Source organism: Microcaecilia unicolor, chromosome 5 (genome assembly GCF_901765095.1).
Source record: "Microcaecilia unicolor chromosome 5, aMicUni1.1, whole genome shotgun sequence".
NCBI classification, from domain to species: Eukaryota; Metazoa; Chordata; class Amphibia; order Gymnophiona; family Siphonopidae; genus Microcaecilia; species Microcaecilia unicolor.
In genome coordinates, this window is record NC_044035.1 from 311,983,945 (window position 1) to 312,101,128 (window position 117,184).

Below are 117,184 nucleotides of genomic sequence, written 5' to 3' on the forward strand. Positions count from 1 at the left end.
TTTATCATTTGGTCGCTCTTCTTTGAACCTTTTCTAATTCCACTATTTCTTTTTTGAGATGCGGAGACCTGAATTGAACACAATATTCGAGGTGCAGTCACACCATGGTGCGATACAAAGGCATTATAAAATCCTCGTTTTTGTTTTCCATTCCTTTCCTAATAATACCTAACATTCTATTTGCTTTCTTAGCTGCAGCAGCACACTGAGCAGAAGGTTTCAACGTATCATCAACAACAATACCTAGATCCCTTTCTTGGTCTGTGACTCCTGACGTGGAACTTTGCATGATGTAGCTATAATTCGGGTTTCTCTTTCCCACATGTTTTGTAGCATTGTGTTTTTAGATTTTTCTGAAATTATACCCTGATGCAGGCATGATGCCAGAACAAGGAGTGAGCAAGCACTGGAGACTGTGGGGAAACTGGGTTTAAGAATGTGAAATGAAGGCTATGGAAGTGGAGGCTAGAGTGAACAAGAGGTAGGGGAAAGAGAAGGTGAGAATGAGCAATGAGAGCTAGGTGTAATAGGGGAGGACAGGAGGTGAGAATGAGCTAGAACCATGCATGAGTTCACTGTCAAAGGAGGGAGGAAAAGTGCAGCCTGTGTTTGCGCCAAGACTGGTATAGAGAGAGGAGAAGACTGATGCTGCTGGGTGGAGAAAGGAAACATAGAAGGATGCAGGATGGGAAGAAAGAGGTATAGATGCTGTTTGGTGAGTAGGGGAGGATGTAAACAGCCTAGGAAAAGGGATGCTATGCTGAAGTTCAGAGACCCAAGAGGGAAAAAGGTTATCCTTTTGAGCAGGCATGGAGATGCTGGCAGGGAGGGGAGGGGGGAATCCTGAGCAGGGAGAAGAGATAGAAGGAGATGCTGCTAAGCAAGGGAGAGAAGAAGAATCCTGGGAAGGAAGTGGGAGTATACTGTGTTGGAAGAAGAGGGGGAAAAGTGAATGTTGGGAAGAGAAGATACTGGGCAGCAGAGGGAGAGATAATTGGATGGATGCTGTTGGGTGGTAGAGCAAGATTGAATGAGATGGATGCTGCTGATTCAAAAGAGAAACAGATGGATAGATGGTGCTAGGTTGGCAGGAGGCATGGAAGAGATGAATGCTTCTGGGTATAGAATGGTGGAAAAAGACAAAGATAAATATTGCTGAGTAAGGAACATGAAGAGAACGGCTACTGACAATACATAATGTTGCATATGTTGTGTTTTTTAAAATTTTTAACATACTTTCAATCCAAACTTATCTATTGTATACTAGACATTATTTAAAATATAGGTCACCTCTTTCATAAATATAAAAATAAATAAAATGATGGTCATATCTGGAAAGTTCAAAACCATAGAGAGGAAAAATGAATTCAATTAACTCTGAAAGGAAGGTGGTTAAATAATGTATACATAAATACCACAGTAAAATATTGTTATATTCTTTTTATCTACAATAATATAGAAAAGTCTTTATAAAATGTTTAAGTGGCATTGTGCTCATCAAGGTTTTAAAGGTCTATCACTTGACCACAAAGGTCTTTTTATTGTCTGTGCTGTTCTAGGCAAAGTACAGAAACAGCCAGCTAAACCATCCCCAAGTAGAAGCTTTACCAGTAGACTCCCAATTCTTAAGCAAATCTTCTTTATTGTAGTACTCATAATAAACAAAGAAAATCCAACTTACAGTTCAGTTGCTTAGAAAAGTATTGTTATTTTCTACACATATAGTCTGTGTCTATTGCTATGAAAATTATCGTAAATCATTGGAAGGATAATTCATCTCTCTTACCAAATGTGGTGGAATTGGGTTATTTTATATAAGAACTATGAATTCAACCTTCGTCATACATTCCCAAACTGTAGGAAATTATTAAAATGGAAAACGTTAGATAGTATTTCTAACTTATAAATTTGCAAGGTCAGCAACAATCCACTTTTGAGCCTACTACACCTTTGTCCTTAGATTAATTCTTATTACTGATGCTTGTTTTTTGTGCTTTATTTGGTTATTTTGTTATCTAATTCATATTTCATGACTGTTATATTGTTAATATTCCAAACTACAATAAAATATTTAAAAAATATATTTTACTCTGTGGGATTTATGTATATATTACATATTTGGAAAACTGTCAAGTCTTTGACGACATAGTAACATCGTAAATGACGGCAGATAAAGACCTGTACGGTCCATCCAGTCTGCCCAACAACATAAACTCATCTATATATATAAAAGGCACTTTGAAGCCTCAAGCCGGAAACTTGAGGCGCCCGAGATATCCGGTTTGGCCTGCAGGCTCCAGTCACTGTAGCTCCGCCCTCGCGTCAAAACACGGTGATGTTGAGGGCGGGCGGTGTCTGCAACTCGGGAGGGAGGACGGGGGGGGGGGGGATTACCCTGCTAGCGCCTGTTTCATTTTTGCCAGAAACGGGCATTTCTTACTAGTTTCACATATTATGTGATACTTTATATGTACACCCGAGTTTGATTTGTCCTTGCCTTTCTCAGGGCACAGACAGTAGAAGTCTACCCAGTACTGTTCTTGTACTAAGTTCTGGAGCTAACGTTGAAGCCCCTTAAAATTTACACTCCAGCCCATCCCTATCTATTCAGTCACAATCAGGGTACAGACCGAAGAAGTCTGCCCAGCTCCCATTTTGTTTCCCAATTACCAGGGTCGCCAACCAATCTCCCCTAAGATTCCACAGAACCATTCCTTCTAAACAGGATTCCTTTATGTTTATCCCACGCATACAGAAAAAAAAAAATCTGCATGCTGCTCTACACTTTGATGGAGGAAGGAAACTAGAGCAATCAGCTACACAGGCCTGAACAGACGTCACATTTGCGTTCTAGAAAAAGTAAGCAGCGAGTTATTTTGGTCAATTGTGGAAAGTGTTGTTTGAGGTTTACTTTATGCATTTTACAGGACTGCACTAGGAAGGGTGGTGTTGGGATACTCATATTTGTTTTGTTAAATTATCAGAACCTCAAAGGGAAGCTAGCAGTCTGGAAGTTGGAAGTAGGACGAACGTTCTTCTGTTCCCTAATAGATCACGGTAGGAGAGGCCGGTTGAATCAGAGCTAGGCATAGGAATGGGAGAGAGAGCCGGGGGTTTTGCCTGAGTGGATGGGGAAGACCACTGGAGTTGAACCTGGAAAGCAGGGGGGAAAGTGGAAGTGTGAAGAAAGGAGATACACAGAAAGCTCTGACTTCGTCCTGAAAACGAGCCACTACGGAATGAATCTATTTTCTGGAACGTGATCGGGTACAGGAGGCTAGGCTCGATGGAGCTTGGTTTATCTTGTGTTCCTCTACGCGCTATATCCAAACCCTACCCCTGACACCCACCAGCCCCAGGCTGACCAGTCCTGAACTCAGATTGCTCCGGTACAGTTCAGGCACTGAACGCACAACCAACACTCTTCAAAACTGAAATGAACATAAGGAACGGCTCGAAACGTCCTTATGGAGAAAAGAATCGCTTAACACCTCTAACATAGCGCAGCAGCTCCTTCACAAAGTCATTTCGTTTCACCCGCAATCCAATACAAGTCACCACAACACCGACCGGATACGTGACGTGAGGCGCCGCGTGAAGGCAGGAAGGAAGCTGGGAGGAGGGGGCGTGGCTTCAGTTACGCAGCGTGCGTGCCCCCCTGCGCCGTTTCCTAACCCTCCTCCTTTCTCTCTCTCTCAGTCAGCTCCCGGCCGGTGAAGCCGCTCTCTGCTCGCGCTCTCTCAGCCCCTTCAGCTGCCGGCGATGTCGAATGTGGCGGACACTAAGCTATACGACCTCCTCGGGGTGCCCCCGGGCGCCAGCGACAATGAGCTAAAGAAGGTACCAGCGGAGGAAAGTGGGGAAGGGGAGGTGGGCCGGGGGGGAAGGAGGAAGGCCTGGGGGTTGAGAGGCCCCAGCCGGGTTAGGCCGAGCTGATGCGGAAGGAGCTGGGAAGAAGGCCGGAGCGTGCTGTTCTGACCAGGTCCTGCACCTGTCGGTAGGGGTGAAGGGAACGTGGAAATCCGGGTGGGGAGCGCTTCTCAGGACCCGGCCCACGGTACTGCTGAGTAGTTCGAAGGACGCCCCCTACCTGTTCAGTTATTGCTTCTGATTCCCCTAGTAAAGCTTCTCCTGTTCCCTACTTAATTTTTGGTAAGGTGTGAGGAGGTTCCGGGGTATATTCCCTGAGCTCGGGGGGGATGGCTTTCTCCTTCCTCCCGGCGGAGTCGGCGTTCCGTTCCCATGACCTTGATCAGATAGTAAAGTGGTGCAGCAACCCTAGCCGTTGCTTTTATTCTGTAGCTTCATATGTCACGGAAGCAGAGACCGACGGGAACATGCTGCTGTATTTCCTAAACATCATCTAGTTGAAACCATATGGCTCCTGAAATGATGTTGCTAAATGGAGAGGGGAGAGACGTGACTGTAGAGACTAGATCCTACAATTAATCTGGTTGCAAACAGGTTTATGACAATGTCCTCAAGGAAGATTATTTTAAATAGGACTAGAATAAAAGCATACCTTTCATTCCAAATATTAACAGTAAGAAAAACTATACAGCTAAATTATTTTTATTTATTCATACTTGTATCCCTCAATTATCCAAAAACGAGTTTGTTCAGTGTGGCGTACATTTAACAGTTGGTAGAGATTACATTCATTAAATTACATTTACAAGAATGTATGGTACTGTGTTATGCAGTGGTTGGCAAGATAACTGTTAGTGCATATGGAATAGTCACAGTTTCTTGAGAAGATATGTCTTAGTTCATTTCTTAACTGAAAACATTCGTTACAGTTTTTGTTTCCATCCAATACAATTACCAGCTGTTGTTTTCATCCAATACAATTGTAATTGAAAATATAGCCCATAAAAAAGAGCACATCTTCTAAATAAAATATATTCCTGACGCATATAGATCTATGTATAAATAATGTTGAACCCAATTTATAGCTAGTCTTTCTGGCCATGTGTCTTTCCATTTAGCAACATCATTTCAGGAGCCCTATGGTCTGCAACTAGATTATGTTTAGGGAATACAGAAAACAGCAGCTTGCAGGTTAGCAATGCCTGCATGGGATTCTGATGCATTTCAGCAGCCTCATGGTTTAAGATCCACGATGGTTTTGACATATCGAGGTAGGAGCTTCCAGAAACTTTATACGCTTAGACCTCTTTGAAGGTCCAACATAAAGATAGTTTGGCACTGTAAGCAAATCACACCTATTAATTGTAGACAGATTTTGAATTAGCTAAGTGGAGCAAGGTAGTAGAGGTTATGTTAAAAATTTGAGGTACTGGACATATAATGGGCAATGGAATACTGGTATTATTACCTTTTCTAGTGCTGAATTGGACTAGTGCAGTTGGACTTATTGGCAGCTTTTGATTTGATACATCATGTTTGATCAATATGTTGAGTGATATTGAAGTTTCAGACTTTTTGAAATGGCAAGCCAGCCAAGTAAATTGGCAGGGAAAATGTTCAAGTGAATAGAGAATGGCATAGGGAGTCCCCTCAAGGCTCCCCCACAGAAATAAAACTTTTAGGAGTGTCTCTTGACTCTGGGATAATGGTGGAGTCTCATGTTAGTAGTACAGTACAGAAATGTTTTTTTTTTTTAATTTTAAGATGATATGAAGGTTGAAACAATATTTAGAAGTGAATCATTTTCAACTGATTGTCACTAGTTCTGGGAGAGGGGGGGGAGGAGGAAATATATGAAGCCTTGTCTAATTCAACTTCACTTGTTGCCACTGCTGGCTAGAATTGAATTTAAAGTTCAATTTTTTATTTTATGGTTTAAGTCCGCTTCATCTAAAAGACTTTGTGACAATGTATACCCCTCAGAGAAATGTATGATCTATCCATGATTTGAAACTAATTAGACCATTGAGAAATGTTTGTTGGTAGGTACAGAACAATGGACATTTGGGTAAAGGGGCTGAATTGTGGAACTCTTTCAGGATATTTGAGAGAGATGAAATTATGGTCCCTGTTTACTAAGCTGCATTAGCATGTTTAACGCTCATTAACTGTTTGTGCCTACAATATTCCTATAGGTGTCTACACGGTTAGCGCGCACACTAATTGTAGGCACGTTAAAAATGTTAACGCACCTTAGTAAACAGGGCCCTGTGTGATGTTTCATCATTGTTTGGCAGCGTGGGTTTTTACAAAGTATTTGACTATGTAAATGAGGTTGTTATTAAGGTTGAAAGCTGGAGTTTAGTATTAGTGTCTAGGACAGATATTTTAAATTTTGCATGTTAGATATCCATTATGTTGAGATTTTTTTTTTAAATATTTTATTCTGTAATCTGCCCTGAACCAGTGGTTTGGAGGAATAGAGGTGTACTAAACTGAATATCTTAAAAATAGACACGAGGGGCTATAAATATTGAAATCAGGCTATGATTGGTTTTCTCAATGCAAGAGCCAGCCTTAAAACTTTGGAGTCACTGACATCATTGCCACCCCCCCCCCCCCCCCCCCGAGCCTGTTTGGAGGTAAGGGGTGCTGCAGCAGCTCCCTTTGAACCTGTTTTCTTATTTTTGGTTTAGAGGAAAGAAAGCTTAGTAAATCAGGCCCTTGAAGCACCGTTGCACAGTGCTGGCAAAAGAACATAGCAAGCAGCCCCCACTTCATATCTTCAGTCTCTTTCATCCACTCACCCTGTCTTCCCTTCCTCCTCTGAAATACTCATAGCATATGATATGAATTTGATAAAGAATATGCATAGTTGATCTTGATGTCTTTGCCTTTTTCAGGACACAGGCCATAGAAATCGGTTTGACACTGGCCTTCTGGAGTTGCCATATAGATGCCCCCTCTCAGGCGTCCCTTTCTTGTCTCTCTCAGCCTCTTAACCAGCAGTTTTCCCCTCTTGTTTCTAACAGTCTCAAACCCCCCCCCCCCCATTATTCCCATGCTCTCCCAGTTACTCTTTGAACCTGGAAGACACCATTAGCTCTCTAGTCTACTATTGCTTCTTTTAATTGTGCATCTGTATCAGTAAGTTTGAGCTGTGTAGTACAGGAATTCTTGGGGTATGAAATCTTATGAGACCAGCACAGGAGTTCTGCACTACAAGGCTCAAATTTGCTGAAAGCCACATGGTGCAGATGGGAAGACTGTTTTGGTGAGCACCGGGGGGGGGGGGGGGGGGGGGGATTTTCTAGCTGCAGTGGTGACCTGGTACCATTGATTTGTTCATCCTTACCTTACATTGCTAGCACTCTAGTGCATTGTGGTAATTTATTTTTGTTGTGCTGGTAAGGACAGTCAGTACCTGTTTTGGAAGAGGCTAGACACTTTGGGTTGAATCAGCGTGAGAGATCTAAGCACAGTGACTTGACAAAAGTGGTGTTTATGGTATTGATGGAATTAAAATAATGGAACATCTTAGTTGAGATGGAAAGGGGTTCTGTGCTGACATAGGGAACCATTTATATGCCATAGATGTTCCTGTGTTTGACTCTCTTGACATGTTTATATTTGTTAGTACTGAAGGAAAAAAAACAAGTGTTGAATCATAAGAAGTGTATGATGATTACCTTGCTGAGAGCCCGTGTGAGCTCATTAGTGTGGGGTGGTGCTGCTGCTGAGCTACACAGAATTGAGAACAATTATGTTACTCTATTTATGATGGAATGTATGTACCTAGAACATCTTTAAGCCCAAGGTCAACAGGAAGTTCCCATTAAGTTGATGAGAGGGAATGGAATGTTTAATAAAAATCTTAGGAGCAGATATACTGAAGGAATTTCCCATTTTGTCTGTGAAGGAATAAGTACATCTGGCCTTTTGTATCTTTATCTGTAATATCATAGACCTTTCTTTTTATCATTTTTTTAAAATGTAATATTCTATTACACAAATACACACTTGAAAAAGAAAAGCGTTGTAGAAGATAAAAAGGAAAAAAATTAACTATCAAAAGACAATATTAATGGTGTTGCACAGACCACGATTGTGGGAGAGACGGGTGAAAACGCTGAAACATGGCACTTGAGGAAGTCAGAAAAAATAAAGGATGCCCAACTATCCCATCGCACTCTACAGATCCCCCTGTCCAATCCAATACTGTATCAGCTGTTCCCCTGAGGCAAGACCAGGTATCTCCATTTTTTTTGTATTGTTCAGGGTCAAAGAATATATCGTAACAGAGGAAACTACTGCCACACATTTACAAGGAAAATGTACTTGAAACTGACACCCATGGGACAAGACCCCCTGCCTTGTTCTTAGAAATGTTCTTCTTATGCTCTTGTGTAGTTTGGTATGTATTAGGAAATATCCAAATCTTATCCAAATCTTCTTGCTCATAAACAAATCAGTCCATTAGCAAAAAAAAAAAAAAGTTAGTGTGCTCATGATCCTGTGGAGAAAACAAAACAACTATCAAGATAGCCATATTCACTTCAGCGGTCAGATTGCTCCGGGAATCCAGTAAAATCTACAGAGAGATCACCTAGATACTTGATTATCATTAGCGGTATTCACATCATTTGTTTCCCTTCCAGCTAGCTCTACTTTTTTGGAAGGTATATCATAAACTTTAGGTAAAGGAAGCAATGCTGATCTAGAAATTTAACACTCTCCATATATTTCTAAAATTGATTTGCAGGCTGGAGCACAGGATGTTTAGGAAAATAAAGGACTCTTAAATTTAAGTATTGAATGTTTCAATAAATTCCACTTTCAGATTGAGTCTAAACTTTATCAAGCTCAGCCATTGCACCTTCCACCTTAAGCAAACGCTCCTATCAGTTTAAGTTCCCCAGAGGATACAGTAGTATTCTTATAAGTTGTAAGCACCATATTCATTAATGCTGAAATTGACTTTTGCAGTAAATTAAGAGCATCTAATACAGTATCAAGGGTGACTTGATCTGGTTTTTCACCAGCACTGAGAATCTAGGGTACGGGGAGCAGTCTGATGACACAAAGCTCCATTCCCTCCAACCGTCCCAATGGATCAACTTACAGGACTGACACCCCCATCATATCTTCGGTATGTTAGTACCTGCTGCTCCCAAGAAAGATGTTCTGTTGGTGTTGAGATATCAAGGGATCTCCCCTGTGTATGTGGTATATCTTCTGCAACTCAAGCAGCCGCAGCGCCTCTGACCCTGAGGGAGGAGGTGGCGCTACTTGCCAGAACTGAGAAATATCACTTTCCAGGAAGGCCACTGCTTAATGTGTTCTCCCCCCCCCCCCCCCCCCCCCCCCCCCCCCCCCACCGGACTCTAAGCTTACTTGAAGTAGAAAGAGAAGCTGCGGGATCATGTCTTGACAGTAAGGGGGAGCAGGCTGCAATGTAGAGGGAAAATTGCAAGCCCTCACCTTGCATGCTCCTGTACTCACCCAATAGATGATACAGCCAAGTGCAGCTCCTTCCTTACCTCCCCTCAAGCAGCTATCTTGATTGATAGTCATTTATGATTATTTTATTGAAATACTTGGGTGAAAGAGTGTGGGTAAAATGGTAGAGAGGTTGTTGGTTTTCAACTGTGTTGGTTATTTGATATGCTGCCATTTGAAAAATAAATTGACATCATCTTGGTTTATAGTACCTTGCTAGATAACTGACCAACTAAAAACACTTAGACTATAACTTGGACAAGAAATAAAAGGACACATGAATGGAATTTGGAATGCATAGGATAATATTTGCAATGCTAAAACGACAAACATCAGCAGAAATCCCAGTTGGTGGGAAGTGTGAGCTGCAGAAGTCACCTGCAGCTCTATTTAAAGTGGAAGGAAATTCAGCCTATGAGAACTACAAGAGATTCATATACTGCAGCTGTTTTTAATATTTATTTGGAATATTTTAGCGAGTATTCCAGTAATTATGATGGGGCATATTCTCCTAATTCAATTTAAACCTGGCAAAAATTCTTTACCCAGTATTGATGTAGAATCCTATTGTAAATACAAGGCAGCTTTTTTTTCCATTTTGGGCCTGGTAAGAAGGCACTGCAGCCATAGGGTACTGGCTGCTTTTTTTTCTTAGAAGAACCAACTAGTGGCTGATGATAGAATTTGAGAAGCAGTCTTTAAAGATGAGGTATGTTTTTGTAAAAGAAGGCATTTACTTCAGTTATAAAGCAGTGCACACTGGCCTTGAGGAGTCCAGTGTAGTCAATCTTTATGCATTGAAATTACTATCTCAAGGTGTCTTGTTCTACTATAAAGATTAAATGTGCCCCTGATGAGGCAGTCCAGCTGCCAAAACATGTTGGTCTTTGACTAAAACATCTATATGGTAGAACAATATATAACACCCCTTGGGCCTTGTTTATTAAGGTGTGATAGTGATTTTAGTACATGATAAAAATTAGCACATGCTATTGCTAGAGGCACCCATAGGAGTGCTGCGTATGCCTTATAGCGCTATAGAAGTGATAAGTAGTAGTAGTAGTAGTAGTAGTATATGGGTGTCTCTAGTGTTACTGTGTGCTAATTACGCTAGCATGCCTACAGCGCTGCTTAGTAAACAGGGCCCCTTGTCTTTAAAGATTGTTACACAAATAAATTCTTTTAGCAGCCGTTGATTTGGCTGCTTTTTTAAAATTTTCTCTGGACTTTTGCTGACTCTTGACTTTGCCTTTCTATTCTTCAGAGCCATAGGGTTCTGCGGTTTATTAAAATTTATCATTAAGCTGTACGAAGCACTCCATTAAAAACCCAGTTTAGCCCACATAAGAACGATAATGTAACAATAAAAGGAAATCCAGATTACTCCATAATAACCCTGGCTAAATTCTTGGTGATCTCATATATATCCACCCAAAAAATGATCTTGCTTCCTTCTCTAACAGCAGCATCAGGACAAGTAATTATACATTTGGAAGGAAATATTAAAAAGAAAATTGCACCGTGCCTGAACTCTCAATTTAAACTGAAATTGCTTGTGTAGCTCTAGAAACATCCAGAAGAATCTGAAGTTTCCTTCCCCAAAGCAAGAAAGCTGCTTTACTAAAACATGTCTTGAAAACATCTTATCCACCTTTAAAGAAAATGACACCAAGAGAGTAGCACAAGTGGGAATATCATCCTGTGTTGTCTCCAAACATTCTGTTAGATTTAAAGAATCGTTAACTCTAGGTGATAGCATAAATCATCCTGGTTAATTTTGACCACATTAGTAACAGGTTGTAACATTTAGAAATACTAATAGCATTAGAAAAAAGCAATACTTTCTTTCAAATATTTTCTCAGCAAGTAAGAGTGGACAAACAGGAAACTTCCTTAGCGTCTCTCCAAACTGGCCCAGAATGTGACTGATGGGTTGTGCACACCTTCCAGCAGGTGGAGTGAGAACTCTGACTCTAGAGAGAGCCAGTAAGAGCCCCTGCCAGCTACAGACAGATCCAGTAAACTCAGTCTGCTGCAGGTGGAAGGTGGTGAGCCCTTCAGTCTCTTTATTTTAGGATTTCTTTTTTCCTCCTTTTCTATGGTTAAAATAGCTGATGCTTTAAGAATTACAAAGTTTTCTGGTGTAGTTTCTTCTTCTTAAGTGGATCTTCTGTGCATTCGGGGTCTTTACCTGAGGCTGAGGCTGGTGGGGGTCTCTGTCAGCCTTGGGGGGGTGTCGCACTCAGAAGGCTGGGTCCCTCCCCCAAAGTCCTCCCTATTGTAGCAAGCTGAGCTGCTTATTATTTTAATTGCTTCAGTCTCTTCGGGGGAAGAGCTGTTTAAGGCAGGGAGAGGCAGCCGCTGGAAAAAAAAAGTAAATAAAACCCGAACAGCTGATTGATACAAGAGCAAGTGAGCAAGGCAACTCCCTTCCCTCCCTTTCTAGCAGTTGGCCTCAGTTTTTCTTTGCCAGCTCCAGCGTTGGAGTTTTAAAAAAAATAAATAAAAGCTGTGTCGTTGGCTTTAGCCACCATGGCAGAGAAACTCCACCGCTGTGCATTGTCAGCAGTGGGGGTTAGGAGCAAGTGGTTGCTGTAAATTTTGCACTTTGCACTGTGGTTGAGATTTTGCCGGAGGCAGGTCCCATTCCTTGAATCTCGTCGGTGGCTGCCTTTGGGGGGGGGGGGGGGGGGGATAAAGATTCGGGTGTGGGGAAGGACAAGTTGGCGGCTCCGGTTTTGGTGGGAAACACCACCATCTTGTCTTCACTGGCTGTGTCAGCAGACCGTCTGCTTCAGCACAGCAGCCTGCAGGAGTCTACCTCTTCTACCAGTAGGGTCAAAAAGGGGGTTTCCTTCGGAATTTGTCCTGCAAACTTACAAGGCTTTTCTTTTGCAAAAATCAGATCCTCCGCTTCTGTCAGAAGGTGTGTGAAAGGTCAGCTGGTATCGGCTAAGCAACCCAGGGAGTCCTGGGATCTGGAGGAGGACCTGGGTTCTCATCCAGACCAGGAGATGCCTTCTTTCGAGGAGCAAGACTTTTCTTTAGAAGGACATATTGCTGAATACTCTGGTCAGGTAGTCTCAGGTGCTGAGTCTCTTCTCCTGGGGGAGGATCCCTCTCTGGTTAGAATTTTTCACAAAGAAGATTTGCAGGAACTATTTTTTTTTTTTGGTTTCCACTACTTTACTTTTTGAGGAAGAGGAGCCCCCTGCCGTGGAGGGACGGAAGGTGGATCTCCTATTGAATGGCATTCGAAGGCCAGGGAAGACCTTTCCTATACATCAGGATATCGAGGATGTCATTCAGGCACAGTGGGATGTGTCAGATTCCTCTATTATTTTATTTTTTATTTTTATTTTTGTTACATTTGTACCCCGCGCTTTCCCACTCATGGCAGGCTCAATGCGGCTTACATGGGGCAATAGACCTGCTGAGTCTATGGTTTGTCTGTATCCGGTCCCTGATTTGGACAGATCCCTTCTGAAGTCTCCAGTGGTGGATGCAGTAGTCTCAGCAGTTACTAAAAGGAATATGGTTCTTGTGGATGACAGCCCTGCACTTAAGGATGTTCAGGATCACCATATGGAGGCTTTGTTGAAGAGTAGATTTGATGTCTCTGCTTTGACAGTGCAGGCGGCTATATGTGGTTCCTTGGTTGCTAGAGCTTGCTTTCACTGGTCTTGAGAAGGTCCTGGATAGATCTTCGGATGATTTGGCTGTCATAGATGCTGACGTGGCTGATTGAGTTGGGATTGACCTTTTTGACAGATGCTTTGTATGATTTGCTGAGAGCTTCCGCTAAGTCTATGGCTTTGGGAGTAGCTGCAAGACGGTCTCTTTGGCTATGAGGTTGGTCAGCGGATGCGGCTTCTAAGTCTAAGCCCAGTAGATTTCCCTTTTCAGGGTTCTCTGTTGTTTGGTGATGAGTTGGACAAGTTAGTCCGCAGTCTGGGAGATACTAAGGTCCTGCGGCTACTGGAGGACCGTCCTAGGTCATCGGAACACAGTATATTTTCGAGCTGTAGTCGGGGATGCGATTTTCGTTGCTTTAGACCAGGTAGAGCAGCTCCAGTACAGCAGTCCCGGTTCTTTCAGAGGAATTGGTCTTTTCGAGGAGCTCACAGAGGGGGTAGAGAAGCAGGAGCCTCTTGCCTGTCTCCCACTCGTCTGGCACAGTGAAGGTTTCTGGGCCCAGCATCTAATTCCTGTGTGAGTGTGCTTAGCACAGTTTTCTTGTAGGTGGGCCCAGATTACCTCCGATCAGTGGGTACTAGAGGTTATTTGAGAAGGGTACACCTTAGAATTTGTGCATCCTCTTCCAGATGCTTTCCTAGAGTCTCTTTTCAAGTCTTGCCTTAAGGCAGGCATGGTCAGGGATACTCTGGAAAGGCTTCTCGACCTTCAGGCTATTTGTCCATTTCCCTCTTCAGAACTCGGGCAGGGTCGGTATTCCACTTCGTCGTTCCAAAGAAAGAGGGTTCTTTCAGAGTGATTCTGGACGTCAAAGTGGTCAGTCAGGCTCTCGGAGTATCCACCTTTTGTATGGAAACTTCGCTGAGTCATAATGGCAGATCAGGCCGGAGAGGTTTTGACTGCACTAGATCTAACAGAGGTCTATCTGCACATTCCGATTCAGCCCATGCATCAACGTTTTTGGCGCTTTGCAGTGTTTGACAAGCATTATCAGTTTCAGGCGTTACCCTTCAGCCTTGCACAGCCCCTTGCACTTTTGCAAAGGTTATGGTGGTAGTAGCAGTGGCTCTTGGGTAAGAAGGAATCCTAGTTCATCCTTGGAAGATTGGCAAAGTTGTACTAGAAGAGTGTGCAAGTCACGGATCATGTGATTCACTTCTTGCAATCCCTTGGTTGGGTGGTCAACTCACAAAAGAATCGTCTGCAGCCGTCTTAGTCGCTGGAGGGAGGACAAGATGGCGCTGTGAGAGGACGTACGTCTGGGAGCTCCTGATTTCTCAGCGGACATACCTGGGACGCAGCACTCTTCCCCGTTGATATTATGGGGAAGAGGAAGGGCAAGACCGGGGCTTCAGCCTCCTCCGACCCCGCGAAACCGGCTACCCAGCAAAAGACGCTGGAATAATTCGGAGTCCAGGTGTTGCAGACGCCAACGCTGACGGGACCCGATGCTGGTCAGATGGACCGAAGCATAGAGGCGGCTTCGTTAAGCCCGCCTCAGATTACAGCTCCTCCTCGACCCGGAAGCAGCTTAGTGCCGGCAGGGAAGCAGTTCGATGACCCTTCCGAAGTGGTGAGATCTCGAGCTGCAGAAGGGGGCCCTGCCGCTACCTCAACCCCAGAACGGAACACTGCTGGTAGTATAAGGGCTGAAAGCCTGATATCTCCCCTGATTCTGGAGGCTGCTCCTGAGAGAAGTCGAGTGGCAATAAGACCAGCTGTTATTACGATGGAGACACTGTGGGATGCTATCCAGGGAATTAATACCACCCTAACCCAGGTAACAAACTCCATTAAAACAGAATACCTAGATTTAAAGCATGAACAAAGTGTCCTATCCGGGAGACTACAAGAAAATGAGAGAAAAATTGAGACACTAGGAGAAGAGACACAAAAACTGCAGAACTTAACAGGAGTAATGGTTAAAGAAAGGGAAATTCTAGCTAGGAAGCTAGAATTTCTTGATAACCGAGGAAGGAGAAACAATTTAAGATTTTTAAATTTTCCAAAGTCTCCACTGATTCCAGCAATAGACATGTTAAAAAAGTACTTCGGTGAAATTTTGGGAGTTCCGGTAGAGGGTTTTCCACCAATTACCAGAGCTCAATATATTTCAGGAATCAGAACTCCTCCCCAAGGCTCTCAACCTGGACTTAACCTTACAGAATTTCTGGAAAGTTCTTTGGAGGTGATAACTCACCGTACCACTCTCCTTGTGACCTTTGCACTGGAGCCGGATAGGAATAACATTTTTCGTTTATATTTTAAACATATGAAAGCATTATTCCTGGGGGCCAAGATACAAGTTTTTCCTGATCTGAATAAAGAAACGCAGAAAAGGCGGTGAGAGTTTCTGGCATTAAAGCCACGAATACTCGCACTAGGTGGATCTTTTGTACTGAAATATTTATGTAGATGTTTTGTTTCTTTAAATGAAGTTAACTATGTGTTTCTTGACCATGAGAAATTGCAGGTATTGGTGGTTGCCAAAGAGGAAAGTGGTGGTATTGGATCTACCTGAATCATCACATAGTTTGATATGCGAGTAATATCAGCTAGTTGGTTTATGTGTCTTTTCCTCTCAATTAATTATTAAGAAAATAATTCCTTAGTTTAATTCCTAGTATCTTGTCTGATTTATTGTGGTCAAAGCAAGAAGAATTATTACCTTATTTTGTTAGAGTTTTGGAGATATTCTGTAATATTATTTTCTAACATTCTTTGTAAATATACATGGTTTGTATTATTTGAAAATTATTAAAAAAAAAAAAAAAGGAGTGTGCTTCAACACTCGGCGGGGTCGAGTATTCCTTACACAGGCCCAAATACTCAAGTTACAATTGCTAATTCGACAGTTTCTGCAAAGCTTGGTGCTGTGTGCAAGGGACTATCTTCAAGTGTTGAGCTCCATGGCAGCAACAATAGAGGCGGTGCCGTGGGGCAGAGCACACATAAGATCTCTTCAGAAGTCCCGGTTCTCCAGGTGGTCGCTGCAGAGGGATTACCTGCAGAGGAAATTGCAACTGCCAGCGCAGGAGTACGGCAGTCTCCGCTGGTGGCTTCAGACGTCCAACCTATGCAAGGGGATGCCTCAGTATCCGCCGACAGGGAGCACACTGTCAGGGACAATAATGCACAGGGTCTTTGGTCTCAAGTCAGAGACCTCTAGTTCGATCAATCTCTTCAAAACTAGAGCGATTCAGCTGGCGCTACAAGCGTTTCATCCTCTGCTGATTGGCAAATCAGTTTGCATCATATCAGACAACGCCACGGCGGTGGCCTATGTCAATTGGCAAGGAGGGAAGAGGAGTCGCCAGTTGGAGCAGGAAACAGCTCAACTCATGAGTCAGGTGGAATTGCATGTGGCTACTCTTTCAGCGACCCACATAGTGAGAACAGAGAATATTCAGGCAGACTTTCTCAGTCGAAACACTCTGGATCCAGAGAGTGGGCTCTCGGCGAAGTAGCGTTTCAGGCAGTCATAGAGCATTGGGGGGCTTCTGGTCATGGATCTCTTTGCATCCGTTTTCAATGCGAAGGTGCCGCTATACTTGTCGCTGAAAGGATCTCAAAGTGCAAAGGGTAGATGCACTTCTCCAGCCTTGGCTAGCAGGTCTTCACTATGCATTTTCTCCATGGCCTCTAATAGGCCATCTAATTTAGAAGATTGAAATGCACAGTGGTTGTGTGATCTTGGTGACGCCGGATTGGCCCCACAGCCCCTGGTATGCCGATCTCCTGTGCCTTCTCGTCAACTCCTCTTGTTTCCAGAGGCTTTCGGTCTCCTGGTCCAGGGCCCGGTAGCTTATCCAGACCCAGGTTGATTTTGTCTTACAGCTTGGCCCTTGAGCGGGCGCGATTGACAAAGAGAGGTTACTCAGCGAGTATTGTGACAATGATGCGTCGATCTACTTCTCTTAATTATGTCAGAGCTTGGAGAGTGTTTGAGGCGTGGTGTGATGATTTAGACATCTCTCCTTTTTGCGCTTTGGTGGCCCAGATGTTGGAGTTTTTATAACGAGGCTTTGACAGGTTCAAATTGTGGCCTTCTCCTGTTTTGGGGGATTTGTTCAGGGGAAAGCCCTAGCTATTCATCCGGATATTGCTTGGTTTTTAACAGGGGGCGGGCCTCATGTGTCCTCTCTCCCGGAAAATCTTTCCGTTATGGGCTCTTAATTTGGTTCTCTAAGTAACACTTTGAGCCTTTGGCGTCCTGTACTTTGAAGGATTTGACACTCAAGGCGGTATTTTTTGTGGCCATTGCCTCGGCTAGGAGGGTGGAGTTGCAGACTCTTGTCGGCCTCCGTCTTTGGAATTTGCGAAAAACTGGGAAGCGTTGCCCCGTTCCTTCCTTCCTTCCCTAAAGTTTTGTTTCTGTTTCATTTGTCCCAGTTGGTGGTGTTGCCTGTGCTCTGTTCTTCCTCCGGGTTGGAGGATCAGCATTGCTTAAAGTGTCTCAATGTCAGGAGGGTCCTGAAGCACTATTTGAAGTCTACTGAGGAGTTTTTGCAGACGGATCATCTGTTTTTGCTGATTTGAAGGGTCTTGTAAGGGTTTAGCAGCTTCTAAACCCACCATTTCTAGGTGGTTTAAAGAAATGATAGCCTCCGCTTGCCTTCTCTCCAGGAAAGCAGTACCCAAAGGGGTGAAGGCGCACTCTACCAGAGGACAGGTGGCATCATGAGCAGAGCGCTTTCTGGTTCTCCTCTTACAGATCTGTAAGGTGGTGGCTTTGTCTTCCTTGCATTCTTTCTTGAAGCATTACAGATTGGATGTGCAGAGTTGTCAGGATGCAATGTTTGGTGCAAATGTTCTCATGGCTGGTTTGCTTGGGTCCCTCCCATAAAGATGCTGCTTTACTTCCCATCAGTCACGTTCTGGGCCAGTTTGGAGGGACGCTAAGGAAGGAGAAATTAGCTCTTACCTGCTAATTTGCTTTCCTTTAATCCCTCTGGACCGGCCCAGATCCCTTCTTTTGATTATTCTATTTATTTCTTATGTAGAAGTTTGGTTTTCATATGTTTGCTGTTGCATTGTTCTTGTAAAAAAATAAATAAAACAAAACACGTTTAAAAAAATAATAAAGCTAATGTGCAGTATGTTTGGTTTTTTTCAGAAGGCACATTAAACATGAGGCATGCTCTTTGTTAGCGTGGTGCCGGTGGCTGCTCAAGTTCACGGATGCACAGAATGTAGTTCTTCTCTTTTCTTCTTCTGCTTTTTACGATAATACTGGATCTATCTCTAGCTGGCAGGGACTCTTATTGTCTCTCTCTCTCTAGAGTCAGAGTTCTCAGTCTCCACCTGCTGGAAGGTGTGGACAATCCATCAATCACATTTTGAGCCGGTCCGGAGCGACTAAAGGAAAGCAAATTATTAGGTAAGAACAAATTTCTCCTTTAAGAATCTGAAATTTTTAGCTGTAGGCTAATTTTCTAAAAATTCTAAGTGTCTATGTAGGATCAAAATACCCTTGATCCCAGATGTTTCAGCACTTTGCAAAGTTCCAATTTGAGATTCATTCTTTTTCTGAAGATTATCTATTTGATGCAATTTAGTGTTGTCATGTAATGCCTGAGCGCTACCCCTAGCACCCACCTTGGGTTAACACTGTGGCCACCTGGAGGGTCTAACACAGCACTGTTCAGGCATGCCTTCACCTGCACACGTATGCCTACACTGACATACCCTCCACCCACCTGCTGGTCCTGCTTTCCTCTGGGTGAGTCTCCCACCCACAAGTTATTTCCCTGGTGCTTTCTAGGGACACTGGGAGCTGCAATCCTTGGGCCCACAGATCGTAGAAAAACACGCGCAGATCGTGAACACAAACTGCCAGGATTCTTGGTTCAGGACCACAGAGCTAACAAACTAATAAGTTTATTATTTAAAAAAAAAAAAAAAGGTAGAACAGTGAATGGTAAAAGTTTTAAATTGTGAACAGGTAAAATAACAAGGATTTAATGTTAAATCTACAACACTTTTTATTACCTAAGTAGTACCTGGAGGGGTCATGAAAAATAAAAGGGTCTCAGTGCAAAGATCTACTCCCTCCACACTCCCAGCTTAGACGGGGGAGTTCTGGCACATTCTGGGCTAGGTCTTTGGCTTTAGGGCCAATCAGCGCACAGAGCATTACCACTGAGGGTATTTAACCAATGACATTTCAGGTTACTTTTCTCCTCGGGTTTTTTCCTTTTTTTCTTTGGGGAAGGTAAGCTACAAAAAAAAAAAAAACAGACCTCTGTTACAGCTATAATGCAGAGGACAAACACCACTTGCTGGTCAAACAAGGAAAATACATTGAAGGGAAGAAGTGTCATAGGGTAGCATTACAAATCACAAAGCATGAAAGTTCCCAGTTTCGCCACAAGTGTCCATTTCTTTTATCTTAGAGACTATATGTTGTGAAAAGTCACATAACTGTTGCACAGGACCCAGCAGCAACATAGCTTCAGTTCTTTGGACCGATTTCTAAACGTCAATAATAGTTGCGATCAAAGGGAGGTACCTCACTAATCTCCCCTGTTTACTAAGCCATGTGGCAATGCCAACACAGCCCATTCACTTTGAATGGGCTGCGTCGGCATTAGCGGCTGCCATGTGCTAATGCCAACACATCCCATTCACTTTGGGCTGTGTTGGCATTAGCGCACGGCAGCCACTATGTGGTTTAGTAAATGGGGTAAGAAATCTGGTTTCAAAGAACTATTAGATGATGATCCTGAATTTTGAAGCGGGGCCACCCATCATGGGGGGAAAACATCTTTGGATAAATCCCCTGAAGGAAGGGAAAATGATGTGCTAGGTGGATTAGGGGAATGCCTATCCCTTGAACTTAGAAGCACCAAATTCAAGACCAGTAGCCAATAAAGGAGAGGTGTCCTTACTTGGAGGCACAAGATATTTATCCATTGGGCCTGGAGCAGGAGTACTCGCTTTTCCATAACAGTGAATAAAGATTTAAAAAGTTACCCGGAGAAGACAAAATCCCAAGGACAGCTCACCAGAACCTCTGGGGCTCACAAGGGGCTTGGTGTGCCCCTTAGGGGCTTGCTGGCTCTTGTACCTCCTCAGGTCGCTCTGGTGATGTCAGGTGGCCAACGCTGTTCCAGGGCACTGCTTCTGTCTTCCTCCAAGCCTCCATGCACCAGGTCAGCAAGCTTCCTCTTTCTCTCAGGCTTCTGCCGTTTTTAAGCTGGCAATACTAACAAACTTTGGAAAAATCAATTGCAGTTAGTAAAATCATTATTGTATTGCATTTCTGAGAAATCAGTATGGATGCTTTTGAAAGCTTGTTCTATTTAGCTGCAATCCTGACTGTAGATACACTGCTTTGTTGAATCGTACCCAGAATATAATATAGGTATAGTGAATGCAAGAAAAGAAATAATTGTACCTGACATCCAGGATTAACTGTGTTTAACAAAATTATGTAAGCCACTTTGAGCCTGCAAATAGGTGGGAAAAATGTGGGATACAAATGCAATAAATAAATGGTAGTTTAAATTTAAAAATATTAGTGTGGCTGTATTGAAGGTTGCATGAAAAAAATTTAAATAAAATATTTCTAAGTTGCTATATTTTATGTGCATAAAACTAAAACGGAAGCACTAATGAGTTAAGATACAATTTGTGATGTATATGTTAACTGCTATTTTAGTTAAAGCAGTAGTAGTGTTACTGAGAAGTTTTAGTTTAGAAGTTTTAGTTTAGCAGCTGAGGCAGCATTTGACCTTGGATGGATCAAAGTCTAACATGTACATTTGTCTTTCTTTGAAATTTGCATGTTAAAATCTAGTCTTAAGTAGGAGCCTTTGTTTTTAGTTTTAAACCAGTTTTCATCCTAACTTTTATCACCTATGGTAGCTGCTTCTTAAAACTCCTAATCGCTGCCCTGGCCCCAGCACAGTCTTTTATGTGTCTTGCTTAGGAAGTGCAGTGCCCCTTTGGTTTCAGCACTGCCTTGATTTGACGCAGCAGCTAAATGGCTATTGGTCATGGTGGTTGGAGGTAGGCCGGTTCCCTGAATCCAAGGCAGATTTCCACTTTGAACCATTACAGATGTTAAAATACCAGCTTTGAAAGTAGCGAGTATGTGGTACCCTCACAAATACCAGGCAGGAAGAGATTTTACACAGGCCTTTCTTCAAGTTAAATATTTATTGCATATCAAACATTCAAAAGAAATGTGGCTTAAGCTTTAAAATGTTTTAAAATTTGTCAATGACCATAAAGTGTGAAACAAGCTAAAACATAAGACAGTTTTTTAAAAACCTGCAGCTGAGTGTATCTAGCTAAAGTGCTGCATATTCCAGACCCAAACTCAGAAGTACATTTTCAGGTGGAATAGATGGTGACTCAACTCTGACTTTTAGATGTTTGGAGCCATCTGATAACCATAATCCCTTGCTTCTTTCAAGTATCAAGTTTATTTTAATATACCGCAGTTCAAAAAATGAGTATTTTCAAAGTCATTTACAACATAAATTTGAAAATAAAATATGAGAAACAAAACAGGTAAACTGATTATAAGAGGAGTCCTAGGTTACAAACAGAAATGTAAAACTAAGACACATTAGGAAGACAGGACTGAATGTCGGGACTGAATACCATAAATGACAGCGGACTCGCCACTCACTTGCTCCACTGAGGTAACTGTTGAAATGCCAACTAATAAGTTTTTAAAACGGTCTTGAATTTTGGAAAGGACATCTGTAAAGTGATGTTCCAAAGTATGGGGATAAAGACACTAAAGCAAGAGTACCTTGTACCGTCAAATGACCAGTAGGATTTGGCCAGAAGAGCGAAGGGTTCTAGTGGGTAAGTAAGGATTAAGGAAGTTGAAAGTGACTAGAGTAATGAACTTGATGAACAATGGTATTAATTTTTGAAGAAATGCTGTGTTAGATGGGAAGCTAGTGTTTAATTCTTAAAAGCCCACACACTTTGAATGTGCTACGTCAGCATTGCTGTGCGGGAACCACTAGCGTGGCTTGATAAGATGCCCTATATGGCTTTCATGATATGATTTAATTTAATTTCAGCATTTATAACCACTTAACCAAAATAGTTCTAGGCGGAGTATAATAAGAAAGGAAAAATATGCAAAAACCCAACATCAAATTATTACATAAGTACATAAGTATTGCCATAGTGGGAAAGACCAAAGGTCCATCAAGCCCAGCATCCTGTTTCCAACAGTGGCCAATCCAGGTCGCAAATACCTGGCAAGATCCCAAAAAAGTACACAACATTTTATACTGCTTATCCCAGAAATAGTGGATTTTCCCCAAGTTCATTTAATAATGGTCTATGGACTTTTCCTTTAGAAAGCCGTCCAAACCTTTTTTTAAACTTCGCAAAGCTAACCGCCTTTACCACGTTCTCTGGCAATGAATTCCAGAGTTTACATGTTGAGTGAAGAAAAATTTTCTCCGATTCGTTTTAAGTTTACTACATTGTAACTTCATCGTATGCCCCCTAGTCCTAGTATATTTGGAAAGCGTAAACAGACGCTTCACATCTACCCGTTCAACTCCACTCAATATTTTATAGACCCAAACATTATTGAAATTTAAAAAAAAAACATTAAGGGCCTTGTTTACTAAGCTGTGCTGTAGGCGTGCTAGCGTTTTAGCACATGCTAAAAACTCTAGCGCACCTTAGTAAGCCTTCCTTCCTTACCTGATCAGTCGAGTACAGCTCTCGGTCACTCTGTGGCAGGGCCCCAGAAATCATAGTCATGATATCAAACACAGTAAAACAAAAAATTTGTGACATAACCAGGTTTTCACTAAGCATCAATCTCATATAATCAAATGTAGCTCTAATACACAAAGGCAAGGTATTCCGAACCCTGACCTAGTATAGTCATGTTAAATGTACTCTTCAGTTGAAATACAGTAGGCATTACCAATCGGACATCTTGAGAGGATCTAAGGGCTGTCTTTGGCTGGTAGAGCCTTACATGATTTTGTAAATAGCCAGGGCTTAACCCGTAGAGGGCCTTGAAAATTAATGTCAGTAACTTAAACTCAATCCTTGCCTTACAGGGAAACCACAGTAGCATGTTCAGACCATGTGCCTCCAAATATCAGTTTAACCGCTGCATTTTGAATATTTGCAGTTTTCTTTAATTGTTTATCTGGGAGTTCCAGGTGAACACTGTTAACAATAATCAAGAATAGACAAGACCATAGACTGACAACCTGAAAGAGTAGGATCTAAAAAATTCCAAATGTGATGCAACATCTTCAATTTATAGAATGATTTACAGACCACACTGTTCACTTGTGAGGACATAGATTCTGGGTTAGCTATGTGGATACCCAGCAATTTAATTTCATCCCTAATAGGGATCTGCCAGCCAATTTAGGTAATAGTTGGAAGTTTACAATGTAGTGAGTTCCCAGCCCAAAGTATATTTGTCTTATCAGGATTAATTTTCGATTTAGTAGAGCAGAACCACACAAATAGGCCATAAAAAAACACTGCTCATATCCAGAAATTCATGTAAACAGAACAATATCATCTGCATATGAAAAACACAATACTCGGAGGCTTCAAAATCCTACCCATGTCACTTTTTTATAAAAATTTAAAAAGATAGGAAAAAGCGGGGATCCCTGGGGAACCCTATGTATCTTTAAACTGTGCGCCTTTGTTTATCAAATTTTGTTCAGTCTTCTGCTGCAATTACCATCATGCAATACTCACCCTGCGTTGAGAGACTGTCTACTTCTCCATTTTCCGAATTGTGAGAATCTTCATTACAAATAAATTCATGATGCTACTAAGCAATGGAATTCCCTCCCAAAGTCAATTAGCGGTGCTTCTGATTACCTAAAATTTCGTAAATGGTTGAAAGCATTTTTATTGATTGAATTCCTTGCCTCTGTTGACCATTGTAATTCTCTTAGCTAGTTTATTTTCAAATGAGTTATTCTGCTATGATATTTACACCCCTTATTGTCTTTTACTTTTGTTTAATCCTTATTGTACTTTGCTTTAAAGATTGATGTAAGCCACATTGAACCCAAACTTGTTTGGGATATAAATGCTATAAATAAATATCCCAAGAAGAAGATTAACAGAAAAATCTTAAGGACCTGTGGAGATCAGTTTTTCAAAAACCCCGAGAACCATACCAAAACCATATTCATCAGCTCAACCTCTGATAGTTTAGCTAACAAGATATCATGGTTTGCCAGGTCAAATGCAGCAAAAGGATCCAATTGCATCAGAAATGCTTGGTAACCTTTAAAGTTAGTCTAAGCTCTCATAAAAGTCCAGCCAAAACTGTTTCTGTACTAAAGTTAACAGGCGGACTAACTCAATTCACTTCCCTGAGCTTTTGGAAAACATCCTGCCTGCAAAAAAAATTAGTCATGACATGGGACAATAGTATCCTTGGCATAGTTTTAAGCATCACTCTTCATGGGTCCAAAAATACACAAGTCCTTGACAAACTTAGATACCAATTGGCTGGTAACAGAAAAATCAGCTTGGGCAAAAGAGGACCAAAGACAGTCAACTTGACCAGAATCATGAGATTATGGGAACCACATATGACCCCCATATGTTAAAGAGCCAACTGGGAGAGTGATTGAGCAGTGGGTAGTCAGAAGTAGGGAGTGTCAGTGGTATCCTGTGCAAACATCAGAAAGAAACATCACCATTCAGTAAACTCCACCACTTATTTGGAAAAATAGTAATCCTTTTCCACTGAGTTTCTCCATTTTTTTTCCTTGAAATAATTTTTCTCCATGGGATTTCAATATTTATTAAAGAAACTGAAGGTTCCTACTTGCAAGGAAGACTACCAGTAATGTTCCAGAAAAAATTGTGTGCTGCATCCATTAATTTGAAGGACTGGAGGGCTGCACAGGTTGTTGATTTTAAGTTATAGAAGTTTGTTTCCAAAGTTTATCTGCCTTCTTTTTGTTAATAGGCATACAGAAAACTAGCCAAGGAATACCATCCTGATAAGAATCCAAATGCAGGGGACAAGGTAAGAGTTTCTGCTAGTTTTTCACATTTTAATGCAGTTCAGCATGAAGTGCCACTTGTGAAAGTCTGACAGTCTTTTGTGGTAGAAGTGAATTGAAAATCTATATTAGGATCTCAGAAATAACAGCCAGCTGTGATAAAATTCTTTCTAATATATGTATTATAGATGAGATTTACAATTGTGATTTTTAGTTTTTCTGCTTCATACAGTTCGCCTTTTTAACAGAAATACTTACATCTTGATAAGTCCTGGCTAACTGTCAATCACAGTGGCAGCCGGTGTCTGTAATAAGCTTTTTCTTTGAAGATTTTTCTCCTCTTCCTCCCTCTTTTTAAAGTTACATTTCAGAAGAAGAGAGCATGTCTGGTGAGGCATGTCGATTTTTCTGTTTGTACATCCGTAAGCATATTAATTTGCACATGGGTGACCAGACACATGGAGCAAACAAGTAGAAGTTGGTGGAATGCCCAGGCTATACCACATAAAAAATGCCACCGGTGACAGCAGCTCCTGACAAACTGCTCTCCACTGCACATGAATAAAAATTTAAACTAAAGTAGGGTCTGGTCCAAAATCAGAGAAAGCAGCACACAGCATGATATTGATAAATGTGTGTAGAGCTGTCAGTGTACACTTCACTTCTCTCCCAGGTTCTTCACTGCCTTATACTCAGTTCCTTTTTTTTCTCTACCTTTACAAACCTATGCCCCTACTGCTGTTACCTTGGACAGGCTTCTACTATAGTAAGCTCATGACTGTGGGCAAGGGAAGAGAGGATGGTGGGGAGTAGATAGAAGAAAGGAAAATGTGCACTTTTAGCATAATGGTACATTGCAAGGTAGTTTTTCTTCTTGGAAGTAAATGTACTAGATAGGCAGATAGATCAGTTGGTACATCCATTCTCTGTTTTCCTCTCTGGATCTCTGATACTTTGCGTAGATGAGCATATACATTTCCTGACTTAAACCAGCACTACTTCCTCTTCCCCATTGTGCCTTTTACTCAGCCTTGCAACTCTTCTGTCACTGTCATCTATATCTTATTCAAACATGTTTAAATTCTGTTCCATAGCGTCCTACAGATCAATCCAGAGACTTGTGGGTTATGTCCCTCTACCAGCAGGTGGAGATAGAGAGAACTTCAGAGGTTTGGTATATGTTGTCACTTGCAGCAGCCAGAACCTCATAACTGTGCAGCTGTGGATTGACGGCTCCTTTCCCGTTCCCCCAGGAGTAGTAGTAGTAGTCTGGTCTTTGGGGTTGAGGCATCCTGTTGGGTACACCTGGTGGCACTGGGGCCCTCCCTTTCCTCCCCCTGCCGGCTCCCAGGTGCATGGACTTGTGAAGATTGAGTTCTGGCCATTTGCTTCCTCTCCTGGCTCTTTAAAAAATAAAAATCAGGAGCTAAGCAATAGCTATTTAGTGTTAAAAAAAAAAAAAACCCCAAACAAACAAAAAAGTCAAACCGGAACTGGCATTAAGAAGCTGTGTGCTGAGCGCAGGCAGTGACTGGCGCAAGGGGGTGCGGCGCTATCAGCCTCTCAGCGGGAGTGCTAGTTCGTCCAATGTCCAATACATCGGAGTCTGTGAAGCACTGCTCCCAGTATGGGAACCAGCGAGCAGCATCTGGAGCTTGCGATTCTTGTGCGCATTTGTCTGCACAGGCTACACCTTCGGAATCAGCTGAGCGGCCCGCTATGGAAGGTGGTGCAGCATTGGAGTTTCTTTTGGTGGGAATGCCAAGTACCTCTGATGCGTGCTTCTGCTGCCGTGGTTTTTTCTGTGGTGCAGCTTCTGCAGCTGGGTTAGGCCTAGCTAAGCCTGTGCAGCCACACCTTCCTCTCACTCCGGATCCAGGAGATTTAGATTCTAAGCAGATCCCTTTTTCACCAGAATTTGTGCTGCTGATGCACAAATCATTTTTGTTAAAAAGGGTAGGGTACCCTCAGGTTTCCGCCACCCTCCCCAGGGGTCTCGGACCCTCCCGACAGCGCGCTTACCTAAACGGCAGCATTTAAAATGTTTGTGTGACTCAGGTGAGGCCTCCGTGGCTTCAGATGCAGGGGATGACACTTTCTCAGGGGATTCCCTTACAGCGGGCGCAGACCCTCTAGAAGATGGGGAATTGCCACTGGACGAAGGGGGTGACCCCATAGCGGTGAGGCTTTTTTAGAAGGAGAAACTCCTGGAGCTAATTATCTGGGCTGTGGAAGTTTTAAATATCTCCTCCTCGGAGTCTGTGTCGGGGCTGTCGGTCATGCCATCTATTATGTCCGGCACGAGGAAGCCCCCGAAGACCTTTCATATTCATGAGGCCTGAGGGTTCCCATTTCGGTGCAGTGGGATATGATAAAATGAGAAGAATTGTGGGGGGGAAACAACTTAAGAGGAGCAGCTGCGAGGGTCAAAAATTTACATCGGGCATGGATGCTGTTCAAAAATACCATCCTGGAAGCCCAGGCCAAATATATTCCATGCATAAAAAAAGGAGGAAGGAAGGCCAAACGACAGCCGGCATGGTTAAAAAGTGAGGTGAAGGAAGTTATTAGATTGAAAATTCTGCAGCACACAAACACATCTTGGAATCCCTATGGATTTTCTGAGGGATTTTCTTTACCTCTATTTGATTCAAGGCCCTCCTTAGCATACAATGCTACCCCTCCTCCAATTCGATCCACCCTATCACTAATTTGTACCATGGTATAACAATGGCTCATTGGTTATCCTCCTTCCCCCAGGTCTCAGAGATGCCTATTATATCTAATTTTTCATGTAGTGCAATATAGTCTAACTCTCCCATCTTATTTCTTAGGCTTCTGGCATTTCAAACAGTTTGTTGTTCCTATTTACATCATGCTCAGTATTTGACAGTGTTTAGTCAGACATACATATGAAGTATCACATACCCTGTCTAATGAGTTTATCTTGTTGGGCAGACTGGATGGACCATGCTGGTCTATATCTGCGTCATCTACTATGTTACTTTGTAAGTGCTACTCCTTCCTCATGCTTCAAAAGGTACGGGGGGGGGGGGGGGGGGGGGGGGCTTGGGTAGGCCCTAGTCCACCAGGGCAGGTGGGGGTGGTGCCTACAGGAATACTGATCTGTATGGGGGGGCAGGGGCTGGAGGCCGAGCCCCTTTTCCGGGGGGGGGGGGGGGGGGCTGTAGGCATCAAATGCAAACTGGACAGGGCTCCCCAATGCTCTGTAAACCCCAACACCAGCTTCAAGCTGGCATAGGGTTTGGCATGCTGTCTGCTGAGTGTTGGGGAGGAATACCTAATGCCCTTTTGTAGCATGCATTTGTGAGCTACTTAGCTCAGAGCAGGCAAGCTCGTTGTTGCACGTGCTTACTGGCTCTGATCATAGGGCGAAGACAAACGCAGGCACTAGCTCAGCGCTAATGTCCTCTAGCACCTCTGTCTTTAATCAAAGCTTTAAATTGTAAGCTCTTGTGGCAGGGCTATATTGTACCCGAGTACGTATTACCACTATACAGCACTGCATGTATCCAGTAGTGGTTTAAAAAAAAATGTAGTACCTGATTTATCTTGGAGCTACTATCCCACTACAAACCAAATAAATGTGTGCAACAGGAGTATAAGAAGGGAAGAATACCGCTGTTCTGCAAACAGAAAGGGAAACAAGTAGGGGAGGACCAATAAAAAAAAGTGAAAAAAAAGGAAACCTTGGAGTCACACTGTCTTTTTGGGGACTTGTTCTATGCAGACTTGTTCTGTGTTATTTATTATTCTTACAATAAACTTGGCATTTGTCATTCTTTGACTCCAAGGTTTCCTTTTCTTTTTTTTTTTTGTTCCTCCCTCCCCCCCCCCCCCCCCCCCCCCACACACACACTTCAGTTTTCTTTTCTTTTTTTTATAGGGGACTTCCTCCTTGGTGCCTATAAATAGAAGGACATAAGTATTGCCATACTGGGACAGACCAAAGGTCCATCAGTCCCATCATCCTGTTTCCAACCAATCCAGGTCACAAATGCCTCCTGGCAAGATCTCAGAAAAGTACAAAACATTTTATGCTGCTTATCCCAGAAATAGTGGATTTTCCCCAAGTCTAATTTAATAATGATCTATGGACTTTTTCTTTAGAAAGCCGTCCAAACCTTTTTTAAAACTCTGCTAAGCTAACCGCCGTTACATTCTCTGGCAACGAATTCCAGAGTTTAATTACATGTTGAGTGAAGAAATATTTTCTCCGATTCGTTTTAAATTTACTACTTTGTAGCTTCATCGCATGCCCCCTAGTCCTAGTGTTTTTGGAAAGCGTAAACAGACGCTTGATGTCTACCCGTTCCACTCCACTCATTATTTTATAGACCTCTATCATATCTCCCCTCAGCCATCTTTTCTCCAAGGTGAAGAGCCCTAGCCGCTTTAGCCTTTCCTCACAGGAAAGTCGTCCCATCCTCTTTATCATTTTTGTCGTCCTGTGCACCTTTTCTAATTCCGTTATATCTTTTTTGATATGCGGCGACCAGAATTGAACACAGTATTTGAGGTGCAGTCACACCATGGAGCGATTCAAAGGCATTATAACGTTCTCATTTTTGTTTTCCATTGCTTTCCTAATACCTAACATTCTATTTGCTTTCTTAGCCGCAGCAGCACACTGAGCAGAAGGTTTCAACGTATCCTCAACGACGACACCTAGATCCCTTTCTTGGTCGGTGACTCCTAACTAACGTGGAACCTTGCATTATGTAGCTATAATTCGGGTTCCTCTTTTCCACATGCATCACTTTGCACTTGCTCACATTAAATGTCATCTGCTATTTAGACTCCCAGTCTCATACGGTCCTGTTGTAATTTTTCACAATCCTCCCGCGATTTAACAACTTTGAATGTCATCAGCAAATTTAATTGCCTCACTAGTTACCCCCATCTCTAGGTCATTTATAAATATGTTAAAAAGCAGCGGTCCCAGCACAGACCCCTGGAGAACCCCACTAACAACCCTTCTCCATTGAGAATACTGACCATTTAACCCTACTCTCTGTTTTCTATCTTTTAACCAGTTTTTAATCCACAATAGGACAGTACCTCCTATCCCATCACTCTCCAATTTCCTCTGGAGTCTTTCATGGTTTACTTTGTCAAACGCCTTCTGAAAATCCAGATACACAATATCAACTGGCTCACCTTTATCTACATTTTTGTTCACTCCTTCAGAGAAGTGTAATAGATTGATGAGGCAAGATTTCCCTTCACTAAATCCATGTTGACTTTGTCTCATTAATCTATGCCTTTGAATATGCTCTGTAATTTTGTTCTTTATAATAGTCTCTACCTTTTTGCCCGGCACCAACATCAGACTCGCCGGTCTATAATTTCCCGGATCTCCTCTGGAACCTTTTTTTAAAATCGGCGTTACATTGACCACCCTCCATCTTCTGGTACCACGCTCAATTTTAAGGATAAATTACATATTACTAACAATAGTTCCGCAAGTTCATTTTTCAGTTCTATCAGTACTCTGGGATGAATACTGTCTGGTCCAGGGGATTTGCTACTCTTCAATTTGTAGAACTGCCCCATTACATTCTCCAGGTTTGTAGAGATTTCGTTCAGTTTCTCTGACTTGTCAGCTTCGAATACCATTTCTGACACCGGTATCTCTCCCAAATCTTCCTAGGTGAAGACCTAAGCAAAGAATTCATTTAATCTCTGCGCTATGGCTTTGTCTTCCCTGATTGCCCCTTTTACCCCTCGGTCATCTAGTGGTCCAACCGATTCTTTTGCTGGCTTCCTGCTTTTAATATACAAAAAAATTTTTTACTATGTGTTTTTGCCTCCAACGCAATCTTTTTTTCAAAGTCCCTCTTTGCCTTCCTTATCTGTGCTTTGTATTTGACTTGACATTCCTTTTGCTGTTTCTTATTATTTTCAGTCAGTTCCTTCGTCCATTTTCTGAAGGATTTTCTTTTAGCTCTAATAGCTTCCTTCACCTCACATTTTAACCATGCTGTCTGTCGTTTGGTCTTCCGTCCTCCTTTTTTAATACGTGGAATATATTTGGCCTGGGCTTCCAGGATGGTGTTTTTGAACAGCATCTACGCCCGATGTAAATTTTTGACCCTCGCAGCTGCTCCTCTTAAGTTGTTTCCCCCCCACAATTCTTCTCATTTTATCATAGTCTCCTTTTTTAAAGCTAAACGCTATTGACTAAGGCTCAAATCTTTAGGATGGGAGGGGTGGCAGACCCCCTGTGCTCAAAGTGTGGGAGACAGGCAGGCTCCTTTTTTCATTCTGTCTGGGAGTGTCCGAAAATCCAGGCATTCTGGACTGGGCTGATTAGTTTTTTTGGAGGTGTTGTTGAGGATGAGAATTTCATTCTCCCCCTTGGAATAATCCTTGATAAATACAAATTATTTGCTCTACCAGATAGAGGGGCTCAATTATTGGTGCGCAAGGCTTGTATATTGGGCAGACATCTTATTCTGAGTACATGGAAAAGTGATTCCCCGCCAGAGTATTGGCATTGGCGCAATAAATTACTCAAGCTCTTGTTGATGGAAGGCAGAATGGTTGGATCCCCCCCCCCCCCCCCCCCCAAAGAAGAAGGGCCTTTTTGTCAACTTGGGACCTTGTACTTACAATATTTGTCACCAAAGGCTTGTAGCTTTGCTCTAAATTCCCAATAGAAATATTGTTATCCCAGTTTTTTGGTGGTTCTTTTTTTTTTTTGAAGGGTGGGTAGGGGGAAGACTAGGTGATGGGAGTTTTTCCTGGTTTACGTATAGGGGAAGGGTGGTGATAAAAACTTGTTAAAAGTTTGACGACAGATTGTATATGCGTATTTTTGGATGTGTTTATTCTGAATTGTCATCAATTAATCTGTTGAAGCATAAAGTTAAACGCTAACGGAGTGGATTTCCTATGTATACTTCAAAGCTAATATAAAATTTGATCATATTATGATCACTGTTATCAAGCGGCTCCAGCACCATTACCTCCTGTACCAGATCATACACTCCACTAAGGACTAGGTCTAGAATTTTTCCTTCTCTTTTCATCTCCTGCACCAACTGCTCCATAAAGCAGCCCTTGATTTCGTCAAGGAATTTTACCTCCCTAGCATGCCCTGATGTTACATTTACCCAGTCAATATCAGAGTAATTGAAATCACCCATTATTATTGTGTTGCCCAGTTTGTTAGCCTCCCTAATTTCCTGTAACATTTCTGCATCCGTCTGTTCATCCTGGCCAGGTGGACGGTAGTACACTCCTATCACTATCCTTTTCCCCTTTACACATGGAATTTCAATCCATAGTGATTCCAAGATGTGTTTTGTTTCCTGCAGAATTTTCAGTCTATTTGATTCAAGGTTCTCCTTAACATACAATGCTACCCCTCCACCAATTCGATCCACCCTATCACTACAATATAATTTGTACCCCGGTATGACAGTGTCCCACTGGTTATCCTCCTTCCACCAGGTCTCAGATGCCTATTATATCTAATTTTTCGTTTAGTGCAATATATTCTAACTCTCCCATCTTATTTCTTAGGTTTCTGGTATTCGCATATAGACATTTCAAACTATGTTTGTTCCTGTTTACATCATGCTCAGTACTTGACAGTATTAATTTGTAATCTTTTGTTTGATTTTTATTTAAGGACACCTGGAGGCTTATTTTCAAAGCACTTAGCCTCCCAAAGTTCCATAGAAACCTATGGAACTTAGCCTCCCAAAGTGCTTTGAAAATATGCCTCATAATCTACTATGGTCTCTTTTGCAGCCTCGCTATCGGGATACCCTATCTTCCCTGTTTTGGTGATATCTTTGAAAGATACCTTATCCCAAATCATGCACTTTAGAGCATCTGTCTGCCTTCCCCCAGTTTCTAGTTTAAAAGCTGCTCTATCTCCTTTTTAAATGCCGATGCCAGCAGCCTGGTTCCACCCTGGTTAAGGTGGAGTCCATCCTTTTGGAATAGGCTCTCCCTTCCCCAGAATTTTGCCCAGTTCCTAACAAATCTAAAACCCTCCTCCCTGCACCATCGTCTCATCCATGTATTGAGACTCCGGAGCTCTGCTTGTCTCTTGGGCACTGTGCGTGGATCGGGTAGCACTTCAGAAAATGCTACCGTAGAGGTTCTGGATTTGAGCTTTCTACCTAAGAGCCTAAATTTGGCTTCCAGAACCTCTCTCCCACATTTTCCTATGTCATTGGTACCAAACTAGATCCTGCAGTGCCTGCTAGAGGCTATCTGTTAATGCTGTGGTACAAAGTTCAAGTTTCAAAACTAAGAGGAAAAAACTATGGAGGTTAGTTGATAAGATTTGCTTTTTATATTTTTATTCTGCCTATCACTAGCCTACAATTCCTCCTTTTGAACCCCAATCTTTAAGTTCCCAAAGCACAAAGCAAAATAGCGTTCACTTACCAGAGAAATGTCCTCTTCTCTCAGAACTTCTCAGAAAGAAAGTTCAGTGGGACCAATTTCCAGAAGAAAATTCTCTCTAGTTTTCTTCCTCTTCCTGCCCACAGTATGTACTAGCAACTCAGGTAGCCTTGCTGGGCAAGAAAAGGTGAATGTGATTTTTAAAATATTAAGGGCTTGTTTTACAAAGCCACACTAGCGATGTCCTTTGTGGCAAATGAGAGGAAGCCCATTCAATTCCTATTCGTTTCCTCTCATTGTAAAAGAAGCCCTAAAATTGGTCATTATAAGAAAAAATTCCTAGGCTGGCACTTTTATTCTTTCCATAGGTGACGTGCTATACAGATGCATTAATAGTTGTTGTGGGGATATTTTTTTTTAAAGAGATTTTTTCAGTAAAAATTGGGGAAGGATAATTTTCAGTTTTAAATATTGGATTTAAAATGAGTTGGCTGTTATGTTCTTTTTTTCAGTTGTATTTGTGAGAATAAACAACTTTATATATATATATATATATATATATATATATATATATATATATATATATATATATATATATATATATATATATATATATATATATATATATATATATATATATATAATTAGTATGTAGAGTGCTTTCAGATTGAAAAATACAGCCTGCTAACATTGTTCCTATGGTTCTATGTCTTTCTAATTTTGTAGTTTAAAGAAATAAGTTTTGCATATGAGGTCCTTACAAACCCAGAGAAACGTGAGTTATATGACCGGTATGGAGAGCAAGGCTTGCGGGAAGGCAGTGGTGGAAGTGGAGGAATGGATGACATTTTCTCACACATTTTTGGTGGTGGCTTGTTCAACTTCATGGGTGGTCAGAATAGGAATCGTAATGGCAGACGAAGAGGAGAAGACATGATACACCCTCTTAAGTGAGTATTGTATTCTGGTAACTGTCTTCTTTTGGATAGGCAGTGTCTCCACATTGAGTTAATTTTGACAGTATAACAGTAATGAATCTCACTCCTAAGCTGGGTTATGTGGAGCCTGATGTCAGTCATTCAGATTTATGCTAATGTTCATTGTGTTGTTTGCCTCATGCCAAGAGAGCTTACTTCTGGAATTCATAAAATGTAACATAGGCAGTTTATCAAAGTGTACTTAGAAATGTGCTTTTAGTCAAGGCTGTGACACCCAGTTCAACGAGAAGATCTAAATCTAAATGCTTGGGGGGGTTTTTCTCCCCCCCTAAATGTATCCCTTTTCTTTTACCTTTTTTCCCCCAAATTTCAAATAGGTTTTCCTCATCTTTTTCATTCTTACTCTAAAAATAGCCTGAAGTAGTTTATTCATAGTAATTATTACTTTGATAGGTTTAATGACAGATTTTGAGAAAAACAACCATCTCTTTTCCTTTTCGTATTTAAATATTTCCCATTTAATAGAGGATGGTGCCCCAGTTGAAGATGACACTTCTATTTAATTTGAAGCTGTTTTATGTTTGTAGCTTTACTAGAGAGCATTTGATATTGAATGTGTTTCATGATCCCCAAATACAATTGAGCAGCATATATAATCTAGTTTTTTAACATTAAAAAGAAAGCTTATTATTCTCAGTTGGTAAAGATCTATCAAGCAAAGCTTTTCAAATTAGTATATCATTTTAAAGAGACCATGGATTTGACTCAGTTGAATAGAGCGGCACTACTGAATGATCAGTTTAGAACAAGAGTTTGGTAGTCCTGATTGAAACTGAATTAAAAGCTTTTTCCTTGTCATCAAGCAGATGAAGCCATTACGTATGGGTTGTGTCCATCAACCAGCAGGGGGAGATAGAGAGCACTCAACTTTTCACAGTGCCTCATGGCCAGCTAGCTCCACTGCCTCTTCAGTATTCTCTATCTCCCCAAGCAGGGGGGCTGCAGCTTCTTCGAGCTCCATCTAAAATCTGCCTGGGGGTGGCTCCTGGCTTGCCAGTTGTTAGCCGGGGTGTTAGAGGCTATAGCAGCTTCACTTTGAAGGCACATAGGTCAGCCCTATCCCTGCCTTACCCATTCCCCCGTGGATGTGGACATATTAGCTTGCTTTTCCCTGTCCTTTCCCACTCAGTGAATGCAGGCACATTGGTTCGCCTTTCCCTGCCTTTCCCACTTATCTGAGCCTCCGGAGTGTTTTTATTTACCTCTCTTGCCTCTGCTTTCCTCACAGTGTTTAAAAATAAATAAATAAATAATTAAAGTCGCGTCGCGCTTCAGCGCAGCTATCTTGGAAAAGAGGTTTTTTCCTTCAGATTCTTCTGCAGGACCAGAGCTGTGATACTCGGTCTAGTGAGGTAAGAGTGTTTTCTGACTCCTCCGGGGTGGGCCTGCGATTGGGACGTTTTTGGCGCGAACCGCCATTTTTGAATTTTACCGCCATTTTCGGCGATGGCTGCGGAGACTGTAAAGCACTGTTCTAAATGTGGCAAGCGCAAATCAGCAGCGGGGCTCTGTAATTCGTGCTGTACAGACGGTAGAGCCGGCTCGAGCATGGCGAGCGGCGATCTGTTGCGCTCTGAGCTGGCAGCGGACGCCATTTTGGAATTTCCACATGGCGCGGCCTCCGTTGCGACGGAGAGCCCTGAATCCGGGGGGGGGGGGGGGGGTCCTCTGAGTGAGGCTAATAATAGAGCTGCTAGCCCTGGGCAGGATCCGGGCGGTCAGGGAGCGGTTTTCTCCCCGATTTTGTTTTAATGCTGCATAGGGCGTATATGCTTAAAAGAGCTCTTCCACAGGGATCTTCGGACCCTCTGTCTGCCCCCCCCCCCCACCCCCCCGGTGGATCCTGGCCTTTTGGAGTTGGCTTTGCCTGTTTCTTATCCTCCTGATAAACGCAGAAAGGCTAATTCCCCTTCTGAGTGTGCCCCCCCCCCCCCCCCCCCCCCCCCCCGTGGTAGGGCTATGAGGATTCTGAGTGGTCTGGCAGAACTTCTTGGGCTGAGGAGCCAGAGTCGGGTGCAGAATTGCCACAGGAGCTTGATCTGTCTGCGGTGAGGATTTTCCACCGCGAGGAGCTGCCAGTGCTTATTTCAGATGCCTTACAAGCCCTCTCGATTGAAGATCCTGGGAGTGGCACAGCCTCCTCTGTTAATCCAAGGATGGCTAGTACCAGAAAGCCTGCTCGAGCCTTTCCTTTGCATGACTCCATCCAAGAGCTTATTTCGGCTCAATGGGCTGACCCCAAGGGACCTTTGAAGGTTGCCAGGGCTATGGGGCAATTATACCCTCTGAGTGAGGAACATTTGGCTCGCTTTGCAATGCCTAAAGTGGATGCCCTGGTCACGGCTGTGACAAAGAGAACTACCCTCCCTGTTGAAGGAGGTGTTGCCCTGAAGGATATTCAAGACCGCAGGCTTGATTCAGCTCTGAAGCGGTCCTTTGATTTGGCAGGTCTCACTGTTCGGGCGTCTGCATGCAGTTGTTATGCTGCTAGAGCCTGCCTGGCTTGGTTACAGCAGGCAGTGGAACAGCCCGGTGATGGAGCGGAGACCTTTTCTGAAGTGGCTCCGTGGATGGAGTCGGCCTTGTCCTTTTTGGCTGACGCCCTTTATGATATGGTCAGAGCTTTGGCTAAACAAATGGCTGTAGCAGTGGCGGCTCGCCGCTCTCTTTGGCTACAACATTGGGCGGCAGACATGGCCTCTAAGCAAAGGTTGGTGAAGTTGCCCTTTCAAGGCCTTCTCCTGTTTGGTGAGGAGCTGGAAAACATTGTTAACGGCCTGGGGGATTGCAAACCTCAGCGCTTGCCCGAAGATAGGGCGAAGCCTTCCTCTAAGGGTCAGGGGTCCGCTCCTCTGACAGACCTCGCTTCCGTGAAGGTAGAAGGTACCGCCCGGGGCGTGCTGCTGGGTTCACTTCGCGCGCCCGCTTTCAGCAGAGAAACTCCTTTCGCTCGGACAAACGTTCCGCAGCTGCCGGTTCAAGGCCTGGAGTTCAGGGGCGACCCTCTCAATGATGGTGCACCGGCCCCCTCCTCGTTACCTGTCATCGGAGGAAGACTTTCCCTCTTTTTCGAGGAGTGGGCCAAAATCTCTGCAGATCAGTGGGTCTTGGACCTGATCAGAGACGGATACCGAATAGACTTCGATGCCCCGGTGAGAGACGTGTTTGTGGAGTCCCGATGTGGTTCTGCCAAACGGGCGGCGGTAGAGGAGACTTTGCAAAGTCTGTGCCAGATAGGGGCTGTGACCCCGGTGCCTCCCGCCGAACAAGGTCTAGGCCGCTACTCCATTTACTTTGTGGTGCCACGAAAAGGCGGGTCTTTTCGCCCGATCCTGGACTTAAAAGAGCTAAACAATTCCTTAAGAGTGCGGCATTTTCACATGAAACCCTGTGCTCCGTCATTGCGGCGGTACAGCCAGGAGAGTTTCTCACGTCTCTGGACCTGAAAGAAGCTTACTTGCACCAGAAGTTTCTGCGGTTTGTGGTGTTGGGAAAACATTTCCAGTTTCGGGCCTTGCCTTTTGGCCCCGCCACAGCTCCCCGAACCTTCTACAAGGTAATGGTGGTAGTAGCTGCCTTTCTCAGGTGAGAGGGTATCCGGGTTCACCCGTACCTAGACGACTGGCTCATCAGAGCAGACTCATAAAAAAGAGAGTCATCTAGCTACAGCCAGAGTGGTTTCAGTTCTTCAATCTGGGTCGTCAATATGGCCAAAAGTTACCTGACCCCCTCGCAATCTCTAGAATATTTGGGGGCCAGGTTCGACACAGCCTCGGGCTATGTGTTTCTTCCCGAGCAAAGGCGGTGCAAGCTTCAGAATCAGGTCCGTCTGCTCCTGAGGATGCCCCGCCCGCGAGCTTGGGACATTGTCCAGTTGTTGAGATCGATGACGGCCAACTTGGAAGTGGTGCCATGGGCGAGAGCGCACCTGAGACCTCTGCAGTATTCTCTACTTCAACGATGGTCTCCAGTATCTCAGGATTATCAGTGCAGACTTTCTTGGCTCCCTGCAGCCCGCCTCAGTATGGAGTGGTGGCTCTCGGACAGCATGTTGCGGCGGGGAATGCCGCTGGCACTCCCCGATTGGTGCCTAGTGGTGACAGATGCCAGCCTGAAGGGCTGGGGCGCACATTGCCAGGGGAAGCATGCCCAGGGTCTGTGGACGCCCGACGAGTCGGAGTGGTCTATCAACCGCCTGGAGTTGAAAGCGGTGTTTCTGGCTCTTCTGGCCTTTCAAGTGACCCTGGAAGGATTGGCTGTCCGAGTGATGTCGGACAACACGACAGCAGTGGCCTACATAAATCGACAAGGCGGCACTCAGTGCAGAGCTCTAGCCGCGCAGGCCGAACAAATTTGCCACTGGGCCGAGCTACATCTACAGTCCCTGTCAGCAGCTCACATTGCAGTTCAGAGCAACGTGCAAGCCGACTATCTGTCGGGTTGGATGCCTTGGCTCAACCCTGATCCCTGGGCTTGCCCTCCATGGCCCTTGATAGGGCGAGTGCTCCTGCGGATTCGGCTGCATCCAGGAGAAGTGGTGCTCATCGCCCCGGATTGGCCCAGGAGGCCTTGGTATGCGGACCTCCGACAGATGCTGTTGGAGGCTCCCTTTCCGTTACCTCTGGTTCTGCACCTGTTGTCACAGGGTCCGGTGGCCATGGAGGACGCCTGCCGCTTTGGTCTTATGGCATGGCGATTGAGAGGGCGCAATTGAGAGATAAAGGCTACTCAAATAAGGTAATTTCCACTCTCCTGCAGGCCCGTAAGCGCTCCACTTCCGTGGCTTATGCCAGGATTTGGCGCCAGTTTGAAGTCTGGTGTGTTTCAAGAGCACTTTCTCCATTGTGGACTCCTGTCTCGCCGATTCTGGACTTTTTGCAGGATGGTGTACACAAAGGCTTGGCCTATAGTTCCCTGCGGGTGCAAGTGGCAGCATTGGCCTCCCTGCGTGGCAAGGTTGAAGGCGTGTCCTTAGCTGCTCATCCAGATGTGGCACGGTTTCTTAGAGGGGTGCTTCGGCTCCGTCCTCCCGTGCGGGCACCTTGTCCAGCTTGGAACCTGGGGTTAGTATTGAAGGCCCTTCAGGGGGCTCCCTTTGAACCGCTTCGGCATGCTTCAGAGAAAGATTTGACACTGAAGGCCGTCTTTTTAGTGGCCATTACCTCGGCGAGATGGGTGTCAGAGCTCCAGGCGCTGTCCTGTTGAGACCCTTTTCTGCAATTCTCAGAGTCAGGGGTCACGGTTCAAACCGTGCCTTCCTTCATGCCTAAGGTGGTTTCAGCGTTTCACCTAAACCAGCCTGTTTTTCTTCCCTCCTTTGTTGCGGAGGAGTTTCCAGGTTCATTTGGGCAGTTGCACCTTTTGGATGTGCGCAGGACTCTGTTGCAGTATCTGCGAATTACAAATTCTTTCAGGACCTCTGATCATCTTTTTGTGCTGTTTGCAGGTCCTCGCAGAGGGTCTTCAGCGTCTAAAGCCACTATTGCCCATTGGCTCAAAGAAGCTATCTTTTCAGCATATCTGCTGTCTGGCCGGGCTCCGCCTGAAGCCTTTAAGGCACATTCCACAAGAGCGATTTCCTCTTCCTGGGCAGAAACTGGAGCACTATCTCTTCAGGAGATTTGCAGTGCTGCAACATGGGCTTTTAAGGTCTCTTTCGCCCGACATTACAGGCTGGATGTGGCTGCCAGGAGAGATGCGCGTTTTGGAGCACAGGTGCTAGCGCGTGGTGTGGCTTGTTCCCACCCTATTTAGGGATTGCTTTGTTACATCCCATACGTAATGGCTTCATCTGCTTGATGACAAGGAAGGGAAAATTAGGTTCTTACCATGATAATTGTCTTTCCTTTAGTCATAGCAGATGAAGCCAAGAGCCCTCCCTGTATGATTGTCTGTATTGCAGTGATTCTGATTTTAGGTGCTGTTCTTGTTTCCTGAAGTTATATTCCTTCCTTGGGGAGTCGGAAAACAGTCTTCAGGATTCTTGTTACAGTTATAGGAGGATGAGTTCATTCCCTCCAGGAGGATGCAAGTATTCCCTCCGTTTATACAAAGTGGAGGACGAGTTTATTCCCTCCAGGAGGATGAGTTCATTCCCTCCTTTTTTGGAGTTTATGCCCTTGTTAAGGGGCAATCGTTCGCTGTGAGGAAAGTTCATGTTATTCCCATTGCGGTTTGCCATACTGCTTTGGAAGCTTCAAATACTGAAGAGGCAGTGGAGCTAGCTGGCCATGAGGCACTGTGAAAAATTGAGTGCTCTCTATCTCCCCCTGCTGGTTTATGGACACAACCCATACGTAATGGCTTCATCTGCTGTGACTAAAGGAAAGAAAATTATCATGGTAAGAACCTAATTTTCCCATTGCTGTCTTTTTTCATTGAAAAATCATGAATTATCAGTCTCTTTTTGCAAATTTATAGACAAAACATGGTGGTTTAACTGTTCTTATCCCAAAGTAGAAAATGTGCAATTTTTGTTGAATGCTGTCCTTGATGAAACTTATTTCAGCTTCTGCTAGAGTCACTGGCAGTATGCAAGCACTTCGCTGAAAACCAGTTGTGGTTTCTTTCAGTAAAATTTTGTTAAATAGATGTAGATCATGACTATTGTCTAAAAAAACAAAACACTTTTCAAGGAAATTCTTAAAGATCTGTAGGGTATTTGAGAAACATATTTAGAGGCTTCTTGTGCTAATTGTTTTGGATCTGAAAAATGTTTTCTTAATTAAAAAAAAACTCTTAATAAAAAAAAAAAAAAAAAAAAGTCCTTTTCAGAGATGATACAACATGATTCCAGAGTAGCATTCTTGAAAATCTGACGTTACTCTGGGCAAGTCACTTAACTCTCCATTGCTCCAGGTACAAATAAGTATCTGTATATACTATGTAAACCACTTTGAATGTAGTTGCAAAAACCGCAGAAAAGTGGTATATCAAGTCTCATTCCCTTTTCCCTTTCTATGTGAAGGACCCTAGAAGCAGGCTGAGACTCAAGTTTGTGTGTGGGTGAGGTGATTCAGCAAGCAAGAGGGCTTTATATTTATTAAGAATTGGGAAATGTTTTGTGGAAGGGGGGGCTATTCTGAAAAGATGGGCTGTGGGACATGCTGCTGCTGATATTTTACAAAGGAGAGAGAGCAACTTTTAATCTAGATTTAGAGGTTCTAAAACTATAACCCCATTTGGTATCAGGACCCACAGACTCCTTATTTGAACTGTGACTATGCAAAAAAAAAAAAAAAAAGCAGCTCTGTTGATCTGTGCAGGCTGAAGGAATGCTATTGGGCTGAGTGGGCTTGATGGAAGGTAGGCACTACAATAGGATCATCAGCCGAAGTCACAAATACCGGTAGTCTAGATAAGAGGCATAAGAAGAAAGCTAGGGCTGGCAGTAGCATGAAAACTTTGGTAAGCGCTGAACTAATGCTTAATGTTTAAAAATGCTTGATACACCACTTTTCTGTCAGGCAAACAAAGCAGTTAACATATTTTTTAAAAAACAGCTGAAAGAAAGTGAAAAGAACTACAGATTCAAAAAGTAACAGAAGATAGGAGAAGAAGCGTCGCTGAGCCAAGAACATTCCCGATCGTGGGGAACATGAGGAAAAATAGATGAGTTTTTAGGGCAGCTCTAAATTTCAGTTCCATTAAGTCCCAAGGATCGGTCCAGACAAATTGGTTGTGACCATTTGCCAGCAGGTGGGGATGGAGAACTCTGAGTTGTGCCTCATAAGCTCCTGTGCTTAGCAGCCAAGCCAGTATTCTCTGTCTCCAGCAGGTGGGATAGCAGCTTCTCTGCGCTGTTGTGACTTGTGTGGCCTCCTGTCCTTTCAGGTTCAGTTGAGTTTGGGGTTGAGAATATCCTGAGCCTCTAATGTAAACCTAGTGGTCAAGGTCCCTCCCTGCTCCCCCGTTGCCACTTTCTGCCTCTTTACCTCAGTCTTCTCTTCTGTTTTTCTCCTGCCTAAAAGAAAAAAAAAAGCAGTCACTGCGGTTCTTTTTGAGAGTGCTTGTGCTGTGGGAAGATTGTGGGACTTTGATGCTTTGGAGGTCACAAAACTGGCTGTTTTACTTTAAAGGCGGTATTTCTAGTTGCCATTTCGTTGGCACGGAGAGTTTCAGAGCTTCAAGCTCTCTCTTGCAGGGATCCCTTTCTCCACTTTTCTGACTCGGGAGTGTCCATAAGGACAGTTCCATCCTTTTTACCAAAGATTGTATCTCTTTTTCTTGTCAGTCAGGTCTGCTCTGCAGAATACGCTTCCCTGCGACTGTTGGATGTGAAGCACATCTTATGTGCTATCCTATCGTACTAGTGAATTCAGGCGACATGATCATCTATTTGTCCTCTTTGCAGAACTCAGGAAAGGTTTGCCGGTTTCCAAAGCGACAATGGCTCGATGGCTTACATTTGCGCCCATGCATGTCAAGGCTCATTCTATCAGGTCTTTGGCGACTTTTGGCAGAGTCTAGGGCATTTTCGTTGGCAGATATCTGTGGGTCAGCAATGGTGGTCTTCTCATTCCTTTAAGTATTGCCATTTGGATGTGTCTACTCTAGCAGATGCTTCCTTCAGACTCATGGTTCTCGCAGGGTTATCATAGCCCCTCCCCTCTTAAGGATTGCTTTTGTACATCCCATTTGTCTGGACTGATCCTTTGGACATAATGGAAGGAAAAATTAGTTAATTACCTGATGATTTTCTTTTCTTTAGTCCCAAAGGATCAGTCCAGAGCCTGCCCTTCTGTGATGGTTTCAGTTTTTCCTGTTTCTATGTAATTTCGGGTGTTGGTATTGTTCTGGGTCCATTAGTGCGAGTTTTGCCCTTTATTTCATAGTTTTTTCTATCTAGAGGCTGGAGTTTTTCTCTGGAAGTCACTCTTTACTGCTTTGTTATTGAATACTGGATTGGTTGCTAAGCACAGGAGCTTATGAGGCACACTCATTAGAGTTCTCTATCTCTATCTGCTGGTGGATGGTCACAAACCATTTGTCTGAACTGATCTTTTAGGACTTAAGGAAAGAAAATTATCGGGCAATTATCTCATTTTTCCGTAAGAAAGTTCAGTGCAGATAGATGGAGGGAGTGAATTCCAGAGAAAAGAAGCTTGAAAGAAAAACGTGGAGTGACTGGTGGGATAGACAGTTCATAGAAGTTGAATGAAGACCACAAGGGGAGTATAATGGGGTGAGAAGGGAAGTGAGAGAAGCAAGAGTACCAGAATGGTAATACCTTGTGAACTAGATCATGGGAGAGCACTCACAGTGAAGCACCTGGTTGAGAAATCTTCGAAGGATACTGTAAAATGGGAAAATTACAATATCCAAATAGAGATTTTAGTAAAGGCTGAAGTAGACACGTGCATTTAAATAAAAGAAAAATATAAACGATTTCAATTGTTCCTACCAACTGCCAGCAGTTGTAAACACAAATATAGATATGAATGCCAGAAGTCTAAAAAAAATATGACATTAAAGGGCCCTTTTATTAAAGCATAGTGTGCATGCACTAAGTAGCTTCTTAGCACTTGTGCAATAAACATTAGAAAAAGGGTCCTTAAGATGTAGACTTAAGTGTCCTGGAGACTTGATGGAATGAGGATAATTAATGCAAAAACGTTATATCAGGCTATAAATTATATTGAAATGACAGGTCAGATCAAATTGGTAGAGTGGGTGACAGTATATGGTAAGGAGGAGTAAGTCCTAGAAAGCAAAATATACAGTGGAATCTTTATGAATAGACTCCCATGTGTGATGAGGAAATGCTAGCTATTACATCATTGTTAAAGATACAGAGGGCTGTGGCTGGGGAAACTGTCCTTATACATGCCATATGTCCTTTGGATATATTTTTATTTTTTATTTTTGTTACATTTGTACCCCGCGCTTTTCCCACTCATGGCAGGCTCAATGTGGCTTACATGGGGCAATGGAGAGTTAAGTGACTTGCCCAGAGTCACAAGGAGCTGCCTGTGGCTGAAGTGGGAATCGAACTCAGTTCCCCAGGACCAAAGTCCACCACCCTAACCACTAGGCCACTCCGGCATGTAGACCATCCCTGTCTTCCGTGACTGATAAATGTTATCCAGTTTGGATGGGGGAAGGGATCTTACAAGTGCATTTGATCTGATTTTACTGCATGGATGTAAAGATAATGGGTGCTATGTAGATTTGGATAGGTTTTTTTTATCTATTTAGTTGCACTTTTTTGAAGACTTGGGTTTCTCAAACTAGAGAATTTGTATGTGGTGGTCCCAGGGGTCAGCATTCTCTCCTTTGTTTAATATCTATGTATCCTATGGGGAATATCATTAGGACCCTGGTATTCTGTTTATCTTTATGCAGATAATATACATTTGCTGTTCCACTGGTAGAGTGAGGAAACTTTCTTTAAAAAAAAAAAGACATTGTTGAAAACTTTAGACTAGCTTTTGTTCAGCATATTAAATCTAATAGAGTATGAAAGCTCACCTACAATTTTTCCTTGGGTGGAGGACATGCCTGTTTAATCCAGTTGAAGATGTGTGCAGTTTAGGAGTTCTTTTGGATGCTTGTCTGAATTTTGAGGCACGGGTGAATTAAATTGTATGCAGTGTCCATGGTAATTTATATGCAGTTCAGAAGTTTTATTTTTTCTAGATGAGGTGGCTTTGAAAACTGCAGTATAGTTTCTTGTTACTACACTGCTGGATTTTTGCAGTAGTCTGTGGGCCTTCAAAGAGGGCTTACACACAGGCTTCAGAGCTTAGTTGCTGGACTGATACTTCTGTAGAAGCTATGTGAATTCAGTATCGTGATAATTGCACTAGTCCCTCAGTTCTAGAATAGTATCCCTGGTAACATTGAATTTTGGTGTAAACATGTGGGAGCTAATTCAGAAAGCCTTGTGGTAGAGCTGCTCCAAAACCACTGCAACATGCTATAAGCAATGAGCATGCAATTTTCTGCTGCATTAAAATCGCAGCAAGTAATCTGCAACTCACTGACAGAAAGGGTGACATATTTTATAACTTGCTGGCAATCTGCATCGGCCTGAGCTCTCGTCTTGCTCCAAAATCCTTTCCATGGTAGTCTTTAAAAGTATGGCAGGTGAGCTTGGGTAGGCCTGGGGAAAGAGTTGGGTGTGGGTGGGAGGGTGCCACTCTATACCAGGGATTTAATTGTTTTTAGATGGGAGGGGAGCCACTAGACTAGCAGGGAAAGGTTTTATGAAGTTGAGGAAGGGGGGGGGGGCATTAAACTACTTTGGGATAGGTGGGCAGGTTGAGGGGGGCAGGGGGAGAAGAGTGTGCCGTTAGACACCTAGTTCTCTTAGCCAACCCTTCTATGCTGCCTCAGACCTGGCAAAAAGTTTCCTGTTAGCCACACACCCAAAACTGTTATTTTTCTTGCATGGATGCAGAATGGGTTATCACTACATTAACATTCATTTTAATGTGGTTGTGTGGTCAGGGTTTTCCTCATGAGTTAACACCTATAGTAAAACCCTTTCTGCATTGCTTGGTTAGTTTAAAAAAAAGAAAAACCTGGTAAAACATTAGAGCCACAGTAACTGTTCAGAAAGTTTTCTGCATCCACCTTGTAGTCTTTTACTGTACTTGATTATTGTACCATCTTTCTGCAGGAGTCTAAAGGCAGCTAGTTCAACTCTGTTTTGATGTTTAATTTGATTATCTAGTGTTTTGAAGAAGGTTAGAAAGCTGATTCCTGATTAATTAAGAGGGGCTGCTATATAGTGGCTGATTGCTGCGTGTCTTTGTTGTATCTTTTGGCTAGCTTTGCTGCTGCTGTGTATAACTATTTTTCAACTACTATTTTCATTGTACATTCATATTTTATTATCTTTGTCTTGATTACTTCTTTGAATAGCTTGTTCGATGACACGAGGTTAGATGTTTGGTTTCTATGGCATTTTATACTGCTTGGCCATTTACCCAGTACAAAGTGGTTTATATAGACATAACAACCAAGATTACAAATAATAAAAGCCAAATAAAGAAGTGCATTACTTCAGATACAATATAGTTTCCTAATAAAACCTTACAAATTGCAAGTATATTATGCATAGTTAACAAATTTAATTGTAATGGGATTTGATGTAGATAAGACGTATCCCTTTTAAGTTATCTAAAATGCCAACTTCCAACTTTTTGAGGAAGGCCAGTTAATTTAACCCTGATCTTGTTAGGGTTAGGATATTCAAACCATTGGAACACAACTCTGTATTTACAGAACATATTTAAACAACTGAAGGGATCATTTAGCAGACTTGTTTAGTAATTTATATATATTTACCAAGAGACTTATTAAGGACTCTTTTTTTTTTTTTTTTTAAAAGAGACATCTTCAACAAAATCCTTAACTTAACCTGCAATATGTTTAGCTGCAGTCTTCAATAGGGCTACAGCCTTTTCAGGCAGGCAAATTAAACTATATTGTAGTAGTCCAACATGAGACAAGACCATTGTCTGCATTACCTGCTTTGGATTTAACCGACAAACGTAGTTTAATCTAAGGAGACTTAAATTATTTCTATGTGATCACATTGATTTGATCCTCCATTGTAAGCAGAATCTATTATGTCTTCCAGGCTATGATTTTAAGTGCATATAGAAGCATTAGCAGGACTGTATATAGGTGTTTTGTTTTGTTTTTTGGGTTTTTTTTTTTTTACTTTGCAGCCACACGTGAATTTTTTTTTTATAGTTGACTAATCATCTTAAAAATCATACCAAAACATGACTTAAATGAGGCAGTATAACTGGTTTAGTTTTGGAGATATAAATTGAAAAAAATGTATGCGGCCTAAACTACTCCCAATAGTCTTAGAAAAATGTTACCAGAGAGTGTTTTGTGAGTTAGAGGTTGTATACCCCATTTTGATTCTTTGGATGTTATCATTTAGAAATGAAAAAACTCAGTCTAATACCATCCTTTTATCCCCAGTTGGTCAAGCTTAACAAGAGTGTGATCCTCCAGATCAAGTCCTACTGATTGAACAATCCCTGACTAATGTTAATTCCTCTGGCAAGGCCACCAAAACTTACTCTGTGCTGAAACCTTTCCTAAAACCAGACCGAGAAGGGTTCATTAAGCTGTTGTTCTCTGAGAACAAATAGGCTGCTTGTTCTCATGTGGGTCGACGTCCGCGTCGGCCCAGGAATCGGCATTTTGCAAGCAAAATATAAACAAAGTTTTGCCAGGCGTGTGCAGTGCGCCTCAGTTTTCTTTTCTCCGCGTTGAGGTGCGGTAGTTTTTTTTTTTTTTTTTTTTTTTTTCTGCGCTCCTCTGAGGCCCAGGAAAGAGTCTTTGAGTTTTCGATTTTTTTCTTCTGATTTTTCGTTATTTTATTTTTGTCATTAAAAAAAAAATTTTTTTTCCTGTAATGTACTTTTACTTTTGTCCCCTTTCAAATTTCCTTTGTTCGTCGACGGCGCGGTCGGGTTATTCCCTTATTTTTGTGCCCTTTTTCTTTTATCAGGCAGAATCGCATCTTTTGATTTCGCCAAAGCCATTTTTCCTTCCATGTCATCGAAGACACCCAGCGGCTTCAAATGTTGTACTTTGTGCAACCGGACCATCTCAGGTGCCGATACCCACGCCTGGTGTATCCAGTGCCTTGTGCCTGCCCATAGCCCAGCCGCTTACAGTCTGTCTTCGTATAAAGAAACGTACCCAAGCGTCTCGAGAAGCCCAACGAGAAAAGCTTTTTGGGACTCGGTCCAGTCCTTGGACATCGACATCGGTACCGAGGTCGGCGGCGTTGACATCGAGGGAAGCATCAACGTCTGGAGCAGAGGTAATGGCTGCTGAAAGACCAATTCATGCTGGGAGCAGTGAGGCATCGAGTGGGTCTCCACCTGCCTTGAGGCCTCCTGTTATGTAGGCCCCCCGGGACCGGCCTTCGTCGGACCCGGCCCCGAGGAGACATGAGGATTCCATGTCCTCATCGGTACCGAGGAGTCTCGACGGGCATCGAGCGAAAGCGAAGAAGCACGGTCAGTGTTCTCTTTCGAGACACGGTGCTGGGAGCTCCGGGGCATCAAGGGAATTGGCACCCGAGAAGCGTTGGCGCCGAGAGGATTGTTCCCCCTCTATTTAGGAGGTGCCGATGCGTCGGTTTTCTGGCAGCCCGGTACCTGCTCCCGAGCCTCGACAGATTCTGCCACCGGCTCCTTTACCAACCCCGCAGCCTTGTCTGACGGCAGCTCTCGACGAGCGCATCAGGGCCCTGCTTCCAGAGTTTCTGGAAGGATTGCTGCGCCAGTCTGCTTCGGTGTCGGGGGTGCTTGCGCCTTCCGCACCGTCTGCTGCGGCGGCATCTGGCCCTTCGCCTGTGGTGAGGTCCCCGACCTCGGTGCCGCCTGCGGCATCAGTGTCAGAAGCTTCACCGCAGTCCAGGCGGGCATCGACCTCTCGGCACCGCCATCGAGGATGTCGCTCCTCGGCGTCAAGGCAGGCTCAGTTTCGGACTGCACTGAGGGACGTTTTGTCCAATACTGAAGATGAGCGTTCGTGGGAGGAAGAGGAAGATTCCAGGTACTTTTCTTCTGACGAGTCCTATGGGATTCCCTCTGATCCTTCCCCTCCACCAGAAAGGAGACTTTCTTTGAGGACAAGCAGGCTGCTTGTTCTCACATGTGGGTCGACGTCCGCGGCAGCCCAGGAATCGGATATTTTGCAAGCAAAATAGAAAGGTTTTTGCCAGAGAGTTCTGGCACGCGAATCACATGCACCACACATGCATGGACAACTTCCTGCCTGTCGCAGGCGCGTGTACCTCGGTTCTTTTTTTCCAGTGGTTAGGTACGGTAGTGTTTCCTCTGCGCTCCGCCAGGCCCAGGAAGAGAACTACTCTTTGCGACTGACTTTCGCTTTATTTTTTCACGTTTATTTTCTATCTTTTAAAGAATTTTTAAAAAAAGTAGTAGTTTTCCCCCTAGTTTTCTTGATTTTTTTGTTTGTTTGTTTGTTTTTGTCCACCTTTAAGGTTTCCTTTCTTTTTTGACGCGACCGGCTCTTTGAGCAGGGACTGTCTTTCTTCTATGTTTGTGCAGCGCTGCATATGCCTTGTAGCGCTATAGAAATGCTAAATAGTAGTAGTAGTAGTTGGGCCGCGCGGTCGGGTTTATTTTCTTTTTTTGTGCCTTCTTTTTTGGCACAATCGCGTCGTTTGATTTCGCTGAGGCCGTTTTTCTTTCCATGTCATCGAAGACACCCAGCGGCTTCAAACGTTGTACTTGGTGCAACCTGACTATCTCAGGTACTGGTACCCACGCCTGGTGTATCCAGTGCCTTGGGCCCGACCATAGCACAGCTGCTTGATCTGTGTCTTCGTATGAAGAAACAGACCCAAGCGTCTCAAGAAGCCCAACGAGAGAAGCTTTTTGGGGCTCAGTCCGGTCCTTCGACATCGACGTTGGGAGCAAGGGTAATGGATGCTCAGAGACCACTTCGCGCTGGGAGCAGTGAGGCATCGAGTGGGTCTCCACCTTCCTCGAGGCCTCCTGTTATGCAGGCTCCCCGGGACCATCCGTCAGGCAGCAGAAGGCGTGTCAAGTTCCTGGCCAGGGGTACTTTTGACGTGACATCCAGGATCGCTGCTCAAGGTATAGTGATGCGCAGACTCTTGTGTCTCTGACCTGGATCATTCTGTCCAGCACCGGATGGCGGATATTCCTTGCTGGGGGGGGGGGGGGGGGGGCAACCTTTTTGGAGAAAAAGTAGAGGATTTTGTTGATCAGATCCAGAAGCATAATGATGCTATGGATTCTCTCTCCCACCGGGCGCCTTCTGCTACTACCTCCTCATCTTACACTTGAGAGCCAAGTTAACTCCATTATAAAGAAGATGTTTCATTCTATGTGGAATTCTATGTGGAATATGTGGACCCCTGCGAGAAAAGCTACACTGGCTCCCACTCAAAGAACGCGTCACGTTCAAGATATGCACCCTAGTTCACAAAATCATTCACGGAAATGCCCCAACCTACGTCAGACCTGATAGACTTACCACCCAGGAATGCTAAAAAATCATCCCGCACATTCCTTAATCTTCACTTCCCCAACTGTAAAGGTTTAAAATACAAATTAACGCATGCGTCAACCTTTCACTACCTGAGCGCACAATTATGAAACGCGCTGCTGCGCAACTTAAAAACGATCTACGAACTGACTAACTTCCGCAAACTACTGAAGACCCATCTCTTTAACAAGGTATACCACAAAGATCTACAAATATGAACTCCTATACATATATTCAGAACTGCCTTAAAATAATTACTTGTTAAACTACTATCATGTTTTATCGTTATCATGTTACCCAAGATCCTTCCGTCACACTAAATGTAAGTTTTCTTATATATTTCCACTATTCATGATGTATTGTAAGCCACATTGAGCCTGCAAAGAGGTGGGAAAATGTGGGATACAAATGCAATAAATAAAATAAATGTCTTGGACCTTATTTCCCCGAGGGAAATATTCTGTAACTTGATACAATCAATGGTTCTGAGCCACGCAGATTACTGCAATGGAATATATGCGGGATGTAATGGTGTCCATGTCTCCACCACACTATCTCATAGGAAAATGTTTGAAAACAAAGAATTTTAAATCTGTGGTACAGTGATCTGCTGTAATCATAAAAACATAGAAATAGACGGCAGATAAGCCAAATGGCCCATCCAGTCTGCCCATCCTCCATAACCCTTAACTCCTCCTTTTCCTAAGGGATCCCACATACTTGTCCAGTGCTTTCTTAAACTCTGACACAGTCCTCGTCTCCACAACCTCCACCGGGAGGCCATTCCACGCTTCCACCACCCTTTCCGTAAATGAATACTTTCTTAGATTACTCCTAAGCCTATTTCCTCTTAACTTCATCGTATGCCCCCTCGTTCCAGTTTTCTTTCATTTCAAAAAGGCTGTCTTCCTGTACGTTAAAGCCCCAGAGATTTTAGATGTTTCTATCATATGTCCTCTTTCCCTCCTCTATTCCAGCTTACACATGTTTAGGTTCATAAGCCTGTCCTTATATGTTTTATGTCCCAGATCGCTTAAAAGTTTTGTAGCCACCCTCTGGACCAACTCCATCCTGTTTATATCTGTCCGTAGGTGCGGTCTCCAGAATTGCACACAGTACTCTAAATGGGGCCTCACCAGAGACTTATACAGGGGCACCATCACCTCTTTCTTCATGCTGGTCATCCCTCTCCTTAATGCACCTAAGCATCCTTCTGGCTTTGACTGTCACTTTTTCTACCTGTTTGGCCACTTTAAGGTCATCAGACACAATGACCCCCCCCCCCCCCCCCCAGTCCCTTTCTTCCTTTGTACATAGAAGCACTTCACCCCATGCATTTTTTTTAGCATTAAATCTTAGTTGCCAAATATTGGACCATTCCTCAAGCTTCGCTGTGTCCTTCCTCATGTCATCCACCCCCTGTCCACCCTGTTGCAGAGTTTGGTATCACCCGCAAAGAGACAAACTTTACCAGATAGCCCTTCTGCAATATCACTCACAAAGATGTTAAAAAGAGCCAACTCTAGGACCGATCTCTGCGGTACTCCACTGAAACTACCAGGGACCTGGGCCACAACGATATGTGAAGGAGCAGCACATTAGTAGTGTTAAAACTACTGTTGATCCTATGCCTTGGTTTAATAATGGTCTTAGGCAATTGCAGCATGAATTGCATAATGCGAAGTATGAGTGGAGGAAGGATAGGGATGTTGAGATTAGGGAGAGCCATTTATTTAAATTGCCAGTTACTTGTGACTTGGATTGACCACTGTTGGAAACAGGATTCTGGGCTAGATGGACCGTTGGTCTGACCCAGTATGGCTGTTCTTATTGAATCAGCCAAAGGAGTTGTTTTCAGTGTTGTGGTCACTGACGCAAGTAATGCAGCCACTAGAATATAGTAGGGTCCTGACCCCTGATGAATTTGTAAAAAAAAAATTTTTTTTTTATCAGTTGGAAAGTTGCTAAGCAACTGCTCATGTAAAGGGGGATCTGATGATGACGTGGATGATCCTGTTGGTTAGGACCCTCTTGCACTGGTGAGGTAGAGGTGGGATCATATTTGAAATTGTCATCCTACTGGGTCTGTAGTGGACCCTTGTAGTCCCACTGTGTTGAAAAAAAAAAAGGCTAGGTTTGTTTTGTTTTGATTTGCTCACACCTTTTTCAGTAGTAGCTCAAGGTGAGTTACATTCAGGTACTCTGGATATTTTTCTGTCCCAGGAGGGCTCACATAAGTTTGTACCTGAGGCAATGCAGGGTTAAGTGACCTGCCCAAGATCACAAGGAGCAGCGGTGGGATTTGAACTGGCCACCTCTGGATTGCAAGACCGGTGCTCTAACCACTAGGCCACTCCTCCACTGTACCAACTGTAATTATTATGACTAATACATTTTTGCAAAGTGGATGTGTTGCTGATATTCTGAAGGTGTCAACAGTTTAGCCTAGAGTGAAAGATCCTGCTTTGGTATTTAATGCCAAATATGCTAGCAAGTTTTGCTCGGTAGCCTCTTTGCCAACGTTGGCAAAGTTTGTTGAGCGGGCTGTATTCAGACGGATGAATATTTGTCAGATAGTAAGCAACTTGATCGCTTGCAGTTCGGATTCCAGAAGGCCCACAGTACTGAGGGATTGATTGCTGCTACATTGGATGAGTTATATCAGGACCATCACACTGATTATTTTTTGGTGTTCCTTAATGTCTCTGCAACTTTTGATACCTTGGATCATCAAATACTGCTGCATCAGTTGGCAGGGTATGGGATTTCGGGGTCTGTGTTGGAATGGTTTCGGTCATATTTGTTGACTAGGCAGGTGCAAGTATGTGTAGGGACTAAGCTGTCTTCTTTGAAGGCAGTAGAAACTGGAGTACCGTAGGGATCGGCTCTGTCAGGGATATTACTTAATGTGTATTTAGCACCTGTTTTGTCAGAATTTGAAATTTTGGATCTTTGTACTGGATTTATGCAGACAATGTCCAGTTTATCTTTCCATTGACAGTCTGTCTCGGAGGTAGTTGCCCGACTGTAGACCATTTTCGCTCAGATAAATTAGTGGGTGAATGCAAACCATTTAGTATTCAACGTTTCTAAAACTGAGTTATTGGTGACGGTGGGGACTCTTGATCAATTTCCTGCTAAAATTGAATTAACTGACAGTGTTCTCTCAGTAAACCATGTGGTAAAGAATTTGAGGGTACGTTCTGATTTGACCCTATCTTTTAGGCTGTAGATTCAGTCGGTTGTGAGGAAGTTCCTTAAGTTTCAACTTCTAAGTAAATTATGTCCGTTGATTTTTTTTGGGGGGGGGGGGGGGTGGATTTTCAAAAGGAACTGTAGAGTGGTTTTATCGGGTTTGGACTTTTGCAATATTGAATATGTGGGATTGCCTGCGATATGTATTCAATCATTTCAAATTTTGTGTAAAACTCCACCATACATATGCTGTATGGGTTATCTAAATATGATCACATCACTCCTTTTCTGAAGAAATTGAATTGGCTACCAGTGTTGGAGATCAGGTACCAGCTGTTGATATTGGTTCATCAGGGTATATTATAAATTTAGGTGTAATATACAGTGAAATACCCGATTAGTAAATTACATGTAAACTAAAGTAAACAAATATTTAAAAGTTATTTAGAATGTTTTAAAAAGTGCTGAATTCACACGTCAGTTATAAAGTGACTGAATAGAGAACCATTGTTGCACCACTTATGTTTTCATAAGTGCAGACCTTACAAATCAGTCTGCGCTATATAATGATATCCATCATTCAACCAGCAGCATATCACCATCATAAAACACAATGGTTACAAGCATAGAATGGTACAAGAAATGCTAAAGTGTGCACAAATATAGTAACAAATATAGTTATAGAAACTAAAGTAAGGATCAAAACAACAATTCCAATCAGCACACTAAAACAGAACTAAACAAATCATTGTATTGCACTTATCTGAAGATGTAGGTCTTATGATAAACAGTTCCAAAAACAATGAAAAAATATCATTAGTTGTATCCAAGTAGGAGCAAATAAATACTCGACCCAGATATTTGCTCAGCTCAAGCTGAGTTTCAAGTATCTTTTTCAAGAGGAAATGGCAATGGGAAAACTCCAGTGCAATCACACATTCGGACAAACTATTTTGGGTGAGGGCTCTGACCTGAGTATTTGTTTGCTCTTATTTGGCTACAACCAGTGACATTTTTTCAATGTTTTTGTAACTGTTTATCGTGAGACCTACTTCTTCAGGTAAGTGCAGTACAGGGATTTGCTTAGTTCTGTTTTAGTGTGCTGATTGGAATTGTTATTTTGTTGCTTACTTTTCTTTCTATATTTGTTGCTATATTTGTGCACATTTTAGCATTTCCTGTGCCATTCTATGCTTGTCACTATTGTGTTTTATGATGGTGATGTATGTTGCTGGTTGAATGATGGATATCATTATATAGTGCAGATTGATTTCTAAGGTCTAGACTTCAGAGAACGTAGGTGGGGCAATGATGGTTCTCTACTAGCCAGTCACTTTGACTGATATGTGAACTGAGCACTTAAAAAAAAATTCTAAATAATTTAAAAATACTTGTTTACTTTATAAACTAATCGGGTATCTACATTAGTGAGGTATAAAGTTTTAATAAATTTCTCCTGGATTGTATTTATTATTCATCAGACTGTATACCAGGACTCATCCCAGTACTTTGCAGGCTGTTTTATTCACTGGTACAGACCAAGATGAGTACTACACTCTGATGACTCGAGTGCATTAGCAGTGCCTGACTTTCAGCTCTTTACGCTCAAGGGGACAAGGAGGAGAATCTGTTCTCTTGCAGGACCTGTTGAATGGAATAGGTTACCGGCAGCTCTTGGGAAGCAGAAAAACTTTGCACTGTTTAAAAAAAAAATTGTTGAAACACTTATCACAGGCAGGTTTGTGAACTGCACAGTAGTTTTTGAATGATTTTTGATTGTACTGCTGGTCTTTATATTGTCAGTGTATTATTTTATTTTATATGTTTTATTATGTTTGTTTGTACTCCACTCTGGATAAGAGCGGAATATAAATTGTAATAAATGAAAAAAGGTAAACAATGTTAGGAATTATTAGGAAAGGAATAGAAAATAAGATCAAATATGCCTCAGTATCGCTCCATGGTGTGACCTCCTTTTGAATATTATGTACAATTCTGGTTGCTGTATCTCAAAAAAGATATAGCTGAATTAGAAAAGACACAAAGAAGGGTGATGAAACTGATTAAGACGATGGAACGCCTCGTAAGGAAAGGCTTAAGAGGTTAGGGCTCTTCAGCTTACATAAGAGTAGCCATACTGGGTCAGACCAGTGATCCATCTAACCCAGTATTTTCCCAACAGTGGCCAAGCCAGGTCACAAGTACCTGGCCGAAACCCAAATTGTGGCAACACTTCATACTACAAATCCCAGGGCAAGCAGTTGCTTCCTTAATAGCAGACTATGGACTTTTTCTCCAGGAATTTGTCCAAACCTTTTTTTAAACCCAGATACACTAACCACTGTTACCACATCCTCCGGCAAAGAGTTCCAGAGCTTTACTATTCGTTGAGTGAAAAAATATTTCCTCCGATTTGTTTTAAAATTCCTCCTCTTTGGAGAAAAAATGGCTGAGGGGGATATGATAGCGATCTACAAAATCCTTAGTGGAGTAGAACAGGTAAACATGAATTGACTATTTACTATTTCAGAAAGTTCAAAGACTAGGGGACACTCCATGAAGTTACGTGGTAATACTTTTTTTTTTTTATAAATCGTGTTTATTATATCTTCTGAACACCATGTTTACAAACAAAACTTCACTTTACAACCATGTATGAGCACATTTCTTTTTTCAACATTCCAAATTATTCCCCCCCCTCCCCCCCCCCCCCCCCCCTCCCCCACACACACACCTATCCCATCCTTCCCCTTCCCTCCCTCTCCCAGCTCAAGCGTTCAAAATTCTGCTCCTAGCAGTTGGTGTCGGGGTGTCCCAATAGGGGGACCAGATTTTGCAAAATAAGTCTCCTGCCTCAGACGCGAGGTCCTTTCCAGAGCACACATTTGTATCATCAATGATCTCCAACGACTAACTGTGGGCTGCTCCTCTGTCAACCATACATGTAGGATTGCTTTCTTTCCCATTAGAGTTGCCCTCTGAAGGAATGCTCATATGCTGGTTGGCGCTTGCCCCTGGATGGTGAATACATGAAACAGTTGTTTAGGGGAGTGATGCCACTTGGTTTTCCACATGCCCGATACATGTTCCGCCATGTTTTTCCAAAAACCATGGATCTTTGGACAGGCCCAAAACATGTGACCCAGGTGTGCATTTGGGTGACCACATTTCGGGCAGAAGTCATTGTCTCTCAAAGTGGCTCGATATGCTCGGTGCGGTGATATATATATAATCTAAATATGAATTTATATTGGGTTTCCCACCACAGTGCATTTTCAGTTAATTTATAAATCTGTTTGATGCACATCTCCAGGTGTTCTTGGGTGACTCGTGTTCCAAGTTCCACTGTTGCAGCACCGCCGAGTAATTTACTGGTTTAGTATGTTCCCTCAAGTGTGCTTGAAAGTATTTCAGCGGCACTCTGGCCTGTGCATCCAGGCCCAATAGCTAATTAAAGTTCTCCCACACTTCCATTGTCAAAGTCGCTCTCGGCAAGGACCGCACATAATGTTGTAGCTGTATGTACGCAAATACAGCCATCTCAGGCAGCTTATACTCTCTACACAGTTCATCAAATGGTTTTATCGTGCCCTGTTCATTCACCACATGGTATACATATCGCACTCCCCTCTCTGCCCAGATCTGAAAGGCACGTGAAGTGGTGCCCACAGGAAACTGGGGGTTCCCCCTAATAGGCAACATGGGAGAGCTAGCGTTATTAAATGTAAAAAATTTACTTAACCATTTCCAAGTGTATCTTAATGGTTGAAATATCGGGGCTGCTGGACCCAACTTCTGTGCCTGTCCCCCCGGGGCCTGCAACCAACTCGCAAAATGCTGTTCCTGAAACCAGTGTAATTCGGATACCATAAGGGAAAAATATTCTGTATTTCTAAACCAGTCCGAGATGTGTCTTATCCCACTAGCTATTGACAGCAGGCGCAAGTTCAATACTCCCAGACCTCTCTTCTCCCCGGGCAGCATAGCTTTAGACATTGTCATTCGGGCCTTCTTCCCCTGCCATAAACATTTTGCAAGCTTCCCCTTCAACCACCTCTCATCCTTGCCGTGTAAATACATGGGCATCATCTGATAGGTATAAACCCAGGTTGGGAATAAGATCATGTTATAAAGGGCCACTCTTCCCATCAAGGAGATAGGAAGCGCCTGCCATCTATCCAGTGCGCACTCCACCTTTCTTTTTAGGGGTTCCATATTCGATACATATGTGTTAGATCAAGTGGTATTCTCACCCCTATGTACGTCATTGTATCCTGCGTCCACTGCAACGGGAAGGGCCCCTCCCATCCCGTCTGTATGTCAGGGTTCGAAGGTAGCGCCACTGACTTTCTTATGTTCAAGGTAAACCCAGAGTGAAACCCAAACTCCTCTATCACTTCAAGCAGCCGCCTTAGTGACTTTTGTGGCTCTACCAGAATCAATAGCAGGTCATCTGCGAAGGCTAATACCTTCACCGTTTGACTCAGCAATGAAACTCCTTGTATCTCAGGGTCTATCTCAATCATCTGAAGTAAGGGTTCTAGGTATAATAGAAACAACAGAGGGGAAAGGGAACATCCCTGTCTGGAGCCTGCCTGTATCTCCAGCAGCTCAGATCGCATTCCATTTACTAGCAGTCTGGCTGTAGGCACCATATACAAAGCTTTTATTGCGTCCAGGTACCAGCCCGACACCCCTACATGCTCCAACACCCGGAACAAAAAACTCCATCTCACCTTATCAAAAGCCTTTTCGGTGTCAAGGCTCGTCAGCAAGAAACGAGTATCAGTTGTGTGACATTGGGCAATAGAAAGTAAGACCTTCCTCACATTAAGTACTGAGTGTCTCCCTCTAACGAAGCCCACCTGGTATTTTCCTATCAAAGTCGGTATATGTAATGCCAACCGATTTGCTAACACCCGGGCTAGAATCTTGAGATCTACATTTATCAGTGAGACTAGTAAAAAAAGGCCCGTTTCTGGCACAAATGAAACGGGCGCTAGCAAGGTTTTCCGCGGAGTGTGTATGTTTGAGAGAGTGTCTGTGAGAGTGACTGTGTGTGAGAGAGAGAGAGTGAATGTGCAAGTGTGTGTGTGAGAGTGGGTGCGAGTGTGTCTGTGAGAGTGTGTGTGTATGTGAGAATGAGTGTGTGCGAGTGCATATGTGAGACAGTGAGTGTCTTCCCCTCTCAGGTCTCAGGGCCCCCCCCAAGGTCTCAGGACCCGCAAGACACATGTTGTGTGTGTGAGATACACAGTGTGTATCTGTCACACCACATCTAGCAGTAGTTGTGACCAGAGAGAACCACACCTGATGGATGGGGTCCTGCACCCCCCATTCCAGAAAGAATAATCAGTAGTATACCATCTTTCAAAAACAGCATTCTTAACATTAATACATTATGCGCATAGGTACATGTTCATTTTAATTGGTTCAAACCTTCCTCTTTTTGCAGTTTTTGAGTCGGGTAACATTCCTCGCTGACTTACTGTGGGAATAAACACATACTTTTGGGCTGCAGTCGGGGTTGAAAATGTATTCCATTTTCCCCGATTTTAAACTTTAAGTAGCGCTGGATATAGGAAAAGGAACCTCACTTGCTTTCTTCTAAGATTATTGCAAATCGGAAAAGGCGGTGCCTTCGCTCCTGCAGAGTTGCCGAATAATCGTAAAAAATTTTCTTTGGAGTCCCTTCGTAGATGAGTGTAGTATTAGATGGGGATGGTTGCCTCCCTCCTGGCAGCACCCCATTCAGTGGGCACGCTCCAGGCATAGGGGGCCCTATGCTGTCAGAGAGGGTGAACACATGCAACCAACACTCTGTGTGCCCAAAGATTCTTCTGGAAGCGACTCGAGGAGACCTAGTATTCTAAGATTGTTTCTGTGAGTACAATTCTCCATATCATCTAGATGGGCAGCGATTACTTGCAATTTGTTTCTCTAGAGCTGTTAGTTCCGGCGCTGCTTTCATCTCTGTGTCTTCAAGTGTGGAGATTCTCTCTATCTCAGTGGTGTGCTTGTTAGCATCTGCTGACGTCACGTTTCGTCGAGCGATGCGATTCGCTGAGTGTCAGAGCTCCGCCCTCAACGTCATCACGTGATGCGAGGGTGGGGCAAACACTCATTGAGAAAAAGCGATCTACACAACTACAAATTTAGAACGTTGGGAGACTTGAGGCTTCATTAGAACGTTGGAGGTGCGTTTTATATAGAGAGATGGGTCTATAGGATTCCACCCGGTCTTCTGGCTTCCCTGGCTTGGGTATTAACGTTATCCAGGCCTCATTCTCTCTCCTAGTGAAACTCCCTCTCTGTACCACCGCCTCATAGTATTCTAGAAGCGACACCCCAAAGTCAGCAGGTAGAAGTTTATAATACTCTGCTGAGTATCCATCTGGGCCTGGTGCCGAGCCCTGCGGGAGCGACTTAAGCACCTGTTCTATCTCTTGCATTTGTATGGGTCTCGACAATTCCTCGCATATATCCGGTGACAGTTTGGGCATCCCCGCATCATCTATATAATCTTGTGCTGGGGTCTATTCCTCCTCTCCTCCCCTTGTGTATAACTTGGTGAAAAAAGTATGGAATGCCTCTGTTATTCCCTCTGGAGTCCTTACCCTCTGCCCGGCAGAAGAGACCACCGAGGTGATCAACCTCCTCCACTCCTGAGCACGCGCCACCTGGGCCAACAGCTTCCCTGTTTTGTTCCCAAATTTCCAAAATCTCATTCCCCACATACTCATTCTTTTCTTGGTCTGGTCATGTATTAACGAATTGAGGGCCACTGAGGTCGCTGTCATGGCTTCCCTATGTTCTCTCGAGGGAAACTTCAAGCACTTAGCTTTCGCCTGCCTCAATTCCTTTTCTAATCTGACTATTCCCGCCGCAATTCTCTTACCCCGGGCGCTCATGTACACTATAATACTCCCCCTGAGTACCACTTTCGAGGCTTCCCAAAACACTATTGGGGACTCACAGGAATCTGCATTTGTGTCCACATAGGCCACCCACTGCTCTTTAATATACTTCCCAAAATTTTCGTCTTTGTACAAGAAAGATGGGAATCTCCATACCCTACTCCATGGCCCAGGCCCATCAAATCCCACATCCACCCAAATTATCGAATGATCAGATTCCTCCAGGGAGCCTATTTCTGCCACACTTACTCGCGAGAACATTGACTGGGCCACTAGTATATAATCGGGACCAAGTTAGGTAAACTTTAGATTGATGAGTGTAATCGTTCGTGAGGGGGTGCAGCAGTCGCCACGTGTCCACTAAAGTCAAAGCCGTGCACGTGGAATCTAGCATTGTGTGCCCCCCCTGATTTTCGCCTCAATCCCGAGCAGTCGGCCTGCGGGTCCATGACCTCATTGAAATCCCCCGCCCATATCCATGGTGCATCTGTATGTTTTAGACCCAGGGCTATGAGTCTTGAAAAAAGGGGAAGCCTGAGAGTTTGGGCCATATATCGTGCACAGATAGTACAGTTGCCCCTGTATGTTCATTTTCAGCGATAATACCCTTCCCATCTTGTCTGTATAGATCAAATCTGTGTGGCATTGGAGACCTTTCCTAATAAGGACCGCTACCCCACTTCTCTTTCCCCCCGATGATGAATAAAAACAGTCTCCTACCCACTGGTGCTTCAATTTCTCATGTTCAGAATCAGTGAGCTTTGTCTCTTGAATGCATGCGATATCTGTTTTATGGTGTTTTAGCTGGGCCAATATTTTGGACCTCTTAATGGGGGATGTGATACCGGAGACATTCCAGGAAACAATTCTGACTAGATGTTTATGACATGACATCACAACTCTCCATTACGAAATTACACTGATTCCCTCCAGATTGCATCTCCCGGGAGCCCAGCCCCACTCCCAGGGGGTGTCGAATTGTCCTTTCCTCCCAGTCCTCCCCCATGCTGCCTGTAGGCCCCTTCTCTGCTAGGTCACCCCTGCTATAGGACTTGAGCTTCCCCCCCCCTTCCCTACCCCCATCCCCCCTCTCCTTCCCCCCTTCCCTTCCCCCCTCCCCAATACCAACTATGTGTGCCGCCATTAGCGTCACTGAAGTCACATGTGTGCTGGGCCCCCCCCCCCCTCCTCTCCTAAACAAAACTTAAATTACAGTAGGATAGCCCATAACTATCCCGCTAAAAACCAGTCAGACATAGCTCTCACCTCTCCCCTCTCCAGTCTGTTCAAAACTCTGCTGCCCATCTCATCTTCCGCCAGGGTCGCTTTACTCATACTACCCCTCTCCTCAAGACCCTTCACTGGCTCCCTATCCGTTTTCGCATCCTGTTCAAACTTCTTCTACTAACCTATAAATGTACTCACTCTGCTGCTCCCCAGTATCTCTCCACACTCGTCCTTCCCTACACCCCTTCCCGTGCACTCTGCTCCATGGATAAATCCTTCTTATCTGTTCCCTTCTCCACTACTGCCAACTCCAGACTTCGCGCCTTCTGTCTCGCTGCACCCTACGCCTGGAATAAACTTCCTGAGCCCCTACGTCTTGCCCCATCCTTGGCCACCTTTAAATCTAGACTGAAAGCCCACCTCTTTAACATTGCTTTTGACTCGTAACCACTTGTAACCACTCGCCTCCACCTACCCTCCTCTCTTCCTTCCCGTTCACATTAATTGATTTGATTTGCTTACTTTATTTATTTTTTGTCTATTAGATTGTAAGCTCTTTGAGCAGGGACTGTCTTTCTTCTATGTTTGTGCAGTGCTGCGTATGCCTTGTAGCGCTATAGAAATGCTAAATAGTAGTAGTAGTAGTAGTACTCTGTATCTCTGAATCCGACAGTCTGTTATTGTCCATATGTAATCAAACCTGTTCAGCTCCTCTTCGTGGTAATACTTTTAAAACAGAATTTTTTTTCACTAAAATGAATAATTAAGCTCTGGAGCTTGCTTGCAGGAGGGTTTGATAAAAGCAGTTGGTGTATCTGGGGTTTAAAAAAGGTTTGGACAAGTTCCTGGAGGAAATGTCCATAATCTGAACATAAGAATAGCCATACTGGGTCAGACCAATGGTCCATATAGCCCAGTATCCCGTTTCCAACAGTGGCCAAGCCAGGTCATAAGTACCTGGTAGAAACCCAAACAAATCATGGCAACATTCTACACTATTATGACAGACATGTGGAAAGCCACTACTTATCCCTGGAGTTCATAGCGTAGATTCTTGCTACTCGTTGGGATGTTGCTAGGTACTTGTGATCTGAACTGGCCACTGTTGGAAGCAGGATATTGGGCTAGCTGGAGCTTTGGTTTGACCCAGTATGGCAGTTCTTATGTCCTGATTGATTCTTCAAGGAAACTCGTACTTAATCTCGCTCACTCTCTCCTTTTATGAATCTGTAGCCCTCACCATTCCCCACCCCCCACCACTACCACCACCACCAACAACCCATGACTCCTCAAAGCCGCTTGGACCTTACCTTGTTGCTGTTCCACTGCCAGCACAGTAACTTCCTCCTTTGTGTTCATGCAACAAGTCTCAAATTGGTCTTAAGGTGTGAAAGTCTCACAAGACAAGCATGAGAATTCCTGTACTGTGTGGCTCAAGTTCACACAGTCACATGGTGCTGAGAGAAATTCCTTGTCTGGCTGTCACCACAAAAGAAAGCATGAAAATCACAGGCATTTGATGGAAATTTCTAGTCACAATGAAATCAGATGGCACACAGTTCAGAAATTCAGATTTTTTTTCTTAGACCTCAAAATGTTCAGTTCTGACAGTTGTCTATTTAAAAGCAAAATGCACTGGGGGATATAATCCTATATAATAAAACGCACCTCCAGCATTCTGAAGCTGACTGCATGGCTGAGGCATTCCTGCTCTCTGTATCCATCTCCTGAATTGACATCACGTACTTCCGGGTTCGTCACAAGCAGAAGTGACCAACCACACAAGGTTTCTCGGCTTCAGAATGTTGGAGGTGCATTCTATTAAATAGGATTGGTCAGTTCCTTGAAGCACAGCCAGAGCTCAGCGTCCTGCACAGTAACGCTCAGACACCAGAGAGAGCGAGGGGGGGGCCTGACAGCAGAGAGAGAGGGGGAGGTATCTCTGTCACACACACACTCTCTCTTTCACACACTCTGTCTCTCACAATGTCTTTCTCACTCTTACACACTGTCTCTCACACTCTCTCACACTGTATCACATTCACTCTCTATGTGTCACACAGTCACTCACACACTCTCTTGGTCTCATACACTCAGTCTCACAGAGAGTCTGTGTCTCACACACACACTCTCTCTCTCGCACACACTGTATCTGTGTGAAACACTCTCACACACTGTGTCTCACATAACGCACTTGCACACACTTTCTCACACACACACATTCTCTCTCTCACAGACACACTCGCACCCAGACTCTGTCTCTCACAGACACACTCGCACCCAGACTCTCTCTCTCACAGACACACTCGCACCCAGACTCTCTCTCTCACAGACACACTCGCACCCAGACTCTCTCTCTCACAGACACACTCGCACCCAGACTCACTCTCTCTCACACACACACAGTCACTCTCACATACAGTCTCTCAAACATACACACTCCGAGGAAAACCTTGCTAGTGCCCGTTTCATTTGTGTCAGAAACGGGCCTTTTTTACTAGTTTGATAGAATGCTAGAAGTCTATTTCTGTAGTGTCAGCATTACCGTACTAACAGCAGAACTATTGAATGCAGATTTTTCAAATGTAGTTTTATGCTTTACACAGGCCATAAATATATATTAATGTTTTTAACAATTATATTTTTATTGCAGATTCTTCAAGTGACAAAGTAACAATTTGTTAGCGTCAAAGCCACACTATTCTAAGTGGGATTGTGTTCCCTTTCCTGTGAACAGATGGAGGTAGAGAGCTGTGATTTCCAGTGATATTACTGGATATAGTCTGGTGCTCTCCAGTATTTTCTGCCTCCAGCAGATGGTAAGGTTGTTCAGGCGGCTGCTGGTCCTAGGCCTAGCTCACCAGTGCAGTGGCCCTTTGGCTGAGTGCCACAGTCAAGCCTTACAGCCATTCTCCCAGCCGATAAGCTTGGGCCAATCGAGTGAGAAGCTAGAGCTACTCAGCCTTTAGTCAGCAACCTCCCTGGTGCTTTGTGATTCTGGGTACGCTAGGTCCTTCAGGAGAGAAAAAAAATAGTTGAAGGATATGGGCTTTCCAGACTGACTTTATTTTCCTGCTGTTCAGGGACATAGTTAAAAAAAAAACTATTTAGGGCTTTAAAAAGAAAACAAAGACCACTTTGAAAGCCCAAGGGAGTCCTTGGGGTGCTGGGCTGTGGTCTGGCATTTTTGCCAACACTCATTGGCACTCGTGTCTAGTGCCGACACCAAGCTTTAATGTCCTCGAAACACTCCTGTGACATCAGTTGGTATTTGGTCTCGGGGCCTCGAGCCACAGTACCAAGGTGACTTGGTTCTTCAGTTGCAAAAGAGAGGCCACCCTTGAAAGCATTGACTCTTTGGTTCGAGTGACCCAGAGTGGAGCCCCTCTGTGAATTTCCTTCTTGGCCCCTGATTAGGACGGTACTTTGCAGAGCTAATCAGCAAACTTCCTCTTTGCATGAGGGCAGGACGCAGTTGTAGGAAGGTTCTCAAGGCTGAACTTGTTTGCATTGCTTACTGCTGCTGGTGACCCAGAATTTCAGTTTTAAACTCCTGAGATGATTATTATCTTCTACTAAGTCCTTCAACTGAAGCAGCTCATGCATGAGTGCAGACTCCTGATGCAGGCTTTCTGCCAAAACATGACCTGTGTTGGGTCATGTTCCTCATACCAGTTCTTGAGGCCCCTTGTGATTTTTTTTCCCTACTTTGAAGAGCTAATCAGCACTCATTTCATGGTGGTTCTGGTCACCCCAGACTGGCCTTAGAAGCCCTGGTACACAGACGTGATGGGCCCTTCCCTGGGGGTAAATCCTTCATCGGCCAGTGGAGATAGAGGGTCTGGATCTCTTCCGGCTTACAGGTTGGCCTTTGAGAGGCTTTCGGATTCATTTATTTTTACCTTTCTGAGGGCCCTTAAGATCTTCATCTCATTGGGTTACGTATGGTTCTGGAAAATCTTATGAGCTTTCCCTATGAGCGTTCCCTCTCACTATTGTAGGCACAGATCCTGGTCTTGTTGAACTTCCTTCAAGAGGGGATTTCAGCAGGGACAGGCATTCAGCTCCCTGAAGCTCCAGATGGCTTGGCTTGGCTTTTTTCTGATGTAGGACTGGCAATATTTCCATGGCTGTGCACATCCTGATGTCACATGATTCCTGAAGATGCTGTTTCTGGTGGCCATTGTATCATGCAGTGTCAGGTTGCAGGCTCTGTCTTGTCAGGACCCACACTTGACTTTCTCAGAAGAGTTTGTGTTTATCTGCACTGTTCAACCATTCTTCTGAAGGTAATTTCTCCATTCTAATCAGGAGGTTGTGCTTCGTGCATTTCAAGAGTGGGGTACAGATGTTCAGTCCAAGACGTTTCACAACCTAGATATATGGAGGGTATTCCCTATTTGCAGGCAACTGATTTCCTGCCTTTCTGACCACTTGTTCTGTGGGCTGAGTATGGGTCTAGTGGTGTCTATAATGCGCTGGATCAAAGTGGCTATCAAGGCAGCATAGGTTTGTTCGAACAAACAGGTTGCAAAGGGCCTCGGCCCATTCTGTCTGGGTACTGATGGCTTTGTGGGCAGAAGCCTGCGCCATCTTGCTGAAGAACACTTGCAAAGTGGCAACTTGGTGATCTCTTCACTCTTTTGTGAGGCACTACAGATTTGATCTTTTAGCCAGTGGCTGCTCAACCTTTGTCAGGGTGGTGATCCAGTAGGCCTCTTCTCCCCCCCCCCCCCCCCCCCCCCTTTCTAGTGAGATTCTGCTTAGGTACATCCCACTTGTTTAAAATGGTGTTGCTTGGGTGATAAAGAAGATGACACTTGGTCATATCTGTTAATTTCCTTTTCTTTAGTCCAGCCAAATCATTCTGAGAGCCACAAGATTGGGCCTGGGGTCTCCCTGGGCACCCCACTTTTCTCTCATGGTGTATGTAGTTCAGGTATAGGTTAATTGTTTAGTTTTATGATGCTGCAAGTAGCTGATGAGGCTTTGGGGGTGGCTTGTGATTTGGCAGTGACTTACTGGAGAGTTCCAGAAGAGCACAAGCCTATATCCTTTGTTGCCACTGGAAGTCTTGGCTTTCTATCTCCATCTTTTGGAAGGAAAGGGAACAAAATTCTTGTTCAGAATAGTGTGGCTGGACAAAAGGAAATTAATGGTTATGACTAAATTTAACCACCCTAAGTACATAACTGTATCAACAGAGCTACAAAATGTTATTAATGCTACACTAAACAGCTATATTCTGTTTTTACCGTTTTGACCTGTGAAACAGTTTCACTGTTAAAAAGATTAATAGATTAACCTTCAACAATCCCCCCCCCCCCCCCCCCCAATTGATTGGTATGATATAAGAATGTCACCCTTTCCCCACTCATCCTCCTCCTCCCCCTGCATGCCCCTTTTTTTGCTTTACGTTGGTGTCTGCTGTGGATTTACTTCTTAATGATTTCAGTTCATTTGCAATGGATATTGGTTTGTATGTAGGCTAAATGCTTTTGCTATGGCATGGGGCTACAAATGCAAAACCTTAAAACTTATTTTCTTGTTTTTACAGAGTATCTTTAGAAGATTTATATAATGGCAGGACAACCAAACTACAGCTTAGCAAGAATGTTCTTTGTAGCTCTTGTAATGGGTATGTATGATTCCTACTTCTTACACACTATCATTTTTCTACCAATGGTTTTATTTCCATCTCTCGCTGATTGTAGTCTTTAAAAAGTGTGCCAGTATGTCATGGAAATGTGTGATGGTAATTAATCTTTACTAACTGCAGCCATGAGATCTGAAAAGGAAGCTCCTGGAACTTTGATTTTTCTGGTAGGATTCAGCGTTGGCATCCCTTTGGTAACTATCCATTAGCGTGGCATTTAAAGTCAATGGAGCTGAATATGTTGTTTTCAAATAGTGGTCAGCATCTTTCAGAAGCTGCCTATACCAACATGTTTCTAGATGCCCCTAGGTTATCAATAGAAATCAAACAAAATAAAACATGGAAAAGAAAATAAGATGATACCTTTTTTATTGGACATAACTTAATACATTTCTTGATTAGCTTTCGGTTGCCCTTCTTCCTCAGATCGGAAATAAGCAAATGTGCTAGCTGACAGTGTATATAAGTGAAAACATTCAAGCATTACTATGACAGTCTGACAGGGTGGGAGGAGGGGGGTGGGTCGGAGGTATGCATGGGGACATCAAAGCATATCATTGATATTCTAACAGGATGGGTGTGGATAGGTGAGTGACTTCACAGTGAGAATCCTGAAAGGTAACTTTAAAACCATACAAGAACGTAAGACCTTTGAAGTCAGAATGATTGAATATTTTAACACCCAACAGAAAGGACTTAACAAGGATCTGGGGTTCCTAGCCCATTATAAACCATAAAGCTGTATGTCTCTGTTGATCACCCCATCCCTCACCTATCCACACCCATCCTGTTAGAATATCAATGATATGCTTTGATGCTTTGATGTCCCCATGCATACCTCCGACCCACCCCCCTCCTTCCACCCTGTCTACTTAAAAGCCTCAAACCGTAAGAATGAAAAAAAAAATATATATATATATAATTTTTTTTTTAATAGTAGAATTCGTCAGTGCTTTCTGACCCTCCCAGCCTTTTCTCATACATATTCCATGTTTGAGCTGACTCTTGCTTGAAGGGAGGGGAAAACAAATTTATATTTAAAGGTATACTCTAGAAGAAAATCATACCATTTCTGGGATGAATTGCAGGTGTTAACCTTTTTTTGGAAGGGGGGGGGTGGATGACTCCAGCTATGTTGGATTTGCTTATGATAACAGCTGCTTGTAGCACTTAGCCTTTGGTTGTGGATAGTATACTAACAGTATGTCTGGATTTTAGCCAGGGTGGTAAGACTGGAGCTGTTCAGAAATGTACTGTGTGCCGGGGTCGAGGGGTGCGAATCATGATCAGACAGTTGGCTCCTGGAATGGTACAGCAAATGCAATCTGTGTGCCCGGACTGCAATGGAGAGGGTAAGTGAAAAGCTAGTCCCTTTTTAAAAACAGCTTCATGTGGAAGTGGCAAGGACAAATCAGGTATACATATGAAGTATCCCATCACACCTTATGTGATGAGTTTATCTTGTTGGGCAGATTGGATGGACTGTACAGCTTTTTATCTGCCGTTATCTATTACGTTGCTATGCTTGCCTTCAATTGCCAGGCAGCTGAATTTAAAGCATCGAGCCTCCTGTTTTGTTGCAGAGTTGAAATTTCCAGCAAGCACATAAGATCAAATTAATATTTTGTAATGTCCATTTTATATTTCAATTTGTTTATTAATTTTTTCATTTAAACAAGAATACACTTGCTTTGAAATACAGCCATAACACGCTATTTAGGAAACAATAACAACATTCAAAATTAAATCCACATAGAAAATAATAATATGCTTTCCTAAACATAAAACTTTTTCTTATGATTCATCAAGCTTTCTTAGACCCCATTATTTAAAAGGGGCGATCAGAGTTAGAGAAGAATTATTACAAATCTTTAATCAAAGAAATAAGGCGGCGTATATTCTCCCATAATATTTCTAACTATTACAGTTGTTTAGAATCAAGAAATGATTTTAGACTATCTGGTGAATAAAAGGTGTATTTAACCTGGCCCAACCTAACAAGGCATTTACAGGGGTAGGCAAGAAAAAACATCCCTCCTATCTCAAGCGTTCTTTTTTTTAATGCCAAGAAGGCTTTCCTTCTCTGTTGGGTCGATTTTGTAACATCAGGAAAAATCTGCACCTTTACTCCTCCAAAACAGGTTTGTAAATTCCTAAAGTACATTTTCATGATATTGTTCAAGTCCTGTTCAAAAATTAAGGAAACAATCAAAGTAGACCTTTGCGTATTCTCATCTACAGTTTGTTCCAAGATAGCTGATATATCATCAAGATCTAAAGTGTGTGGTATTTCTTGTTTTTTTCCCAACTCTCCTTTTGAAGCTGAAATATAATATAATTTATTTATCGGGGGTATTGCGTCCAGGGGTATTTTCAAAACTTCATTGAGGTATTTTTTGAATAAGTCATGTGGGTTAATCCCAGGGAGTTGCGGAAAATTCAATAATCGCAAATTAAGTCTCCTATTAAAATTTTCAATTTGTTCCACTTTTCGTCGGATGTCAAGATTATCTTTTATCACTCCACTTTTAAATTCTTGAATAGAGTCTACTTTCTGCTGAAGAGTATTTACTTTTTCTGCTATTTCCCCTTTAATCAGGTCTATCTTTGAATTCAAATCTTGAAATTTTTTATCAAAAGTGCTGACTTCTCCTGAAGTCTGTTGTAACGTCACATCCATTTTTTCCAACATTGTCCATATCATATCTAGATTTACCTCCTGCGTTCGTCCCAAGGCTCCTGCCTTTACTCCCGGCGTGTGCTCTAACGACTCCCGACCCTCACTGGGAACCCTGCTCACAACACTTCCGGTAGGGCAGCGCTCCTCATCGGGCTTCGCTACTGACGCCGGGCACGGAGGTTTCGTAGTTGTCGGTGGAGAAAGGGATATTTCCTCTCCCAGCAGGGTCCCTGCTTCCCCAGAGATCCCCGCTATGGGATCCATACCTCCAAATGATTGGGAGACTGGCGCGAAGAAGCGTTCGAGGCCTGCTTGGATCGTCGAGGGAGTCGAGGTAGGTGGGGGAACTATCCGCGTCACCCCTTTTCTTTTAGAATGCGGCATTTTTCAAAGTAAAGTTCGTATTCCAAGCCAGGATTCAGAGCGTCTCTTCACACAACTTGTTACGCCGCCATCTTAGATCGCCCCGCTTGCACACCGCACAGGTTTCTATGCTTTGAAAATGTGCAGTAGACTGCCTCCTGGGTGTAATGTCCATTTTAAACCAGCTAAAATTCAACCAGCAAAGAGCTTCAGATTAAGTAAATTGTCTACAATACTATAAAATAATGGACAGCACTGTTCCCTCTAAGCTGAGCAGGAGTCCGCTGACTGCATTGCTGCCGGTTGGGGGGGGGGGGGGGGGTAGTACTTCAATATTTTGTTTTCAGTCACTAGGAAGAGGTAGGTTTCCTGGAGTCTTCAGAGCTTGCCTGTCCCTCACTATTGAAAAAGTGATAGTGAAACAGCACCACCCACTGGCAGAGCAGTAATGGATGACATACATCTTTTTTTCCTGACACATTTTAATGTAAGGCTGCCAACTGGATCCAGATTCGCAGGACAGGGTTGATCTAGTCCTGGATTTACCCTAGTGTATGCTGGAACATGTAGTCTTGCTGTTCTTAGGGACTACAAGTCCCTACATGCATGCAACAGGGTAAACCCATGACTGAATCAACCCTGTCATTTGAATCTGGATCCAGTTGGCAGCAGTATCTTAATAGGCCTGCTTCAAAACTACATAATTAATGGATTTTGTTTCATGTCAGTGTTTAAGAGTACTTGTGTTGATGGTTTTGCATCCTATAAAAATTTTTGTCTCTTTAATATACTATGTAAAGCCTTATTTATTTCCATTTAGCTGCTTCACTATTTGGCTCCCAATTCACAACAGAGTTCTCAACCATAGCAGACTTTGGACTGCTTGCTGTACTTCAGACTATCAAAAAGCATATTGCATCATACTGCAGCAATTAGAGTTTTAATCCTCCATACCAATTTGAACTATATTCGGTTCTTATTTAGTTGCCCTAGAGCAGGATTAAAATAAGTTGTGGAATGTGCTCTGGGATACACAAATTGGCCTGTGTTCCTGTTCGTTCAGTATATGACAGTCATGCTTCTTAAATTTGAAATCTTTTCCAAATGTTTTTGAATGCTTTTTCTCAAGTTGAAACTATATTTTTCTGCTTAAGTATTCTAAATTAATAAGAGTGAGCAGCATAAGAATTATTAAAATATGTCCTTTACCGCTGTGACCATTCCTAATGCAAGAAAAGTGAAGGATGTATTTGTCCCATTTCTATTTATCCCTCCTGCTACCTTCGTCTTACAAAGATTGAAGAAGATGGCTGGATCCCTACATAAGGCTACTAAAAAGCCTGCTTCCGAGTTATGAAAATGCCAGGAGTGTCTGTCTCTGTAGCTGGATCATGACCATGCACCTTTCTGCACCTCCAGGGAGTTACACTATTCTATTTGGCCACAATCATGGGGTCACAGCCACAAAAAGATTGATCAGCACTGGAATATCTCTAGACATGGATCAAGTGAGTTTCACTTCCTCAGCATAGAGTGCAAAAGCTAATTCAGTGTGTTGAGAATGGTTGGTACTCATTGTGGATCACAGCCAGAACCTCCTTACAGATAATAGGCCACATGGCTTCTTCAGTTAATGTGATGCCTTTTCCTCGCTTCAAAATGAGCCGTAATGGGACATCAAGAAGGTGTGCAAGGTGCATCTGCCAACTTAGCATATAAACACGTCCTTTCAGGGGTCCAACATTTGTAGTTATGCAATGGCCAGCAGTGATATTCTAGACAAAGTGTCAGATATCAAAAGTTTAGTGGCTTAGTGGAATTGGCAAACCTAGCCATTAGTTTCCAAAGCTGGCCTATCCACTTCAAATAGTTTTACTGTCGGGTACTTACTCCCCAGGAGACTCCCCTCACTTAGGAATCAAGCTGTGTCGTCTTCTCCAAGAAGAAGCAGGCCTAGTCTCACACATGGGTAATGTGACCCGCGTTGCCCAGTCCGGAGCTTATATCGACCTGAAAAGAGCTTTGTGGAGCAGGAGACTCTGTACACTGCGCACACACGAGTGCCTTCCTGCCTGCCGTGAGAGCACAGGACCACCAGTTCTTTTTTTTTACCGTGGTGGGGAGTGGACACCATTTTCTTCTGCTCCTCACAGCTTGGTTTGAAAGAACTTTTTTTTTAGTTCTTTGGTGTTTTTGTGCTGTGGTTTTTTCTTGGTCCCGTGTTCAGATTCCCCCTTTTTCCCTTTCCTTATTTTTTAGTTATTTTTCCCGCTTTTAAGTTTCCTTTCTTTTCTGTGTCTCTAGGCTGCATTTAGGCCTTGACTTTGGTCGGGCTCTCCCTTTATTTTTTTCTCCAGTGCATTGCCCCTTTATCTGCACCATTGAGTTGTTTGATTTGGCCTCAGTAGTTTTTCCCTTCCATGTCCACAAAGATTCCCAATGGCTTTAAGCGTTGTTCTTGGTGCAGTAGGGCTATCTCTGGTAAAGACACCCATTAATGGTGTCTTCAGTATTTTTGGGGCCTGACAATAACCCTTACAACTTGTCTTCATATGTCTGTTGACCAGAGAGGCTGAACGAGAGATTTTTGGAGCCCGATCCGAATCCTCGGCATTAACATCATTGCCACCAGCGTTGGGAGCATTGGTCCATATTACTGCTAAATCTGTCTACACTGGGAGCAGGTGCATCGAGTTTGTCTCCACCTGCCTCAGTGCCGACTGCTGTGCAAAGCCCCCGGGACTGACCTGCATTGGATCTGACCCTGAGGCGGCGGGAGACTTCTACATCATCCTCTTCAGCACCAAGGATCCTCGATGACCGGCTTCAGACGAAGACAAAAAAGAATCTGCATCGATTCCCCCTCGACACACGGTGCTGGGAGCTCTGGGACGCCAAGGTATTCTGCATACGAGCATCATTTAACTGGCCAGGTGCCAGTCTTGGCTGGTTAAATGCTTTTGAATATCGGGGGCTCTTTGTTGAACTCAGTGATTGGCTAGAAGAGAGAAACTGGCTAGATCCATGTCAGTTTGGATTCAGAACAGTTATGGAACAGAAAGGGTTCTCATATCCCTACTAGATCTCCACATTCAAGAGGTGCCGGTGCAAAGATTCCCATGCAGCCAGGACCAACCTCCCTGTCTTGACCCTAGCATTTCTGCAGACTGTCTCTGAGCTGACGCCCCAGCCTTTCTCAGTGTCGGCCCTTGAATGCATCTGGACCTTGATCTCTGAGCTGCAGGTTGGCTTCATTCAACAGAGTGCATCAGCATTGAGGGTGTTTGTGCCTGCCATGTCTTTAGTTGCAGCCCTGCTTGGCCTTCAGCCTTCAGTGAGGCCTCCAACACAAGTGTCACGTGTGGACCCAGCATAGACTGCCACCAAAGCTAGCACTCCTTCGATGTTGGTGGGGGATGCTTCACCAGAGTTGATGCAGGAGCCAACTCCTCAAAGCCCCTCTTGGGGACATGGCTCCTTTAGGTCTTAGCAGGTTTGGCCTCAGCTTCTCTGGAGGAGGTTTTGGCTGATTCAGATGAGGAGCACTTTTGGGAGTCAGATTATGACCCTCGATACTTCTCAGAGGAGGAGTCTTACGGGGTACCGTCTGATTGCTCCACTCCACAGGAATGGCAAACTTTCCTCCAGACAGCCTTTCCTTCCCCTCTTTTGTTAAGGAAATGGTGACTGCCATTCCATTTCCTTTGGAGGTAGAGGGAAGAACCCAGGGTCAAGATTCTTGAGGTCCTGGACTGTGAATCTCCTCCTAGAGAGGCTGTGACTGTCCTGCTCCACGAGATCTTACAGGATATTTTTACGCGGAATTGGGAGTCCCCTCTGTCCTAGTACTCCTCCCCAAAATTGACACACGTACTACTGGATTCAAAGTATCCCTGGGTTTGATGAGCCATAGCTGCCTCATCATTCCCTGGTGGTTGAATCTGCCCTCAAAAGGGCCAAGAGTTCTAGAGACTATGCTTCAGTGCCCCCGGGCAGGGAAGTTAGAGCCTTGGACTCTTTTTTTTTTTTTTTTTTTTGCATAAGATGTTTCAGGCCTCTATGCTTATTCAGTCTTACCAGCTCTTCACGAGCGTGTACTTGCAGGACTCAGTGCATAAGTTTGCTAGATTTAGCAGACACTGTCACTCTGGAACAGGCCGAATCGCTTCGTCAAAATTCATGAAAGGACCTCATGTCAGATCACCAGTGCAGAAGCCTGAATGCCATCCTGATCTTTAATTAAATTGCCATTTGAGCCTGTGGGATCCTTGTCTGTTGAAAATCTATCCTGGAAAATACTCTTTCTGATAGCAGCTAACTATGGCTAGAAGAATCTGTGACCTTTAAGCCTTAGTCATGTATAAACCTTTATGCTCACCTTTTCATGTGGATGAAGAGTGGTTCCAGTGTTTTAACCTAAACTATATAAGCATTAGTGTGAGAAGTCCCTCTACATTAACTGCAAAGAGCACTCCTCTTAAAAAAAAAAATATAGTCTACACAACTGTTTAATACCAGCTCACATAGAATTCCACTGGTAAAGCATACACTAGTTAATCAGTTAAGAGCAGCTAGTATCCCCCTAACAGCACACAAAAGCTTCATTTTCTAAACGTCACAGCTGATTCTTTAGAAAAAGAATTACTACTGCCTGAACCAGTCTTCATTCAAACAGTACTTTGTCAAGCAGTACTGTGCAATCTGACTTTTGTAATCGTCAACTCTTGCATTGTTAAATGACTGGGTTGCTCCTCGACAGTAGAAAATTATCTGCAAGCTGAAACAACCCTAAGTTTGGGAATCTCCCACTTGAATGCTTGATTCAGTCTTGCTTGTTGACAGAAAGTAAAATTGCTTGCCTGTAAGAGGTGATCTCTGTAATCATCTGAATAATTAGGCACATAATCCCTCCTACCTTTCTCAGAGCTGTGTTTCTTCTTGAACAATGGAACAGACTGAGGAGACATACTGTCCATGGGTAGGACAGGCATGCTTAGAGCCATGTACTAGTTCTGAGCTCTGGGTGAGCTGTTCCATCCCAGAACTATCTGGTACCATCGGCTTCTTTTGTGCCTTAATCCTGCTACCCACAGAGAATACCTGTTAAGGTAAACAATTCTGCTTTAAATTTTTGAGAAACTGAAATGTGGCTGTTTAGACTGTTAGTTGACTTAAAGTGGCATGAGTTCCTTAGGAATGGGGCTAAAGTTAAGATCAAAATAAGGGGGTGTTTTACTGCTTATACAAAAAAAAAAAACCCTGCAACTTCTTGTTATCCAAATGTACTCTCTTTCACATTTTTGTAAAATATTTCACTTCTATTAACTTAAGGGGAACTCCCCATACTCCACCATGTTGCACCATTATGATTGGAACAGCCTTCCTGAATTGGTGTCATGCCTTCTTTGGTCATATACCTGTCTGAACTCTGAAAAACCTACCTTTCTGAGGTTGCTTTTAAATCTTAAAATCCTGATTCTTCCAGATGATAGCTTTGTCAATTTCTCACCATATTATTAATAAAAACATTCCCCCCCCCCCCCCCCCAGAACTCTGTCTTGTCCAGATTGTAATCTCCTTGTAGGAGGGACAGTTTCATATATATGTATTCAAGCACACATCTAATTGGGCTATGGAAATCAGTGGTGTAAGGAATTTACATTCTAATCATATCTATTCTCTCTCATTTTTCAGGAGAAGTAATTAATGAAAAAGATCGCTGTAAAAAATGTGAAGGGAAGAAAGTGATAAAAGAAGTCAAGATCCTTGAAGTTCATGTAGATAAAGGCATGAAGCATGGACAGAAAATTACTTTTTCTGGAGAAGCTGATCAGGCCCCAGGGATGGAACCTGGAGACATTGTCCTTGTACTACAAGAGAAAGAGAATGAGGTGACTTTGATAGGCTTACAGTTGATGTGTTATATTTTCTTTTTCAAGTCTTTAATATTAGAGCCTAGAATATTCTTCCATTTTGTTTTTGTTTCCAGTTCTACTGGAACTCTATCTCTACTAGGACTGTGATGTTATGAATCAATCTTACACTACTTGCTGTGGTTTCCTACAGTTCTTCTCATTCTCCACCCCACCCGCAAATCTAGCTGAACAATTGCAGTGACAGCTCGCTAGGTAATAGCTACCCACCATAGCTCCCTCTGGAATCTGATACCCTGAGGAGCTGCCATTGTGCAGTGGCTGGGACTTCCTCTCCCATTGGGTTTCTGAATCCTTTTGAATTTTAAGCTATAAAATATGCAACTTTTATTTGGATTTATTTACCACCTTTTTGAAGAAATTCACTCAAGGCGGCATACAGCAAGAACAAGTTAAGTGTAGGCAATAGACAATTACAGCAGTAAAAATATTCAAATAACAGTACATAGGTGTAGTATGCTGTGCTACAATGAACACAATATGCAGGAAAACATTATAATAGACAGCATAGGGTGTAAGCAAAGATGAAACATTATAAATGAGAGAGTAGCAGGAGTTAGAACATAAGGGGACTAATTTAAAGAAAGTTGCACAAATCAGAAAGGTGCTTGACTATTAAGGAATAAATAAGCATGTCCTGCTACAGTATGTGCAGCTGACGTCACCCCTTGTGTGTGTGTGTATGACTAGCAGGTTATCTGCTTCTTCCATTAAGCAGCTTTCATCTGCTTCCTGAAGTAGTCTTACGTTGAGCAGAGCCTCTCAGGGAGTATTTTCCAAAGTGTGGGGGCTACTCTGAGGCAGGCTAGCTGGTGGGTATCAGTATGTGATACCCTTTGGAGAGGATGTGTTTAGGGATATCATTGGGAAGACCTTGGCAACTTCTGAGGTGTGTAGAGGAAGATCCTGTTCTTCATGCACTCTGGTCTATTTCTTTTAAGGGCCTTGAAGGTCAGACATAGTTTAAATTTAGCCCTGTATTGTACTAGTAGCCAGTGAAGTGTTTTTTGTTTTGTTTTGTTTTTTGCAGAAATGGCACAATATGGTTGCATAACTTAACCCTCTCTCAGTCTTGCTGCAACATTCTGAATCAAAATTTTTTGTAGTCTGACCAGTGTAGAGTACATTACAGTAATTAAGTCTTGATATCATGGCATGCACAACTGTGACAAGACTTGCCTTCTCAATGTAAGGATTTGGGGGGATCACTGTAAGTGTTACATCTAGCTGTATTCAAGGTTCGTGGCTTGTGATTTGAGGGGGAGTTTGTATTTCTGAAGAGATTTTGATATCAGGTATATGTCCACTCGTGTTAGGGACCCATAGAAGCTCAGTTTTACTTGGGTTCAGGCAGTGTTTGTTGTTTTTAGCCCGTTCTTGAATTGCTGTTCTGAATCCAAATTGACATATACATAAGTAATGCCACACTGGGAAAAGACCAAGGGTCCATCGAGCCCAGCATCCTGTCCACGACAACGGCCAATCCAGGCCCAAGGGCACCTGGCAAGCTTCCCAAACATACAAACATTCTATACATGTTATTCTTGGAATTGTGGATTTTTCCCAAGTCCATTTAGTAGTGATTTATGGACTTGTCCTTTAGGAAACCGTCTAACCCCTTTTTAAACTCTGCCAAGCTAACCGCCTTCACCACGTTCTCCGGCAACAAATTCCAGAGTTTAATTATGCGTTGGGTGAAGGAAAATTTTCTCCGATTTGTTTTAAATTTACTACACTGTAGTTTAATCGCATGCCCCCAAGTCCTAGTATTTTTGGAAAGCGTGAACAGACGCTTCACGTCCACCTGTTCCACTCCACACATTATTTTATATACCACTATCATGTCTCCCCTCAGCTGTCTCTTCTCCAAACTGAAAAGCCGTAGCCTCCTTAGTCTTTCTTCATAGGGAAGTCGTCCCATCCCCGCTATCATTTTAGTCGCCCTTCGCTGCACCTTTTCCAATTCTACTATATCTTTCTTGAGATGTGGCGACCAGAATTGAACACAATATTCAAGGTGTGGTCGCACCATGGAGCGATACAACGGCATTATAACATCTTCATTTTTGTTTTCCATTCCTTTCCTAATAATACCTAACATTCTATTTGCTTTCTTAGCCGCAGCAGCACACTGAGCAGAAGGTTTCAATGTATCATCAATGACGACACCTAGATCCCCTTTCTTGGTCCGTGACTCCTAACGTGGAACCTTGCATGACATAGCTATAATTCGGGTTCCTCTTTCCCACATGCATCACTTTGCACTTGCTCACATTAAACGTCATCTGCCATTTAGACGCCCAGTCTCCCAGTCTCGTAAGGTCCTCTTGTAATTTTTCACAATCCTCCCGCGATTTAACAACTTTGAATAACTTTGTGTCATCAGCAAATTTAATTACCTCACTAGTTACTCCCATGTCTAGGTCATCTATAAATATGTTAAAAAGCAGCGGTCCCAGCACAGAGCCCTGGAGAACCCCACTAACTACCCTTCTCCATTGAGAATACTGACCATTTAACCCTACTCTCTGTTTTCTATCTTTTAACCAGTTTTTAATCCACAATAGAACACTACCATATCTTCACCATGCTGTCATTCCTTCTCTCCCTTATGTTCAGATAAAATTGTTTCAAAAATTTGCGTGTACAAAGTTACCCAGATAAAGGGGGAGTATCTTTAAAGGGCCAGTTCCTTGTTGGCAAAAGCTGATTTTTAGCTGCATAAATTTCTGTTGGATAGAATTGCTAATATAGCAGGGATGAAGAGGGCAAGACTTTTTTTTTTTTTTTTTTTAGGGTCCCTTTTCACTTGTCTTTATGTGGTAAGAGCATCACTATTCTTGAGTAGGATCACTCTGTTGCTCATGCGGAATAAGAGTATCTATATACCTTGGTACATGGCAAATGACTATCACGTGGGCCTGGAGTTTCATTTGACTAACATTCAAAGAGATCACCATCAACCGCTCAGGGTGTAGTGACTGAACTTAGTTACCTGGTGTTGAATAGCCTGCACATGAATGAATTATAGCAAGAGGCTTGTGCATTTCTGGCTCCACATTCTCATCTACACATGCTTAGTGTTGACTGATGCAGTATCAAACAAATGTTCAACAGTGCCCATTGATGGTAGGTTTTACTTTGGAGTAATCTTCCCCTAGGCATTTGCCAGCCCTATATTCAGGAACCATACTTGCCCAAACGGACCCAAAACTGGGCATGATTGATAGAATGTGAGGGCATGTCACATATTGCCAGGCCTGTGCATTTTGTCTCTAGAATCTATGCTATTCTGAGATCCTGAGATATTAAGCCTGACACTACAAGGTTACAATCATCTGTGTGTCACTGGCAAGGAAGATTTAGCCTATTTTCTCTTTCACCTAACAGCAGCTAACCAACGGCAACATGTACTACTGCACTAGACATGTTCTGCTTGTTCTGTTAGACAATTGCCTCCATCACAGTAGCAGTAGTGCTAATAACTAGCTGCATTTTATTTTTCTGACCTCAGTTTCTCAGGTTTCATAACACAGACAATACTGGTCACTGCTTTAGAATAGTCATCTTTAAAGAAGGAAACAAGGTCATTGTTGGATGAATAGCCTTTTCTGTCTAGTTGTTTCAGAGCCAGAACATGTTTGTATTTAAATTGTGAGGCCACCATTGGAAATTTTTCTTTATTCCATTTGGGATACATTTTTGCTTTACAAGATTTTACGCCAGAAATCCTACCTTTGTGTGTATTTCTCAGTTCTATATGGTAGATCACTGCAGTAATGGATCTCATAACATCAGAAATTCAAATATGCCATGCTGACATAAGATCAATTTATTGCTTCCTAAATCTAATGTTACTGAATTGGTGCATTTCATGGTAACACTTTGTTTATATTGGGTTATGTTGAATGTGTGTGAGGGGGGTGTCTTTTGGTAGAAACAAAGCTGTATTGTTAAAATGTTTTGTTTTTTTTTCTAAACCTATTTTTTGACAGGTATTTCAGAGAGATGGCAGTGACTTGCATATGACACACAAGATAGGGTTGGTCGAAGCACTCTGTGGGTTTCAGTTCACATTTAAGCACCTTGATGGACGTCAGATTGTTGTTAAATATCCTCCTGGAAAAGTAATTGAACCAGGTATAGTCTTGGGTTCACAAGACAGTTTGCTTTTAAAAACAATTTGCTTGAAGACCTTGAGTTCCATCTTTGACTTAATTCAGGGTTTGACCAATACCAGGGATCATGGCAACTAGAAATTTTAATTTTATGCATGGGATTTTTATGTCCTTGTTGCTGGTGTCTTAGCAAGAATGTCATTTATGCACCCCGTGGCTCTGTGGGAGTCTGAGCCATAAGCAAGAACTCTCACAGGTTTTGCAAGATTCTGAACCACCAAGTGGGACAGACATAGAGCCACATGGTGCAGGAAGGATGATGATCTTGCTTGTCAGTAGCTGCAGCAGGGAGGAGGAAACTTCACAAACAGCATGGTGAGGATCAATGGGGAAGCTGGGGGAAAATTTTGAGGCTGGCTTGCTGGAGTGGGAGTAGGGGCTGGTGAGGTAGCTGATAGGTTTACTGAGGCGGGGGGGGGGGGGTTGGCTGGCTGCTGGGGTGGGAGTGCTAGGAATTGGGGGTGGCTAATTTTAAGGAAGGAGGGAGATAGTGGAGAGGGGGAAGACTGATGGTAAGGAGTGGGCTAAAAGTGGGTGATGACAGAGAGGGAGGAGAGAGTAAGGTGGAGAGAGTGATGATGGGATAGGTTGTATGGCAATAGGTCTGCTGGCTATATATTAAGAACCTGATTTGTTAAGCCACCTTTTCCTTTGGACATGAACTGTTAAAACAGCCTTTAGCAAATCGAACTCCAAAGAAGCTGCAGTAGATAACGGAAGTGATTTCCCCATACCCACTTCCTCTCAGCTTTAGTGTAGACAGAGGTGGAAGGTGGGAAGGAAGGTCTCCGCTGCTGGCTTCTAAGTTTTTTTTTTGTTTTTTTTTTAGCCTGGCTTCTAAATCCAAAGGAAATCTGTAAAGGCTTGCCTTAATTTATCCCATCATAATAAGGAGGAATTTAATAAATTCCATAAAGTTTAATATTTCCTTGCTTTTTGTTTTGTTCATCTTTCTCCAAAATAGGTTCTGTTCGTATAGTCAAAGGGGAAGGAATGCCACAATATCGCAATCCTTTTGAAAAAGGAGATCTGTTTATTAAGTTTGATGTGCAGTTTCCAGAAAATAACTGGATTAACCCAGAAAAGCTTTCTGTAAGTGTCAATATTAATTTTTTAACTTTGTAATGTATTTATATCAACTGATTTAGAATTTGCATTATTGAATAAGGTCAGTTTTTGATCTTTGACTAATATAAAGTAATTTACTACTACTTCTTATCATTTCTATAGCGCTACAAGGCATACGTAGCACTGTACACCATACACAAAAAGACAGTCCCTGCTCAAAGAGCTTACAATCTAGATAAGACAGGAGACAGAGCAATTAAGGGTAATGGAATGAAGAGGTGAAGATAAAAGGACAGGGCAAGTGAGCAGTGGTTAGGAGTCAAAAGCAGTGGTAAAGAGGTGGGCTTTAAGTTTGGACTTGAAAACGGCCAAAGGGGGGGGCTAGACTTACAGGCTCGGGAAGTTTATTCCAGGCATGAGGTGCAGCAAGATAAAAGGAACGGAGTCTGGAATTAGTTATTCAAGGTCTTTATGTAACAGTAATTGTCTATTCTCTAATCTATTTCCATCAAGATTGATACATTGTAAGCCACATTGAGCCTGCGAAAATGTGGGATACAAATGCAATAAATAAATAAATTAGCAGTAGAGGAGAAGGGGACTGATAAGAGAGATTTATCAACAGAACGGAGTACCAGAGGGGGGGGCGTAGGGAGAGACGAGTGGAGAGGTACTGGGGAGTGGCAGAGTGAATGCACTTATAGGTCAATAAGAGAAGTTTGAATTGAATGCGGAAACGGATAAGGAGACAGTGAAGTGACTTAAGGAGAGGGCTAATGTGGGCATAACGACTTTGGTGGAAAATGAGTCGCGCAGCAGAGTTTTGGACTGATTGAAGAGGAGAGAGATGGCTAAGAGGGAGGCCGATGAGAAGCACGTTGCAGTAATCTAGGCGAGAGGTGATAAGAGTGTGGATAAGGGTTCTGGTAGAGTGCTCAGAAATGAAGGGACGGATTTTGCTGATGTTATAGCAGTGGCGTTCCTAGGCTGACTGACACCCGGGGCGGATCGCCGATGCGCCCCCCCCCCGGGTGCATTTTTACCTGCTGGGGGAGGGGGGTGCCACGCGCCTGTCGGCTCCAATCCGCTTGTTCCCTGCAGGGAGGGAACAAGCGGACTCGGCCGACAGGCGCGCAGCACCCCCCCCCCCCCCCCCCCCAGCGGCATGCAACCGGGGCGGACCACCCCCCACCCCCCGGTACGCCACTGTGTTACAGAGAACGAAACAACAGGTTTTGGCAATCTGTTGAATGTGAGCAGAGAAGGAGAGAGAAGAGTCGAAGATGACCCCAAGGTTACGATCTGATGAGACAGGGAAGATGAGTGCTATCCACAGAAACAGAGAAAGAGGGGAGAGGAGAGGTGGGTTTAGGGGGAAAGATGAGAAGCTCGGTTTTGGCCATGTTAAATTTCAGATGACGTTGAGACATCCAGGCAGCGATATCGGATAGGCAGGCTGAAACTTTGGACTGGATGCTGGTTGAGATATGGGGGGTAGAGAGGTAGATCTGGGAGTCGTCAGCGTAGAGATGGTATTGAAAGCCATGGGATTTTATCAGAGAGCCAAGGGAAGAAGTGTAGATGGAGAACAGGAGAGGACCGAGAACAGAACCTTGAGGTACACCGATTGGTAGTGGGATAGAAGTGGAAGAGGATCCACCAGAATGTACACTAAATGTGCGAAGTGAGAGGTAGGAGGAGAACCAGGAAAGAACAGAACCCTGGAATCCAAGTGAAGACAGCATATCAAGGAGTAGGCTGTGATCAACAGTGTCAAAAACAGCAGATAGATCAAGAAGGATGAGGATAGAATAGAGACCTTTGGATTTGGCCAGAAACAGGTCGTTGGAAACTTTTGTAAGTGCAGTTTCAGTTGAATGAAGAGGGCGAAAGCCAGATTGGAGTGGGTCAAGAACAGCATGAGATGAAAGAAAGTCAAGACAGCAGCGGTGAACGACGCATTCAAGTATTTTGGAGAGGAAGGGGAGGAGGGAGATGGGTCGATATTTGGAAGGACAGGTAGGGTCAAGTGAAGGCTTCTTAAGGAGTGGTGTGACCACAGCATGTTTGAAGGCATCATTTAGTGACCTTATTGGGGTGTGGTTGCACAGAAACAGAGCATCAGGGCAGGTAAAGATAGTAAGGCTTCACAATCCTAATGCAATATTGAAGAGCCTACCAAATTTCTGGATTTACCCTAACATCTTTACATTTTAGGTGTCTTTTCACAGGTTATGATATCTACTAAAAGGCCAACAAAAAGTTGTTGTAGTACAATGGTAGAAGAGCATACTGCATGATGTATTAATTTGCCAATAAAGAGTGCTCTTTTTGTGCATGTGTTTACTACAGAATAAAAGGAGGGCAGGGGAAGTTGCTTGGTATATTTTATTTCCCCTCCTGGATTCTTCCATCTCAAATAGAAGTGGAACTGGCACTATAACCTTTCATTTTGAACTACAGGGTTATACCCCCCCCCCCCCCTAACCCCTATTAACCTCAGTCATTGCAGTGATAGTCTGTTAGCCCAGGGAGTGCAGACTTCACTTCTTCCAAATCCCAACTAATATGGACCTTTGATCTGGCCACTAGATGTCACAGTCCTACAATTATGCTCAAGGGCTGTGAAACTCCAGTTTCAGCCAGTTGGGAGAGCAGAAGACAATACCCAGGAATTGGGTCCTCTATACCAACAAGCGGGGGCACCAGCCCTCTGTGTCAGGACATTCGAATGTGACTTTGAGATGTCCAGCATGGTATGCTCCTTTGCGCCACTTATCTGTTGAGCAAAAACAATAGCTTGGCTGACAGACTGAGCAGGCTCATTCAACCACATCAGTGGTCTCTTAACATGGGCGTTTCCCGAGAGATCATCCAAGTGCAGGGCACCCCCTTTGTGCCACTTAGATCAATCACAAAGTCCCTCAGTTCTGCTTCAGGCCCACAGCAGGCTAGCGTCAGATGCTTTCCTCCTTCATTGGGGGACAGGACCTCTGTTTGCTATCCTCCCATTCCTCTTGTGGGGAAGACTCTGCTGAAACTCAAGCAGGGCTATGATCTTGATTGCTCCCTTCTGGCCCCAGCAGATCTAGTTCCCTTTTCTTCTTGAATTATCCTCCGAAGAACCATGGAGATTGTAGTGTTTTCCGACACAGAACGAGGGATCTTTTCTGCATCCCAACCTCCAGTGTCTAGCCCTCATGGCCTGGATGTTAGAGTCTAGAATTTGCTTCCTTGTCTCTTGTAGAGGGTGTGTCCCAGGTCTTGCTGGCTTCCAGGAAAGATTTCACTAAGAGGTGTTACTCTTTTAAATGGAGGAGGTTTGCTGACTGGTGTGAGGCCAGGGCTGTAGATCCCATTTCCTGCCCTACACAGACCCTGCTTGAATACCTTCTATACCTTTCTGAGTCTGGACTTAAGACCAACTCCATAAGGGTTCACCTCAGTGCGATTAGTGCTTATCAACGTGTAGACAGTAAGCCCATCTGTGGATAGCCTTTATTTGTTTGCATCATGAGCGGTTTGCCTTTGTCAAAGCCCCCTGTCAAACCTCCACCTGTGTCATGGGACCTCAATGTCATTCTCACCCAGCTGATGAAAACTCCTTTTGAGCCACTTGATTCCTATAAGGTTATTTTCTTGGTGGCTGTTACTTCAGCTAGTGGGGTCAGTGAGCTTCAGGCCTTAGTAGTGGATGCACCTTATATGAATTTTCATCACAACAGATTAGTCCTCCACACACATCCTAAGTTACTTCCCAAGGTTGATTCGGACTTCCATCTGAACCATTCAGTTATCTTGCCGACATTCTTTCCCCAACCTCGTGCCCATCCTGGTGAGAGTGCCTTGCACGACTTGGACTGCAAATGAGCATTGACCTTTTACTTGGCGCGGACTAAGCCCCACAGACAGTCCACTCAATTTTTTGTTTCTTTTGATCTCAACAGGATGGGGATCACCATCGGGGAAAAACACAGTGTCTAATTCGTCCCCACCTACCCTCCTCTCCTCTTTACACATTAATTGATTTGCTTGCTTTATTTTTTGTCTATTAGATTGTAACCTATTTGAGCAGGGATTGTCTTTCTTCTATGTTTGTGCAGCGCTGCGTACGCTTTGTAGCGCTATAGAAATGCTTAGTAGTAGTAGTAATTGGCTGGCAGACTGCTTTTCTTTCACTTATGCCCAGGCTGGGCTGACCCTAGAGGGTCATGTAGAGGCTCACAATGTCAGAGCCACGGCTTCCTCAGTAGCTCACTTGCAGTTGGCCTCCATTGAAGTAATTTGCAAGGTGGCAACGTAGTAGGGCTGTTGAGTCCACACATTCACTTCTCACTATTGCCTTGAGCAGCATACCTGACGTGACAGTCGGTTTGGACAGACAATACTGCAGAATCTGTTTGGGGTCTAGACTCCAACTCCACAATGCTAGGCCTGTATTGTTCTGTTCCAGGCTGCAGTGCACTCTCCCTCAGTTTGTATATAGTTTCAGGTTGATCTGTGTTCTGTCCTTGCTGTTGAGGCCCAGTTGACCAATGGTTATTGTTTTTGGTGAGCCTGGTTGCTGGGGGTTCCTCACATGTGAGGAGAGTAGGCCTGTTTGTCCTTGGAGAAAGAGAAGATACTTACCTATAGCAGGTATTCTCCAAGGACAGTGGGCCTTATATTCTCACAACCCTCCCTCCTCCCCTTGTAATTGTCTCCTGTTTTTGTTTTCATATTCTATACTATTGTACGGCGGATACTGCGCATTCTTCGAGGACAAGCAGGCTTCCAGTTCTCACAAGTGGGTCGACTATCTGCGTTGCCCAGGAAATCAGCATATGAACAGCAAATAAAACAATCTTCCAGAGCCTTCTGGGCGCGCGACGCTCCCCACCATGCATGGGCAAGAGCGCCTTCCTGCCCACAGCTTCTCTGCATCTTGTTAGTTTCTTTCCATGAAAGGAGGTGGTTGTGTTTTACGTCACTTTTCACATGCCTGGGAAGAGCCTTACTGCGTTTTTGGAGCTTTTTTTTTTTTTATTATTATTATTAAAAGGGAAAAAAAACCTTTATCTTCTTAGCTTTAGGCCCGCATATTACTTTTTTTTTTTCTTTTTTCGTCGTGGGCCCCCTTTTAGGCCTGCTCATTTGGGGTTACCCTTTTTTTTTGTCTTTCCCTCTGTTTTTTACACACAATCGCGACTTTTGATTTTGCCGGAGCCATTTTCTCTTCCATGTCATCGAAGACCCCCAGTGGCTTCAAGCATTGCTCTCGGTGGAACCGGACCATCTCGGGTACTGATACACATTCTTGGTGTATTCAGTGTCTCGGGCCTGACCATAGCCCGGCAAATTGTGTCCTTTGCCTTCACATTTCCCGAGAAGCTCAACGGGAAAACCTTTTTGGAGCTTGGTCTGGTTCTTCGGCATCGAGGTCAGTGGCGTTGACATCAAAGGAAGCATTGGGAGTTGAGGTAGGGATGGCTGCTAGGGTTTCCCCACTTGTGAGAATTGGAACCTGCTTATCCTCGGAGAAAGCGAAGATACTTACCTGTAGCAGGTATTCTCCAAGGACAGCAGTCTTCATATTCTTACAATCACGCCCACCTCCCCTTGGAGTTTTTTCTTCATAGTTTTTCATTTTTATGCTGTTGTATTAAACTGATGCGATGCGGGAAGACGCTCCGTGCATGCATGGTGGGGCACATTGCACACACTGAAGGCTCTGGAAGATTTTTTTCTTTGCTGTCTATATGCCGATTCCTGGGCGACGCGGATCATCGACCCACTTGTGAGAATGTGAAGCCTGCTGTCCTCTAATATCTGCTACAGGTAAGTATCTTCGCTTTCGTGGCAGGGGGGAAGGCACTTGCACATTGGAGCATGACTCACACTCGGTAAAGCTCTTACAAGCTAGTTAGAAGCTCTGGGCTGGGCAACCCTTCTTGTGTTTACCCACATGTGAGAATATAAGGCCTTCTGTCCTCAGAGAATACCTGTCTTCACTTTTACCTGGTGCTGTAGAGCTCATTTTTATGCAGTGTGCCTAGTGGTAGATTACAAGTAACAATGTCAATAATGTGTATTAATTGTTAGTAAATGATTATATAAACATTTTATTGTATGTAATTCACAAAGATCCCATCCTAAAATAACATAAAACTAAGCCCAAATTTAGCAGGGGAAATATAATTTAAATAAAGGGAGCAGAGAGAAAAAATTGAGCATGCCACACAACTATCTGAAGTCATAAGCAACAGAACGGGGTGGAACGTGGGGTCAGGGACCAACCACTATTTTGCCCAACAAAAGCATTAGCAGCCAGAGAGTGGTTTGGCCTTTCCAAACAAAAATGTTCCACTGGCCCTGCTCTAACTGACAAACAAAAACCAAAGCAATGCTATTGATGCTTCATATTTCTTAGAAGCCCGATTAAGACTTATCAGGTACCATACTATTTGTGATGCTGAAATAGAATTTTACTCTCTAGGAACTGGAAGATCTCTTGCCAGCTAGACCTGAAAACCCCACTGTAATTGGTGAAACTGAAGAAGTAGATCTTCAAGAGTTTGACAACACACGTGGCTCAGCTGGAGGCCAGAGACGGGAAGCTTACAATGATAGCTCAGATGAGGAAAGTGGTCATCATGGTCCTGGTGTACAGTGTGCCCATCAGTAAATATTTGGAAGGAAGTTGCACAAAGGATTCTTTCAAATTTTTTTGCCTGGTTTTTGTTTCAGCAATTCAGCTGGTTTGTGCAAGTAATCCAGATAATCTAATGGACACTCTTTCTGTATGCATAACTTGGTTATAGTATTTACAGAGTGTATAATTTAAACTAACCATAAAGCTTACATCTTTACAGTTTTGACCATTCTATAGCAGAATAAAGAACTCGAATGGCAGACCAGATTCCCCTCATGGGTTTTAAGTTTTTCCGTCCTTGTACCTGTGCTTGATTTTTACGTTTCTGTGTAGATTGTTTTATTTTTAAATTCAGACCTGACATTGTACACTTTGTCCTGAAATTTTGTACTTGGCTGCAGTTGCATAAGCTGCTAGAATGGAATAATTTCATAGCCCTGTATCATTTTGATGCAAGGTAAATGAATGATCTTTGCATACACAAGGAATTTTGAAGTAGAGTTGCAACAATGGAGGAACATAATATAAATGGTTGTAAAGTTTCTTTTCTTTTTTTTTTTTAATCTTGTGAAAGGTTTCTGAAATTAAGTAATAAACGCAGTTGGTGTATAATTACTTTTCCCCTTGTCAGCTTATAAAGATTTAAAGCTAAAAAAAAGTTTATTAAAACACAGCATTCTAACTAGCAAACCCCTTAATCAGAAGCTAACAAAATGGCACCAGTTGAAGTTTTTTAATTTTGTTTAATGGGTTGTTTTTGTTTGCAAAACTGTAGACGGAGTTCTTTAATACAAGTTTATGATTTTTGAAGGTACAGAGAAGAAAGGACAAGCTCACCACACTCACTGAATTTGAGCAATACACATAGGAATCTAGGTATTCATTTCATTGCAGTAAATTGTTAAGTTAATGCAAAGTAGTACGTGAACGACAGGTTGTTTGCCTCCTTTTTGTTTTGGGTGGGGTGGGTCATGGGCTAGGGATGTCTGATAAGAGGCACAAACCTTTCCCCCTCTCTCTCCACACACACACACACAGAGGAAGGGTGACATTTAAACTTTAATCTTCCTCTTTCTTCCCCCCCCCCCCCCCCCCCCCCCCCGATTTAAAAAAAAAATTGGAAGTAGAAAAGAAATGGCCCTCCTGTTCCACTACCAAAGTCCCTGGTGTTTAGTGGTGCCCCTGATCCTGTACCTTAAATTGCCCTGGTGTCTAGTGGCAGTTTTCCCTCCCTCCCCACCCCTGCTGACTTGACATTAGAAAAAAAAATGTCTTTGGTGTTTTGTGGGGGCACTTCAATCCCTTGTCCAGGCCCCTCCAGACCTGGGCCTAAACAAGGCAGGAGTGATGCCTACTCACAACTGCCTTAGTGCCATCATCTTCAAAATGACGGCACCCAGCCTGCATGGTTCATCCTGGGATGCACCAGGCCAGAGCCAGCCTACCATTTAAGGGAATCCTGGGATGCACTAGGGCAGGGCCAGAGATGGTGCCCATAGAAAGGAAGGGAAAGAGAAGAGAGATGGTGCCCATGGGGTGGGAGGAGAGAGGAGATGGTGCCCATAAGGGAAGGGATAGAAACAAGACAGATATAAGGAGGAAGAAAATGGCAGAAAGTTGAATGTGAAATGTTATAGGGGAAGAATAGGAGGAGAGAGGAGGCCCTAAAAATAGAGTTCGGAGCACAGACAGAGGAATAGAACCAGAGACAGACAATAAGATGATTAGAAAAATAAAATCACCGGACAACAAAGGTAAGAGAAATGATTTTATTTTCAATAGGTCAGTTTTAATAATTGACATCTGCAATCCAAATTTTTTCACTATACAGGTGAAAATGTGAAGGGGACACTTTATGCAGTTAACCGTGTGATTAATCATGATCGCGCATGCGATTAGATCTATTGGTGAACAGCCCTACTTTTTAGGTATCTTGTGTTTTAACTGTATCATTAACTTGTTAAAATCGGCATGTTCGTGCTTCATAATGGAATATTTGAATACACTTAAGTATATAGAGCTATGTTTTTCAATCTGGGTAAGCTAAGCTTAACCTAAGGGTTCTGCAGTTCTACTAACTCTGGTCCTGGAACCAGCTGCCCTATGTACCTCAAATTATTTAGACCAGTGGTATTCATTGATGGTCTTTGATATCGTGCAGCTCTCAACAAACTGAGTGTAAAGATGTAGTTGAAACTTTGAGAAATGTATATGTTCAACAAAAGGTTAAACAGTCTCTAAATAGGCCATGTGAATTGTTTGAGACTGTTAGATATTTGAAACAGAAAAGGTTGGGTGGTTATCCTCCTAATGCTTTACTGATGAGTTTGTTTTAGTATGAAGATTGATAGATCTTTTGAAACAGTTTGGGCTTGTTACAACGGATGGTGATTGTAAGTCTGAGGCCAATTTTGCTAAATTTGAGGTAATAGTAGAAAAATGATTATAACTGTATTGAAGTCTTTGAATCCTATGATTCAGAATGTCTGGTTGGGACCAAGAATAGCTCCTGTATTGTCGTCTTTGGTTGATTTTTGTGTTTTGAGTTCTGGGTCTCTCCTTCCCTCATTGAAGGCTGCCTCTTTGTTTAAATTCTTCTTTTTTCTAATCAACTGCTGCCTTATCTCAACCTTCTCAATTATCTTTGTAATAGTTGACAGAGTTTTACATCAAATCACATTTTGTTGAACAGTTTTGAATTTTAGATCTTTTTCAGTGTGGTTTTAGAAGACCGGATAGTTGAATCTTTTGAATACCATTGATGTGATTTGACAAGGATAGACAAGTGTTTTCTGTTTCTTGGTTTGCTTAGATATTATCTTTAGCTTTTGATACAATAAATCACTTACGATAAATAGGCTTGCATCTTTTGGTATTTCATCTGTTGTTCTAGCCTGGTTTGAATCTTATCTTCTTGCAAACAAGTATGTTTTTAAAGGAGTTTCATCTGTTTTTCCTGTTCAAGATGGCATTCCACATGCTTCCACCAAACTCTGACACAGTAATTCTTATCTTCAAACAATATTTCTTACAAGCACAGAAATATTTGTATTCCATTTTGTCCTACAATCTGTCTTTCTCCAAATCCCAGCCCTCTTTTGTACATTCCATCTGTGTAGGAGGGGTTATCCTGTACTCTTCCTGGATTTGGGCTTCAGCTGAATCATCTTCACATTAGACTACTGGTTTTTACAGCTTCATGTGCCCTCCTACAATATAGGCTATATCTTTCTCCTGACTTTTAACAACACAGTGGTCTAAGTCTTTCTCCTTTTAACACCACACACTTTCCTAATATTGCAGTGTATTGGTATAGTCTTTTATTAGCTTCGGTGGAGTCATGTTAAATGATGATAGCATGGAGTTCTATCTCGTGGCCATTTTGGGGTATCTGTGAAATTGAGCAGTTGTCGAGAGCCTGGTTTCTAGGAAGTAGGCATGAAAGTCGCAATAAAAATCTAACATTATTGGCATTATGTAAGCCACATTGAGCCTGCAAAATAGGTGGGAAAATGTGGGATACAAATGTAACAAATAAATAAATTAGTCCAGTCGCAGCAGAAGTGAGGGAGTGAATTGGAATGGTAACTGAATTATTTTTTCTTTGATGCCCTGTACCTCTGGAGAAATATAAACTGCATATAGATGTCAGCGAAGGGCTACCCCGTATTTGTTCACACCGGAGCCTGCAAAGGCCTCTCCGGTACTATGTAAGCCACATTGAGCCTACAAATAGGTGGGATACAAATGTAACAAATAAATATTTGTGAGTACAGAGAAGAAAAACAATGTGTATACAATATAATGAAATAGTATAATGTAATAAAACATGTAAGTACCTCTTAAATTGCACTGAAATATCCACTTGGAATGACTGGCAGAGAAATAGGTCAAAACATAAGTCAAAGATATGATGTCACCAGTTATAGCACACTCACATACTGTTAAAAAAAAACAGCAGGTGTAACAAATAGATAAAGTGCTTATTAAGTATATGTCCTATGGTCATAGCACTAACGCTGCATATAAGAGAGACATGTAAACAGTAAAACACGAGTACTTCAAATGAGAAAAACATTTGAAGAATGCTCAAAAATCTGGCATCATCAAAAATTATACCAATCATAATGAAGATGTATAGAAACAAATATCTATGGTGTAGGAAAAAAATAGTAAAGAAAAATAAAGAAAAGAAAAATTACCTGGATCAAAATGGTACAAAACACCAAGTGCTTGCAGTCCAAAACTGTATCCGTGATCAAAAAGAATATAAGTAAAATCTGGGGAGAAACGGTGAATGTACCAAAAAGAACTAGCATGATGTGCACAGAGGAAATCCAGTGGGGATGTACAAAGAAGTATGCAAGTAGAAATCAATGGGAGTATTTACAGTCTATAATCGGTATGAGAAAAACAAACAACACAAAGTGCTCCTTGTGCTAAAACAAGTGAAATCTGTATATTAAAATAAAATGAGGGTATGAGCAAGGGTTTAAGTGAAAAAATTGAGATGATTAAACAGACTTATAAAATCTACTCAGTAGCAAACCCACTTGTACTGCCTTGAGTGCCAAAAATGACATCATTAATCATAAACAGTGACAATAGTAATGTTTCTATAAGATTATACAACGATAAATAATTTGACGAGGTAAGTATCACATGAGTAGTGAAAATATGCAAGCCATAATGCAAACAGACAGTAAACAAGTGACTTAATATTGTTCAAAATCAATGGGCTGTTAATATAGCACATAGCCTGGCAAAAAAGAACTAATTAGAACTTCTGAGAGACATCTCTGTTGGTAAGTGACATTTTATTCTGAGCTTGGTAACTTAAAGATTAGGGTTTAAAAGAGGAATTGTAGGATATTGATAAACACAATTTTAAAATTAAAAAAAAAGCTAGCAAATTTTGTTAGCTAGTCTCCATACCCTTTTCCCCATAGTTTTAAAACTTGGAAGTTTCTGCCACAGCATTAACAGTCTCTAGAAGGCACAGAAAAGCCCAGTTCAGTCCTCATTCCCACCCACCCCTACTCCCACTCTTCATTTATAGTCAATTCTAATGAATACAAGAAGAGGGGAATTTTCATTAGAGTCTGAATTACATTTAATTAGTTTCTAAGAAGCATACCCTAAATAAATTACAAATTAGAACAGTCAAAAGATCATTATATTTAACTGATATCCCTAGTGCCTTAAGAAGTTTTAATTAAACAACTCTATCCAGCAGTGATGGGGTGCTATCAGATCTTTTACATTGAGGTTCACATGTATGATTATCTCCCATTTGGTGATGTCATATGTGTGTGCTCGATGGAAAGAGCTCCTAGCTCTCATAGAACGAGTCCGTTCTCTTGAGGCTAGAGGAGCAGAAGGAGACAGATACATAGAGGAGGCCAACAGGGATGTTGTAGAAAAGTCCCACCTCCAATCTGGCAGCCCCTGTGCATCACTCTGGTGAGGCTGGAAGTAATCCTATAGACAGAATCAGCACACCAGGGAATCCAATATCCTCTCGCACTAAGGGTGTGTCTCCATTAAGCATGTGGATAGTTGGGTGGTTGGTGGACATGAGGCCTGCCTGGTGCGAAGGTAGCGGACCTCACGTGTCACCTAGATAGGATTTTAGATAGTGCTGGGGGGGAGCTGGCTCTCTTGGTATATGTAGGTGCCAATGACATAGGCTCTTATATAGAAAGCTGAAATCCAGAACCTCTAGGGTAGCATTTTCTGAAGTGCTACCTGTACCACTCGCAGAGCCCATGAGACAGGCAGAGCTCCGGAGTTCCAATGCGTGGATGAGACAATGGTGCAGGGAGAGGAGGGTTTTAGATTTGTTAGGAACTGGGCAACATTCTGGGGGAGAGCCTATTCCAAAAGGATGGGCTTCACCTTAACCAGGGTGGGACCAGGCTGCTGGCATCGGCATTTAAAACTACTACTACTAAACATTTCTAGAGTGCTACTAGGGTTACGCAGCACTGTACAGTTTAACAAAAAGGACAGTCCCTGCTCAAAAGAGCTTTCAAACTAATGGGCAAAATGTCAAGTACATCAGCTTTTAAACTAGAGACTGGGGGAAGGCTGACAGTCACTCAAAAGCGATTGGTTTGGAATAAGGTATCTTTTAAAGATATCACCAAAACAGGGAAGATAGGGTATCCCAATGGGTTGCAAACGAGACCATAGTAGATCAGGTGTCCTTAAATAAAAATCAGACAAAAGATTGCAAATTAATACTGCCAAGTACTAAGCATGATGTAAACAGGAACAACAAACAGTTTGAAATGTTTACATGCAAATGCCAAAAGCCTAAGAAATAAGATGGTAGAGTTAAAATATATTGCACTAAATGAAAAATTAGATATAATAGACATCTCTGAGACCTGGTGGAAAGAAGATAACCAGTGGGACACTGTCATACCGGGGTACAAATTGTATCGTAGTGATAGGGTGGATCGAAGTGGTGGCGGTGTAGCATTGTATGAAGAAGGGCCTTGAATCAGATAGATTGAAAATTCTACAGGAAACAAAACACATCTTGGAATCCCTGTGGATTGAAATTCCATGTGTAAAGAGGAAAAGGATAATGATAGGAGTGTACTACCATCCGCCTGGCCAGAATGAACAGACGGATGTAGAAATGTTATCGGAAATTAGGGAGGCTAACAAACTGGGCAACAATAAGAATGGGTGATTTCAATTACCCAGGTAACAAAGATAAAGGGGGGGGGGGGGGGGCTCACTTCAAGCCTGTGTACCACAATAGTCCAGAAACGAGCCTATTAACAGTATAGGTTCAGCAAAAAAAAAATAAATGGGTTAAAGACCTCAGAAAAACGTGACACAGCAAAATTGCCAAAAACCTGGCTGACGATCACTGCTCCAGTAGTTCTGTGGAAGAACTATATAAATGAGCCACCTAGGGGGGTCCCAGCAAGGTATTCCTTACTATCTTCCGCAGATGAAATCACATTTAAAACAAAGCAGTCAAAAACGCCCCAGGATCATGATCTTTCTTGAAATTAGGGACGCGCTGGATGCATTTTCAGGCAAGTCAGAGCTTTGTGAGAAGCAAGCTCACCCCACTTCCAACTTCCCCAGCTTGCAGCGTTAAACTGAATCGATTGCAAAGCTGCAGCCAGGTTTTTGGTGTCCTTATCCCTTGAAGAAGCCCCAAGGCAAAACGGGTCCGTCGGGTGCGGATGCCTGCCTAAGACACTAAACGTGCAGTTTTGCCTAGCCAGCTAAGTTGCTTTTTTTCTTTAATATTGTGATTTAGCAGAGTGTTTTGAGCTTGCCCCTTCCCTACCCATCTTCAAATCTCTGCTTAAAGCTCACCTCTTCAATGCTGCCTTCGGCGCCTAACCACTCGAGATATATAAAATACCCCAATCTATCCACCCTATCAGACTAACTGTTCACTCGTCCTCTAGATTGTTCACTTGTCTTTAGATTGTTTTCTTGTCTTTTAGATTGTAAGCTCTTTGAGCAGGGACTGTCCTATGTTTAAATTGTACAGCGCTGCGTAACCCTAGTAGCGCTTTAGAAATGCTAGTTAGTAGTAGTAGTAGCTTCAACTATGGTATTTAAGCACACAAACAAATTTAAAAACAAAAAGTAACGCTGTTAAATTCACACACAGGTTGGATCGGGGGGTTTTCAGACCAATGATTAAAGAATTTGTATCATGACATCCAAGTTTGGAACAATTCCAGCAATTTTGCTGTGTGTCACATTTTTCTGAGGTCTTTTCCCCTGTTTTTTTCCCATTTTTTTTGCTGAACCTATACTGTTAATAGGCTCTTTTCTGGACTATTGTTTTGATTTCAATTACCTCAATATTGCCTGGGTAAATGTAACAGGGTATGCTAGGGCAGTAAAATACCTTGACGAAATCAAAGATTGCTGGTACAGCAGCTAACAAGAGAGAGAAAAAATCTAGACCTAGTCCTTAATGGAGCGCATGATCTGGTGCGGGAGGTAATGGTCCTGGGGCCGCTTGATAACACTGATCGTAATATGACCAGATTTAATATTAGCTTTGAAGTAAGTATAATCAAGAAATCCAATACGTTAGTGTTTTAACTTTCAAAAAGGAGACTATGATAAAATGAGAACGGCAAAAAAAAAAAAGACAGAGGAGCAGCTGCAAGGGTCAAAAATTTACATCAGGCGTGGATGCTGTTCAAAAGTACTATCCTGGAAGCCCAGGTCAAATAAGGAGGGAGGAAGACCAAACGACAGCCAGCATGGTTAAAAAGTGAGGTGAAGGAAGCTATTAGAGCTAAAAGAAAATCCTTCAGAAAATGGAAGAAGGAACAGACTGAAAATAATAAAAAAACAGCATAAGGAATGTCAAGTCAAATGCAAAGCGCCAATAAGGCAAAGAGACTTTGAAAAAAAGGTGTTGGAGGCAAAAACACATAGTAAAAACATTTTTAGGTATATTAAAAGCAAGAAGCCGGCAAAAGAATCGGTTGGACCGCTAGATGACCAAGGGGTGATCAGGGAAGACAAAGCCATAGCGGAGAGTAAATGAATTCTTTGCTTCAGTCTTCACCGAGGAAGATTTGGGAGCGATACCGGTGCCAGAAATGGTATTCGAAGCTGACAAGTCGGAGAAACCGAATGAAATCTCTATAAACCTAGAGGATGTAATAGGGCAATTTGACAAATTAAAGAATAGCAAATCTCCTGGACCGGATGGTATTCATACCAGAGTACTGATAGAATTGAAAAATGAACTGGCGGAACTATTGTGAAAAATGAACTGGCGGAACTATTGTTAGTAATATGCAATTTATCTTTAAAATCGAGCGTGGTACCGGGAGATTGGTGTGTAGCCCATGTAATGGAGATATTTTAAAAAAAAAGTTCCAGAGGGGATCTGGGAAATTATAGACTGGTGAGCCTGATGTCTGTGCCGGGCAAAATAGTAGAGACTATTATAAAGAACAAAATTACTGAGCATATTCAAAAGCATGGATTGAGACAAAGCCAGCATGGATTTAGTGAAGGGAAATCTTGCCTCACCAATCTATTACATTTCTTTCAAGGGGTGAACAAACATGGATAAAGGCAAGCGGGTTGATCTTGTGTACCTGGATTTTCAAAAGGCGTTTGACAAAGTACCTCATGAAAGACTCCAGAAGAAATTAGAGAGGCATGGGATAGGAGATAGTGTCCTATTGTTGATTCAAAACTGGTTAAAGGATAGAAAACAGAGGGTTAAATGGTCAGTATTCTCAATGGAGATGGGTAGATAGTTGGGTTCCTCAGGGGTCTGTGCTGGGACTGCTGCTTTTTAACATGTTTATAAATGATTTAGAGTTGAGAGTAACTAGTGAGGTAATTAAATTTCCTAACGTCACAAAGTTATTCAAAGTTGTTAAATCGCGAGAGGATTGTGAAAAATTACAAGAGGACCTTAAGAGAATAGGAGACTGGGCGTCTAAATGGTAAATGATGTTTAATGTGAGCAAATGCAATGTGATGCATGTGGGAAACAGGAACCCGAATTATAGCTACGTAATGCAAGATTCCACATTAGGAGTCACTGACCAAGAAAGGAATCTTGGCGTCATCGTTGTTGATGATACGTTGAAATCCTATGCTCAGTGTGCTGTGGCGGCTTAGAAAGCAAATAGAATGTTAGGTATTATTAGGAAAGGAATGGAAAACAAAAGTGAGGATGTTATAATGCCTTTGTATTGGTCCATGGTTCGACCGCATATCGAATATTGTGTTCAATTCTGGTCGCCACATTCTCAAAAAAGATGTAGTGGAATTAGAAAAGGTACAGAGAAGGGCGACGAAAATGATAAAGGGGATGGGACGACTTCCCTATAAGGAAAGGCTGAAGCATCTAGGGCTCTTCAGCTTGGAGAAGAGACAGCTGAGGGGAGATATGATAGAGATCTATAAAATAATGAGTAGAGTGGGACGAGTAGATGTGAATCGTTTGTTTACTCTTTCCAAAAATACTAGGACTAGGGGGAATGCGATGAAGCTACAAAGTAGTAAATTTAAAACAAATCTGAGAAAAGTTTTCTTCACAGTGTGTAATTAAACTCTGGAATATGTTGCCAGAGAATGTGGTAAAGGCGGTTAGCTTAGCGGGGTTTAAAAAGGGTCTGGACAGCTTCCTAAAGGAAAAGTCCAAAGACTTATTAAATTGACTTGGGGAAAATCCACTGCTTATTTCTGGGATAAGCAGCATAACATGTATTGAGCTTTTTGAGATCTAGCCATTTGTGATCTGGATTGGCCACTGTTGGAAACAGGATGCTGGGCTTAATGGGCAGTTGGTCTGTCACAGTGTGGCAATACTTTTGTACTTATGCGTGCACTGCGCTGTATATTAAAAACAAGAAGATAAAAATGGTACATAGTAGAGAACAGCACTTATCTTACTTACAAGCGCTTCTAGGCTGCTTGTGCTCCTGAATTTGAACATGTGATGTGATGTCAGTAGAGTCGGCAAAACTATGTCAGAATATCATTAAATTATTTGCATAGCCGTTACAATCAAGTTGTATCCCAATGAATTAATATTGCTGACAAAGCAAATCAAAAAGCTCGTCTGATCGTATTTTATAAAGGCAACAAAATGATGACAGTTCGTGAAGTGGTAAAATCCTGTTCATGCTCCTCTGTGGACTATAAAGTTAGTCTGAGAAGACATAATAAAGTATTTACAAATAATGCATGTTTATGCATGTTAAAAAAAAAAAAACAGACCATTCTTTTCACTGAAAAACATGGGGGTATTGATTTGTTTAAGGACTTCTAGTGTTACATTTGGGCTGCTGTGTTTGTGTTTAAAATAGAGCGAGAGATGTGAATTTTGCATAACAGATATGATGTAAATAAAACAGGAAGATGTGTAAAAAATGAAAAACTATACAGTAAATTTCAGTATATTAGCATCAAATTGCAAATAGACCATAGGTCAATTTAAAGAGAGCAATGTGCTGTTATGAGATTCTGCCCACATATTCCAAAGAAAATAGTAATTATAAAAAATGTTTTTCAAAACTTACCACTGAAAATTCAGAATTCTTAAATGATAAAAGAAGTCTTACATGTGTTCCACTAAATTGAGCTATTTTTAAAAAAACAAAAGGCTAAGAGAATTTAGATGAAACAAGAAGCTGAATAGTAACAGTGCATGAGTATTATGGAACTTGGAAGTGATATGAGCAAAGTGGAGTAAGTGCTCTAAAAATCGAAGCCTGAATCAAAGTGATTACTAGGCTCTGAATGTGAAGGGTTACAAGAGTGAGTACTTACTAAATACATATGAGACTCAAGAAAATACAAAAAAACAAGTGATAGTATCTTTCAATTGGATTTTGATTTTATTATGTCCCTTCCAAAATTGACAGTGATACCAAAAAATATTTGTAGTCCACATTTTCCCATCTTTTTGCAGGCTCAATGTGGCTTACATAGTACCATAAAGGCGTTCGCCGATTCCAGTATGAACAAATACAGTAATGTTGTGGTAGAATAAGGTTTGTGTGTACAGACACATTAGGGAATTGTTTACTGTGACACCTTTCTTACCACAATCTCGCTTCTGTATGGGGAAAAAAATGTGTACTAAACGCTGTCCCACTTCCAGTTGAGAAGATTAGTACTGCAATTTAAAGATAAAATTGAAGCTATAGGTCACTTCTGTTTTGCTCTTTGTGCATTGTTAAGGTTTAATATACCATATAGTCCTTTATTTCACTAATTCTGTCAGCATAAAACCGACAAAAGTAATTAAAACTGTACAAGCCTGTGATATTTAAGGAGGGCATTATACAGTACGGTCTTTTATATCCCTAATGCAGCTGTCAACATAAAACTGCCCAAACAATTTGAAACTGAGCATGCCCGTGGTGCTTAAAGAAGAAAAGAAGTGAAATTGTCGCAAATGATGTCATTTCCCAAATTAACTTAGCGATATATAGATAATTGTAATAAAAGTGGTCACTCGCAATATTCTTAACACTGAAATACAGTGGAAACCATGACCTTGTAATCTAAGATCACTTTTAAAGAATGACATATATCATACATATATATATGCATCTATATCATATATATATATATATATATATATATACACACACACACACATCTATATCACACATATATACACACACTTCTCACTCATTGTATTGGGTTTCATTTTGAGATACCTTCCAGTCATAGTATACAATACACTGTTCCACTACAAATTGAGTGATACAAAGTTCTACAAATTAAAATAATTATAATGGTTGAGAATAGTCTACTTATTACAATATGTCAACATTCAACATACCATACGTATCACTAATGCCGCTGTCAGCTGTGACCACCAAAATAATTGTAACCAAACATGCTCAGAGTGCTTAAGGTAAGAGAAAGGAAATGAAATCATCATAGGTGGTGGCACATAAGTGACTATACTGTTGGGGAAAAAAATCACTTGCAGAATCCTTTACGCTAAAATATAGCGACACAAACTGTGCAATCAGGTATCAGTATAAAAGAAAATAGAAACCTCTTGCCTGTTTCTGGAGGTCGACGTGTACGTTTTAACCCTGTCTCTTCTGATTTTATTTGTACTATGCCCTGTGCAAAAATTCATTAATTGATACTTTTTGGATGTTAAAATCTTATATAGAAATACTTTAGAATTGGGTGACAGCAAATTATTTTTAAGCTAAATACTCAAAACAAAATTATGGTATGGTGATCAACAAAGTTGCTTCAGAAAATGTGGTTCTCCCTTCATGAACTTCTTTACGGTTTGAAATTGTCTAGAGTATTGGGATTGGATTCTAAGTTGTCTTATGAAAATAAAAGATGAACACACACTCAACGCATGGGAACAAATACGCAATACGACAAACCAAGAGGTCATACTATAAAACTAAAATAGGGCCGGACTACAAAGACATGAAGAAACTATACCAACTCGTGAACAAACTACTAGACATAACTCCGGCCACCACAACCAATACTAACATCCCATCTGCAGACAATCTTGCTAAATACTTCAATGAAAAAATTGCAAACCTATGCAAAACGTTACCTTAGGACAACACGGATATCGAGAACGTCTTCAATGGTTTGGACCCAACCCCTGATGAATACCCAACTGACAACCTGGTCAAACTTCGCTCTCCTCACCGCTGATACAGTAACCCAGGCGATTAATAGGTTCTCCAACACTCACTGTCAGTTGGATACCTGCCCCAGCTACCTAACAAAATCCGCCCCGCACCGCTTCATAGCAGACCTCACATTCCACTTAAACTACATGCTTCAACAAGGTCTCTTCCCTAAGGAAAAAGGCAACATCCTACTCACCCCAATACCAAAGACACCAAGAAAAAAAAATGAATGACATCACCAACTACCGCCCAGTAGCATCTATCCCACTGGTAGTCAAATTAATGGAAAGCATGGTAACCAAACAACTTAATGATTATATAAACAAATTCACAATACTACATGAATCACAATCAGGATTTCGCCCCTTACATAGCACTGAAACTACTAATTCCTCTCCTATCTAAATTCAAGCAGGAAATAGCAACAGGTAAAAGCATACTTCTCCAATTCGACATGTCTAGTGCATTCGACATGGTCAACCACAAAATACTACTAAGACTCCTAGATTACTTTGGGATTGGTGAAGGAGTGGCCTAGTAGTTAGAGTGGTGGACTTTGGTCCTGGGGAACTGAGGAACTGAGTTCGATACCCGGCACAGGCAGCTCCTTGTGACTCTGGGCAAGTCACTTAACCCTCCATTGCCCCATGTAAGCCACATTGAGCCTGCCATGAGTGGGAAAGCGCGGGGTACAAATGTAACAAAAAAAAAATGAATCAAGGGCTTCCTAACCACTAGAACATATCAAGTGAAATCAAGCTCAACCATATCAACACCGTGGAAAGCAGACTGCGGCGTACGTAAAGGATCACCATTATCACCGATCTTTTTCAATCTTATGATGACCCCACTAGCCAAGTCCTTATCCAACCAAGGCCTTATAGCCCATTCATCTATGCAGACGACGTCACACTATACATCCCTTACAAACACAATCTGGCAGAAATCACCAACAAAATCAAACTCAGCTTGAATATCATGCACTCATGGGCAAATACATTCCATCTAAAACTCCACACAGAAAAAAAAAACACACTGCCTCATCATCTCATCCCAATATAATCCGTATAAGCCCACAACCATAAACACCCCAGGTTACACCCTTCCTATCTCAGACAGCCTGAAAATTCTCTGCGTTACAATCAACCGTAACCTCTCACTAGATAACCAAGCAAAATCCACAATGAAAATGTTTCATTCAATGTGGAAACTCAAACGCATGAAACTATTCTTCCCAAGGGAAATATTTCACAACCTGATACAATCAGTGGTACTAAGCCTTGCAGACTACTGGAATGGAATTTATGCGGGATGCAAAGAACAAATCAAAGAAACTTAGACCACTCAAAACACAGCAGCCAGGCTTATATTTAGGAGTGGCCTAGTGGTTAGGGTGGTGGACTTTGGTCCTGGGGAACCGAGGAACAGAGTTTGATTCCCAGCACAGGCAGCTCCTTGTGACTCTGGGCAAGTCACTTAACCCTCCATTGCCCGCCGCATTGAGCCTGCCATGAGTGGGAAAGCGCAGGGTACAAATGTAACAAAAATAAAAATAGTTGGCAAAACGCGGTTTGAAAGCGCCAAACCCCTCCAAGAAAAACTGCACTGGCTCCCAATCAAAGAACGTATTGCTTTCAAAATCTGCAGGATCAGCTCAAACATACCTAAATCTCCACTACCCAAGCTGCAAAGGACTCAAATACAAATCAACTTATGCATCCAGCTTTTCCTACCGAAGCGCATAACTATGGAACGCACTGCCAAAAGTCGTAAAAACGTACCACCACCTAAATTTTTGGAAATCACTAAAAACAAGCATTCAAAAAGGCATACCCCACCGACCCAACATAAAAGCCTGAATACCTGCAACACAACGAAACCAAAACTCATAATGGACATAACTCTTCCTCTATAAGATCCACTAATGTGTGTCACACATGAACCTTATTCTACCACAATATCACCTTGTATTTGTTCATACCGGAATTGGCGAACACAGATATGGTACTTGTAAGCCACATTGAGCCTGCAAATAGGTGGGATACAAATGTAATAAATAAAATTTGGTTAAAAAGTTCTTTTTTCCTTTGCGTAAATTGAGGGTAATTAGAGCTTTACTAAATACGGAAACTTTTAGGACTATTGTTCAGTTTTCTTACCTTTCTTGGATTGTTGTAATTCATTATACTGTACTATAAACAAGCAACAGAAGAGATTACAACTTCTACAAAATACTACTGCCAGACTGATTTTCAGAATGAGTAAATATAGTGAGGTTACGCCTCTTCTAAAAGAATTACATTGTTTGAGAATAGAATCTCCTGTTTGTTTTAAATTTTATTTGCAGCATTTGTATCCCCCATTTTCCCTCAATGTGGCTTACAAGTCACCATATTTGGGAGCGCCAATACAGTCGATAGTAAACAAATACAAATAGAATGAGGGTAAGGTAGGGGTAAATGGGCACAATAAATAGCAAAGATAGAAGAAATAACATTGCCTGTTTGATTTATAAATGCTTTTATGGATTAAACTGTGGTATGATCGAAGGTCTACATCTATTTTTAAAAAAATAGATCTGGCTTGATCTTCCCTCAGAGGGATGACCCAGAAACCATCGTGGGAGCATACTTTTTCATTCCAGGATGCGGAATACTTTATCGATAGAAATTTGTCTAATTACGCCTTATTTTTTGTTTAGAAAAGCTCTTAAAACTTATTTTTGTTGTATAAATCAGTTTATCTGTTTTAAGGAATTTGAATTATATATGCTTCTTCTGTTGTAATTCCTTTTAGCTAAGAATGTGTTATCTTTTGTAATTCACTTTGAATTGCTGACATAAAAGCAGAATGTAAGTCATAGAATAGAATAAAGGCTGTCCTAATTTAGTTAACCAGGCACCAGTCTGAATATTAATCAGTGCCCAGTTAACTTCGGGTGCCTACTGAGACCCAGATATTCAATGCTAGAAGCCACACATGCCTAGACATCGAATATCCGGGGGCCAGTTAAACCCACAGCTCAGATGCTGTTTATCAACATGGACTAAATATCGGGCGGAAAATTGACCAGTTTCTGACCAGACCCTCTGAGTCAGGGTATCTTGATGACAGCAAGGAAATCTTCTATGAGGTGTCCATAAGCTTTTTAAATGGAAGAGGTTTTCAGTTGAGTGCTCTGCTATTGAAGTGGCTATATTTATTGCCCTCCAAGTATCATACGTCATCCTAATAATGAACTATGGACTTCTCTTTTAGGAAACTATCCAAACCTTTTTTTTTTTTTTTTTTTTTTAAGTCTGATAAGCTAACTGTTTTTACCACAAAGAATTCCTGAGTTTAATTACACATTCAGTGAAGAAATATCTTTTCCGGTTTGTTTTAAATTTACTACATAGTAGTTTTATTACATGCCCCCTAGTCCTAGTATTTTTGGAAAGAGTAAACAAGCGATTCAAGTCAACCCATTTCACTCAGCTGTCTCTTCTTCAAGCTGAAGAGCCCTGGCTGCTGTAATCTTTCCTCATAGGGAGGTCATCCCATCCCCTTAATCATTTTTGTCACCCTTCTCTGTACCTTTTCTAATTCCTCTATATCTTTTTTGAGATGTGGTGATCAGAATTGCACACACCATGGAGCAATATAAAGGCATTATACAGTAATGGTAAGTTTTCCAGGTCCTGAGGCAGCAAAGCATCCCCACACCATCACACTACCACCACCATGATTGACTGTTTGTAAGATGTATTTTCTTTACACCAGACATAATGAGATCTGTGATGTTCAAAGAGTTCCATTTTTGACTTGTATGTCCATAGAATATTATCCCAAAAGGCTTGAGGATCATACAGGGGTTTGTTAGCAGATGTGAATTGGGCATTGATGTTACTCTTGTATAGCAGTGGGTTTTGCCTTTCTACTCTCCAATGAAGCCCATTTATACCCAGTCTTTCTTATTATGGAGTCATGAACACTGGCCTTAGCTGAAGCAAGTGGTTCCCAACCCTGTCCTGGGAGCTCCCCCAGCCAGTCAGTTTTCAGGATATCCACAGTGAATGATAATGAGAGAGAGTTGGAGGCAGTGCATGCAAATGTCTCCTATGACTATTTACTGTGGATACCCTGAAAACCTGACTGGCTGGGGAGCCCCCAGGACATGTTTGGGAGCCACTGGCTGAGGCTAAAGAGGCCTGCAGTTCTTTGGATGATGTGCTGGGATGTTCTGTGACTTGAATCCTGCATCAGTTGTCCCTGCACCCTTGGAGGAATTATGGCAGGCTGACAATTCCTTGGAAGATTCACTACTGTTCCAAGTCTTCTCTAGTTAGCGATAATGGTTCTCACTAAGGTTTACTAGAGTCCCAGAGATTTGGAAATCCTTTCTGGACTTTGAACAACTTTCTTTTTCTCATGGCTTTTGATCATGTCATAGCATTATTGTAGAAAGTGCATAGTGACTATTTAATTCTCATGGTAAAGTCCAATAGATAGTGAGGTTTAGATTCAACAGGGCTGACTGCAGTCAAGCTTGGCTGTATTCATTCAGCTAAATCTAATTATCAATTAAATTTGGTCAATGCTTAAAAGGGCAGCTACTTTCTTTCTTAAATGAATAACTTAAAAACTTATGTATTTACTCAGGTGCCTTTGTCTAATATGACAGTTTAAAAAAACAAAAACCATTCTGCTCGACTCACAGTAAGGGGGGGGAATTGAGGATGGGAAAATACACTTTTTTCACCTCATTGGTATTACTCCCTGGTTTCACACCCTGCATTGGCTTTTTCTGTTTCACCAAGAATTAGGTTTTTTTTTTTGTGGCGTTTAAAATTCTGTGGGGATTGTCATTTTATTTTGCATTCCTTACTGGATGCAACAATTCATGGGGTATCAATCTGTGCATAATGGCAAGAATTAACCTGCATTAATTCTGTCTGCTTTGAAAGTTGCCTGCTTTGTCTGCCCTCTCCTCTGAAATAAGTTGCATTGTTTTTGCAGGTTCTCCTTGATAACGAGGCACAACATATGGCTGTTTTTCTAGGGGCTGTGGTTTATTTTTTTTTAAGCATTAGGAATAAGTGAAAGTTTGTGGTCAAAGGTTGTTTTGTTTTATAAGTTTTTATTTCTTGTGTTTTACTTCTGTAATTTTGATATTCACTATTGTTTATTCTTTGCCTTGGCCTGTAGGGAAATATGGACAGACTACAAATTACTTTTAAAAAGTTGGTCTTGTATACTCAAAATTTTGCCAAAGGTGGTTGTGATTTTTTTTTTCATCTAAATGATAAGTAATTCTAATATTTTAGCCTAGGTTGATCAAACATCCATGAGGAGAAATCTCACCACACATTGGATTGTAAATAGGCTGTGGCTGGTTATCTTTAAAAGAACAGAACCTTTGAGAGTATGTGCAGCTGTTAGTTTCCAGCTCCAACCGACTTGATATTCCAAGTGGACCCTAGCCAATTAGTGAATGTCCTATATGCAATCAAATATATAAAACGGCAAGTGACCGACTCACCTGCAAATGTGCAGTAGAGTCGGAACGCTGAGAGTGTAGAAGTCCAAGCCCCGCCTCCACCAGCAGTACAGCCCAATAGGGAGGAGGACTTGCAAATCAGAGGAGGGAGCAGGGAGGGAAGGAGGGGGCGGAACTGAGGGAAACAGACGCTGGGGGGAGGCCGTAGGAAAATAAAAAACTAGCCCGTTGTTACGGGCTTAACGGCTAGTTCTATTATAAAAGTAAAGTAAGGGTCAAGCCTCATTGGATACCAGCCACTGCTGCTGCTATAGCTTTTCTAAAAATCTGACTTTCTGGAAAACATATTTCAAGTCGCTCTTGGGGCCTCACTTCATAACTTTGGTTCACACTATTTACCTGAACCACTTTTCAGTCAAAGTTTTAAGTATTACTGAGCACTCTGTCTTCATGATCTATAAACATCTTGTTAAATGATTTTGACTGGATCCTCAACAATAATAAGTGATCTACAAAATGAAGCAATACTAAGCTGGGCCATTATCTACTTATGTGCTTGTCAGTGAAAGTGCTGTTAGCAGGTGTGCTCTGTATACAACATGTTCAACTACCCGCACAGTCCCCCCTCCCCTTTCTCTTTCAGTGTCCTAGTCATTGAAACTGCTGTACAGATGTAAGACTCTGGGATAATTGCTTCATCATGGTGCTGTGCGATTATGCTCAGTTACAAGTACAGTGCAATCTGCTGAAGTGCAAGGGTCTGGGACCAAACAAATACATGCAGTTAATTGGAGCATGCACTTAACAATTGTGACCCAAAGAAGCTTGACATCTGATAAACATATGTACAGTATGTTATATGCACAGTGTACAGTCTCCATTAACTGATGTTAGGCTTATTTGAAGTAATCAGTCATAGTCCTCTCTACACTATTGTGTCTATGAGGTCCATAGACTACATCTGCCAGACGGTAAAAACTGTCATAGCACTGACATCCAGTGACCTCCTGATAGGCCCGCACGGTGTTGAGACTCTCCAGCGCTCTTGCAAAAGTGACAGGAGGTTGTTGAATTTCATCAGCATATGCCTCACTACTCATTTCATCATCTGTTTCATCATCAGCCGTTGCCTGCGTGTAGGCGCATATCTGGACATCAGTGCTGTCATCAGCTGTTTGTAGATCATAATCAACAGCTACGTAGTGATGAAACTCCTCTTCAGTAACACCGGCTGGGATGTCAATAGCCTGTTCATCTGACGCGTTTGCAACAGCTGCATGTATTTCGTCCCTCTCCACATCCTTAACAAAACTTTCCTGCTTGTAGCAGTTCACAATGGTTGCCTGTGTAACATGATTGCAGGCTCTTTCTACATATGTAGGGAATCCAACAGTGATAGATTATGAGCCAGTTCAACAGCACATTTATCCTTGCCAGTCTGATCATCCATAACGCTCATCAGACGACGTAGCACAAGAGCCTGATAATTTTTTTTTTAAATTGGCTATTATGCCCTGATCCATAGGTTGGATCAGAGAGGTAGTATTTGGTGACAGGAAGACCACCTTGACGTTAGACAGCCTGACATCATCACTGTGTGCAGCACAATTATCACAAAGCAACAAAATCTGACGCTTTTGTGCCCGCATTCTAGTGTCTAACTTCTTTAGCCACTCCTTCCAAATTTCCCCAGTCATCCATGAATTTCCATTAGCCTCATATGACACAGGAAGTCGCTTAACATTCTTGAAAAAACGGGGCTGTTCGCTCTTTCCAATGAGTGGTTCCAACTTCTCACTCCCATCCATATTGCAGCAAAGGAGGATCGTCAGTCGGTCCTTTGACGTTTTCCTTCCTGTAGTTTCGGCTTGTTTGAATGCAAGTGTTCCATCAGGAATCTCGCCAGTAGAGACCGTTTTCATCAGCATTGAAAATGTCACGAGGTGCAAACTTGTTCAAGATAGTAGGAAGAACTGAAACAACCCAATTTTCAGCACCAACGTCATCATCGGCTTGTTTTTCACCATGCTGTTTCTTGAATTTTATGTTGTTCCTCTGCTTCCATCTTTCCAACCATCCAACAATGGCTCTGAATTCAGTTAGTCCAAGACTTTCGATTGCCACTGACAGGAAACTGTCTGCTCCTGACTTGAAAAAACCACCGAAGAGCATCTTCTACATCCTCAGCTTTTCCCGCCCGTTTACGTTTCCTGTGTGGATTTGTATTGTTTTGCCAGTCTTCCAGAAGCTGATCTTTCTGCTTCAAGATACGTGAAATGTGACTGGGATTGACACCATATTCTTTAGCAATAGATGCTTGACTTTGTTTTCTAACTTAAGAACTTCTATTCGTTCAGCCAGTGTTAAAGTCTTACAGTTGCGTGATGAAGACGACAACTCCAGTGTACACTCTAACAACTTTCTTTCGCTTATTCTGCCTGTGGAAGTTAACCAATGAGATTTCAAATTTATCGCCCCTTTGTCACGTGCCAATCGGCTTCCATATTCCGTGCGTGCGCTTATGAGGAGTTTGTACAGCGCTGCGTAACCCTAGTAGCACTCTAGAAATGTTAAGTAGTAGTAGTAGTACTTTCCTGCAGAGGAGCGGTCTTAAACCATGCATATAAGCGAATCTTGCACTTATCAGTAGTGCGCTAAACCGGTTTGTCCCCATAGAAATTGATAGCGCCAAAAACGGGACCAAAGTCCGGCATGCAGTTAAACAGAGCATGTGCTTATCCGACGTGCAATTAAATGGAGTGCACTGTAATCATCTTTGCTTTCTCTGTGTAACTAAGCTGGCTGCTAATGGAGGCCTGCCCCCCCCCCCTGTCCTTGACACCCATAACTTTGGTAATGGTCCTTTTTCATATTGCAAAGTGGACCTGGTTTGAAAAATAGTAAAGATCACTGCACTAAAGAATTGATGTATTTAAATGGTTTTCAAACATTTCCTGAGGAGACTCCTAGTTGATAATTTTTAATTCAGATATCCTCAAAACCTGATGACAGAAATCTGCATGTAGGCTGATCTCTTATACATATTCATGGGGGATATCCTGAAAACCTGAGGGGCTGGTGGTTCTCCAGGACAGGTTTGGGAACCAGCGACAGTATAGTTACTTGTTGCATATCCTTCTTGCAGAGTTCTTATGGCTTTAATAATTAAATCTAGGGATACCCATTCTATTTTTTAAGTACATAAGTATTGCCATACTGGGAAAGACCAAAGGTCCATCAAACCCAGCATCCTATTTCCAACAGTGGCCAATCCAGGACACAAATACCTAGCAAGATCCCAAAAAAGTACAGAACATTTTATACTGCTTATCCCAGAAAGTAGATTTTCCCCAAATCCATTTAATAATGGTCTATGGACTTTTCCTTTAGGAAGCCGTCCAAACCTTTTTTAAACTCCGCTAAGCTAACTGCCTTTACCATATTATCTGGCAACAAATTCCAGAGTTTAATTACACGTCGAGTGAAGAAAATTCTCTAATTTGTTTTAAATTTACTACATTGTAGCTTCATCGCATGCCCCCTAGTCCTAGTATTTTTGGAAAGCGTAAACAGATGCTTCACATCTACCCGTCCAACTCCACTCATTCTTTTATAGACCTCTATCATATCTCATCTCAGCCGCCTTTTCTCCAAGCTGAACAGCCCTAGGCGCTTTAGCCTTTCCTCATAGGAAGGTCGTTCCATCCCCTTTATCATTTTCATCGCCCTTCTGTGCACCTTTTCTAATTCCACTATATCTTTTTTTGAGATGCGGCGACCAGAATTGAATACAATATTTCAGGTGGGATCGCACCATGGAGCGATACAAAAGGCATTATAACATCCTCATTTTAGTTTTCTATTCCTTTCCTAATACATAACATTCTATTTGCTTTCTTAGCCGCAGCAGCACACGGAGCAGAAGGTTACAACGTATCATTGACGACAGCTAGATCCCTTTCTTGGTCCGTGACTCCTAACGTGGAACCTTGCATGACGTAGCTATAATTCAAGTTCCTCTTTCCCACATGCATCACTTTGCACTTGCTCACATTAAACATCATCTGCCATTTAGACGCCCAGTCTCATAAGATCCTCTTGTAATTTTTCATAATCCTCCCGCGATTTAACGACTTTGAATAACTTTGTGTCATCAGCAAATTTAATTACCTCACTAGTTACTCCCATCTTTACGTCATTTATGTTAAAAAGCAGCAGTCCCAGCACAGACCCCTGGGGAACCCCACTAACTACCCTTCTCCATTGAGAATACTGACCATTTAACCCTACTCTTTTCTTTTAACCAGTTTTTAATCCACAATAGAACACTACTTCCTATCCCATGACTCTCCAATTTCCTCTGGAGTCTTTCATGAGGTACTTTGTCAAACGCCCTCTGAAAATCCAGATACACAATATCAACTGGCTCACCTTTATCCACCTTTGTTCACCCCTTCAAAGAAATGTAGTAGGTTGGTGAGGCAAGATTTCCCTTCACTAAATCCATGTTGACTTTGTCTCATTAATCTTTGCTTTTGAATATGCTCTGTAATTTTGTTCTTAATAATAGTCTCTACCATGTTGCCTGGCACCGTCAGACTCACCGGTCTATAATTTTCCGGATCTCCTCTGGAACCTTTTTAAAAATATCAGTGTTACATTGGCCACCCTCCAATCTTCCGGTACCACGCTCGATTTTAAGGATGAATTACATATTACTAACAATAGCTCTGCAAGCTCATTTTTCAGTTCTATCAGTACTCTGGGATGAATACCATCCGGTCCAGGCGATTTGCTACTCTTCAGTTTGTAGAACTGCCCCATTACATCCTCCAGGTTTACAGAGAATTCATTGTTTCTCTGACTCATCAGCTTCGAATACCATTTCTGGCACCGGTATCCTTAGTGAAGACCAAAGCAAAGAATTCATTTGATCTCTATGCTACAGCTTTGTCTTCCCTGATCGCCCCTTTTACTCCTCGGTCATTTAGCGGTGCAACCGATTCTTTTGCCAGCTTCCTGCTTTTAATACACCAAAAAAAATTTTACTATGTGTTTTTGCCTCCAATGTAATCTTTTTTTTTCGAAGTCCCTCTTAGCCTTCCTTATCAGCGCTTTGCATTTGACTTGACTTTCCTTACGCTGTTTCTTATTATTTTCAGTCTGTTCCTTCTTCCATTTTCTGAAGGATTTTCTTTTAGCTCTAATCACTTCCTTCACCTCACTTTTTAACCACACCGGCTGTCGTTTGGTCTTCCGTCCTCCTTTTTTAATACGTGGAATATATTTGGCTTGGGCTTCCAGAATGATGTTTTTGAACAGCATCCACGCCTGCTGTAAATTTTTGATCCTCTGCGTCGCTCTTCCCAATTTTTTTTCCACCGTTCTCATTTTATTCAGAATTACTCTGTTCTATTAAATGAACAGAGTAATTCTGAAATACCAAGTTCTTCAGCTAACCTGAACTGGCTGTGATATTTTCTGGATAATTTTGTTTCAAGTTGCCATTAGAAAAAACTTCTCTACTTGGAAACCAAAAATGGATATGTGAGCACGTACAGATGCAACCCCTTTTGGAGTGTTATGTGGTTACCTGACAGCCTAAATTCTTACAGAAAGAGGGCTCCAGTGATAGACTTACTGCGTGAAGCGTCAGAAGCAACTATGTTCCCTCTTATCCTTAGTATTATGAAAATAAAATGGGCATTTATTTACAAGCGCAGCAAAGAAGGCAAGAATAAAGAGTCTTAGCATAGACACAGCTTAAAATAAATGCACATAAATCCCTACCTCGATGCCTAAGTGAAAGAGTTACACTGAACTCACAGCATTATACAAAGGGACATGGTATATATAGAACCTGATGTAGACCTCACAGTGGCTGGTGCTCCTCAAATGTTCAGTCAGCTTTAGCCCAGTCCGCGCCTTGGATGGTATGTCAATACAGCAGCCCCATGCCTTAGCTAAGAGCCATGTTTTTTATACAGAACTCATGGGCTGCAGTTGTCCTAATGATGCACATTCAGGCTTTTTTTTTTTTTTTTTTTGGGGGGGGGGGGGGGGGGTGATGTAGCTTAAGTATTGATAAAGACTGGGACAGACCAAAGGTCCATGAAGCCTAGCATCCTGTTTCCAAAAGTGGCCAATCCAGGTCACAAATCCCTGGCAAGATCCCAAAAAAGTACAGCACATTTTATGCTGCTCATCCCAGAAATAAGTAGTGGATTTTCCCCAAGTCCAATGTAACATTGGACACAAAAGGGTTTAATAATGGTCTACTTTGTTTACACCAAATATGGTGGCTTCAAGTGACAACCACTTATCTCACTGGCACCACACTGAAGGAGTCGTCTTGACAAGGAGCTGGGGTTTTATAAATGTGCAATTTGCCAGCCACAGCCTCTTCAGTTGCAAGGGTAATTCCAAGAGTCCTTGACTGTTCTGGCCTTGTTATTCTAGCACATTAAGACCCTTGTCAGCAGTCTTTTTATGCAAAGGTGCAGCTTCAGCAACTAGGCTTTACATTGAAAGATGGAATAAGCTTAAGTCTGCATTTTTAAAGTTAGGTTATTTGTAGTAGAGGAGTAGCCTAGTGGTTAGTGCAGCAGACTTTGATCCTGGGGAACTGGGTTTGATTCCCACTGCATCTCCTTGTGACTATGGGCAAGTCACAACCCTTCATTGCCCCAGGTACAAAATAAGTACCTGTATCTATGTAAACCACTTTGAATGTAGTTGCGTACTACAGAAAGGCGGTATATCAAGTCCTATTTATTTTTATTTTATTACATTTGTACCCCACACTTTCCCACTCATAGCAGGCTCAATGCGGCTTACATGGGGCAATGGAGGGTTAAGTGACTTGCCCAGAGTCACAAGGAGCTGCCTGTGCCTGAAGTGGGAATTGAACTCCGTTCCCCAGGACCAAAGTCCGCCACCCTAACCACTATTTCCCTTCCCCTATACCTTTGCTATATGGGAACACACATAATGCTTGTTTAGAGATTGTAAATCTGTTGAAATACAAACAGGCTTAGTCACAGTCAAATGTAGAAACTAAACAATTTGTAAGGCTTGTCCCATAGCTGCAGAAACTGGGGGGGGGGGGGGGGGGGGGGGAGAGAGGAGGGGAAAGAAGAGACAATTCATGCAACTAATCTGCTGGTTTGGGACCAGGAGGCTGTAGGTAGTTACTCCACATATACTGCACTATCCACTTCCTGGCCACTCAGGTATAATGTCATTCTGAACCAACTAGCTTACTTAGTCCTGCTTATTTACCAAGAGACTTAATATCTACAGCATCTCACTCCCTTGTATCCTTTAGTCTTGTGAGAAGTAGTAAATATCCTCTAACTCTCACAATAGACAGTAATAAAAAGTATGTTTCAAATAATGTTGTAACATGTGCTGAGACACTGAGGCCCCAATGCTCAAAACTCCAGCACTGTAACAGACTAGTACCAGAACAGCATTTTGGGGGGGGGGGGGGGGGGGGGGGGGGGAGCTAATGGTATGTAAATCATCTATGCGCTGCTAGCATTGAGCATTAGGAAGTTAAGGGGGATGATTGTTCCTGGAGCATATGAACAAGAGTTCTCGCAGCAGAACCTTGTTCTTGTAACATAGATTGTATGTTCTACAGAAGTATTATGGATTTCTGCTCATTGAAATTTCCAAGATCATTAGGGCATGCTGTCTTTCAGCGCATTCCAACTCTAGGACAATGAACAGCCCAGCTGTTCTGCTCCAAATCTGTATGAATCTGAAAGTCCTAAAATATCCCACAATTATGTTTCCAGGCTTTTACCCTAGAGATGGCTACATACCCATGTTTTCTATTCTTCCCTCTCTAAAGAATGCTTGTCCGCCTCTTCAGCCACTCTAATGCCAGCTCCAAGCTGAGGTTTCCAGCAGTAAGGGTGCCCTTGTTCACTGTTATGCAGTGGTGTAGGAAGGGCGGGGCAGTGGGGGGGCGGTCTGCCCCAGGTGCACGCTGCTGGAGGGTGCAGAGAGCAGCCGTGCGCCTGTCAGCTCCGCTGGTTCCCTGCTCCCTCTGCCCCGGAACAGGTTACTTCCTGTTCCAGGGCAGAGAGAGTAGGGAGCCGACAGGCGTGCAGCTGCTCTCTGCACCCCGGGGGGGGGGGGGGGGGGGGGGTGCACAGCAGCGATCCGCCCCGGTGGCAGCTGACCTAGGATCGCCACTGCTGTTATGTTCTCTGAGTATCAGACGGAATAGGAAATAGCCATTCGACTACATTAGCATGCAATCTGCATTGTTCATCAAGCTTGTTTCCCTGCATTAAGGGCCTCTGTGCATTGTGTGCTGGTAAATGTGGGTGCTAATGGCCTGTAGCACCTGCTTTTACTTCTGAGCATTGGGGCATCAGGGAGTCTGAGGCTTCAGAGCTGTACTTTAGGTTGCTTCATCCTGGCCGTATAAGTGATGATCCCAGCGGTTTGTTGTGCAAGTGGTTCTTATTTCCTCAGCTTCACAAACTATTCCAAGAACCTGTGTTGCCAGGAGGCCCTGGTGGAAATACACAACTCCATCCAACTTCTCCTTAGCCCTCAATGGCAGCAGGTTTCCCCATTCCCACTGTCCTAGTCACAGCACAAGCGACTACTGTCGGATGCTCCTAAACTTGAAAACATACTGGACTAGGGACAGCCAGGTATGTATCTCCTTGAGCTGCTTGGGCCAAATGGTTCTTCCCTCACCTACAAGTCATTTGAAGGAGCACGCAGCCAAAAAGTTAAGTTTGAATCGAGTACAGGGTTTAATAAGTTCTTCCAAAACAAGTCTTTTCCCCCACTTAGAATACTGGACACAGCGGACAATACTCTTTCTAGCAACTAGTGATGCCAGAGCTATGCAAGAGTATCTCTGCGTCACTGCTCACATGCCAGCCCAAGGCACAACTCCAGGCTGTCTCTATTGTATAGTGGACTCATAGTGGGCCAGTAAGAGTCAGGGCCAGATACACTAAACTGACCTAGGCCTTAACGAGCAAGTAGTAAACCCTGGCATGCACTAAAGGCTTCTCTGAGCCATTTTCTGACGACGGCAGCAGCTAACGAAAACGGAATGCAGATGAGCAAACTGTGTAGAAACCTTATTGTAATGAGATGCACTACCGTTTTCCGATTGCCTTAACGCTGGAAAGTCTAACGAGAGGTCTGTACCTCTCTTTGGGGCTGCGCGGGATTGAAACTTCTATAAATGTAACAAAAAATAAATAAATCAGAGGAAAAGTTCTCGCCATGGACGTCCTTCACTCAAAAAAAAAAAAAAAAAAAAAAAAAAAAATAGCGCTCCACTTCAAAAAAAAAAAAAAAAAGACATCCTTTCTGGACGTCATTCACCCCCATAATAAAAACATCCTTTTTGGACGTGAAATGCCGGGAATCTTGTCATCTCCTCTGCCCTTAGACGCGAGGGCTTGCCTTTGGTTTTTGAGGGCGTTGGGTGTGTGGCTGAGGGATCTGTGAAAAAGTGGGCAGAGGAGAGAATCTCCGTTTTAAAAAGCTGAGTAATCCGTCTACCACTCTACCTGTGCGGAAAAGAAACTGGATGCCTAGTTTTTCTACGGGGTTTCTTTGTTGGTTTTGTGTAGACAGAGCTGTGTGTGAACAAGGGCTGCAGAATGCCTCACTTCCTTTTTTTGTCCACCTTGTGTGTTTGAATCGAGTGTTGGCACTTCAGGAAATAAGAGGGTCTAAAAAAAATTGCTATTTGACTGAGGCGAGCAATATTGAATAAACAGTAAAAGCAATTAGATGAAAATCAACGTATCCTTAAAGCAAGCACTCTAATAGTTCACCAGCTGGCAAAGGCTCGACCCCACCCCTGTTAACGTTGAGCAGGGATGGGAAAGCCCAGTGGGGTACTGTTGGAAGCCAGCTCATTGTCTGTATAGGTTCCTGCACTGCACCAATAGTGGGCAGATGTATTTGCAAGGTAAAACAGCACTGAGAAGATCTAATTTGAACAAAGACCATGCACCCTAGTCCCACCCTTTCTTACTGAAGCTTCTTTGCTTGCTGAATTAAAGACACTGCGGCTTGATCCAGGAGAGTGCAGTTGAGGACGTCCATCAAAATAGACGTCCTTTACTACCCCCCCCCCCCCCCCCCCCGCAACAATAAAAACATCCTTTTTGGACATGGTTCACTCAGCTGAGAGACCTGGAAGTCTCTGAGCCAATCACAGCACATTTAGCTCAGCTA

The 117,184-nt window shown here is 42.7% G+C and overlaps 1 protein-coding gene across 1 annotated transcript; it reads left to right on the forward strand.

Annotated features, from left to right (window-relative positions):
• The first annotated feature begins 3,675 nt into the window (after positions 1 to 3,675).
• DNAJA2 (DnaJ heat shock protein family (Hsp40) member A2) lies at positions 3,676 to 88,927 on the forward strand. The gene is made up of 9 exons (XM_030204384.1): positions 3,676 to 3,840; positions 25,019 to 25,078; positions 34,170 to 34,393; positions 67,361 to 67,441; positions 68,678 to 68,811; positions 76,197 to 76,393; positions 80,431 to 80,575; positions 81,578 to 81,705; positions 88,157 to 88,927. Exons 1-9 carry the CDS (start codon positions 3,763 to 3,765, stop codon positions 88,343 to 88,345), a joined length of 1,236 nt encoding a protein of 411 aa, XP_030060244.1. The 5' UTR covers positions 3,676 to 3,762; the 3' UTR covers positions 88,346 to 88,927.
• The last annotated feature ends 28,257 nt before the right edge of the window (positions 88,928 to 117,184 follow it).

Coding starts and splice junctions, on each gene's coding strand:
- DNAJA2 (XM_030204384.1), top strand. CDS start 3,763: ATGTCGAATGTGGCGGACACTAAGCTATACGACCTCCTCGGGGTGCCC. Junction 67,442..68,677: donor CTTTGTAGCTCTTGTAATGG/GTATGTATGATT, acceptor TCTGGATTTTAG/CCAGGGTGGTAAGACTGGAG. Junction 81,706..88,156: donor TTAACCCAGAAAAGCTTTCT/GTAAGTGTCAAT, acceptor TTTACTCTCTAG/GAACTGGAAGATCTCTTGCC.